This window comes from Tachysurus fulvidraco, chromosome 17, assembly GCF_022655615.1.
Source record: "Tachysurus fulvidraco isolate hzauxx_2018 chromosome 17, HZAU_PFXX_2.0, whole genome shotgun sequence".
NCBI lineage: Eukaryota > Metazoa > Chordata > Actinopteri > Siluriformes > Bagridae > Tachysurus > Tachysurus fulvidraco.
Window position 1 is genome coordinate 17,014,588 of NC_062534.1, and position 115,540 is coordinate 17,130,127.

General features: G+C 36.2%; 4 protein-coding genes across 6 annotated transcripts in view; all 4 read right to left on the minus strand.

Annotated features, from left to right (window-relative positions):
• Positions 1–28,336: 28,336 nt before the first annotated feature.
• On the minus strand, positions 28,337–53,992 carry klhl4 (kelch-like family member 4). 3 transcript variants are annotated; one of them, XM_047802094.1, is made up of 12 exons: positions 53,764–53,919; positions 50,864–51,545; positions 39,659–39,826; positions 39,138–39,274; positions 38,652–38,848; positions 36,982–37,194; positions 35,631–35,817; positions 35,131–35,355; positions 33,241–33,403; positions 31,281–31,493; positions 30,001–30,172; positions 28,337–29,529 (listed from the first exon to the last, which is right to left on the minus strand). In XM_047802094.1, the coding sequence occupies exons 2-12, from the start codon at positions 51,286–51,288 to the stop codon at positions 29,470–29,472; spliced, it is 2,160 nt and encodes a 719-aa protein (XP_047658050.1). In that variant the 5' UTR covers positions 51,289–51,545; positions 53,764–53,919; the 3' UTR covers positions 28,337–29,469. The 3 variants fall into 3 exon arrangements, with proteins under 3 accessions (XP_047658050.1, XP_026991269.1, XP_026991268.2); XM_027135468.2 differs by lacking the exon at positions 50,864–51,545 and having other exon boundaries at positions 53,764–53,992; XM_027135467.2 differs by lacking the exon at positions 53,764–53,919 and having other exon boundaries at positions 50,864–51,752.
• Positions 53,993–54,096: 104 nt separating this feature from the next.
• Positions 54,097–88,221, minus strand: ahnak (AHNAK nucleoprotein). The gene is given in 5 exon segments (XM_047802093.1): positions 54,097–75,607; positions 76,288–76,493; positions 76,603–76,759; positions 78,457–78,524; positions 87,992–88,221. Coding segments are annotated over 3 exon segments (20,976 nt in total). The 5' UTR covers positions 78,457–78,524; positions 87,992–88,221; the 3' UTR covers positions 54,097–54,994.
• Positions 88,222–103,547: 15,326 nt separating this feature from the next.
• On the minus strand, positions 103,548–112,321 carry eef1g (eukaryotic translation elongation factor 1 gamma). The gene is made up of 10 exons (XM_027135472.2): positions 112,180–112,321; positions 111,353–111,511; positions 111,201–111,264; positions 108,887–109,029; positions 108,635–108,778; positions 107,216–107,345; positions 106,566–106,788; positions 106,252–106,424; positions 104,087–104,211; positions 103,548–103,837 (listed from the first exon to the last, which is right to left on the minus strand). The coding sequence occupies exons 1-10, from the start codon at positions 112,189–112,191 to the stop codon at positions 103,679–103,681; spliced, it is 1,332 nt and encodes a 443-aa protein (XP_026991273.2). The 5' UTR covers positions 112,192–112,321; the 3' UTR covers positions 103,548–103,678.
• Positions 112,322–114,726: 2,405 nt separating this feature from the next.
• The window catches only part of polr2g (RNA polymerase II subunit G), a 2,707-nt gene continuing 1,893 nt past the window's right edge, over positions 114,727–115,540 (minus strand). The window contains exon 8 of the mRNA XM_027135485.2: positions 114,727–115,299. Coding sequence (XP_026991286.1) covers positions 115,286–115,299 — 14 coding nt within the window. The 3' untranslated portion in view covers positions 114,727–115,285. The remainder of the gene's footprint in view (positions 115,300–115,540) is intronic.

Sequence of the window (115,540 nt, forward strand, 5' to 3'; positions counted from 1 at the left end):
TGGCTGCACTAAATTGTGTGTGTGTATGTGTGTGTGTGTGTGTGTGTGTGTGTGCGTGTGCGTGTGCGTGTGTGTGTGTGTGGCACTGTGATGGTCTGCCAACCTTCTGCGGTGTTGGGATTAGCTCTCGACCTACCATGACCCTGATCCGGTAAAAGTGGTCACTAAAAATGAACAAGCATACGAATGATTGATTGACTATGTGAATAAATGAATGAATGAACTACCAGACTGCTTATGGACATGTGTAGCTTTTACATATTGATATATTGTCCATGTTATTCCAATAAATAAAAATTTGTAAATGTAAGTATTTCTATTTAATGAATTTAACATAAATCTTCTGTTGCTTCATTTTTGGAGAATTTAGCGTGAACTTTACTGAAGTGGAAACTCTTATTTTATATACAGTACATTCATCTAACGATGGTATTGTCTGTGTACATTTTCTAAAATTTCCTTATAATTCTTTTTTAAAATTGAATCCCCCTTCTCCACAGGTTCTGCGATCCATGAAAAACTATGTATGAGAACGTGTAAATATTTTAAAATGTGTTGCCAGCATGGACTTATTTTTCTGTGTTTGTACCTTTAATGGACTTGCTGTATTCACAGAAAGATTTATTTAGAGTGGTCTAACAGATTTTGACAATTCTGTGACAGTCCAATGCAAGAAGAAAAGCAGCTACAAGACCAAAATGAAGAAACAACTACCCAATTCTCTTTAACAGTCTTTGCAATCTCATATTGAAATGGAAATTATAGCATCGCTGTTCCATGAATTACTATTGCATTGATTGTGTAGTTTGCATGCTAGAAACCTCTTTCACTCTTCACAATTGTTCTGAACATTTGGAGTATTGTAATTTAAATCCAATTCTGCTTCTGTGATGCTTGAAAGACACACAAATCATTCTTTTTTTACAATTTGTTTTATTACGGTAATCCAGCATGTCTCTTTCATACCAAAAGGTTTAAAATTACTGAACTGTGGCGATGTGTGTTCATTATGATAAAGAACAATTCTCAAGTTCAGGAAAACATCCTCACAACCCATTAAAAAACACTTAAAACAGTGTTTCCCAATCCTTGAGGCACACAAAACCATCTACATTTGTACATAGTTCCAACTGCATGTTGTAAAAATAAAATCTTACATTTTTCAGCTTCACCAGACAATGTGGGGAACAAAGACCTCTTAGTCATAAAACAGGTACGATTGTGCCAAAGAACTTCATTTTGTTGTTTATTAATAATAAATTCAAATTGTTCTACAGTATATGTTAGCTAGGTTTTCAACTTATTTGAACCCTCTATCTCTTTTCCTTAAACACAACTGTCAGCAAGTCACAACTTAACAGAAGCCACTTTCTATTTGACCTCATTGCTGTTTTCTTGTGTACTTTGTGTGGCATGGCTGTTTTTAGCAGATGCTGCATCTCACCCAGAGTGATTGTGATTTTTAGATGTGGTGTTTGGCTTAGCCGACTGATCAATATTCTATGAATTTTTGAAGCTCATTAAGTGTGAGAGAGAACATTACTAGCCGCACTAGGGCACCTTCAAACCACAAGGCAAAAAAATCTTGATTTGAAAAAGTTGACGTTTTCTGGTGTGCACTCCAGGTTCATCACATTTGTTGCAAAATCATAACTAGCTCTTAAACATTGATTGATGTCTTATGACTGATCAACACTAAAATCACACCATATTGTCTTGTTCTTTTAATTTTAAAGCATGAAGACGGTTGTTGCAAATGTTCTGAGCTTATACTGTAGTCAGTCAAACAGTAGTTGCTTTATCTATATTTAGAAAGTTGAATACCTACTTATTTTGGATGTGGAAAAATCCGCCATTTCTTTTTAATGAAATATTTTCAGTCACCTTTTAAAAAAAAAAACAGATGATTCTGTTATTAATTTAAAATAACATATATTTTTTTAAATAAACTGACTTAAGCAGTATGCATTTCTCTGCCTCTGCATCTCCCAGCCAGTTTTCACTGAGCCTGCTTGCTGCTAATTAATATTCTTAAAGCAAACACTCATTAAAATTCATTAGCTTGACAATAGCGTTCTCAATGAAGAAAGAAATATTTGTTTTTTTTGTAACCTCTTCTCTGTGCATATGCTCCCCCTGGTCATGTCATCAGCAAGCATGGATTATCATTTCAGTTCTATGTCCGATTGTACATAAAAGCTGATTGGCCTCCAACTGCAACAACAAAAATTCTAACCTTCTTCCTTGCAGAAAAAGGACTGGATAGAAAACAACTTTCTTGACCTTCTAGAAATAGCTACAAAACAAAGTTTGAACCCATCTGTAGGTCTACATAACCTTTTGTGGCCAAAATATTTATATCTCTCTGCATCAGTTTGCAATCTGGTTATAAGTTGTAAGGACTCTTAGAATTTTTGTTGTCAATATCAAATATCTTTGCAAAACCTCAAACCCATCTCCCATCTCAAATCAGCCAGATGCAAACTTATGCATCTGTTTCCTTAAGATGTACTCCTCACTGGAAGCCCTCCAAAAAATTCAGCACATCCACCCAGTCCATCATCTTTACTGGTTACCGATTTTCTATAGGATGCAATCTAATCTATTATTATTGAGCCATCAGTGCATCTATGGATATATTCATTAAATATAAATATTAATATGCAATGTTAACATAAATGCATTAGTCAATCTTGTTGTTAATCTACCTGTTGAGATCAAATTCGCTGATTAATTATTTTACCATCATAAGACATAATTTGTAAAAAAAAAAAAAAAAAAAAAAATGTCAAAATAATTTACTCAAAGTTGTATTGACCATGTGTGTTTTTCAATGTTGTTTTGAGAGAAATGAAGGCTATTGTATAAAAAGTTGGAAAAAGTTGGGTTGTGAAAAGTCTTGACTTTGGGGAACAAATTAAGGGATTTGTTTGCCACTTTGCAGCAGGAATGGTACATTTCTGCAGGCATCAATTTTCACTTGTCTTTTTGAGTTAGTTTCATTGTTTGCACTGTGTGTTGCACAGGGGATGTGACTAAAATCATATACTAGTATGTTTAATTAGCATGTGAAAACAGTGGGCAACTAACATTTATTTTTATGGTGGTTTCCTTTAACAATGTAAAGCCAGTGAAATGCATTAGCAATAATTTATAACCACTGACCAAGAATATCATCAAAAAGAGTATCATACATTATTGAAATTTTATAGTAGAATTTATATAGTTCAATTTGAACAAGCTTTATTGGCATGACCATATACATGTACAGTATTGCCATAGTTAATGGATTATCTACTCATCATCTGAAGTTCCTTTTAGCATCGCTAAGAGATTGCAGATATGAAGACCCGATTGTCTACTAAAGAACACATTGTTATCTTTCTACAGCACAAATTTTAGCACTACCCAAAGGGATGAGTATTTAGTATTTTTATCTTTTCATAAATAATAGACTCATTCAGATGTTTAATTAGGGAAAAAAATCAATCTAAACTCAAATGCAGAAGTTAAAGTCAAGTCAAGTCAAGTCTAAGGGCCTAACCATATATAGCTGATGAAGTACATAGTGATATGAGACCACATTTCTCCAGGAACATGGTGCTACCATAGAACAACACAGAGCTATGGACTTAAAGACAGTGACAAAAGACACAAAAAAACAATACAAAACACTGCAAAAACAATACACATAAAGGTGTTGAAATGTGATGTGCAAAACAGCAATTGGCTGAATGTGTGAGACAGCATGTGCAAAGAGCAAAAACAGTGTGCAGAACAGCATGTAAACAGTTTGATATGGGTGGTGCTGTAGACATGGATTTATATTGGAATAATGTGTATTTAGTGCAAATCAGTGCAGTCCACACAGTTGAGTGTGTGTGTGTGTGTGTGTGTGTGTGTGTGTGTGTGTGTGTGTGTGTGTGTGTGTGTGTGTGTGTGTGTGTGTGTGTGTGTGTGTGTGTGTGTGTGTGTTGTGCTCAGTAAAGTTCAGTTCAGTTGTTGAGAAGTCTGATGGCTTTTGGAAAGAAACTGTTACACAGTCTGGTCTCGAAGGCCCTAATGCTTTGGTACCTTTTTCCAGGCTGCAGGAGGTTGAACAGTGTGTGTGAGGGGTGTGTGGGGTCATCCACAATGCTGTTGGTTTCAAGGATGCAGCGTGTGGTGTAAATGTCTGTAATAGAGGGAAGAGAGACTCCAATAATTATTTCAGCTGTCCTCACTACCTGCTGCAGGGTCTTGAAATCCGAGACGGTGCAGTTCCCAAAGCAGACAGTGATGCAGCTGCTCAGGATGCTCTTAATGGTCCCTCTGTAAAGTTTGGTCAGTATACAGTACTGTAGGTGGAGGGAGATTGGCGTTCCTCAGCCTTCGTAGAAAGCAGAGATGTTGCTGGGGTTTGTTTGGAGATGGAGCTGGTGTTGAGTGACCAGGTTAACACCGACTGATGAACACCAAGGGATTTGGTGTTGTTGAAAGTAGGCTCTTAAATCAATTGCTGTGATTATTGTAGAGAACTTGACAGAAAAGCATAGATAAGATGTAGTCCTCATTTCAGCTGTATTGCATTTTTCCAGGTACAGTGTGTACGTAAGCTGAATTATTCTATTACTTTAATTTTTCATGTTTGCATCCTGCTGTGTAATATCCTCATTCATGCTTTCATAAGGGTTATTGTTGATTTAATGGGTTTGTCTCCAACTGTGTGCAAAACTGCCAGACTCAGTTAATCAATCAATATGAAATATAATACATGACTATAAGGTTGACTTGTACCTTATTTGAGATCACAACAGCTGTGTGCATTTTTGAAGGGGTGATTTGTTTTGCAATCCCAAGAGCTGTCCCTTGAGGTAATCCTGCAGCACCTGATCACACGTTTGGTCACCTGTCTGAGAGATTAATTTAATATGGTTGGAGATAAACTTAATGATTAGATGTGCACTGTGCTCCAAGAAAATAATCACACCATCTAGTATCATTAGCAGCCTATTCCCTAGAGGGGTAAAGCCTGTGGCAATGTGTGGAACTGAAATTAATTCCCAGACCTAATCACTACTGTGATCCACGATTTTGATTTGATTTTCTATCTCCCTGCAACAGAATCTATTAGATAACCCCTCTTCGATTTGGACTCTATAATTACGATTACAGCCAAGCAATTAGGTAGATTTTCTGCACTGTGATGAAGTTTATACGAACGCATTTCATGATTATAATGCTGTTGTCCTATTTCTTTTTTTTTTATCCATTTGATTTGTGATAATTCTGTTACACTAATCAGATCTTATAAATAAAGTTAAATACCTAATTAGTAAGGATATACTGATGCTACCTGAAATAATCTGGATCATGTTATAATATTTTACTCATATATGCATTATATTTGCAGTACTTACAATTGCTAGGGTTTTCATACTAAAGCCCATGAGACATTACAAGAGATTTGATGATATAATTATTCACCTGCTGAAAGTGCAGTGTCTTCCTACTGAGAAGCTGTAAACATCATTATGATCTCCTAATTGTGTGCCAAACCAACGGCTTTATCTTATGAATTTCTTGGAAAACCTCAAAACACAAAAGGTTTTTATTCAGGTTTTTATAACAGTACACAGCAGTTAATTTGTGCTGCATCTGCTGGATGCCAGAACCATGCCTGCATGGTGAAACACATTTTAATGAATCCGACACCTTTGCAGCTTTTTCTCTTTCTTTAAATAAAAATCTAATCAATTTAATGAATGATTATTCTTTGCTTTTCCTCCTTTTTGAAAATACAGTTGGCTCATTAACATGTTGACCAACTGGTATGTAATACGTTTAGCATATTTGCATTATCAGAGTTGCTTAAACAACAAGGATATGTGTGTTTATTTCCTAAAAAATCAAGCAAAATCGAGGGAGGTGCCTTTTCTGTTCTCAAAACAAACAAACAAACAAATAAATAAATAAATAAATAAATAAATAAATAAATAAATAAATAAATAAATAAATAAATAAATAAGAAATTCAACTGTGCAACTGTTCAAATTTTTGTAATTTTAACAGACACCACAGACAATCAAAACAAATCATGAATTCAGTTTCCGTGTAAACTGTTGTAGAAAGGACATTATTTGCATTTACAATTAAGTGTCACCCAAATGATAATGGGTTCTCTTTTGAGTCTGGTTCCGCTTGAGTTTCTCCCTCATATCATCTCAAGGAGTTTTTCCATGCCACCATCGCCGCTGACTTGCTTATTAGGGATAGATGTTACAGAATCTTTATTCTGTTCCTATGCATTTACAAAGATACTTTGAGACAATTGTTAAAAGTGCTATACAAATAAAATGATAAATGACAAATAAAAAACTGAATTTAATCTATAGAGGAGAATGTAAAGTACATAACTGGAATAAAAATGCTGTTGTTATATTTGTTGTCTTGTTTGTAAGGGCATTATGTTCTTTTCTAAGGCTCTCAGTAAATTGTTGAGAGTTGAACAGATGATGTAAAGTTGAACACACAGTACATTCTGCACTGTGCTTGACTCCTCCAGTCCACCCACAGCATCACTGAACCATTAGGGTTGGTAAGGTAATAATTTATTATACTACACTCATATACCTATACCATTACATTTACATTTACAGCATTTGGCAGATGCCCTTATCCAGAGCGACGTACATAAGTGCTTAAATCTCTATCATTGGATACATTAATGCTGGTTCACTAGGTTTCGTACTTACCATGAGTTTAAAACATTGTTCAAAGTTACAATGAAAAAGTTTCAATGTTTTTTTTGTTTTGTTTTTTGTTTTGTTTTTAAATAAATGCAAAAGATATCGAAAGAAGTGCCAGATGAAGTGTTTCCTGAATAAGTAGGTCTTCAACCACCCTTTGAAAATAGCCAGTTTTCACTATTAGCCCGCTCTCTCGCTCTCTTATAATATAAAACTACTGTACAAACAGTATTTAAACAACTGTTGTGTCCTTGCTGTAACATATCATATGATTAGTCTTAAGCTTTACCTTAACTTGTTTGGAATACTACTACTAATTTTCATTTCCAGCCATAAGCATAATACTTATTGTATGGTGACGCTTGTACTCATGCTTGTTTGTATATTTTCAACTCTGCATGAGTTGTACTCCACTTGTAGATTTTCAATGCATAATCATTCCCTCAACACTGCCTTTTCTCTTTCTTTTGGCATTAACGAGGCAAACAAAATACAGCTTGTCCTGTCTCCCAAAAACACAGACTCTTACAAAGCACTGACACATTTACATTTAGAAGACACCCTTATCCAGAGTGACTTAGATTTTTATTGCAAGTTACCTTGCACCTTGGTGGACATGGGATTCATACTCATGACCTTCTAATCAGTAGTCCAACACCTTAACCACTAGGCTACCATTAACATCTCATACCATGTTAATATAAATCTTGCAGCCATAACTACTATTAAAGACAAACTGTTACAGAAGATTAGACAAAACCTTCTGACCAAAGGTTTTTCGGAGCATTAAGTTTATTGGTTTATATATTCTAGAGAAAGCTCATACAGAAAAGTTCAGAATATCTTCTCCTATCCAGAACCTAAAGCGTTTCGTTTTACATAAGTGAAAAACTAGTGGCAATGCAAATCTAATTTTAGATATCCTTCTTCATTGACATCAGGGCTCTTTATGTTAGTTGATCATAAATCAGAAATGCTATGTATACAAATTTCTCTTTCTCTTTGGATGAAGTCAAAAAGATAGCAGCCCAAAAAGACTTTGACTTTAGTAAAATACTATGAGGTTCCACTAGTGTATGTGATCACAGCCTGATATCCTACCATGAATGTTTCATATCTTAATCAGCCATGAGGCCACAGATGTCACAAACATAGACCAACTTGCTTGAAATCCTGCTTGGGAGTGACAGGATACTGTGAAATATGCTTTTAGACATGACCCTATGTGAATGCCTGAGCTTTAGTTATGCCAGCACATGCCACAGTTTGTTTAAATCATTCTCACACTGTCTCATAAAAAATGACTATTTCTGGGATTTTTTTAGGGCACAGATTATTCATGATTTAACGTCAGGATAATTGATCAAACAATATTACAACACTTTAATATAAGGTCCCTAAACAAGAATATGTCATTACTTAGCTAATATCTTCATAAGTAAAGTGTTCGGGCCAAATGGTGTTTGTGTTTGTTGTGCATAAACAACCATCTTAACAATAGTGTGTTTACTTTGAATTGGTACAAAAAAATAACAGAAATTATTGGAAATAGTTGTCTGTAAATGTGTATATTATATCTGTAATTTATGTACTCACTTGTTTCTTTTAAATGTAACGGGGATTTTAGGTCAATGCAGCATTTTTAGTACACCACATACAGTCAATCATACATCGATATGACTCATTAAAAATTATAAGCTTCATTATTCCCTGAAGCTTTAATGATGCTAGCATGTTTAAATTCATCATTATGCATGTATGTATTTATGCATATATACTAATACTAAACTTATTCATTTTCTACCGCTTTATCCGAACTACCTCGGGTCACTGGGAGCCTGTGCCTATCTCAAGCATCATTGTGCATCAAGGCAGGATACACACTGGACGGAGTGCCAACCCTTCACAGGGCACACACACTCTCATTCACTCACACACTATGGACAATTTTCCAGAGATGCCAATCAACCTACCATGCATGTCTTTGGACCGGGTGAGGAAACCGAAGTACACAGAGGAAACCCCTGAGGCACGGGGAGAACATGCAAACTCCACACACGCAAGGCGGAGGCGGTAATCGAACCCTGACCCCGGAGGTGTGAGGTGAACCACTAAGCCACCATGACCCCCTACTAAACTAATGTTTAGTATTAATATATGCATATTTATGGACCTTATATTAAAGTATTTCCAACAATAATTATTGTGATTAATTACAAGAATATTTTTTTACAGATCATGACGAACAGCTGAGAGATCATTAGCCGTTATACTTTCAATCTAAGATCTACGCAGACAGCATCTCCCAGCTGCCATAAATTATTCATTTGGGCTTGTGCATTTTTGTAGTGTTTCAGAAAGGTAGTGAGTGTGGGGGTTGAGTGTAACTAAAAGGCTCATTGGAATTCCTGAAGCAACTTTATGTGGGTGCTGAACTGCAGCACATGATAATTAATTGAGCAGTAATGGGCACATCCTGACACACAAGTCTCAATTTCATGTCAACCAGAATGGGCTTTAACCTTATTGAAAGTGCAAGTGCATACTAAATTAAGAGTATTTTTGTTTGGATGTTGTGGCTGTAAATTAGCTGAGTTGAATTTTTTATTTTTTATTTTTTTTTTTTTTTGCTTTTTTATGCAGCTAATATTGTAACAAGGCAACATGAAAACATCTGTCAATATAAGCCTATTTATTTTATCAGAAGTGTTTTGTAATTACCAAAACTGCACATCTGGTGGTTGTGTTTTATCTAGCTGTCTTAATTAATTCATTTCATCACTGGAAGATATTTTTAATATGTTAAGTCATATTTTACTGCCTGGTCTACACACACACACACACACACACACACACACACACACACACACACACACACACACACACACACACACACACACACACACACACACACACACACACACACACACACACACACACACACAGAGAGAGAGAGAGAGAGAGAGAGAGAGAGAGAGAGAGAGAGAGAGAGAGAGAGAGAGAGAGAGAGAGAGAGAGAGAGAGAGAGAGAGAGAATGTGGCTTGCTTAGGTTGTCTTTTTTAACCATTCAGTGCAACTTTGATAACACAAACTGCTATCAAGGACTTTGATCCTAATCTACAGTAGCTTTAGAGTCTACTTCCTACGACCTGGTTGGCCTCGTGATCAACCACAAAAGGATAAAGAACATTTTGCTACTTTAAAGCAGGATTTAGGTAAACTCTAAACTAGTGATTATTGCTCAGTTATCCACTTTTGTGGTAATGAAAAGTATGGCCTGGATGTATTTCTTGAGATTAGATGAATAAGATTACTGTTGCTCATTTAGCAAAGGAGATTTGTATCCTGCAGGATTTCAGTCAAAGCGTTCAGATGTGTTTCACCTTTTTCTTTCCTTGAAATACAACATGAAATGGTCATTTTTGTGATAATGAGCAGATAATAAACAAAAGCTTCTGATTTGTATTGATGTAATCACATGGTTATTGACTTGCTTTTGTAGTAGAGTACTAATGTGAGCTGCAGGACTGTAGATACCTGTAAACAGGATCAGAGCTGACAAATATAGCATTATGCACTTGTCTCTGATTTTGTTCATTATTGTTAATTATTTAATTTTTTTGCCAGCATTGATCAGGTATCTGAGTCTGAGACATGTTTAGCACGGTAAGGCTGATAACAAAATAATGATAATGTGTAGCTGTACTGTGAGGTAGTCATTGGCATAGTCCTGCTGTGCAGTTGAATAAAAGAAAAGAACAAGAATACTCTTTATTGTGTTCTTATTACTGCTACATGTACAATATTTAGCTAGTTCATTTTGTTTGATTAATTGATTGTTTTCCTAAAAGCAGTAATATTAGCTTTCTTTCCAATATATACATATATATAAAAAAACAGTAAATTCAACCAATGTCCATTTAATTAATTTAATTTAATTTAGTTACATATTGGACATAAACGTGCATTTTGAATGGCCATCAAAATCAAACGCTTTCTTTTTTAATGAGGTCTTACACGTGCAGATTTTGGTCATTTCAGAAATTTTGTAACATGATTTAAATAAATGAAATGCCTTTAGTGTGTTAACAAATTAATTAATATTAAAATTAATGTCATAAACATGATCCTAATGTCATATTTAAGCTAGGCTTCAAACTAAGACATTATCGTGAATGTGAATACTTCTACTTGATGTTGTGGAACTAAGGTCTGAGAGTTTAGTGAAATATCTAAAATTAAAATGAATTTACAAGATGTATATTCCTCAGTAAATGATATAAAACACTCAACAAGCACTGGCGACAAGCTCGGCTACCTACTGATTAAATGACACATACATAAGAGATACATAATTCTCTTTAAATCAACAAGTGGCTTCTTTAAAATGGGAAATGCCAAAAACATTTGGAAAAATTATTTCTGCTCTTTCTTCACATCAATACTATGCAACTGTATTTCTTTTTCCACGTATTCTGTGAAGGTGCCCAGTTAGATGAATGACTCAGTTTAAGGACTGCAGCCAGCTCGATGTGTTTGATGAATAGCCTGATGAAATTTTAATGCAACATCCTCATTAAAGCCATATCTGGTGCATAAAGAGGCTGAGGTAATGTCAAAACATTCATTTCTTCCACCATCTCAAGGCACTGGCAGTTTAAAGCTCATTGTGGGTGTGGCTTCAGTGCCATCCATATTAGAAGATTGAAATGGGTAGAGAGAGTAAGCTTAATTAGCTTTATCTGAAATATTATTAAGCACTAATATAATGGCATGATTCATCTTTCCCACCATCTGGTCTGAGAGAAGTGCTCCTCAGGTACTGATTACTTTCCCTGGTGCAGTGTGGAGGTAATAGGCTGTTCAAACGCAGCTTTGCCATGGACAGCTGAGCGGAGGTGGGCACGAAGCAGCTGGGGCTCAGACTCGCAGCAGCTGCTGAGCATACTTGCACCCTTGCTAGGAAGTTCATTGTGGATTACAGGCTTGTGCTGAAGGGAAATCATTAAGTCTTTAGAGATTTGCCAAATAGAAAGAACAAAATGAAGACTTCTCTCATTGTTTATTCTGAATGTTTTTAATGATTTTCAGAAATGCAAATCTCAAAAAAATTGTCTTAAATTTTCTTTATTTAAATGAAACTATGTACTAAAAGTTATAACGGTCAATCATGCTTCTTTGACCTTATCTCATATTAGATGAATCATAAATATCTCTTTATTATTTGTATAATTATGGATAGCTTTCTTATTTGGGTAATCCTGCCATATTTTGACTCTTAAACAAACCCATTTTCACACAAAAATTTTAAAGATTTAAATTAAATTAAATCAAACTCCCTGATTTGCAATTTGCAGTGATCCTATGTGAGTTCTTCAATTATTCATTGAAGATAAATGCGCTGTGATAAACTACATTGAGATCCATTTAGTAGACCCTTCTTAGAGAAAATGAAGATGAGGTGATGTACATAGTAATCATTTGCATGTGTAATGAAAGTCCTCGCTACACGACGAACAACAGAATTAACACTTCAAAGCCAATCTAAATGTAACAAATGCAGAAATTAGTCATTCATTCAAATTCAACATCCACTTGATCCACAAATCAAATTTATCCTGGAACCACAGGGCATGAGGAGAATCACACATTATATTGGCACCAGTCATTTCAAAGGGCACCTCATATTCACACAAACATTCACATACAGGGACCTTTAGCATTGCCAATCTGCCAAGTGGCATTTATTTGGAAAGTGAAAGGAAACCAGAGGAAACCAATTCAGACACAAAGAGAACATCAGGCTCAAGCCTGGCACTCTGAAACTGAGAGCCGTTATTGTGGTGTTGTATATATCTTATCACATTGTATAATTATGAATATCTGTTATAGTGTGCAAAAGGTTCATACAGTATAAATAAGTATATAGATTTTACAATACACAGCATTAAATAAAAAATGATGGCCATTTTTCAGCTTTTTCATGTGAATCCTTAAATTAAAATAATGAGATCATGAATTATTCTATTTAAATCCATTCGGCAGACACTCCATAAAAAGACATTGGAAAGACAAAAACAATTAAGATGTGCACATATGCATATCTATGTATACATGTATAACCTGTAATCTACAAAAATTATTTTGTTTAGTGTGATAATTGGCAGAGTTACGGAAATGAATGCTAATATAAAATGTAGGCATTTTGTTGATTCTAAAAGATTAGTTTGAAAGAGTTGCTCTAGAAATGTAATAGTTTACTCTTTATCTCGTTCATAATCTAGTACTGTATTCCGTTACTGTCTGTCCAAGGAAAAACATGTACGCCTTGGGCTACACAGGGTAAAGCAGAAGCATACAGACACTGTGGAAAAATTGCTTGCATCAGTTTTACATTCCATCCACGTCTTACAGGACTGTCATAGATATACTCAACAGAGCAGCAACAGGCATTATTCATCAGCCTTCACTTCCTGTGCCCTCACCCTCAAAGCCCTCAGTCCATGACATGAGAATCTCGGGGTCTAATTTAGAGCAGTGAGTAATTATGGACACTGGATGTCATTGTGCAGATGATGCGTAGCTGAGGCCAGCTCGTCTCTTTGACATTAGCCAGCTCCCCCTCACAATTAAATGGCTCGTGGCGCACAAGGGAGGGCTCTTTTCACACAAACAAATTATCTCGAACTATTCTTGTTCCTTAAACTCATGATGCATGAAGCGCATTACCTGTGATTTCAATCCAAAGGCCCAATTAAAACTGCACAGAGCTTGCACTTCATTACCTGGGCCCTAGGCGGTTTTTGGGCCATTAAGCTCACCTACTTGTATCACTGGAAATGTTTGAGGTGAACATCTGGAGGTTATGAGACCGAGCATGAAATGAAATGTCTCTGCCTTTTCTCTCTGTCTTTTGTCCTGAGAGGCTAAGGATAATACCATAAACAGAATGCTACATGTTAAAGATCTTGGCAGCATCTTCTGAAATCACTGCTTTGTTCACTCTTTTTCTTTATCCCTGGACTTATGGCAGAGACCATTGCAATATGCCTGAATGTGAGGGAAATGCCCGAATAACCTCTTTGACTCATTCTTTCATTGTCACAAAAATTTGTGTGCCAATCAGTACAAGACATCAAAATGTCAGCTGATGATTGTGTCTTTTACTCCAACTCAATATTTTTTTTGCAGAGCCCTCACAGTGCAGAGCACTCACTCTTATACAAGAGGTTGATCGTTGCTCCAAGGATTATATAAATGCATTTCTTTAATTCATGTTTGCCTTAATAATTTAGCTGTTCATCTATGTTAATGTCCCCTTCCTCTAGTGGCTCCACACACTGTTTAAAGTTAGCCTTGGGGTGATTTGAAGAAGTCTTGGTTAATCAATATTTTTTTAAGCAGAGGTCCAGACTAAATTTTTCATTAACTGTTAACTCAACACTTCCACATTTCTAAAGCTTCCACAAGTAAAATTCAGGCATGGTGTAAAATTAATATCTACTAACTTCTAACCAGTTCAGTGGATCCCCCTTCAAGTTTCATTTAATATGGATTCTATCCATCAATAAAGGTAATACTGAGAAAAGCACTTTATGATTTAAAATAAGTTCGTGTTTCAATCATGTCATGTTCATGCAGTATTTAACCCTCTGGCCTTCAAAGATTATTACTTGTGCAAGAAATAATTGTGCATAAAAAAGTGCAAAATGCAATAGCTTGTAGTCATTTTTTTTTTTTTTTTGCAGAATTGCAAAAAGCGTATAGGAGAACTGAAGTCATTAAAATAGTGAGGAATTAATTTTTATATATATACAGTACTGTTACAGGGTATTTAATAAATTAATGTCAGCAGAAATCATTTGGTATTGTAGACAGGAATGTTCAACTGCATTAATATTAAAATTTAGGCTCATTTTCAAGTTCAATTCTGCTACGTTTACTACTAAAATAAATAACTATATAAATATAACTAAAAAATATAAATACATAAATAATAATAATAATAATAATAATAATAATAATAATAATAATAATAATAATAATAATAATAATAATAATGTGTAGTCCTGGTAGTAGGGGTACAAGAAGAAGAATGTATAACATAATTCAGAATATATTATTCTTATTGTTGAAACTGAAATATATCTGTATATGACACCTGAGTTTTAGTTGCTTTGTCCCAAAACCAATTCTGTAAGTATACAGGATGAGAGAGAGAATACGAAGCTTGTTCTGCTAACTTGTTTAGTAGAAAATACATCACCCTATTTTTGAGAGCTTCCTATTCATAATATCATAGCATCATAAATACACCATGAAACCTAAAAACCAATAAAAACCTTTTGTTTTATCACCACAGAAAGTGCTTCAGGAAGCATTTTGTTACATAAAAATGCACAATTTCTCCTAAACTAAACTTTCCATACAATGACTATTATGAGCAAAGCCAAAGACAAGAAACATGGACAAACTTCCTAACAAGCTAGTAATAGCAAGACTTGCAGGATCAGCCTACAGCTTGCAGTAACTTCCTGATAACATTGTCTAATATACAGTACTTCTACCTTGGTTTAAAGCAACATTGTCATTCACACACTTCACATTCACATCCACTAAATACCAGGGTTTGTTATAGTAACAGTTCACAAAGATGGTGACTGGCTGTAGCCTTTTTCCTACTTCACATTCACCCAGTATTACACAATGACATAGTTACTTGTGAATTCACAGAATACTTGATTTTAGTTCAGTTTACTAGTACATATTGTCTGGAAGAGACTTCAGATTTGTTGTTAGATTTAGTGTTGTGGAACATCAATGAGAAAAGTTACTTCCTGTTATCAGTTACATTATTGCAGTTATAACAGTAGTTATAACAGGTTTTTTCTTGCTAATACAAAAAAATGCAGCTTGTCATGTTACACAATATCCAGTATCCAGAAAGTGAGAAGTCTTCTGTCCCATGTCATAAATCTTAAAGTGGAGGTTTTATCACTGTTGGTTAGAAAGTGCTGACAGCTTCCATAAATGGTTAGGAGAAAAATCTCCTTTGGTTCTTTAGAATATAGAAATATAGATCTGTGATTTGAAATATACAGTATCTGCTACTTCTGGCAGAACTTCTGTTATAGAAAATTAATGAACACCTTCTGACCAATCAGATTCGAGAACTCCTTAGTCCTGTAGTACACCATGCAATAGACCAACAACAGATGTCATGCAAGGATAGTGGTGACTGACAGAACAGAAATCCTGTCATAACAATGAGGCATACTACTGTATATCAGTCTTGGTTACCACGATTGAAGCAGTATTTAGCTTTGAAGGCTTCCTACTGTAAATAGATGGGCTTTCTCTAATAATTGCCACATATGTTTAATTAATTACACCCACTGCATACATTAAAAATGATCTATTTTATCCTTGACGCTCAAATCTTCTTAATCAATGAACTGCATCCAGATTTAATTCTAAAATACCTAGTTTGTTCAATAAACTCTGGTGTTGTCAACATATAACAATGTCAAAAATTGGATGAAGAAAAACATTCATCCAACTTTTAATGCTTTTGAAATGCTTTTAAGTCATGGACTCTGGACTAGTTTTGTGTCAGGAGGCAACAGCATGTGACAAGCTGAGTGTGTGAATGTTAAAGGATTTTTAGTGAAAAAACTTGTGGAGCATTGTTTTAAACCATCAGAGAGGTATGACATTGAAAATGGAGCTCTCTCTCTCTCTCTCTCTCTCTCTCTCTCTCTCTCTCTCTCTCTCTCTCTCTCTCTCTCTCTCTCTCTCAAGTGGTAGAACTGGGTTACTGTAGGTTCAAGATATAGGTAAAGTCAGGGATGCCAGATGATTTATTAGGGTCCTTCTACCCTTTTGCACTTTGTCAGGATGTTGTTGTTTTGTATTTTTTATTTTTTCTGACATATACAGTACATTATACTATTTGCATTTTTTAGACATTGTTAGACATGCATTTATTTAAGTAATCTACTTTTTCTAATCTACTGTTGCTGCATTAGAGATAAATGAGATGAGATGAGATAAAATGAGATAAAATGTTAGTCACTCTGGATAAGGTCGTCTGCCAAATGGCGTAAATGTAAATGTGTCCATAAAGACTGTCCTGTGCTCATACCAGGATCCTAGTTCAGAGCAGGAATAGCAACAAACATCTCCACACTCTTAGTTCTATCTGACTTTGTGGGATATTATTGAGTAATTAATTTATAATTCCACTAACCATTTTAAGCCAGAATTACACATGTTCCTTTTTACGCTTGATTCCTCTCAGGGAGTTTTGCTAATAATGTATCTTGAATGTAAAAGTCTAAAGATGCTTTGTGACAATGATGTGTGTTAAAAGTATTACACAATTCAAATCGATTTGGTCTTTTCCAACATTTGTTGCAACATGTCCAAAAACATAGAAGTAAATTCAATGCTAAATACCTTTACATGTTGTAATAATTGCTGTATAAGTTTTGAACACAGTGCATATAGCTAATGTTTGTTTTCTACTAAGCAAAGTGCATTGTTTGCCTCATGATTTTGCATCTTTTTGTATAATAAGCAGTGCTTTTGGTTAAGCAGAAATAAAAGGATGCAAAGAAGAACAAAGCTATTTGTGTTTTCCTTCTTCTTTCACACCAAGCAAGATGGAAGAAAGATGAGTCTCCCAACAGTGACAGTATCATAATATGTATCAATGTTGCCATCTTGTGGAATTCTATTATCACAAGACATCATCTGTGTTTTAAAAAGGAATGGATATGTATATTACATAATAAGTGAGAAATAAAATATAAGATAAAAATTCACATTAGCTATAATGTTGAAAAATTAATTCTGGTGAAGAGAAATAAATATAAAAAAAAATATATATATATACATACATAATACATTTAAAATGAAAGAATTGTGAGCAACCTAAACGTTTATTCCTATTACTAAAGATAATAATAATAATAATAATAATAATAATAATAATAATAATAATAATAATAATAATAATAATAATAATAATAATAATAATGCTGGTTAACAATTGCTAATTATGTATTGTTTCTAAATTGGCAATTTTAGTTTTTAAGAATTTCAAATAGTTTAAATTTAACTCAAGAAGCAAACAATTGTACATTATGTATTTGGCCACCAAGTAATGGTTAAGAGAGATATAGTTCATTCAGTGAATTCCGTGAATAACAGGCTTGCTATCTTTCCATGTGAGCCAACACTGAGATGATATGATCACTTACAGAGCTATTGTGAGCTATTTCTGTAGAAAGAAAGTTAGCGAACCGTCTGTTTTCTGTTATAGTCAGTTAGCATTTCGTATCTTGCTGGAGATCTGGTTGATGTGTATTACATTTTGGCTGATAGTCTGTAATCATCTCCTTTGAGTCAGTCCTTCAATCCTCTTGTGCTATTTTGCTGTGTCTTTATGTTACATCATTCTCCACATGACACATGATTAAGCATCTGGGAACAGATTAAAAAAGGAACCCTTACCTTCAGAGGTATCTATGAAGATAGTGAAAGCTATTACAAGAGCTTTAACATCATTCACTGGCCAGCCTTTGACATATCCAGGGAGATAATTTGAGCCTGTGGTGGACCACAGTGCATGTTCTTAGCACTTGAACAACTTTAGATCACTGGGAGTTTTTTCTTTCAGAATGATGTTTTTGGATCAAGGGGATTCAAATAAAACTTTAGCTTGAAAAGCTACTAACATGTTCTGAATGTCATTTACAATGCTTAACCATTAACCTGTCTTTGGCCATAAATCAGGATTTGAAGTGGTTGTTTTGTTTTTCACTGGTGTTTCACATTACCATTTTTGAGTAGCACCATAGTATAAAGACATCTGTTTTGGAAAGTGAATGCATGCCTGCATAAATGTATTTAAACATTCTGTATTTGCCGTCAACTTTTTTGTACACACCAGTACAGGTAAATGAAATGAAATTCTGAAAAATTCTAAGAAAATGTGTACCTTTCTTGACCTGACTTAACATAAATAGGTAAATAATTTCTATAAATGAAAGCCATTGGTGTCAGCAAAGGATCTGTTACAGAAGCTGGTCTGTTTTTTTTCCTCCTACACTTCTGCTACTTGCTTAAATACCCCCCAAATACTTTCCTCATTCCACACCCAGCCATCATTCTGTACTTTTGCTGTTTTATAAATCCTTTCTAAGATTTGTATATTTATATGCTAAAAAGTAATTGTAAACTTTAATAATCACTTGCAGTGAAACAGTACTGAATATTTCTTCATTGGCACTATGTACTATTAGTACATTATGAACTTGCACATGGCTTTCATAGTGCAAAACATTGTCAAGATTGATCAAGATAACACTCCTATAATGGTGTATAATGTGTTTCTTAGAAGCTTCTGGCATAAGACACTGTGAAAACAGCTTTTTGTGTCAAGGAAGCTGCTAGATGCTATTGTTTGTGACATGATGGTAACTGTACATGGCAATTGCTTGTGATTAGCAGCAAGAGCATGCTCTTGGTCCTGTCACTTAAGCCATCATGTCTTCAACAGCAGCACTTCATGTTCACAGATTCTGCTGGGCAATGTTAATAACAACATAACTTCAAATAAAATTAAACTGATATCACACATGACTTATACTTTAGTGCTATACAGTGAAGTTTTAGAGTAATCCTTTAATGGACAGTCATGAGTCAACAACATAGGTACTGTCATTCAACATAAAGTCTAGCAGCTCAGTTTGAGTAGTTGCAAATGTACATTTGTTCAACAGTACAGCAGTTGTGTTTTTCATAGCAGTGCATGAGGTGCACACAAAGGAGCTCATTTTATTAACCATGGTTGTCTTTAAGAAAACCTCCAGCCTGACAACATTTCAAAACCCACACAAAAGACTCTAGCCCAAATTGTTCAGGCACTGGAAAATGGAGTAACAACATGGGAAGGAAAGAAAGCGGTCACCATGGTGCCAATACATTTCTGATATAAGAACATTAACCACTCCATATTCTTTGTTTCCCTCTTCTAGTCTTTGCTGGAAGAGATATACTATCTGCAATTACACCTTGCTTTTGTTTGTTGTAATATATTAATTCAAATTATATACTATAAAATATCTAGCCAGAAACCATAACTATAGTGACCCTGTCATTAATTGTCCTGTCTGCTGCTCCTTATCCACTAAAAATGTTTACAGAGGGAGCAGGGGCAGCATTATTCCTGGTATATTTCTTTCTATTAACTGCCATATTAACTCTATGGAGCTAAATGGGTGACATAGCATACTGCTCATTACTCGGTGGCTGATACCTGCCCCTATGGATCTATAGATAGTACTGATCCTACATGAGGTCATGGTAAGCCTCATCCCTGAGATTAATCACCTCTTGTAATATTATCTTGTCTATAATGTCCAAAGCTGAACCAATTTATGAGTCACTAGCATTAAAATTGTTCCTTAAATAAATTCCTTTAATACTTCCCCATTGAAGACATACTGTATTAGCACTTCTCAGAAAATGTATCCTATTTGTTATTTTAACGGTTCGGTGTTTGTTGCCCTTGAAGAAGTTAGCACATACTTTGCCATGTGATTCAATGTATAGGCCTTGTGAAAACTGAAAGTTGTGTTGAGCAAAAAAGATTAATGTGTACACGTTAGTTCTTTGCCAGAGGCAATGTGTGGGTTAAGGTCATGGCGTCTCAAGCAGTGAGAGGCCTTACGAAGTTGTATGTCAACCATGGTGGGGGTTTTCCATTCAAGGACATGTAGTTTGTGGAATTAGACAACATGCAGGTTGAATGTCAAAACGTGTAAAAAAAAAAATAAATAAAAAAAAAAGTGCACACAGAATGTTCCTCTCAACTTGAAGATTCCGAAGCTTCTATTTTATTTCATGCAGTTAATCTTAATTTAAAGTTATACTGTATACAGCCATTCTTGTATTTAACTTAAACTTAAATTGTAAACATTTCCTTATATTGTGCTTATTAAGTATTTGCACAGATGAGTGTTCTAAATGTGTTAATTAATAATTTCAAGCAACCATAGAAATGTGATTGTACTAAGCAGAAGCTGTAAAATGAGTAAAAATCCTCTGATCAATGATCAATATGTGCCATAATACAGAGTCATGTGTAATTACACAACACTAAAAACTCACAACAAAACAGCATTTTTTAAAGAACATTGTTGGAAGTCTGTACACCTTTCCTTGTAAAAAGGAAAAAGCAGAAAAACACAAAGACTTGGACAAATGCAGGGTGAGATCTTTTTTAAGGCTGTCGGGCAATCAGTGTAACAGATTGCCTGACAGAGTAATGACCAGGAACTTTAATTGTCATGTGCAGTTCATCTTCACTAACAAAAGCATCTAACAATAAAGTCTCAGAAGAAAGCACACCTTTCTTCAAAAGTGATTAAATTCCCTTAATTGTTTGCCTGGAAATGTTGTACAGATGGAACAATTGTTGAGAGAGCTGTTAATGTTATTCCATTCCAGCTACTGTTCTAACATACATTTAGTTTGTACAGATTGTCTGTATATTTGGCCTAGTTTATCCTTGAGTGACTTTCAAAACTAACTTGTAAATTATTTTATTCATCTCTTGGTCTTACTTGTTTCTATTTTACTTTATAACCAAACTTGAAAAATATATTTTGTGATGCATGTCAGTGTACTTTGGAGCTTACATCTAAACCAGTTGTGAAGGTTATTAAATTAACCAAAGCGATTTTTACTGCAATGTCTGAAACCTGCAGAGAAATTTGTTTACAAATGTATAATTAACTCATATCAAGCGCAAAGCTGTCAGACCTTAGTTGAAGATAAAATATGAAATCATGAATCATGAATCATGTGAGATGAGTTTGGGTCTTGGTTGATGCCTAAATGATCAAGTGAGTTTTTGAGGCTGGGAATAATTTTCTACAATTTTTGCATAAACTTTGTTCTTTTGCTGTGAGTTACAGCATGGTTTAGGTTTCACTTATTACTTTGCATTCAACATGACATGATGCTTAAAATATTGCTAGATTAAGCAGGTCTTATGTTCTTTTTCTGTCAGTTTCTTCGTTGAAATGGTGCTCAATTTAAGACTGACAGAATATTTAGTAAACATGTTAATGACATGTCATTCCACCAAAGAAATTGATCATAAGGTTGGCTTGGCAATCAGTACAGTGTCAAAGTATTTTTATTTTTTTTTCCATTTAAGACTGCAACTCAATACATGTAATCACTAGATTGTAAAATTTCTCCAATGGAAATAAGGCCCATTAAAATGATAGATTGCATTGAGACATTGCAGTGTTTATGCTGAGAGACAGTTTACTCCCACAATACACTTTAATTGCATTTTGTAAATGTTGAGTGTGGGCTCTCAAGTGATTTGGCAGCAGCCTGTGTGACAGGCACTGCCTCTCAGGAATAAGAACGCAAATGTAAATCTTGACAAAAAAACAGCAATTTTTAGATCAAATGTCACCAAGAGACAAGCCTAGCAAACTTTCAAAGACAGTAGAAACAATCACTGGTTAGACCAATTGTCATCTTGGGAAAGGATCTGTGTGATGAGTGATGTATGGCTTCCAACAGAGAAACAGTGCTGGCTATACTATTTCTCTAATGGCAGTGAAACAAAATGTATGGCTGTATGAAGAAAACCATTGCATTAATGGAACTTTCACATTATCAGTTTAGGGGAGAAGCACACAAAAGTTTACTCAATGTCAAGCGTACCAGGCTACCAGATAAGGCCCATTTGTTTTTAAATGAGGTGTACACACTGATGTCATCATTGCAACATTGCAAAAGCTGATTGTATAGACAAGTATGGAATACACCTGACATGAACTCACACCTACACGAAAAACTCTGGCAGAATGACACAAGAATTTCTCACTGCTTGCATTGGTACCTTGTAACGCTTTCAATCTATACACTTATTCTGTACAGAAGAAAAGAAAAGAAAAGAAAAGAAAAGAAAAGAAAAGAAAAAAGAAAATCATACCCACAGTGTATCTTTCTACTTTCATTTTTAATGTACTGATATAGTTAGATAATGGGAGCAAATAAAGCCATGTATTCATGAGAATAAATTGTGGTATGTAGGATAAAGCACTAGCATTTAAATAACTACAGGCTCAACTAAAGAAAGCTGCATAGCAAAAGCCATATTATATATTAAATGTCATCTGTTAGTTAATATACACAGAAAGATGACAATTCAGTTCCCTTCTGAGTCTGGTTCCTCTCAAGGTTTCTTTCTTATACCATCTCAAGGAGTTTTTCCTTGCCTCCAGCTTGCTCATTGGGGACAGTTGTTAAAGATATATAATAACTTAATTTTAAACTTAAAATGTTTTTTTTTTATTGTTTAAAGCTGCACATTATACATTAAATATACACTATACACACACTATACACATTAAAAACATTTTTAGGTTGGACATTTAATCAGTGGAATAAAATGATAAGCCCAAGTCTAACAGCCCGCACCAGTCACCCCTCCACCGCCTGCACCCTAATGGTGAAACCTTATCATAACTTTCAAAGATTCTTTGTATGCAGTTGATAGTGACAGTTTCATCTTACAGTAGAAGATACCACTCCTATTAGAAAAGAGATGTTTCAGCATGGGATAAAGGTGATCCATCAGAATAACTTTGTATTGATTTGACTGACTCATCTCTAGGGCTCAAGGACTTAAGTCATGCCAGCAAAATGCCCTCGATAGCATAATATAATGCTGTATATCAGTACCAATTATCCCTGACAACATATGCAAGCATTGGGATAATTCAATTAAGAAAGAATCTCGCTAGTATTGCTGCTATACATTCTAAACAGCCTGCCATACAATTCTGTCATACAAAGCTCTGTGTATTACACCCCAAGCATTTCGTCCAAACGGTAATCGTACAAGGCTCGTCTGCAATCAGTGTTGCAAAGTAGAGCCTTGCTCCAGAAATGTGGCAATCACTACTACATATATTGCCTACCATTTTAAGTTTGCCTTGGCTAATCCTGAACATAAGCTACATGTTGGGCAAAGGGTTAATTTCTGAAATTCAGCATTACAGGTCAATTGACTCAACACTGATTGCAAAACAAAATACATGGAATTTAAAAAATCAAACACATAAGTATCAATCTAATCACTCAGTAGAACAATTTTATAGCTACAATGTTCAGTAACACAAGTTAGACATGTTTTTAACTAAACCAGATAGTTAACATGGTTTCTTACCACCTGTGTTGACACAATCAAAGTATCAATTCAATAAGAATCGTTATTGCTGATTTAACAACTTTTGCATTCTTTCACACGGTCATGTTCCTAAAAAGATTTAATTGTTACATTTAATTGTAATTCTACCTATGGTGGAAATATCCTAAAGGTTTTTTTATATTGCTATGTTTGGCTGGTGATAGAGGAGAACTAGCTAATGGGTAGGAATTTGGAGAAAATTTGCTTAAAATCCCTCCCAAAAATAAGTAGCTTCGAAGGTGCGCATTAAAATTAGGTACAGTATGCATGATGATCACTACAACCCTACTCCTGCTCTGAAGTACTTTATAAACATCAGATACTGATATCTTATGGATTCATCATGTCCAACATTTTGTCCTAATGTCCTCATTTTGAACTCTTCTCTTTTGAGAGATGCCACTTTGTGGATACAATCGAAACATCTTAATCTTTGATGGCAAGTGTTTTGGGAGTAGCAGCCTAGTGAAGTATTGTTTTAGATCCTTCTGGTCTGCCTGATATTGTGAGATCAATTCCTTTGTTCATCGATTTCTCAGACATTCACCCACACAATTCCTACAGTAGACCAGAATGAGCCTAATCCAAGTGCTGTTTAGCTCTGAGATGATCAAACACATGAATAAGCTTGCCCCCTAGTGGCATGTAAGGGAAAATAATAGGTTATCTTTGCATATATCCTGCTGGGAATCATGATTTAATTCCACAAATTCGAGTATAAATGCTGATATTTCATTCTTTGTCTTTTGTAAGCATACAGCAGGAATCACTGTTGTTGTCTTTTTAGTGTAATGACGTTGCTTGAACAGATTCAAAGCAGACTGATTCATTTAGCCAAAAAGCTCTGTCAAATATCAAAGGCACCAATACCTCTTTTATAAAATGTAAGAGTGCCCTGCAGTTTCTAAACTGACAATTCACCATATTCACTCTGTTAATCTGTCTTTCACTGCACCCTCCTGGTTATGATAAGCATCTACTACATGCGTATGGGCACCAATGTTTGAATGTGTTATGTGTGCACTGCAGACTTTATTTTATTAATGCTAAAGCAATCCTATTCCAGTGCACTAGGAGCAGCCTTTTGTCTGCTTCACTGTGTTGAGCATTGCATGAGCATTACATCTGTCAAAATATTGTCTTTTCCTGAGCAGGATACGTTGTGGCTTGCTGAGAGGAATTTTGATCAAATGCTTTTCAGCTTGATACATAACTCCACTTAGATGTCAGCAGGGGAGGTTCTCTGCATGCTATTACTTCCTATTTAATCAGCCTGGCCCAACAATTATACAGAATTATTAACACAAATATTTGTCCTTGACCTGGTTGATGTTGGTTGACATTTTCTGTTCACAAGAAAAGCTTCCATTTGATTCTTTTTATTGTTAGGCAGAGCAGTGCAACTGTTCTCAAGCCTCTGAGGGGAAAATACTTTTAAAATAAAGATCTGACCTTTTTTTTTTTTTTTTTTTTTTTGAGGATTCCATTTGAAGCAGTAACCTACCTTCCTACACACTTCAGTATTATATCTACTGTATCACTTACAAAATCACTAAAATCACTACTGTATCACTAAATTATTTTCATGCATTTTTATTAAGGCTTAATTTAACCTGCTCTATATAATGTTCTAGACAGCGTGTAGTGTGGCATAGAGGCACAGCAGGTAGCAGTGAAGCAATGTTATAAACAAATAAGTTGATGTAATTGGACAGAACATTAGCAACTTCTAAATAAGCTAATAAAATGCTACACGGTAGCTAGAAGGTTTGTGCATTTGCTTCGCTCCACAGGGTTTGCAGGTTCAATTTTCTTTCTGTACATGCAGAGATTATATGTTCTCCCTAATTTTTCTCATGCTTTGGGGGGTTTCCTCCAAGTACTCCAGATTCCTCCACCAGTCCAAATACATGTAGGCTGCTTGGCATCTAAATTCTGCATGGTGAGATTATGCCTCAAGTTCTCTATGAAAGGCCCCATGCTCCATGCCACCCTTTGTAGGATAAGTGGTACAGAAAATGGTCTGATTTGTCATTATAAATGTTTCTCCCATCTCTCTAGTCAATCACGAAAACCTGGCACAACCTTTAAATTTCATAATATTGACACATAATATTCATAATACACTGACACATAATGTGTTAAGTGTAACAGAAAATTTTAGACTTGTAAATTGTCACCTTGAAGAAATATTTGACTTTCAGTGTCTTCCTTGAGGGTGGCATGGTGCCATTGCTGCCTCACACATAGGTTCTCAATCCTGACCTTGGGTTATTTTCTCTTCATGTTCTCCTCATCTCCACAATAATTCACCATAACACTAATTAGGATCAAGCAGTTAATGAATGTCATTGAGTATATATTTCTGAAAGACAAAAAGAAGTGAGCTAGATTTCTTAAAAGAAGTAAAACAAATTTTATTAGTTTAAAGTTTACTATAATACTATAGATACTAACTGTTACAGAAAAATAATTATATAGAATCTATATTAGAATCTTAACAAATTAACACCCACAAAGAGATTATTATTATAATTATTATTATTATTATTATTATTATTATTATTATTATTATTATTATTATTATGCCAGTGAATAAATATCCATTACATTAAATATGCACTGAAATGGTAAGAAGTCACAATTTTTTCATAATTCATAGATATTTATTTTACAGTTATTATATATACAGTTATTATTATAATAATATCATGGTATATCCATGGAGTAAAAATGTCCTGTTTTTAATATGTCCTGTTTTTAACAATTCAGTATTGGAGAGGACTGGTGAAGGAACCAGGAGTACACAAGGAGAACAATCTGCTCGCAGGATGGAGGTGGGAATAAATCCATCAAGCCTGGAGGTGCAAGGAAAACACTTTAAGGCAATGTACTCCCCAGTACAGTATAAATTCCCAAAATAATCAAACAATAAATAAATAAATAAATAAATAAATAAATAAATAAATAAATAAATAAATAAATAAATAAATAAAGGTTAAGTATATTTTATTCACTCTACTCAGTGGCTACTCAACTGTGCTTATTTTGAAAAATACAGGTGTTCATATATTTTATGGCTTAGTTCATGTAGGCTTGGCACGGATTTCAAACCGCAGATGGAGAACATCCGGAATAGATATACTGTAGCTTTCCATGAGGTCATGAATTGGAGGGCAGGTGTCTTCAGAGCAACAGACACTATTTGCACAATTTCCAACAGACACCAGATCCAAAACAACACCTGCACTCGCCTGGTTCCCTTTTGATGTGGTGCAGCCATCACTCTTTATTTATAGTCCATTTTAATCCCTTTGAAACATCCAGTCCATATCCTCTTGTCATATGTGAAGAACAAAGCCTGCAACTGCAATCTAGGCTGCAACAGCAATCCATTTTGCCACGAGCTGTCTTTGCATGTTGTGGCCATCTCACCGGCTCCTTCAGCAGGTCAGTCACATCAGTTTTATCTGCTGACATTTGAAAATATCAACAAATAAATCATTAATTTTTTAAAGGTTAAAGTACAATAGCTTTTTGTGCTTTGTTATGTTCCACAAGTTTCATTGAAGACCAATAAAACTTTTGCATTAAAGCCTAAGAGAGCTCCATTAAGAAGGTACCACAAATGGCCAATAACTTGAATGCATTGTTAATAGTCCTGCATTGCACCAGCCATTATACACATATGTGATATGGCCTGTGTGTATAAGTGAGCCAAATGAACCATAACTGCTCCAAAATACTGTGGTCAAAAATAGATTTAATCTTAATTACAACCCAGTGGCATTTGAGCACATGGTAAATTATATAACATTAGATCAATTAAGCACTTTGTTACATCATCATAACTGCTGTAACTGCTGATAGATTAGGTTTTTTATTCTTCTAGAAGTCTCAACATGTTTTTACATTATGTATCCACTCGATGGCAGAATTGTAGACTATTCCTATACACAAATCAGAATTTTCTGATTCAAAGATCACTGCTAAAAGGTGACATTAAAAATATTGTTTTAGCTTTATTTGATTGAAATTGTCATTATATTTAATGTTGTAGCTTTTTTTATTATTTAATAAAGTTTAGATGAAACCAATTCCATAGTTACTGAATAACTATACAGTAGGACCTTAATAGTAAATATAATAACTTAAAATATAAAAATTTCCATCACAGACCATCAAAAAATGATTGACAGATGCCATTTTGAGGAGCAATAGACATATAGTTAAATAATAATCTGATGTAGTATGTGTGAAAAGTGTTTAGTGAGGATGCACAGAAGGTCACTGAAATAATTTGAGAAGAATAAAAGTAGATAAAGAGGGAGAAAAGAGTTTATTAATGTTTACATGCTATATAAAATGATGAAAATACATGTAAAGTAAAATACATGTATCTGTAAATCTTGATTGTTACAAATAGCAAATCACTAAGTACAAAGATTTTTTTATGGATATGCTTCAATTTAAAAATTTAGTCAGTTTCACTCGTGAAATATTCACCTACATGGCAATGGAAAGAGGTCACAACATATAAACGCTGCCTAAATCCGAACACAATTAATGTTGACCTCTGGAAATGGATTTCATAACATACGAAAGCATTACAGTGTGGCATTCAAATATACCCAAGCAGCATGCCAGAAAAAAAGATGATCAAAAAATACATTTATAACACTGATTCAGGAAATATATACATGACTTACAAAAACTATACATTCATGTGAAATATCAATATGATATATTTGTTTATTCACTATTTTGTAAACATTAAAAGTCATGACTACTATCACATGATACTTTGGTGTTTTGCAGCTACTTCATTAAAAGCTTCTTAAAAAAGTCTGTTGAGTAGTTTCATGCTATGTCTAAGCTTACATAAAAAGTGTATAACATTTGTGTGTGAATGATCGCCAAAACTTTTTTGAGCGTAATAACTCACAACTGGATGCAGGCTCACAACTAGACGTATTCACAGTGTTTTTAAATGAATTGTCAGAGTCAAAAATATTAAATTCTTCTTAAAACACAAAAATTAAATAAAGTCGTCTGCGGTTTATCCTGTTTTGTTTTACTTTGGGTTGCTGAAAGTTATTAATACATAAAGACACAAAATGTATAAGTGAAAACAAATCCGGCAAACCACTCTTTTGTTAATTGACTGGTTTATATATTTATCTATCTATGTTTAAAAAAAAGAAAGATAAGAAAGAATTGTAATTTCTGAAAGTGTAAAGTGTTATATGCAGAGATTTGATACATTCACATTTATTTTCAGTGTCTACTATTGCAATACTCAGCTATTAGGCAATACTCAACAAGGAGCCCCTTCACATTATTGTCATCCAAGAAAAACAGGAATGAACACTAAAATAAAATAAATTCCAGTTGACTTCCAAAGTCTGTTTTCCACTGCTGGTGTGTCTCCTGTAAGAGCATGGCCTGAATGCTCAAGGCAATTTCACCACCACTACACAGGCTCCAGCTCTGCCAATGTTCAGCGGCACCTCCTAGAACAGCAAAAGGGACAGAGGTTAATGGCCAATATCCACAAGTGTGACCCTATTAAATGCACCCTTCCACCCTTCTTCCACTCACATTATCCCTTTATACTGCAGGTCTTTCTTATACAGTGCATGTGTCTATGTGGTAAGGCATAACTCATGCTCAGTCAGTGAATGAGAGGTTAACACATGCCATGTGAATGTCTGAAGGGTTAAGTCAGAGTGTGTTCATTGCTATTGTGACATGATGGAAAAAGTGCTCAATAGAAGGAAAGCCTTTTGCTTCCTCTCAATGTCTGTTGAGCATCTGTCTACTCCAAAAACATTGGAGTACCAACAACCTTATATTAAATAGGCTTTATTTCAAAACTATGGTGTGAAATCAACAATCCTAAAAAAAATAAATAAAACAAGGTCAAATGTTGAGTAATGTGACAAATGCAAAAGAATGCATAATGTAGCACTGTTCAAAATTACCTCAGTCCACTCGTTATTCTGTGCATCATAGGACTCTACGCTGTTTAGATAGGACTGGCCATCATAACCACCCACTGCATACAGCTTGTCACCAAGCAAACACACTCCCACCGCATCACGTGGAACACTGAGGGACGACACTACGGTCCATGTGTCGGTTTTTTGGTCATACCTGCCAGCATAGTACAGAAAGATTTTTATTCCTTGCTCACGGATTTTGAGATACTTTGCGATAATCAGTAATATTAAAATCGCCATCAAATTGTTTGTACTCATCTAGTGACTTATCTAGTTCTTCAAGATTACATCAGATGGAAGTGTAATATTTAAAACCATGACAATATTATTAATTAGTCGTTATGGATCAATAGATATTTATTTAACTTCCACATTTGTTATAATTTAATTATCATTGACTTATGTTTGTTAGTAGTTAATACCTATGAATTCAAGTATTATATAATGTGAATATTTATTCTTTTAATCTAGTCTAATAATGATCAGAGAATTAATAATAATGGAATCTTAAATATGTTTTTTTTATAATTTTATTTTAATTTTAAGTAAAAATGGTCAATATGTTCTCACTCTCTCTCTCTCTCTCTCTCTCTCTCTCTCTCTCTCTCTCATACACACATACACACACACACACACACACACACACACACACACACACACACACACACACACACACACACACACACACACACACACACACAGTCTAGTCTCAATATGTCATGTTTCTCTGTCCTTCCCTGAGAAGCACAATCCACACAACACACAAGAGTATGAACACACCCCAGACTCACAAAAGCTAAAACAATCACTTGACCCAAATAATATAAACAGTTAGCAGTAAGAATTTTTATGAACTAAATTAAAAATAATTTGTCATTTTTGTTACATTTTTTATGAATTTTATTTAGTAAGTATTTTTATTATATTTTATTAACCTGTCGTAATTTTTAAAATAATTATAATAATAATAAATACTAAAGCTGCCAATTAATTCTATACCTACAACCAAACCTAACCCTAACTTTAAGCGTGCAGTACCGCTGTATGACCAGCAGGGGGAGAACGGAGTCAGTTTAAGCCCCACATTCCATAGCGGTAAGGTAACTGCGGTTTATTTTCTTTTTTTTCCAAAAGGAAATGCGCGCCTGCCTGCGCAGACAGGAATCCTTTCAGGAATTTTACCCCTTCCGGTAACTGAGCCTTAAACATTTTAAAAGCTGTTCGGTTTGTGTGGAGAAGGATGTTTTGCTGCTACTTCTAACCTCTCCACGCAGTCAGAGAGGCGAGAACAGTGGTTTGAAGCTGGGGCGTCATGGCCGCCGATAGCGTACAGAAAGCCGTTGTTGGTGGCCACGCCCACTCCTCCTCTTCGCTTCGCCATTGGTGCGCACATGCTCCATTTGTTGGTGTGGGGATCAAAACATTCCATGGAGCGCAGGCACGAGCTCCCGTCACGTCCACCTACAGCAAACAGTCTGAAACAATAGAGTACAGATGTGATATATTCATAATCATTACAATGGCTAAGCCTTTTTTAATCGTCAAACGGCATGTTAATATTCTTCATGAATAAGCACACATTTGACAGTATAGTCTGGCCAGATTTAAAGGTGACTGTCACAATTGACAACCACATGCCTTCATTGCCACACCTAAAAAGTTGGGAAGATTAAGTTTATAGTTTATATGAAAACACTGTGGCATTTAAAATTAAATAAATATATGAAATTGCAGAAAATAAACAGAGATCTGGCAATACTTCACTCTGATTGTCTTAATTAACATGTGATCATTCCTTGACTTTTAGTGTAAGCCTCTTTCACAGACATATTCATCTGTTTTCTCTGGTTAATGGTATACATTAACCACAGTGTCATTTAGCTACATGCTGAGACTAGTATTAATTAGCTGCTGCTTCATTGCTACATAAGGAGAGTGATGAAGCAGAGCTTTAGTCTGTTAGTCTAAATGGACTAACGGACTAAGCTCTCTTAGACAGTCATCTCTGCTCAAACCCTTAACCAAATGCACCCTTAACCAAATTAGTACCAAAATATCTAAACACATCACAGACAGTTCACTATAATCTTTTTTTTTCAAGGTAGACTATTTATTTAGAAGCTTAAACTTAGGCCAAGACTATGTGGATTATGTGAGTGAACTATACTGCTGACTATAATAGATGGTTTGCATTGACCTTAGTCCTTATTGAATTCTTTCCTGGAGGTACACATGGTATAAATGTGTTTCATTTACCAAGTAAAATAAATAAATAAATCATGACCTAATGTTCGACAGTATTTAACATAATATCTATAATGAGAAGCATTATAGATGTAAGCATTGTGTGAATGTAAGCATTGTGTGAAATATGGGTCAGAAGTGAGCAAATAAAAATTGCAAATGAAAAGGATATGTGAAAACAACAGAACTCCTCTAATGGTAAATGGGTTACGTATGGGTCTAAATAAATCTGGGATAGATAGATAGATAGATAGATAGATAGATAGATAGATAGATAGATAGATAGATAGATAGATAGATGGATAGATGGATAAATGGATAGATAGATAGATAGATAGATAGATAGATAGATAGATAGATAGATAGATAGATAGATAGATAGATAGATAGATAGATAGATATGGCAAATGTGGCGGATTATTAAAATTATATTTATTCATCAATCCATTTTCTGTAGCATTAATCCTACACAGGCTTACTTGGAACCTGGAGCCTATCCCTTTTTGACTATGCACACATTCACACACAGATTCACAAACTACAGACAGTTATGAGATGTCAATCATCCTGCAACATGTGGTAAAGGCATTTTATAACAACTGCGTCATATATCCTGTTTTTAACAATTCAGTATTGGAAAGGGCACACAATGAATCACACAAGCCTCGAAGGGAAGTTTCAAGGTTGTGTTTTTCTCTGAATTCAAAAATGCCCTAGGGTTTGTCAGTCAGTGTTATCTTTGAGATGCATGGCTCAAGAAGAAATATCAGTCTGACCTCAATATTGGATATTGGTTATGGTAGCTATAATATATTTGAGGGTCCAAATGGCACTAAAAAAATAAGTAATGCTCTGTAAAAAAAATTTGTATTTCACATTCATATTTTCTACCAGTCAATAAATGTTAAATCTGTACAAGAAATACCAGCAAAAGTGATTTTGGATCTGTAAAAAAAAGGTAGAGACAAAATCGCTTACTTTCCATTGAGAGCAGTGACACCCACTGTGCTGCGAGGAGTGGACATACTGGCCACATAATTCCACTGTCTTGCCTGGGGGTCCCACCTCTCCACTGTGTTCAAATAGCTCCATCCATCATGCCCTCCCACTGCGTACATAGGCCCTTCCAAGACTGCAATCCCTTTTCAAATGAAAGAAAGAATGTACGTGTGTTTTTTTTCTATGTAATGGTATGTATCTCCTTAATATTATCTCTTGGCACATTCCATTTATTATAAGCTGAGCTACAAAAATGGCAAAATTTAAATGAGACTGCCATTGCATTAATTAAGATGAAAATCAAAAGGTCCTCTCTTAAACGAAGCACGAGGAGCTGAATACTGAAGATTGCCGATTGGCTGGCCCTGAGGAGCAACCATTAAGTATTCATACTTGCCGCCTCTGCTGCAGAAAGGTCCCTCATGTTTCTGTAATAAATCTCTGGCTGTTGCTTTTTGGCTCTCGACATATAAACTGTCCTTTGAACCCAATTTTGATTTGGCTCTAACATTGCGCTGTTGTGGAGACCTCATTTTATGAAGGTGCTGTAAATTCCACTGAAGAACACTGCAGTCAATTTTCTTACAAAATTGCCTGCCATGTAGTTGATGAAGATTTTCTTGTCAGCTATTCTCTGTGTTGGCATCAGATGATTTGTGTCAGGTACTTTAGATGTGTCCTCTTATTTGATTTGCTTACAAGAGTTTTAGTGTGTACTGGTAGTGGATTGTACAGTCACCAGATTTATGTGCACAGCCAAGCTAATGGAGTTGTCTTAATCTTGTCCAATTCGCTTCAAGTGCCATTAAGGAAACAGATGTGGTCTCTTAAAAAGGTTGCATCTCCTTTATTCAGTTGTTTATTCTGCACAAGTTAGCTTGTTTAGTTCTAAGAATCAGTCAGTCTTTTGATCCACTGCCACATCCATGTTATTTTGTTAGTTACTTTGTAAATTTCAATAGAGTTGTATAAATTATTTACATTATTAATATCGATTTATTTACTTATTGAATGATTTACATATTTTGCAAAAATTTATTTTCATTTGTGTGCAGTGTTTATAGCACTGAAATTTCTTTCTAGGACTATAACAATCATACTGTATTAAATATACATTAAACTTTAAACAGTAATGCCATTTACTGGATGCTGGTTTCTTAATTTTTTTGGGTTCTCTTAATTCTACAATATTCTGGTACTGAAATTAGCCCCACCTAAACTGGGATACAACTGCTAAGCTCTGCAAGTCCTGACCCATTCTAGTTTCAACAGAGTCAGAAAGCATGTCAGTGGTTTCATTGTAAGTCTAATTCACTCACAGCAGCGAGTGACTTAAAATAACAATCCCATTCAGGATTTCATACCTTTTGGAGATATTTCTCTGCTCATTACAAAATTTGGTTTATCATGGGCAGTTATATTTCATAGAATGTTAATTTTAATAAAAATTCAGAAAAACACTTATGAAACACAAATGAAAAATCAGGCTTTAACATAAATTGCTCTTGTTCACCATATACTTGGACATCTATATTTGAAAAAATACATTTATTTTACCAACATGACACTGAAATGTTTTTATTTTGTTTACTTTAAAACCATGTCATTGTAGTAGAATAGAAAATGTGAGAATTTGACCATGTGAAAGGATTTACCAGGATGTCAAACATTTTCATGGATAATATATAATATATAATAACAAAGAAACCACTATGTTGTCTGCCCTCAAAAGTGTTATACAAACTCTATAACTGGATTTTTCTAAAGAGTACAGCAAATCCATTTCCCATTGCACAACTGGTATTAAAATATGCATGAAAGTATTATATAATAGGCAGAAAACATTTATGAAAGACGTAAAGTGTGTACCTAGCCCATGTCTGTGGGTTGACATAGGAGGCATAGTGGACCACACTTTAGTGAGGGGGTCATAGCACTCCACCATATTGGATGTCTTGAGGCCATCCCTTCCCCCTACCACATAGAGCTTGTTATCGATGACTGCTACACCAAACTGAAGCCTCCGGCCATTCATTATGCCAACCTGGATCCATGTATTAGTGCGAAGATCATACTTCTCTATTGTTGTGGAACCTGAAAGCATAGATTCTTAGTTAATTGCTTGCAACTTAAAAAAAATATATGAATAATTATATTTTTTATCTGACTTCCAAATATTCAGGACCAAGTGTTTAAGTCCAAGTATTTTTTTTTTAATTGACATGTAGGTTATAACCTTTTTAGTCCTTCAGATGCAGAAATTCATTTATAATAATATATTAATTCATTTTGTTAATATGTGCTGTGTGGTGTTAAATAGTACATTACTGTATGAACAACAACTCAGAGTAGAAAAAATAATTGTTCACCTTTTGAAGCATCCATGCCACCTACTGCATAGAGAGACCCCACGGTGGACTTGCGTGGTTTAGTTCTTGGACTTTGTAGCATTGGCCGACGCTCTGGCAACAAATGGTACTTCATGGCTTCCATCAGTAGCTTCTGACATTCCAGATCTTCAGAAAACATCTTATTGTTTTCCAAGTCAGCAAGAAGCTACAACACACATAATGACAAATCTCTCAACGTTCAAACAATATGGTTATACAGGCCTTTAACATTTTTTTATTTATATTATAATTTCCAAATACAGTGATGGCTGCCTGTAATTTAAAATGGAATGACTAAAATCTATCAACAGTTCTTCAATTATATCACAAGGTCTGATAAATGACATAGTAGCAATGATTTTACTTAATTTATGATTTCTACATTTTTACACAACAACATTTTCTAACTATATGTCATAACCCTTTAATTCATACTAAAACCCTTTAGTGTCCTTTTGGGTACTTTGTACTTTAATTGTACAATATGTGGTAAGAGACCTAGTCCAAACATGTTCCAGCATTACATTGACCTTGAGCAAAAAGCAAGGTCCATGGATTGCCAAGGTTGCAATGGAAAAATTCCAGTGGCCTCCACAAAGCCCTGACCATTTTTTGCTGAATAAGCAAATCTCCACAGCCATGCTCCTAAATCTAGTGGAATGCCTCCCCAAAGAGGTCATTAAAAGAGCAAAGTAGGAATGGGATGTTCAAAAAACACATATAGGATGTGTAAGCTCAGTGGTTAATATGTTGGACTACAGATCGAAGGTTGTGAGTTCAAAGCAAATCAACTCATTGCATCTGTATTTCACATGCACCTTCTCACATATGCTGATGATGATTTATGTTTATGTTAAATAGAGTGTAATGGATAATATTAGCCTAAATGGAGATGCCATACATTAACTCTGTGTAATCACCTGACATGACTATCGCTGATAGGCTGCATAGTCCTACAATCTTGGCTAGAAACAAATCATCCCCAGCCTTACTTCTTCATAACATTTTGTTTTCTTTTCTTGTGACCATTGCTTGTGTCACAAAATAAGCCAAAATGACCTTAAGGTATATGATAACAGTTAATAATGTGTTATGCATGCCAAAAATAAAACTTTATTTGATGTCTTTTTATCCTAGACATTTTAGCACATTTATTTTAGTTATGACTGTCAAACAAATAACAGTAAGTGATTTTGTAACATTAGTCATTCTGAATAAAAATGATCCAAAAAATATTTAAAAAAAAAAATCTTTTTCTCTGCACTAAGCGATTGCATTAAATCAAGAGCTGCTCTACAGATCAGAGCCTGATGGTGTGTCATAAGCAAACCTGAGGCGGCAGAAGGGGTAGGCGTATGTAGGCAAGTAACAATCCTAGATCTTGTTGCCGATGCTGCACATCATTGCGCACCCACATCATCAGTGCCTGGAAAATGGTCTCTTCATCTGGAACATTTATGTCATCGCTGGACAGTAGCTTGACTATTTCCGTTGTAGGAAGTAAGAGAAACTCCTGGTTCTGAATGACTTCTAAAAAGTGTTCCTGAAAAATTAATGTGGTCTAATTAGAAACGTTCAGTGCAGCACAGCAGTGCTGTTCAGTTGAAAAGAAAATGCCTTGTAAGTATTACTGTATATTGCACTGAACCTCACAAGTCATTATTTATTCTTGAGCTAATTTAAATTCATATTGTTCTACTTTATAATGTAGAAGCCCTAATGTTAATCTAATGCATAATCTGAAAGGATCTCCTCACAGTCTGGTCTAATGGCCTGATATTTAATGCTTTGCCTGATTATTGCAAAGTTTGTTCTTTAAAAGTGTTCTATAATGTTACATTAAGCCCAAAAATGACATATAAGGTAATCCATAAGGAACTCCAAAGAATGCCTTATAAATCTGTTATGATATTTTTATTTGAATATGTAATGCACAATTGGTTTGATCTTTGAAATTCAATAGCACATCAAAATGTGTCCATTGGCTTTTAGAGCTTAGCTAATGGAAATTAGATGCATGCATGCATTGATTTTTTTAGCCGTCCTTTAGTATGGATTTTAGTCCTTCTTCCGTTGGTGCTTGTTTTTCATTACATACAGTTGAAAGTATTAATACTGTTTAAGAGTTAAAACAGATTAAAATGGAGCAAAAACTGTTTACACATGGTGGGAGGATAGGTAAACCTCTTATTTCCAGGCTTATTATTCAGTTGTTCATGTCATTATTGTGTAATTGCTGAGAATTAAGTGTTGAATAACTACAATTATACTTTTAGAAAATTCTGCCTGGTGAAAGACAGCTAAATACCAAAGACAGCTCTTACTTGAGACACAGAGTAGCATAGTGCTTAGGTTACCGACAGACTGACAGTGTTATACAAAGAAACAGGATGTCAGGATTGCACAGGAAATGGACAAAAACAAGATTATCAAAATAAAACTTTTTTAATCTGAACACAAAGGATGGTGAAGCAGGAAGACCTGTTCACCCCCTGTCCATTAGGGAAGTGATTGTAAAGGAAGTTTCCCTGCTTGTGCTCTCTGATTAGATTAATGTCACTGGTCTGGGAAGGACTGTGTAAACAGCCTGTGCAGATGTCTTTCAGGAGATAACAGTCATCCTCCTTAGTTGTTTCCGCACTTGGGCAGTGGCATGTCATCTGACAAATGTGTGTGGTGAGTCCTGAAGCCTCAGAGAATACTAAATGTGTTGGATGTGTTGGGTTTTTTGGACAATGGCTGACATTTCACAAAGTAGCTTGTGCTACATTTGAAAAACATCAGGAGGCCTGCATATACATACTAAGGCACCTTTGTGGAAAAATAAATAATGGAAATAATGATAGTTTATGCACAAATTACCTAGAATGAATTACCTAAGTGAAATTGTTAAATAGAACAACAAAATTCTGCCATTTCACTTTTATTTTAAAAATATATGTACATTTCAAGTCATTTTAATAGCCTTGTAGCTATTCCAAACATAGTCCTATGTCTTACCATGGTGTAGTTGTGTGCCACATTCAGCAGATCCATGCATCCTTGAGCATCAGCAAATGAGCGGATCCCCAGGCAGTTAGATGGGTGAAGTTGTTTCATTAGAAAGTTGCAGCAGACCTCAATAACTTGCGAGAGCTGGAGAAGACATGCTGCAGCTAAAAGGCTCTCAATTGTCTCTTCCTTTAACTCAAGTACACCTATAAATTAGAAAATAGTAGAAGAAATAAATCTCAGAACTCCTTGCAACTGAAGAGGATTTTTGTTGACTCACGTAATGCTAGTAGCTTTAACTGTCAGAGAGAATGCTTTCACAAGGTAAGAAATGAGGTTGAACCCAATTGTTAGGTTTACAAATTGATAGAGCCATAAATGCTAAAGTACCCAATAAAATAAGCTCTTTGTATTATGTTATTTTATATAATAATTTAAATTATATTAGAATGGCTTACAAAATATACATACATATATATTAAACTAGATACTAACCAGTGTATGCAAAATGAACTAATGATCTCAATGCTTCTGGATCAACACCTTCCATTTTGATTTCATCCTGTTTTGCCTCCCGTACATTGTTGGTGAACATGGCAGCAAAGTAATCTGAAACTGCACTTAAAACAAGCCTGAAATTTAAAAAAAAACAATACAAAACCAATTATTAACACCAAGGGTTAACTTAATCATAGTGATATTTACCGTGTCGGGAAATCATACTAATAAATCTTCCCATAATTTTGATGAAATGTATGTATAGTCTCTTAAAGCTGATGAGATGAAAACATAGGATTAAAAATTTATTGGCCATAAGCCATTTTACCAAAAAAAAATATATATATATATATATATATATATATATATATATATATATATATATATATATATATATATATATATATATATGTTCAGGTAATATGTCTATATCCTATAACATTCAAGACTGTATCTCTTTTACAGGTCTCTTTCAATCACAAGGATTGGAGTATAAATTTGACTGAGAAAATATTTACCTATGTGCAGGGATCTTATGATCACCAGCTATTAAAAGCACATCACACAGCTGCTTGTGCTGCAGGTAAGTTTCCATCTTCCGGAAGGTCTGTTCTGCATGGTTTGTGGCCTGGAAAAACTCATCTGAGCAGTTAGTGCTCATCTTAGGGTAACTACTCAAAGTCAACCTGTGGGGAACCAGAAGATCAGAGGTTCATTCGAAGCCCATAAGGGGTAAGGGTACACACAGTGTATCTAGTAATTTAGCTTTGCTACTTTATATGCCAATATATACAGTATATCTATCAGGGGATTTCTTATTACAGACCTAGATGAAACTATCAGTTGAATCAGTTGGATAATGTCTGTTTTAAGAGTGCTATTTATGTAGTGTGATGCATTTAGAAGCAGGTAAATGCAATAATATTTTTCCTCAGCACATCCCAATTAGAAATGCATAATAGAGCATATCTCTTTCCTTCACACTTGTCTTTCACACTTTTAAATTAAATCCATTAGAGCTGAACTCTGTAAATAAGTGGATTGAGAAGCATAATATACCAAGGGGGCAGCTTAACATTAAAAAAAGTTCTTCTTGTGGATAGACATGGGCTCAGCATGGCATCTGGCTTCTTCCCAGCACTGTGATCATGTTAATTCTGAGCTACTCTCCCTGCAGACTGGTAGATTACATGCTACTGTGGAGCATCTCAGTAATCCTTCAAAACCGTGGCAAACAATCCTAAACTGTTATTTTGGTGCCCTTCATGGAGCAAATCCATCACTGACATTAAACTAGTCCAAAGTATGTCCTTCTTTCAAAAGTCCTGTTGCCAGTGAATGTATTTTTAACGCAGAGCTCTTGAATGGTCGATTTGTTAGAAGGTGATGATTAATTTTCTGTAAAGCTCATAGTAGTGCAGACTGCAAGGATATTATGCTTAATTACTGTACGTATATAAGATATATATGCTTATATAATATAATTATATGCTAATATACAACATGCTTGTTGTATTATGTTATTGTTTATATAGTGATTATTTAAACAGTGACTTATAATGCAGATGTTTCACATAAATGGATAAAATATGTGCAATTATTGATAAGCTTTTGATAAGAATTTTGATTATGAAACAAACAGAGGCTCTGTAGTGTCTCTGAAACAAGCTCTGTAGTGTCTCTGTCATAGTGTCTCTGTCAAGTCGATTTTTTGTCTTATTTAATTCAGTATAGAGTCAAATGAGGATGGTGAGAGAATGACTGTTTCAATGTGCTATAAATTAATTAACAGGAAAAAATGCATCTTGTGGGCATTCCACAACATTACATCAACACCTCACCCAGTTGTTGACTGCATGGTGTATGCAAATTATATGTAAATTAATTACTTAAATGACCTTTGAATTTCAAAATTAATTTTAAAGAGAAAGTCTTGGATGACATGATTGTTGATTTGGTTCACTGACCAAAACAGCATTATTAAATATGTTATATAGAATCTAATCTCTATTATCAGGGTTAAGTATTTCATATCCTGTGTGGTACTGTTATCAACAGTACAGAGCTATATTATCCAAAAAGAAATATGAACCATCTCAGTAGTTTCATAAGAACATGGCCTCTCTATTAAACTGTGGTACTAAAGATGTAATTACATAGTAAATCTCACTGAAGGCTGTTTTGTGGAATCAACGACCTTATGAACTATGACTCTAACTACAGAGTTGGTACTTCAAGCAGCGTCCTAGACTTAAAGGGCACACGTGTACTGCCATCATAATTCATCTTTTTTTTCTACCTCAAGCACACTGCAGCTCAAATTAGCTTGATTACAGAGTTCACACCCTCTATATTTTTAGCTGGAATTAATTATTCCCTGTGATCTGTCTCCTTATGGCAAAAAGGATGTAACTGCTGTTTTAGTGCATCAAAGTGATCATCATGCAGATCGCATATCACATCTCTGTGGACAAAAAGACAAGGTGGAAGTATCTTACCCAGATAAAATAGATGAACAAAGTCCGATAAAAACTAAAGACCTAAAAACTAGGTACATAGTATCTGCTTGCCTAAACATATCTGCTTGCCTAAAGATTTAATTATTTCAAAGTGAGAAATTCTCTTTCACCTTGATCAAAGGTAACCTATAACATTTTCTTAGGTACAAAGGAACATATCAGAATTGCTTAGAGTGAGTGTAGTTTTTGCTACTCTGTTCACTTGAGACCTTGTACATGATTTGCATACATAGTTTACTACATGTCCAGGGTCCCCAAGTCATTAATATTTTAATGCTAATGTTTGCTGCTTATACAGAGGGCATTTGGAGGTTTACAGTACAATTACATGTCAGATAAAATGCATCATAATATGTTGTATTTACAGTAATATCACCTATAGCTGAGTAACATCAGTTTTTTAAAAAATCCCCCCAATGCTGAAACATCTTGTTTATGAAATAACTTGATATGCACTTAGCTAAGTTATTTCTTGTTAATTTATATATATGGATAATTTATTGTCCTACTGCTATCTGTTCCCTAGCATAAAGCTGTGTTTGATGAATAAAAAATAAGGTGGTATAAGGTAGTGCTTGTAAACATGCATTTTTTTATTGCCAGCTTCAAGGAACACACAAAGGACTTTTTTTATGTCTCCCACTATCTGGGAACACAATTGCTTTTGTATTACTCTCTCAGAGGCCATAAATTTCCAGGAAACATTTATGTTCTTCCTTGGCTTTACTTTATGAAGGACAATGCATACCATTCCAGTGAAAAATGCACCAAATTTGGATAAAAGTGTTAGAAAACAAAATTTCTCTTAAAACTCTTGGCTAATTTATCATAGAATATGAGACATGTATGAATATCTAGAATATTAATTTGGCTTGAATATTACTTTTTGTCTTTTATAAGTTCTGGTAAAAGATAAGTATAAAACTGTATACTTTAAAAAAATTTATTTGTTTTCTGCACAAAACAAAGAAATTGATAGACAGACTGGTTTAATTTGAAAATTAATGATATAGCTCAGTTTATCTCCATATCCTAATGAATGCTATGCAATGAGATTTATCCAGGCAATTATTCAATGCACAGTGATTTTTTTTTTTAATAAAACTAGGAAGAACTAGCAAGCAAATATTACATAATTACTTTATTTTACAGGTAATATTAGACTCATAACACATTTGTTCTCCAGTGTGACATTTCAACATACAACATAAAATGTTACTGCCCCATTGTTGTATGGTCAGCTGCATTTTTGGTAACACACAGCATAAATGGAGAAACTACAGTAGTATGCAAATTTAGGCCTGTTATGCTTATTGCATTAGTGTATGAGAAATAAAGGCACACTAAGGTAATACAGTAGAACAGAAAATTTCACGCTATGTTACTAATATAGAGCAGGAAAGGTAAACTGTGTTATTAATGTAGAGCAGAGGATTTACACTATATTGGTAATGTAGAGCAGAAAAGTCACACACTATGGCAATAATTTATAAAAAGAACACTTCCATTAATTTTGTGTGGAAAAGGCATACTGGTATAAATTTAGTGTGGAGAAAAGACACAGAATTTTATTCATTGGTGTAGAAAAGGCACGCTATGATATACTGTGACACACTGTTTTTGAATTTGTTTAAATAATGTATACTAGTTCAAATCTGAATAAATAAAAGCAATGTGGTTGGCTTTAATTTTATTTTCTACTTAAGAAAAAGCAAGATTTCTGACCTTGCTCAAACTCAAGCCTTAAACATTCTTTGTATTAAATTATATATTAGTCTTCTGCTTTAAGCATAGATTTGTTTGAATCTACAGAAATTAACTTTGAAATGTTTCAACTATTTACTGCATACAGCCACATTCTGATTTTTCTCTTCATGATATCATGAAATATGTTTCTAGCTCATGTTTTTAAGCAAGCCCTGCTTTTAAAGATACATACAGGTTTTGTCAGAACAGTCAGAATCCTTTAAAGTCTTGCAATTATTAAGGCATATTGTTAATTTTGTTAAAAGTTTGTTATTGCTTCTTAATAACATAAACAGATAAATGAAGCAGAAAAGGTGCATGATTAGGTTATGAATAAAGTTGAACTCAGTAAACTATCTTGTCTGCCTGAAAGAGTTCCAAAAAAAGAAAGTAAAAACACAGAACCTGGAAGATGATGAACACAGGCTACTTTTATAAGAGGATTATATCTGACGGCAGCGCCTCACGGCAATGTGTTACAGAAAGTCTTTATCACTCAGACTGCCTGGGTACATATTCATGATCATTGTCCTGCTATGCTTTAAAGCCAGATGTGTTGTGTACAGAACGGCTCAATTTCTCTTTTTCCGGAATCTGTGTTTATGGAATCCCTCAAATTTATGCTCAAAGAGTTATTTTTATTTAGATCATATAGTGTGCTGTAGAGATAATTCTGTTCAAACACATTCAAAGAAAGCTCTATGTTGCTTGTAGGCATTTATCATTTTCTTTTGCCTGTCAGTCTTGACTGAAATTAAGTATAGGCTGAATAAAGATTTCATATTGTTTGATGAAAGTGAATTGAATGCTAATATAAATGTCCATTTCAGGGGAGCTTCTCAGAAATACTAGATTTTCAGATACATATCAATGCACCCCAGAGTCTTTATTTGTTTTGCTTTGTGGATTTGTGGATTTGTTGTTGAATTCGCCTCTGTTTTAGTAATAAAGCAACTTATTGTCATCATAGCTATTTTATCTATTTTATTTTTGGACATTAATCAAAATTCATAAAACCATAATTTCTGCCTTGGATGAATAATTGTTCGAAAGTATTTGCGTTTTAAATTTGATTATTACTTCGGCAGTTAGATTTTCACAATCTTTGTGCTACATCTTAGAAAATAGGGCTTGTATATATTGTTTGGTAACAGGATTGTAAAGATCTGCTGGTTTTATACAATAAGGCTGTTTTGTGCTCTTTTGCTGTCTGTTCTTACATGCATATAAAGAATCTAAAGCCCTTGCGATTACACTCAGGGTGGTATATCAGTGTACTAAAGCTGCTGTTTTTGCAAATGATTTTTTATTTTTTATTTTGATGCGACTTATCTAAAATGTGTACCCCAGTTCCACCATCCTGTGACTAGCATTTGCAGGTGCAGAACTGATAACTAGACAAATATGTCTGAAGAACGCAAGTTGAGAAAGAAAATGCCATAAGTAACACAATTCTTTACTGACAATTCATTTTTGAAAATGTAAAAAAAAAAAATCCGCTTTAAAACAATGTTAATATAATGTCATCGTTTCATTCAAATTAGGTAAAATAATCAAAAATGGCTAGGGATATAAATAATTTGCACAAAAATTGAGAAGGAAGGAAAGATTCTATTGGTGTTGAATGGAATAAATCTGCACTGCAGAGTGCACATTTTAAAACCAACCTCAGGAAGGACCCCATGCCAGATGGGCAAAAAGATAAAAGGATTTTTCAAGGTATCCTTCGTCTGAGTCTTGCCTGTCACTAACACAGTTTCACTGCTGCTTTCAGCTGAAAACCTATAATGCTGTTATGCTTTACATATATTTTATTTAATTATTACTTGTTTAATTTATTTTTGATAAAGTACATGTTTATGTAACTGCTGTGACTGCTGATTATGTACAAATTAGAAAAAATATTCTAGTGGTCATAACAGATTGCCAATATACAATCAAATTAAACTTCTAATGTTCTCATATATTCTCTAAACCAAAATGAAATCAGGTGTCTAATACATGTCCGTTTTATGTCTTTCTAATATTGCAATCTCCGCAGCTGCCTATTATGGGTGGCTCCCAATTAGGTTGAGGCTAATGGATGTGTGGACAAATTTCTAATTTGATTTAACATTGAGTCATGACTGCAGCAGAATTTATTGCTTGGGATTAGCTTATTAAATTCAAATGACGAGAAGTCCTGACGCATCAATAATTTGTGTAGCAGCTGCATTGCAGGAGACAAGGGTTTACTGCAACAGCATAATAAAGATTTCATATTTAAAAGTGTATGTAAATATGTACTCACAGTATGCGTTTTTTAGATATCCTGCACATGGAACATTATAGGTACTCATATGAAAGTAAGTACTATGACAACAGTGTACAGTATACTACAGTATAGTAAAGCTACATTCACTTCATGTGAAAAATAAGAAAATTGCATTTAAATATACCTATTAAGTGCCATTCATAGAGTCTAATTTACACATATGTTGATGAGCTGAATGATATAGTGTCCATAGTTTGTAATATAATCTGAAAACACCGGCATATACAGTATACTGTAGATAAGCCTTATATACCACAATTACCATCCAATGACACACACTTTAGCCCAGCTCCACCAACTGACCATTCATATTACCATGAAAAGGACACAACACTTTTATCCACAACATATTTTTTCATCCCCTTGCTTTTTATGCTTCATGGCCCTTTTTTTTTTATTACTCCTTACTTTTAATTGCAGTCAAATCTTAAATCTATGTCATTATTTCTTATAACCCTACAGAACCAAAATCTATAGGCTGAAAACTATAATAAGTTCTTCTTTTATCTCATACTTTCTATAAAATAAAGGCCCAGCTTAGAGGGCTTTTTTTTTGTATTTGTAGGCAGATTGATATATTATAGTTGCTTGTCACAAAAACAGGTAAACCAAGCCAGGTTAAAGTCCTTGCTCAGGTATAACTGGCTTTGGTTTTCTTAATAGGTCGTTCCATGACAGAATAGTTATTATGCAGTGCAATCATTTTAATCTCTATTAGTGCTGTTATTGCACTTGCTACAGAGGCATACATTCACCTCTTAATATATTTTACTTCATTAAACCTGGTCAGTGACATTCAAGGTGTCAACACCTTATGGATATATGATTAATCTGTACTTGAGATGAAGCTCAGAGAACACACATGACTTACAGTACTGCTCCTGCATTTTTGAGAGGGAATTGAGGTATAATTAAAACTAACACCTGCTGACTCAAACCTTCACTACTTTTACCTTAAAAATTCTCATACTCAGTGCTAAGGGCAGTTCAGTAGAGGATATACGTGAATATAATGCCACTCACCTTACTGAAGTACAGAGATTGGTGATTATTAACAGAAATTGAGCTCAGAAATTCATACAGATATTATGAGGAAATTCAGCTTAAAAATCCATCCTGTTATGACTTGCAGCAACACTGTACATGCATCCCAGTAAACATTACTGATCTCTCCCAAATGTAACAGCCCAATAACAAAAATAAACTGACAAAATTACTTGTGTTTTATCAAGTGTAGCCTAAATAACAGTGTCTTGAATTAGAAAAGACTTTGCTATACAGAAATTAGAAAGATTTTCAGAAAGTTCCAAGAGATATCTGTCTCAGGAGTTGTTCTGAATATTCTGTAAATTGATATTTGTTGGTATAATTTGTTATTGAAAAATTACTTCTATAGACCTTGCCCATTTCTGGTTAAAATCAGAATCTGAAAAAATATATTTTAGCATTACACAAAAATAAATACATTCAGGTATCGTGGGAAAGTGGAAGGAAACTAATCATCCCAGAAGCAACTCATATGGACATTGGGAGAACAAGCAAAACTTCACAGAGGTGATTAGGAAACTGATATGTCTTTGTGAGCTAGAATGTATATCTTACTGGAGTAAATTTTATTGTTCTCATGTGGTTGCGTCAAGATGTCAGATAATGTGAAAAAAATCAATAAAAAAACCTGTCTATGGGGCAATTATGTCAGACATTAGAATCACTGTATTAATACTTTTCACTATTAACAACTAAACAGCAGCAAGATAGGAAGTGCTATACATGCATAATGTGAAGCAAGGCAAAGGATGAAACCACAGAGAAGATCCCACAAAGATGTATGGCTTGTCACATGACAGATGCTTTTGTTCTTTTCCTGTAAGACTCCAACGACAAACAGGATATGACACAGCTGGAAAATAATCCTCAGTTTATCTCTTTCCTGCCCTACCCTGCTTTTAGAAGTCCAGCCATTTTAATAGAGAGAGAGAGAGAGAGAGAGAGAGAGAGAGAGAGAGAGAGAGAGAGAGAGAGAGAGAGAGAGAGAGAGAGACTCTAATCAGCATGGCTTGAAATGAAAATGTATCAAGTCTCCTACCGAGACTACTATGCTGAATTATGTCAAATTATGCATCTCCAGTTTATGATCAGAAATTAGAACCCAGCTGGCAAAGCAAAATCAAGTGAATTTTTTTTCTAAGCAAGGATGAAATATTTATTTTTAAAGATTCATCCTCAACTACCATCCTGAAATCTTTGAACTGTTTATACAGAAAAGAGTCATTCAGTATGAGGAAAAAATTATTGTGCATCCCATATTGTGCATCAGCTATAGAGGAGATATACCATCTTGCTGCTGTTGTATTAGCATACTGTGCATTTACCCTTTTCCCTCTGTCTCCATCTGTGTGGGGATCTCATTTTGAAAAATTCATGAGGATCAGGTCTCAACCCTACCAGGATTATTATAGAAGATCAACAGAAACATTCTAAACTTAGCCCTGAGCATACTGTATGTTCTAAATTGCCAGTGCTTTAATGCAGACTGTTTCATTACAAAAAAAATTCTCATTAATCTTATTCACCAAATTTAAATGATAAAATCAAATTCTCAATGTTCTCTAAATGCATAATTGACAGTAGAACAAACACAAAGCAAGGAACCCAATACAATGAAACTGTCTCTCTGTCAAGATTTACTTTCACGTAGACTTGAATGGCAGCCTTACTTACCGCCAGTGCAAAGATTTATTTATCAACCCACTTAGGCCACCTTTAAAATTAGCTTTCACATCTGAGTAACTAATGGCATGAGAGAATAATAAAGTGCATTTTGCAGCTTGCTTACTTCATCACACTCACTAGCTTGATATTTTCAGCCTGAGCAGGACCTGATGGTCATACATAAATCATACACTCAGGTGCAGATCTATCTATGTATTCTGGAGACATGTTAAACTGCCTTTGTGGATTCACTGTAATCACTTTGTGCCTACAAGAAAATATATCTCTTTATTTACTACTAATATTGAAATTAATACTGAATACAATGTTTTGTAAATGTATATTCAGTACTCATATAATTTACAGAACAATATTAAAAATAATCTTACAGTTAATGAGATTTTCACATCCTTAAGTTTGAAACGTAATGCCAAAGGCTCACTCTTTTAATAAAAGTGATGTACAGTAATGGCATTTCCTGTGGTGAGGCTTACAAGCAATATCAATCAACTGTCAAGGCCATTAACACTATGTAGGCTTTCAGGCCAATGTAGTAATTGCCATGTGCTTTTAAAGGGTCAGGCCATAGAAGTTGCTTAGTCTATTTCTTGCACATAAATCTAAAAATGAGTGTCTCATTCAAAAAAATTTTCAATCTTTTTTCATATTTACCCACTGTAATTGAAATTATCTCTTGCCTATTAAGAGAAAGTAAAAAAAAGTTAAGCTTTAGTGACATACAGTACATATACACTATTTAGCAGATGACTTTATCTAGAGCAACTTAGATATTTAGCTAATTTTTATACAACTGAGCAACTGAGGGTTAAGGGGTGGAGTGGCAGCTTGGTGGACCTGAGATTTGAACTCACAACCTTCTGATTGATAATCCACCACTAACCACTAGGCTACCACATCCCGCTAGTAATGGAAGAAATTCTTAGGGATGACTTGTAAATGATCATCAATAAGAGTTTGGTTACTCACAAAAAATAACCTTCAGCCTGCACATTGATGCAGATAATCTCTTGTTAAATTGATTATCAAAATCAATGCTATGGTATCATGGAGATTTATATTATAATATGCATATTATTTAACAACTAAAAGATATTGTGAAAAGTAGCCACAAAGAATATATCTGAATGAATCTGTAACTTTGAGATTAATTGTTTTAGGGTAATTATTTACCAAATTAAAAATGTACAGTTTTCATTGATAATTTTGCTCATATTGCCAAATTTGTGTTTGTGCGGGTGCTAGCTGAAATAGACTCAGCCCAAATAATAGTTATTTTTAACCAGCTAAAACAGGCATGATAACCCTGCTTTTGTTTGTAATGATATACCAAGTCAAGCATTATATGCTTGTATTTGTAACATACATTTATACATACTCTATATTTGTTGAAAAGACTCCAGTAACATCCCTTTATATACTGTAGCAGGTGACAACACCTCTATATGAAAATGGATTTGAATCCTGCCATACTACATTCTGCTAGATGTAAAAAGATAAATGTAAAGCCATTTTGTTCTTGATGCCAATGTATACAAGGCATATATAAATTAATTTCGGTTTCTCTATTAAACAAATGTATTACTTTGTAATTTATTACACCTGAACTCCACTGAAACTCCACTGTCTTCTACAGCTAATTAATGTTTTTTTCCTTACTTGATTTAAAGTCCTGTGCTCTCTACTGCAGTTGCATTATTGCTGCAGTATTTAAAACTCTGAGCAGAAATGCATTTGTATGCACTGAAATAAAAAATTACAGATATATTACAAAATGGCAAAACTACTTGCATATACTGCTGTATCTTACAGTACGTGCTGTATGTGTGATAAAAGTACAAGCATGGATTGCTTCAGTTGTTGCCAGCAAGATGTCAGCCTAATGAATAATTTATCTTCAGATATTTCAAAGAGCTATGTTTCTATACCCCATGTGCAATGTGAATGAACTCTCCTTGGGTGAACAGTGGTGGCAGCTGCATGTTAGAGTCAATTGGAAAATGATTAACTCTGAGTAGCCAGCATATTTGCAATGCCAAGTAGTAAACACAACAAATGACAGTAAAAAAAACCCTGCCGTTATTGAGTTCATGTGACTGGTATAATCAGTTTTACTGAAGGTTGAATGAAGGTTTGTGGTTAAATATGTTAGCCTTTACATTGTTTTTATTTAATTTAAACCATTCATGCTTGACACTCTGTACAGCTTACTGTAAATCCACCCACTGCCAGAACATAAGCTCTGCCATTCAACAATACTAGCTGATTAATTCATTACAATATGCAATAAATACAAAAAAAAGTATCTCCAGGTGTAACAGCGGTTCCTCTGTGTTTCTAGTTAGCTGTAAGCATATCCTCACTGGTTTTAGTTTCTATTTCTTCTCAGATTTATTTTGTTCGGCTTGTTTTACCTGTCAGTGGCTTCCTCCTCAGGTCGCTCCTGTGGGTTGCTCTTCAAATTCTCCTGGTTGATTTTGCCATTCTCTTTACCAGCACTAGAGAGACAACCATTTTTTGGAGACTCCTCGCTAGCCTGGAGGTGCTGGATGATGTTCTGCTGGTGCCATGATTGACTGCCCGTCCTGACATATAAAGGTGTTGGGGCAGAGGTAGGAGAGAGAATGCTGTGCACCGGACTGTTGCTCTTACGAAGTCCTCCTCTATCCCGAGAGTGACTCTTTAGCCGGCTCTGGATTGGTGTTCCCCCATGCTCAAATCCCTCTTGCTGAATGTACCCCCCATTTCCTGCTGATGTCTGAGAGGAATGACCAAACCAGCGCCAGCGAAGTCTAAGGATCTGTTTTACATCAAACTCCTTCTTCCCTGACACAGACATCCTATATGCCCTAAATGTGGTGCCAGTGGCTCATGGAATCCTGACAATAAAGAGCCGGAGTCTTACATTCAGTAGATTCTCCTTCTTCTTTTGTCTTTTCGCGCTCGTTGTTGTCGGTGAGCGAACAGAGTCTGCAGCTTTTGTCTGAAACCCCCCCTTCCAACTCTGTCTGCTGCTCCCGCTGTTCAGTTATAGCACATGCATGATAGACTCTGTCTTTCGCCTTCTTTCCCTCTCCTCTGCTGCCCAGTGTCTTTCTGCATACACCCATGAACAGACAGAGGAAATAAACCAAAATGAGAGGCACTTCCTAAAGCCCAGCCCAGTTTCCAAGAGCTAATGATGCTAAACCAAAATGACAGAACAGAGGTCAGATCCTAGTGAAATAAATTATGTAGCCGGAAAGCATAGGCAGCAGCACTATTATCCTCCTCAAGCAAGATCCACTTTTCCTCTAGCTTGCACTCTGCAGGTCTATTTTATGCTCGCACACATGCACACGTACACCCCCCCTTCACACACTCTCTCTCTCTCACTCACTCACTCACTCACTCTCTCTCACACACACCAAATACAGTCGTTTCATCTGATGAGGTTCCATGGGACAATCTCTTATTGCAAGAAACCATCCAGAAAAAATATATAATCGTACTAGTGAACCTCAAACCGCATGCATCCTCACTGAGCTAGTAAATAAGATACAGTAAATTCTGGAGCAGAGCAGTATATATTTTGTGTTCTATTGCTAATACAAAGATTCAATAATTTAAAAATGCAAATATTTGCAGGTGATTACTATTTTAATTGTTTAGCTTAAAGTTATATTCTATTCTGTATTCTTTTTCTAAGGAGATATTGTTTATTACATGCAGCCTGTTAGGTAAAAAAATAATAATAAAGACATGTACACTATATATACAAGCATACAGTATACATACAAGATATACAAACATATACCACGGGTACAGAGAATGATTCATATACTGTATGTGGTGTACCTTATGTTGAACCATTTGTTGCAAAGTCTAAAAATATGAGAGCAGTTTCCTGTTTAACAGGCTTGGCTCATAGTGAATAATCTATTCTTGCTATGATATTGTGTTTGCTGCAAGATCAGAGATACACAATATATGTCCACTTTAATAGGAAAACCTGTACATTCATACAGTTATCTAATCAGCCAATTATGTGACAGTAATGCAATGCATAAAATTATGTAGATCCTACAGAAGTTATTTGGGGATAACTGAATAACTTCAGTGATGACAACTCTATGATAATTACTGTTAAACATTAGACTGAATTCATGACTGGTTCATTCCGAACACAGCCATGTCCCTAATTAAAGAGTGAGCATAAATATATATATATATATATATATATATATATATATATATATATATATATATATATATATATACACACACATCAGGTTATTGTAACTTTTTCAATTTCAATACATATATATTTTTTATACTTATTTTTGTATTTATTGTATATTTAAATTTTAAACACTATTTTCCCCACATTGTATTGTGCTTGCTATTCACTTGTTATTTAATTGTTGTGGACATAACTAACGTGTTACCATAGGGAATGCTAGTACTTTATAGTAGCTAGCATGTTATTGCAATAACAAACCCTGTGGAACATAAATGTTTTGGAAGATATTATAGCATTGTAGTCCTCAACATATTTAAGGACTCCTTTCCTCATAGCAGTCACACTTAATTTAAGCTTCAAGTATGTCTTACTACTCTTAACTAGAAGAAAAACAATGCTATTCCTGAGAATTCAGTCTCTGATGCAAAGTATACATTTTTTATGAAGTTCAAGGTATAGTATTTTTAGTAGTACTGTTTAATGCTACATGCTTTATAGTCAGAAGATGCAGTGAAAGAAAGAAGCAATTAAATGTAACTTAATTTGATATACCAATGATTCAGATAAATAAATACTGGACCGCAACCATCTAGACTATATACGTATACATGTTTTATATATATATATATATATATATATATATATATATATATATATATATATATATATATATGTTATAATAAGTACAATGATAATATTTCAAAATGTATAAATATTAAATTATTTATAAATATAGAGCAAAGGTATTTAATGTCATGGCTTTTTTTTTTTTTTTTTACTTAAAAAATCAGACAAAGAAGTGCTCGGTTACTATTAGAAGTACACTATTAGTCAGGATAGTTTATATTTTCTTCCAGAATACATTTTAAACCAGGTCCTTGATCTTTTGTTGTTGTTGTTCTTTTGGATAACACTAATTACACATTTTTTAAATATATTTTTTCACATTATTGTACATTGCCAGTAATTAGAACAAATAACTAAATCATAAAAATATAAATCGTTTACGTTTCATCCATTTACATGTAATAATCAGAATGTGGTGTCATACTTATTACAGTTTGAGGCTACTAAAAAGGAAAGACATCTTACCTTCCAAAGATAACAAGAAAATGTATCCAAGTAAGCTGCCTATACTTTTTTTTGTTAATAGTACCACAATGTGTCTTTCTAAATAAAATAAACTTTGCTTTTCTTTCTATGCCTCTGCAGTAACAGACTATGAAGCCTTTCCCTCCTTGTGGAAAGTGTGTTCTTTCATCCACGTTGGTCTCATTGGTCGATTCAAAGTAATCAGGAAATCTAGCATCATTTCCTATTTCCTTTGCTTACATAACTTTTCAAGCTAGGATGTTGGTTGGTTTTAAGTTTATAATTTGTTCTTCAAACTCATGTTTTTGTAAAAATTCAATAAATGTACACATGATAACTGAACACTTTATTTGGTTTTGCAGATGACAGAAAATTAAAAAAAAAAATAATAATTCAAGCACAGCAATTCACTTGGTAAAATTAAAGTGTTGGGGAGGAGAGGAGAACATAGCAATCTCAAAATGTTCATTCGAATAGTAATGTCTGATACAGTTATTGGTTTACTGATCTGTGCAAGTTCAAGATCTATCAAATATAACTTCTGTAACATGTTTGCATAATTATTTGGCTTATTGTTTATTTGGTACTAAAAGGATAATTCCCATATCAAAGTGTATCATCAGTTTATTTACATTTTTACAGATCTAAAATATAAAATGTCATTTTAATGAACAGTCACTTTTTTAAAAAAAATCACTTTTTAGTATTATACAGACTTAATTTCAAAATGATAAAATCATAATTATATTAAATGTTCTAGGTTTGTTTGTTTTGAATAAAGCTGTATATGAAAGGCACATAAAACCTGTTAACACATATTTGACAGATGCTTGCTAAACCAATTCCCCTAAAGATTAACAAATACAAAAATATAATTATCATATCACAAAAAGAGTTAAAACCACATGCAAATATGCCATTTCAATATTGCTGTGGCAGTGGATAGAAAATGTGATGGTAGTCAATTTTTTTTACTATTTACAAATGATAATGAAAATTACAATACAGATTTCTCTTATTTACAGTTATAAGGCATGATATGTACCCCAGCAAAATGAATGAACTATTATTTGGAATGGCAAAAGGAATCTGGACAAAATGTCTATGACAGTGCACTGTAGTTAGATGAGGCTTATAAAGTAGCTGTCTAGTATAAAGCATTAGACTGTATGTGAACTCATAGTATATAAAAAGGCTAAACATGAGTGCCTTTTAATCATATCAAAGCATATCATTTCTTTGGTGAAACAGCAATTTCAACTTTTGGGAAGCGAAAACCACCCTTTGAAACACTATCACTGCTAGATGTTGATGACACTCTAGACTTCTTTGAAGGGGAAACAACTCCAGCACCTTCAATCTTTGCTTCACTATCCTCTCCAAGTGTCACTTCATACAAACCCTTGGACTTTGAACTAAACCCACCAAATGTACCAAACTTCAGAACTCCTTTTTTGCCTTTCACTTTAGCGCCTCCAACATCCATTGAAATGTCACCACTTTCTGTCTGTAAATGCCCTTCAATAGAAGTAGGGGAAGCAAGTTCTCCTTCATCACTGAGTGATGAAGAACGATGCCTCGATTTCTTGTAAAGATCAAGTGAAGCAGATTTACTCTTGGGTGAAATTTTTAAACCAGAACTCCCCTCTAAGGTCTTTCCAGCTATAAGCTCCCCAGAACTTGCACTTAATCCTTTAGACACTTTGGCACCCCCCTTAGCTTCAACTTCAGGTCCCTGAAACGTAAGATCAGCTGCACTTCCACCCTTAGGTTTAGATTTGCCAAAGAATCGTGGCTTTTTGACTTTGACTTTGACGCCACTGCTTTTTAAATCTGGGCATGGTGTCTCCAGACTTGAACTAACATTACCACTAGCACTTAATTCTCCGGACCCTACATCCACACCCATCTCCCTTCCTTCTACCTGAGGCGAGGCTATAGCAAATTTTGGCACTTTAATCTTAGGAAAGGTTACATTACCCTCGGGATAATCAGTTGCACTTGATACTGCAAAATCTGTATGCATGACTATTTCTCCTGTTTTCACATCTGAAGAACCTACATGGGGTACTTGAAACTTTCCAGATGGCATATTCAGATCTATCCCCTGATGTCCTTCTGCTTTAAAGCCTTCTCCCTCTGTGCGCCCCTTCACTCTACCTTCAAAAGTCCCTTTTATCTCAGGGGCCTCAACTTTTATGCCATGCCCTTCTAAGCTAACATCAGGTGCACCCAGATTCATACTCATTTCAGGTGAATGCAGCTTTTGAACGTTAACATCAACATCAGCAGATTTGACCTTGGATCCTGAGATTAACTTTGGCATTTTGATTTTGGATTTTTTAGCTTTGATGTCTACACCCTCCAAACTAACATGTGGTGTCTGAATATCAACACCCGGTAAATCTGCTTTAAGACTTCCAGGAGATGAATCAATTTCAACTGATTTTGAATTTCCAGAAACTGAATTACCACCTTTAGACTTTGGGGATTTTATGTCAAATTCCACATCCGGAAAATGTAATTTTCCAAACAAAGGTTTCTTAACCTTAGGTCCTTTGAGATGCAAGTCAGGCGAGTCTGCAGCTAGCTCAACATTGCCAGATTTAGAATCAACAGTAATATCAGATTTCATCTTTCCTTTCACCTTGGGCATTTTCATTTTCCCCTTCTTTCCCTTGAAATTGATATCCGCATCAGGGCCTTCAAGACTGCTATCAATGATGTGACCCTTGCCAATCTCAGGGTGTTTGATATCCACAACAGGACCTTTAATGTCAGCGTCAAGTTTGGGAACATTTATTTCAGCATTACCACCCTCCACTATGGGCCCCTTAATCCCGAAGTATGGCATTTTGATTTTAGGCATCTTGAAGCCTCCTGATCCCTCAATATCCATATCTGGACCTTCAATGTCAATTTTTGGTGCTTTAATATCACCCTCAATCTTGGGAACTGAGACGTCCAAATCTCCTTTGAATTTAGGTCCTTTAAGATTAAAGTCCACATCCGGCTTTGATATATTTGGACCGGAAAGGGTTGGCATTTTGAATTTGGGACCTTTGATTTTCCCTTCTGGTCCATCAATGTCAATATTTGGGCTTTTAATATCAATCTTAGGGCCTTTGACATCAAGATCAGCCTTTGGTAGATTTACATCAATATCAGGGCCCTCAACTTTTGGAACTTTGCCACCAAAAGTTGGCATCTTGATTTTAGGCATCTTGAAGCCTCCTGATCCCTCAATATCCACATCTGGACCTTCAATGTCAACTTTCGGTGCTTTAATATCACCCTCAATCTTGGGAACTGAGACATCCACATCTCCTTTGAATTTAGGTCCTTTAAGATTAAAGTCCACATCAGGCATTGAGATCTTTGGACCGGACATGGTTGGCATTTTGAATTTGGGACCTTTGATGTTGCCTTCTGGTCCTTCAAAGTCAATATCTGGGCTTTTCGGATCAAACTTAGGGCCTTTGACATCAAGATCTGCCTTTGGTAGATTTACTTCAATATCAGGGCCCTCAATGTTTGGAAATTTGGCACCAAAGGTTGGCATTTTGATTTTAGGCATCTTGAAGCCTGCTGATCCCTCAACATCCACATCTGGACCTTCAATGTCAACTTTTGGAGCTTTAATGTCACCCTGAATCTTGGGTACTGAGACATCCACATCCCCTTTTAATTTAGGGCCTTTAAGATTGAAGTCCATATCAGGCATTGAGATATTTGGACCGGACATGGTTGGCATTTTGAATTTGGGACCTTTTATTTTCCCTTCTGGGCCTTCGATGTCAATATCTGGGCTTTTCAGATCAATCTTAGGACCTTTGACATCAATATCCGTCTTTGGTAGATTTACATCAATATCAGGGCCCTCAACTTTTGGACCTTTGCCGCCAAAAGTTGGCATTTTGAATTTAGGCATCTTGAAGCCTCCTGATCCCTCAATATCCACATCTGGACCTTCAATGTCAAATTTCTGGGCTTTAATGTCACCCTCAATCTTGGGAACTGAGACATCCACATCCCCTTTTAATTTAGGGCCTTTAATATTAAAGTCTACATCGGGCATTGAAATATTTGGACCGGATATGGTTGGCATTTTGAATTTGGGACCTTTGATTTTCCCTTCTGGTCCTTCAATGTCAATAGATGGACTTTTCAGATCAATTTTAGGACCTTTGACATCAATATCTGCCTTTGGTAGATTTACATCAATATCAGGGCCCTCACCTTTTGGACCTTTACCTCCAAAAGTTGGCATTTTGAATTTAGGCATCTTGAAGCCTCCTGATCCCTCAATATCCACATCTGGACCTTCAATGTCGACTTTCGGTGCTTTAATGTCTCCCTCAATCTTGGGAACTGAGACATCCACATCCCCTTTTAATTTGGGGCCTTTAAGATTAAAGTCTATATCTGGCATTGAGATATTTGGACCGGATATGGTTGGCATTTTGAATTTGGGACCTTTGATTTTCCCTTCTGGTCCTTCAATGTCAATATCTGGGCTTTTCAAATCAATCTTAGGACCTTTGACATCAATATCCGTCTTTGGTAGATTTACATCAATATCAGGGCCCTCAACTTTTGGACCTTTGCCTCCAAAAGTTGGCATTTTGAATTTAGGCATCTTGAAGCCTCCTGAACCCTCAATATCCACATCTGGACCTTCAATATCAACTTTCGGTGCTTTAATGTCACCCTTAATCTTGGGAACTGAGACATCCACGTCCCCTTTTAATTTGGGGCCTTTGAGATTAAAGTCTACATCAGGCATGGAGATATTTGGACCGGATATGGTTGGCATTTTGAATTTGGGACCTTTGATTTTCCCTTCTGGTCCTTCGATGTCAATATCTGGGGTTTTCAGATCAATCTTAGGACCTTTGACATCAATATCAGTCTTTGGTAGATTTACATCAATATCAGGGCCCTCAACTTTAGGAACTTTGCCGCCAAAAGTTGGCATCTTCATTTTAGGCATCTTGAAGCCTCCTGATCCCTCAATATCCACATCTGGACCTTCTATGTCAACTTTCGGTGCTTTAATGTCACACTCAATCTTGGGAACTGAGACATCCACATCCCCTTTTAATTTGGGGCCTTTAAGATTAAAGTCTATATCTGGCATTGAGATATTTGGACCGGATATGGTTGGCATTTTGAATTTGGGACCTTTGATTTTCCCTTCTGGTCCGTCAATGTCAATATCTGGACTTTTCAGATCAATCTTAGGGCCTTTGACATCAAGATCTGCCTTTGGTAGATTTACGTCAATATCAGGGCCCTCAACTTTTGGAACTTTGCCACCAAATGTTGGCATCTTGATTTTTGGCATCTTGAAGCCTCCTGATCCCTCAATATCCACATCTGGACCTTCAATGTCAACTTTCGGTGCTTTAATGTCACCCTCAATCTTGGGAACTGATACATCCACATCTCCTTTCAATTTAGGTCCTTTAAGATTGAAGTCCACATCAGGCATTGAGATCTTTGGACCGGACATGGTTGGCATTTTGAATTTGGGACCTTTGATTTTCCCTTCTGGTCCTTCAAAGTCAATATCTGGGCTTTTCAGTTCAATCTTAGGACCTTTTACATCAAGATCTGCCTTTGGTAGATTTACATCAATATCAGGGCCCTCAACTTTTGGAACTTTGACGCCAAATGATGGCATTTTGATTTTAGGCATCTTGAAGCCTCCTGATCCCTCAACATCCACATCTGGACCTTCAATGTCAACTTTCGGTGCTTTAATGTCACCCTCAATCTTGGGAACTGAGACATCCACATCCCCTTTCAATTTAGGTCCCTTTAGATTAAAGTCCACATCAGGCATTGAGATATTTGGACCAGATATGTTTGGCATTTTGAATTTGGGACCTTTGATTTTCCCTTCTGGTCCTTCAATGTCAATAGATGGACTTTTCAGATCAATCTTAGGACCTTTGACATCAATATCTGCCTTTGGTAGATTTACATCAATATCAGGGCCCTCAACTTTTGGACCTTTGCCTCCAAAAGTTGGCATTTTGAATTTAGGCATCTTGAAGCCTCCTGATCCCTCAATATCCACATCTGGACCTTCAATGTCAACTTTCGGTGCTTTAATTTCTCCCTCAATCTTGGGAACTGAGACATCCACATCCCCTTTTAATTTGGGTCCTTTAAGATTAAAGTCTATATCTGGCATTGAGATATTTGGACCGGATATGGTTGGCATTTTGAATTTGGGACCTTTGATTTTCCCTTCTGGTCCTTCAATGTCAATATCTGGGCTTTTCAGATCAATCTTAGGACCTTTGACATTAAGATCAGCCTCTGGTAGATTTACATCAATATCAGGGCCATCAAGTTTTGGACCCTTGACGCCAAACTTTGGCATTTTGATTTTAGGCATCTTCAAGCCTCCTGATCCGTCAATATCCACATCTGGACCTTCTATGTCAACTTTTGGTGCTTTAATGTCACCCTGCATCTTGGGAATGGACACATCCACATCCCCTTTCAATTTGGGTCCCTTTAGGTTAAAGTCCACATCAGGCATTGAGATATTTGGACCGGATATAGTTGGCATTTTGAATTTGGGACCTTTGATTTTCCCTTCTGGTCCTTCAACATCAATATCTGCCTTTGGAGGATTAAAATCAATATCAGGTCCCTCAACATTTGGAAGTTTGGTGCCAAAGGTTGGCATCTTGATTTTAGGCATCTTGAACCCTCCTGATCCCTCAACATCCACATCTGGAACTTCTATGTCAACTTTTGGTGCTTTAATGTCACCCTCAATCTTGGGAACTGAGACATCCACATCACCTTTTAATTTAGGGCCTTTAAGATTCAAGTCAACATCAGGCAAAGTAATACTTGGCCCTGAGAGAGTTGGCATCTTAATTTTTGGACTTTTGATTTTTCCCTCTGGAGCTTCAATATCAACAGATGGACTTCTGATGTTAACATTTACATCTGATTCGTCAACACTTGGGATGTCCCCTTTAGAATGTTTGAAACCGAATTTTGGCATCTTGAATTTTGGCATCTTAAAACCACCCTCTGGACTTTTGGCTTCTACAGTGACATCACCTTTTGGTACTTTAACATCAACATCTGGTCCTTCAATTTTGGGTGCTTTCGAACCAAATTTTGGCATTTTGAATTTAGACTTCTTGACTGAAGCTCCAGGAACATCAAGGTCAATTTTGGCACGTTCTATTTCAAAATTAGGCCCCTTCACTTTACCTACAGGTCCCTCAATATCAACATCTGGGCCTTTTAAATGAACATCACCTTTGGGCAGATCCATATCAGGGCCCTCAACATTTGGACCTTTAATACCAAAAGTTGGCATCTTGATTTTAGGCATCTTGAAGCCTCCTGATCCCTCAATATCCACATCTGGACCTTCAATGTCAACTTTCGGTGCTTTAAGGTCACCCTCAATCTTGGGAACTGAGACATCCACATCTCCTTTCAATTTAGGTCCTTTAAGATTGAAGTCAACATCAGGCATTGAGATGTTTGGACCGGATATGGTTGGCATTTTGAATTTGGGACCTTTGATTTTCCCTTCTGGTCCTTCGATGTGAATATCTGGGCTTTTCAGATCAATCTTAGGGCCTTTGACATCAATATCTGTTGATGGAAGATTTATGTCAATATCAGGGCCCTCAACTTTTGGACCTTTGCCGCCAAAAGTTGGAATTTTGAATTTAGGCATCTTGAAGCCTCCTGATCCCTCAATATCCACATCTGGACCTTCAATGTCAACTTTCGGTGCTTTAATGTCACCCTCAATCTTGGGAACTGAGACATCCACATCTCCTTTGAATTTCGGACCTTTAAGATTAAAGTCCATATCAGGCATTGAGATCTTGGGACCGGACATGGTTGGCATTTTGAATTTGGGACCTTTGATTTTCCCTTCTGGTCCTTCAATGTCAATATCTGGGCTTGTCAGATCAATCTTAGGGCCTTTGACATCAAGATCTGCCTTTGGTAGATTTACATCAATATCAGGGCCATCAAGTTTTGGACCTTTGATGCCAAACGTTGGCATTTTGATTTTAGGCATCTTGAAGCCTCCTGATCCCTCAATATCCACATCTGGACCTTCAATGTCAACTTTTGGTGCTTTAATGTCACCCTCAATCTTGGGAACTGAGACATCCACATCTCCTTTCAATTTAGGTCCCTTTAGATTAAAGTCCACATCAGGCATTGAGATATTTGGACCAGATATGGTTGGCATTTTGAATTTTGGACCTTTGATTTTCCCCTCTGGTCCTTCAATGTCAATATCTGCGCTTTTCAGATCAATCTTAGGGCCTTTGACATCAATATCTGTTGTTGGAAGATTTATGTCAACATCAGGGCCCTCAACTTTTGGACCTTTGCCGCCAAAAGTTGGCATCTTGATTTTAGGCATCTTGAAGCCTCCTGATCCCTCAATATCCACATCTGGACCTTCAATGTCAACTTTCGGTGCTTTAATATCACCCTCAATCTTGGGAACTGAGACATCCACATCTCCTTTCAATTTAGGTCCTTTAAGATGAAAGTCCACATCAGGCATTGAGATCTTTGGACCGGACATGGTTGGCATTTTGAATTTGGGACCTTTGATTTTCCCTTCTGGTCCTTCAATGTCTATATCTGGGCTTTTCAGATCAATCTTAGGGCCTTTGATATCAATATCTGTTGTTGGAAGATTTATGTCAATATCAGGGCCCTCAACTTTTGGAACTTTGCCACCAAAAGTTGGCATCTTGATTTTAGGCATCTTGAAGCCTCCTGATCCCTCAATATCCACATCTGGACCTTCAATGTCAACTTTTGGTGCTTTAATGTCACCCTCAATCTTGGGAACTGAGACATCCACATCTCCTTTAAATTTAGGTCCTTTAAGATTAAAGTCCACATCAGGCATTGAGATCTTTGGACCGGACATGGTCGGCATTTTGAATTTGGGACCTTTGATTTTCCCTTCTGGTCCTTCAATGTCAATATCTGGGCTTTTCAGATCAATCTTAGGGCCTTTGACATCAAGATCTGCCTTTGGTAGATTTACATCAATATCAGGGCCCTCAACTTTTGGACCTTTGATGCCAAACGTTGGCATTTTGATTTTAGGCATCTTGAAGCCTCCTGATCCCTCAATATCCACATCTGGACCTTCAATGTCAACTTTCGGTGCTTTAATGTCACCCTCAATCTTGGGAACTGAGACATCCACATCTCCTTTAAATTTAGGTCCCTTTAGATTAAAGTCCACATCAGGCATTGAGATATTTGGTCCAGATATGGTTGGCATTTTGAATTTGGGACCTTTGATTTTCCCATCTGGTCCTTCAATGTCAATATCTGCGCTTTTCAGATCAATCTTAGGGCCTTTGACATCAATATCTGTTGTTGGAAGATTTATGTCAATATCAGGGCCCTCAACTTTTGGACCTTTGCCGCCAAAAGTTGGCATTTTGAATTTGGGCATCTTGAAGCCTCCTGATCCCTCAATATCCACATCTGGACCTTCAATGTCAACTTTCGGTGCTTTAATGTCACCCTTAATCTTGGGAACTGAGACATCCACATCTCCTTTGAATTTTGGTCCTTTAAGATTAAAGTCCACATCAGGCATTGAGATATTTGGTCCAGATATGGTTGGCATTTTGAATTTGGGACCTTTGATTTTCCCATCTGGTCCTTCAATGTCAATATCTGCGCTTTTCAGATCAATCTTAGGGCCTTTGACATCAATATCTGTTGTTGGAAGATTTATGTCAATATCAGGGCCCTCAACTTTTGGACCTTTGCCGCCAAAAGTTGGCATTTTGAATTTGGGCATCTTGAAGCCTCCTGATCCCTCAATATCCACATCTGGACCTTCAATGTCAACTTTCGGTGCTTTAATGTCACCCTTAATCTTGGGAACTGAGACATCCACATCTCCTTTGAATTTTGGTCCTTTAAGATTAAAGTCGACATCAGGCATTGAGATCTTGGGACCAGACATGGTTGGCATTTTGAATTTGGGACCTTTGATTTTCCCTTCTGGTCCTTCAATGTCAATATCTGGGCTTTTCAGATCAATCTTAGGGCCTTTGACATCAATATCCGTCTTTGGTAGATTTACATCAATATCAGGGCCCTCAACTTTTGGTCCTTTGCCGCCAAAAGTTGGCATTTTGAATTTAGGCATCTTGAAGCCTCCTGATCCCTCAATATCCACATCTGGACCTTCAATGTCAACTTTTGGTGCTTTAATGTCACCCTCAATCTTGGGAACTGAGACATCCACATCTCCTTTCAATTTAGGTCCTTTAAGATTAAAGTCCACATCAGGCATTGAGATCTTGGGACCGGACATAGTTGGCATTTTGAATTTGGGACCTTTGATTTTCCCCTCTGGTCCTTCAATGTCAATATCTGCACTTTTCAGATCAATCTTTGGGCCTTTGACATCAATATCTGTTGTTGGAAGATTTATGTCAATATCAGGGCCCTCAACTTTTGGACCTTTGCCGCCAAAAGTTGGCATTTTGAATTTAGGCATCTTGAAGCCTCCTGATCCCTCAATATCCACATCTGGACCTTCTATGTCGACTTTTGGTGCTTTAATGTCACCCTCAATCTTGGGAACTGAGACATCCACATCTCCTTTCAATTTAGGTGCTTTAAGATTAAAATCTATATCTGGCATTGAGATATTTGGACCGGATATGGTTGGCATTTTGAATTTGGGACCTTTGATTTTCCCTTCTGGTCCTTCAATGTCAATATCTGGGCTTTTCAGATCAATCTTAGGACCTTTGACATCAATATCCGTCTTTGATAGATTTACATCAATATCAGGGCCCTCAACTTTTGGACCTTTGCCGCCAAAAGTTGGCATTTTGAATTTAGGCATCTTGAAGCCTCCTGATCCCTCAATATCCACATCTGGACCTTCAATGTCAACTTTTGGTGCTTTAATGTCACCCTCAATCTTGGGAACTGAGACATTCACATCCCCTTTTAATTTAGGTCCTTTTAGATTGAAGTCCACATCAGGCATTGAGATCTTTGGACCGGACATGGTTGGCATTTTAAATTTGGGACTTTTGATTTTCCCTTCTGGTCCTTCAAGGTCAATATCAGGGCTTTTCAGATCAATCTTAGGGCCTTTGACATCAAGATCTGCCTTTGGTAGATTTACATCAATATCAGGTCCCTCAACTTTTGGACCTTTGATGCCAAATGTTGGCATCTTGATTTTAGGCATCTTGAAGCCTCCTGATCCCTCAATATCCACATCTGGACCTTCAATGTCAACTTTCGGTGCTTTAATGTCACCCTCAATCTTGGGAACTGAGACATCCACATCCCCTTTCAATTTAGGTCCCTTAAGATTAAAGTCCACATCAGGCATTGAGATATTTGGACCGGATATGGTTGGCATTTTGAATTTGGGACCTTTGATTTTCCCTTGTGGTCCTTCAAAGTCAATATCAGGGCTTTTCAGATCAATCTTAGGACCTTTGACATCAATATCCGTCTTCGGTAGATTTACATCAATATCAGGGCCCTCAACTTTTGGACCTTTGCCGCCAAAAGTTGGCATTTTGAATTTAGGCATCTTGAAGCCTCCTGATCCCTCAATATCCACATCTGGACCTTCTATGTCAACTTTTGGTGCTTTAATGTCACCCTCAATCTTGGGAACTGAGACATCCACATCCCCTTTCAATTTAGGTCCCTTTAGATTAAAGTCTACATCAGGCATTGAGATATTTGGACCGGATATGGTTGGCATTTTGAATTTGGGACCTTTGATTTTCCCTTCTGGTCCTTCAATGTCTATATCTGGGCTTTTCAGATCAATCTTAGGACCTTTGACATCAATATCCGTCTTTGGTAGATTTACATCAATTTCAGGGCCCTCAACTTTTGGACCTTTGCCGCCAAAAGTTGGCATTTTGAATTTAGGCATCTTGAAGCCTCCTGATCCCTCAATATCCACATCTGGACCTTCTATGTCAACTTTGGGTGCTTTAATGTCACCCTCAATCTTGGGAACTGAGACATCCACATCTCCTTTCAATTTAGGTCCTTTAAGATTAAAGTCCACATCAGGCATTGAGATATTTGGACCGGATATGGTTGGCATTTTGAATTTGGGACCTTTGATTTTCCCTTCTGGTCCTTCAATGTCAATATCTGGGCGTTTCACATCAATCTTAGGACCTTTGACATCAATATCCGTCTTTGGTAGATTTACATCAATATCAGGGCCCTCAACTTTTGGACCTTTGCCGCCAAAAGTTGGCATTTTGAATTTAGGCATCTTGAAGCCTCCTGATCCCTCAATATCCACATCTGGACCTTCAATGTCAACTTTTGGTGCTTTAATGTCACCCTCAATCTTCGGAGCTGAGACATCCACATCCCCTTTTAATTTAGGTCCTTTTAGTTTGAAGTCCACATCAGGCATTGAGATCTTGGGACCGGACATGGTTGGCATTTTGAATTTGGGACCTTTGATTTTCCCTTCTGGTCCTTCAAGGTCAATATCAGGGCTTTTCAGATCAATCTTAGGGCCTTTGACATCAAGATCTGCCTTTGGTAGATTTACATCAATATCAGGTCCCTCAACTTTTGGACCTTTGCCGCCAAACGTTGGCATCTTGATTTTAGGCATCTTGAAGCCTCCTGATCCCTCAATATCCACATCTGGACCTTCAATGTCAACTTTCGGTGCTTTAATGTCACCCTCAATCTTGGGAACTGAGACATCCACATCCCCTTTCAATTTAGGTCCCTTTAGATTAAAGTCCACATCAGGCATTGAGATATTTGGACCGGATATGGTTGGCATTTTGAATTTGGGACCTTTGATTTTCCCTTCTGGTCCTTCAATGTCAATATCTGGGCTTTTCAGATTAATCTTAGGACCTTTGACATCAATATCCGTCTTTGGTAGATTTACATCAATATCAGGGCCCTCAACTTTTGGACCTTTGCCGCCAAAAGTTGGCATTTTGAATTTAGGCATCTTGAAGCCTCCTGATCCCTCAATATCCACATCTGGACCTTCTATGTCAACTTTTGGTGCTTTAATGTCACCCTCAATCTTGGGAACTGAGACATCCACATCTCCTTTCAATTTAGGTCCTTTAAGATTAAAGTCCACATCAGGCATTGAGATATTTGGACCGGATATGGTTGGCATTTTGAATTTGGGACCTTTGATTTTCCCTTCTGGTCCTTCAATGTCAATATCTGGGCGTTTCACATCAATCTTAGGACCTTTGACATCAATATCCGTCTTTGGTAGATTTACATCAATATCAGGGCCCTCAACTTTTGGACCTTTGCCGCCAAAAGTTGGCATTTTGAATTTAGGCATCTTGAAGCCTCCTGATCCCTCAATATCCACATCTGGACCTTCAATGTCAACTTTTGGTGCTTTAATGTCACCCTCAATCTTCGGAGCTGAGAAATCCACATCCCCTTTTAATTTAGGTCCTTTTAGTTTGAAGTCCACATCAGGCATTGAGATCTTGGGACCGGACATGGTTGGCATTTTGAATTTGGGACCTTTGATTTTCCCTTCTGGTCCTTCAAGGTCAATATCAGGGCTTTTCAGATCAATCTTAGGGCCTTTGACATCAAGATCTGCCTTTGGTAGATTTACATCAATATCAGGTCCCTCAACTTTTGGACCTTTGCCGCCAAACGTTGGCATCTTGATTTTAGGCATCTTGAAGCCTCCTGATCCCTCAATATCCACATCTGGACCTTCAATGTCAACTTTCGGTGCTTTAATGTCACCCTCAATCTTGGGAACTGAGACATCCACATCCCCTTTCAATTTAGGTCCCTTTAGATTAAAGTCCACATCAGGCATTGAGATATTTGGACCGGATATGGTTGGCATTTTGAATTTGGGACCTTTGATTTTCCCTTCTGGTCCTTCAATGTCAATATCTGGGCTTTTCAGATCAATCTTAGGACCTTTGACATCAATATCCGTCTTTGGTAGATTTACATCAATATCAGGGCCCTCAACTTTTGGACCTTTGCCGCCAAAAGTTGGCATTTTGAATTTAGGCATCTTGAAGCCTCCTGATCCCTCAATATCCACATCTGGACCTTCTATGTCAACTTTTGGTGCTTTAATGTCACCCTCAATCTTGGGAACTGAGACATCCACATCTCCTTTCAATTTAGGTCCTTTAAGATTAAAGTCCACATCAGGCATTGAGATATTTGGACCGGATATGGTTGGCATTTTGAATTTGGGACCTTTGATTTTCCCTTCTGGTCCTTCAATGTCAATATCTGGGCGTTTCACATCAATCTTAGGACCTTTGACATCAATATCCGTCTTTGGTAGATTTACATCAATATCAGGGCCCTCAACTTTTGGACCTTTGCCGCCAAAAGTTGGCATTTTGAATTTAGGCATCTTGAAGCCTCCTGATCCCTCAATATCCACATCTGGACCTTCAATGTCAACTTTTGGTGCTTTAATGTCACCCTCAATCTTCGGAGCTGAGAAATCCACATCCCCTTTTAATTTAGGTCCTTTTAGTTTGAAGTCCACATCAGGCATTGAGATCTTGGGACCGGACATGGTTGGCATTTTGAATTTGGGACCTTTGATTTTCCCTTCTGGTCCTTCAAGGTCAATATCAGGGCTTTTCAGATCAATCTTAGGGCCTTTGACATCAAGATCTGCCTTTGGTAGATTTACATCAATATCAGGTCCCTCAACTTTTGGACCTTTGCCGCCAAACGTTGGCATCTTGATTTTAGGCATCTTGAAGCCTCCTGATCCCTCAATATCCACATCTGGACCTTCAATGTCAACTTTCGGTGCTTTAATGTCACCCTCAATCTTGGGAACTGAGACATCCACATCCCCTTTCAATTTAGGTCCCTTTAGATTAAAGTCCACATCAGGCATTGAGATATTTGGACCGGATATGGTTGGCATTTTGAATTTGGGACCTTTGATTTTCCCTTCTGGTCCTTCAATGTCAATATCTGGGCTTTTCAGATCAATCTTAGGACCTTTGACATCAATATCCGTCTTTGGTAGATTTACATCAATATCAGGGCCCTCAACTTTTGGACCTTTGCCGCCAAAAGTTGGCATTTTGAATTTAGGCATCTTGAAGCCTCCTGATCCCTCAATATCCACATCTGGACCTTCAATGTCAACTTTTGGTGCTTTAATGTCACCCTCAATCTTCGGAGCTGAGAAATCCACATCCCCTTTCAATTTAGGTCCTTTAGATTTGAAGTCCACATCAGGCATTGAGATCTTGGGACCGGACATGGATGGCATTATGAATAAGCGACCTTAGATTTTTCCTTCAGGTCCATCAATCTCAATATCAGGGCTTTTCAGATCAATCTTAGGGCCTTTGACATCAAGATCTGCCTTTGGTAGATTTACATCAATATCAGGTCCCTCAACTTTTGGACCTTTGCCGCCAAACGTTGGCATCTTGATTTTAGGCATCTTGAAGCCTCCTGATCCCTCAATATCCACATCTGGACCTTCAATGTCAACTTTCGGTGCTTTAATGTCACCCTCAATCTTGGGAACTGAGACATCCACATCCCCTTTCAATTTAGGTCCCTTTAGATTAAAGTCCACATCAGGCATTGAGATATTTGGACCGGATATGGTTGGCATTTTGAATTTGGGACCTTTGATTTTCCCTTCTGGTCCTTCAATGTCAATATCTGGGCGTTTCACATCAATCTTAGGACCTTTGACATCAAGATCTGCCTTTGGTAGATTTACATCAATATCAGGGCCCTCAACTTTTGGACCTTTGATGCCAAACGTTGGCATTTTGATTTTAGGCATCTTGAAGCCTCCTGATCCCTCAATATCCACATCTGGACCTTCAATGTCAACTTTCGGTGCTTTAATGTCACCCTCAATCTTGGGAACTGAGACATCCACATCTCCTTTCAATATAGGTCCTTTAAGATTAAAGTCCACATCAGGCATTGAGACCTTGGGACCGGACATGGTTGGCATTTTGAATTTGGGACCTTTGATTTTCCCTTCTGGTCCTTCAATGTCAACATCAGGGCATTTCACATCAATCTTAGGGCCTTTGACATCAATATCTGCCTTTGGTAGATTTACATCAATATCAGGGCCCTCAACTTTTGGACCTTTGATGCCAAATGTTGGCATCTTGATTTTAGGCATCTTGAAGCCTCGTGATCCCTCAATATCCACATCTGGACCTTCAATGTCAACTTTCGGTGCTTTAATGTCACCCTCAATCTTGGGAACTGAGACATCCACATCTCCTTTCAATTTAGGTCCTTTAAGATTAAAGTCCACATCAGGCATTGAGACCTTGGGACCGGACATGGTTGGCATTTTGAATTTGGGACCTTTGATTTTCCCTTCTGGTCCTTCAATGTCAACATCAGGGCATTTCACATCAATCTTAGGGCCTTTGACATCAATATCTGCCTTTGGTAGATTTACATCAATATCAGGGCCCTCAACTTTTGGACCTTTGCCGCCAAAAGTTGGCATCTTGATTTTAGGCATCTTGAAGCCTCCTGATCCCTCAATATCCACATCTAGACCTTCAATGTCAACTTTCGGTGCTTTAATGTCTCCCTCAATTTTGGGAACTGAGACATCCACGTCCCCTTTCAATTTAGGTCCTTTAAGATTAAAGTCCACATCAGGCATTGAGATCTTGGGACCGGACATGGTTGGCATTTTGAATTTGGGACCTTTGATTTTTCCTTCTGGTACTTCAATGTCAACATCGGGGCATTTCACATCAATCTTAGGGCCTTTGATATCAATATCTGCCTTTGGTAGATTTACATCAATATCTGGGCCCTCAACTTTTGGAACTTTGGCGCCAAACGTTGGCATCTTGATTTTAGGCATCTTGAAGCCTCCTGATCCCTCAATATCCACATCTGGACCTTCTATGTCAACTTTTGGTGCTTTAATGTCACCCTCAATCTTGGGAACTGAGACATCCACATCTCCTTTCAATTTAGGTCCTTTAAGATTCAAGTCCACATCAGGCATTGAGATCTTTGGACCGGACATGGTTGGCATTTTGAATTTGGGACCTTTGATTTTCCCTTCTGGTCCTTCAATGTCAATATCTGGGCTTTTCACATCAATCTTAGGGCCTTTGACATCAAGATCTGCCTTTGGTAGATTTACATCAATATCAGGGCCCTCAACTTTTGGACCTTTGATGCCAAACGTTGGCATTTTGATTTTAGGCATCTTGAAGCCTCCTGATCCCTCAATATCCACATCTGGACCTTCAATGTCAACTTTTGGTGCTTTAATGTCTCCCTCAATCTTGGGAACTGAGACATCCACATCCCCTTTTAATTTAGGGCCTTTTAGATTGAAGTCCACATCAGGCATTGAGACCTTGGGACCGGACATGGTTGGCATTTTGAATTTGGGACCTTTGATTTTTGCTTCTGGTCCTTCAATGTCAACATCAGGGCATTTCACATCAATCTTAGGGCCTTTGACATCAATATCTGCCTTTGGTAGATTTACATCAATATCAGGGCCCTCAACTTTTGGACCTTTGCCGCCAAACGTTGGCATCTTGATTTTAGGCATCTTGAAGCCTCCTGATCCCTCAATATCTACATCTGGACCTTCAATGTCAACTTTGGGTGCTTTAATGTCTCCCTCAATTTTGGGAACTGAGACATCCACGTCCCCTTTCAATTTAGGTCCTTTAAGATTAAAGTCCACATCAGGCATTGAGATCTTGGGACCGGACATGGTTGGCATTTTGAATTTGGGACCTTTGATTTTCCCTTCTGGTCCTTCAATGTCAACATCAGGGCATTTCACATCAATCTTAGGGCCTTTGACATCAATATCTGCCTTTGGTAGATTTACATCAATATCAGGGCCCTCAACTTTTGGACCTTTGCCGCCAAACGTTGGCATCTTGATTTTAGGCATCTTGAAGCCTCCTGATCCCTCAATATCTACATCTGGACCTTCAATGTCAACTTTGGGTGCTTTAATGTCTCCCTCAATTTTGGGAACTGAGACATCCACGTCCCCTTTCAATTTAGGTCCTTTAAGATTAAAGTCCACATCAGGCATTGAGATCTTGGGACCGGACATGGTTGGCATTTTGAATTTGGGACCTTTGATTTTCCCTTCTGGTCCTTCAATGTCAACATCAGGGCATTTCACATCAATCTTAGGGCCTTTGACATCAATATCTGCCTTTGGTAGATTTACATCAATATCAGGGCCCTCAACTTTTGGACCTTTGCCGCCAAACGTTGGCATCTTGATTTTAGGCATCTTGAAGCCTCCTGATCCCTCAATATCTACATCTGGACCTTCAATGTCAACTTTGGGTGCTTTAATGTCTCCCTCAATTTTGGGAACTGAGACATCCACGTCCCCTTTCAATTTAGGTCCTTTAAGATTAAAGTCCACATCAGGCATTGAGATCTTGGGACCGGACATGGTTGGCATTTTGAATTTGGGACCTTTGATTTTCCCTTCTGGTCCTTCAATGTCAACATCAGGGCATTTCACATCAATCTTAGGGCCTTTGACATCAATATCTGCCTTTGGTAGATTTACATCAATATCAGGGCCCTCAACTTTTGGACCTTTGCCGCCAAACGTTGGCATCTTGATTTTAGGCATCTTGAAGCCTCCTGATCCCTCAATATCCACATCTGGACCTTCAATGTCAACTTTGGGTGCTTTAATGTCTCCCTCAATTTTGGGAACTGAGACATCCACGTCCCCTTTCAATTTAGGTCCTTTAAGATTAAAGTCCACATCAGGCATTGAGATCTTGGGACCGGACATGGTTGGCATTTTGAATTTGGGACCTTTGATTTTTCCTTCTGGTACTTCGATGTCAACATCGGGGCATTTCACATCAATCTTAGGGCCTTTGATATCAATATCTGCCTTTGGTAGATTTACATCAATATCTGGGCCCTCAACTTTTGGACCTTTGCCGCCAAACGTTGGCATCTTGATTTTAGGCATCTTGAAGCCTCCTGATCCCTCAATATCCACATCTGGACCTTCTATGTCAACTTTTGGTGCTTTAATGTCACCCTCAATCTTGGGAACTGAGACATCCACATCTCCTTTCAATTTAGGTCCTTTAAGATTCAAGTCCACATCAGGCATTGAGATCTTTGGACCGGACATGGTTGGCATTTTGAATTTGGGACCTTTGATTTTCCCTTCTGGTCCTTCAATGTCAATATCTGGGCTTTTCACATCAATCTTAGGGCCTTTGACATCAAGATCTGCCTTTGGTAGATTTACATCAATATCAGGGCCCTCAACTTTTGGACCTTTGATGCCAAACGTTGGCATTTTGATTTTAGGCATCTTGAAGCCTCCTGATCCCTCAATATCCACATCTGGACCTTCTATGTCAACTTTTGGTGCTTTAATGTCTCCCTCAATTTTGGGAACTGAGACATCCACATCCCCTTTTAATTTGGGGCCTTTAAGATTAAAGTCTATATCTGGCATTGAGATATTTGGACCAGATATGGTTGGCATTTTGAATTTAGGACCTTTGATTTTCCCTTCTGGTCCTTCAATGTCAATATCTGGGCATTTTACATCAATCTTAGGGCCTTTGACATCAATATCTGACTTTGGTAGATTTACATCAATATCAGGGCCCTCAACTTTTGGACTTTTGACGTTAAATGTTGGCATCTTGATTTTAGGCATCTTGAAGCCTCCTGATCCCTCAACATCCACATCTGGACCTTCTATGTCAACTTTTGGTGCTTTAATGTCACCCTCAATCTTGGGAACTGAGACATCCACATCCCCTTTTAATTTAGGGCCTTTAATGTCCACATCAGGCATTGAGATCTTTGGGCCAGATAAGGTTGGCACCTTAAATTTTGGACCCTTCACTTTTCCTTCAGGTCCGTCAATGTCAACATGTGGACTTCTGATGTCCACTTTTTGAGTTTTTATTTCCCCTTCAAGTTTTGGAAAAGAAGCATCAACTTCTCTTTTTACCTTAGGGCCCTTGAGGTTGAAATCCACATCTGGCATTGAGATCTTTGGACCCTTCAATTTTCCCTCCGGTCCTTCAATATCAACTTCTGGTGTCTTCACATCTATGGATGGCCTTTTAATGTCTACTTCACGTTCTGGAAGATTTACATCAGGCCCTTCACCCTTTAGACCTTTAACACTAAATGATGGCATTTTGATTTTTGGCATTTTGAATCCTCCTTCAGGGCCTTCGGTATCAATTTGTGGACCTCTGATGTCAACTTTAGGTGCTTTGATATCGCCTCCAACTTCTGGCACTGAAACATGAACTTCAGCTTTCGCAAGACGAGTATCAACATCAAGTTCCTCAACTTTTGGACCTATAACTCCATAAGAAGGCATCTTGATTTTTGGCATTTTAAATCCTCCTTCAGGTCCTTCAGTTTCAACATGTGGAACTTTAACATCTACTTTTGGTGCCTTAATGTCCCCTTCAACTTTTGCAAGTGAAATGTCAACATCCGATTTAATATTAGAGCCTTTGAGATTCACATCTACATCACTCATGGAGATATTTGGACCAGAAATGGATGGCATCTTCACTTTTGGACCCTTCACTTTTCCCTTATGTCCCTCAATGTCAACATTTGTTGACATGTCTATATTGAGTCCTTTTATGTCAACATCAGCTTTGTGAAGACTTGCATCTACATTAGGACCGTCAACCTTCGGCCCTTGAAGTTGAATTGAAGGCATAATTATTTCTGGCATTGTTATTCCTCCATCAGAGCCCTCTATACTAACCACTGGATGTCTAATGTCGATTTGTGGTGCTTTTTTGGACCCTTCAACATTTGGTACTGAAACATCAACTTCTCCTTTTGCCTTAAGACTCTTAATATTAATTTCTGAACCAGAAATGGATGTCAATTTTAGCTTAGGGTCTACAATGCCAGGAGCCTTGATGTCCATTTTTGCTGCTTTTATTTCACTCTGTAAAACTGTGTCTGCATCACTCTTAGCCTTTGGACCTTTAATTTCAATTGATGACACACTTATTTTTGACATCTTCATTCCTCCTTTTGATTCCTCTGCACCTGTAATGTTCACTTTGGGTGATTCAATATTCTTTTCAGCTTCTTTACCTGAAATAGTAACTTCACGTTTCATTTTCAACAATTGTTCACTATTGCTTACCAGATTCTTATCTGTCCCTATGCCAGGTTTAACTGAGAGATCAGTATAACCTGTTTGTGTGTCTGATGTGAGTGAGCCTTGGCCCCTTACACTATAATCATACTGAATCAATTCTGAAGACCCTTCTCCTCCAAGTGCTTTTGCTGTTGTCAGTCCAGTGTCATATCTATTTAATTTCAAATCCTTCCCACTTCCCTCTGTTCCTTCTGTTGTAAATGATGTTTTGACATGTGCTGTACTCCAGTGCTTCTCAGAGGAGCCTTTTGGATCTTTTACTCTACCTTCACCAAGATCTAAAGCCTCTTGCCCACTGACCCTGCTTATTATGCTTCCATGAGGCAATTTAGTTTGAGCAGAGCTCCCCTCTGAAACATTAAGTTTGAATTCTGGGCTTGAAATATCAATCTGTTGCTGGCCAGATCCCCCTGGTATGTCCACAGTGTATGTAGTGATACGGCGTGTAATGGTTGTAATGGTGCTGCCATCACTGCTCGTGCTGCTGTGACGTTCTGTACGTACATCAACTCCCTCTGCAAGGTCCTCAGACTTCAGTCTGGGCTTAATTTTCTTAGTGTAGATTCTCCTGTACTCCTCGTCATCCCCACTCTGCAGAGACACAAATTAATGATAAATAGTTTCATTCCTATTTTATCAAATGAAAGCAAAGTAACTATTTACTCATTTTTATCATACATTTTCTATTTTCTTTGTTATCTAATCTGTAAACTATGAAATCAAAGATTTTACTTAATAGATAAAAATAATATTGAGTTTGGTCATTAAGTCAACTTGTTAGCCTTGTTTTTAATGAACAATTACCCATTAAGCCTTATTAGCTTTATTTTCTCTTTCATCTTTATTAATCATTAATTATTTCAAATTATGTAATCACTTTATAGAGAGAGGAATGAATGTTCATTTTAAACAAATAAAGATATTTGGAAAATTCAATTGTCTGCTTTTATGAAAACACACATTTTCCAAAATTGTAATTACTGTTCAAGAGAGTCAGTTATAACAAGAGCCAGAAGCAGGTAAATATAATTATAATTACAGTATAATTTGACAGCTAGATAGTCTGTTAAAAAAGGTAATCAATTGTCAATAAGGAGGATGGCTGATCTAAATGTTTTGTTTTTGTGCCACTGATTTAAATAGGAGTATCTGACATCTGATCTGCCATTTCTGAGATTAAAGAATCTGGACTATAAGAAGTTATTACATTTAACCTACCATTTAAGGCAGTATGGCTTTTGAAAATCAAAAGTAACGAAATGCAAGTATACCAGGACTATATCAGGACTAGAACCTCCAAATCCAGTTTGTGCTTCCCATGACAATGTGCCCATGGGAGAGCGACAAGGTGATTTGTCTCCCGTCTTGTGCTGTAGTTTTAGTCCAACTTTGTGTCTGTTAAGCGTCTTCAACAACTCTGCTGTTTCTTCTGAGCTCATATTCTCAAAGTAGATTGTGGCACCAACAATTTGATCACCTGTGACATTACAGTACAATAATTACATAACATCAGATGCATATTCTATTTGGAAACAATGTGTGTTATGAATAAGCAACATTGTAATAGATTACATGCAATCATCTACCTTCAAATACTCTCCCAGTATGAGCAGCAGGGGATTCTTCTTTCACTTCTGTGACAAAAATTTCTCCATGAGCCTTTTGCTCTATTGTAAGCCCATGTTTATCAGGGCCCATCCACTGAGGGAAGAGCACTTCTCTTGTGTCCTCTTCGTCAGCCATCTTTAAAACATATACTTCATTAGAAAAATCTTTACACCCCTGACTGCACATTCAGTCTTTAGAGTTCACCATATATATATATATATATATATATATATATATATATATATATATATATATATATATATATATATATATATATATATATTCAAATAGAAGCTTATAAAACCACATTCAGAAAAGCATCTCTGGCTATGAACAACACTTCAAAACTTGGACGTGTAGGGGCAATAAGTCCTAAAGATAACATGAGGTTCCATACATTTTATTCCATTAAAAAACATAAGAATATCATATGCAAAGGCTGGACAGCCTTTATATTCTAATATTCAATTGGCCAGCTTCTGTGAGCCTGTGCCCATGGTAACATCAGATTCCTGTTCTTGTTTGACAGGAGTGGAAAACAATATTGTATTCTGCAGTTCTAGATCACATCAAGATTACATGTTTTGTACATGCTTTTCTGCTCACCAATGCACAGGTGTATACCCATGATTTACTAACAAACAGACAATGAAAACTGTAGTTGATGACAGAAATATCATGGGAGTTGTGAAGAACAACCCGTACACAACAGTCAGTAATATCACAAAACCTCCACAGGGCAGGGGTGAAAATATCATAAGCCAGCATTTGAAGAAGACTTTGCAAACACTAATTCAGAGGTCAAAGCACAAAATGCAAACCATTTAAACCAATGCAAACCCTTTTGTGGTCAGCAATAATAATCAGAAGGCCAGAAGAAATAAAGATTAACTGCTTCCAAAGTGATGGAAAGGCCATTGGGCATGCATAGTTGCTTCTGGTATGGCCTCACATTTATTAATAATAAGAAAACTACAGAAACCTTCTGGCAATAAGAAATGCATCCAATGTTTTCTGCAGTATCTTCAACAAGCAGCAAAGGGTGCACAATGTGACTGTGGTCTAAAATTGACACATTCTCAGTTAAAATATCTAGATTAAAATATATGTTAATGAAAGCTGAATTTCTGATTTCTAGTTCATCTAAATTGATCTCCAAATTTAAGGTATTCTCTGTATAGATAAAACCAAACAATTGGCCTTGCAGTTCTCATACTTTCAGAGGGGACTGTATAAAATATATAATATATCTAATATAATCAATTGAATATCAAATCCTTCTGATTTTTATTTTCATCCTTCCACAGAGTTTGCATACATTGTAGTGAATTGAAGTTTCTCTACAGTCTTGGGTATATAAATATAAAATTAGGACATACCCCCATGTTCTCATTTCCAATTTGAATCATTTTTTTTTTAATCAGAATTTTTAGGAAAGGCATTCCAAATTCTATTTTAAAAAAAACTTGTATGTACAAGTATGTTTAATGTGTAATATACTTCTAAAACACTTTTCTTCATAAGAAAATAATATATATCCATGTATATATTCATCCATGGCAATCAACATCTATTGTGGTTTTTAACAATAAATGACAAAAATATGTCATGAATAATAACAAAAGTATCCAAAATAGGCATGTATTAATTATGTGTATGTATCTGTGTGTATGCATCTGTAAACCTGCTCATGTATGCAGTTATCTTAACAGGCATTTATATGGCAGTAGCACAACGCATACAATCATGTGGATACAGGTCAAGAGCTTGACATAATGTTCACATCATTTTTTCCTGTGATTAAACATTTGAAATACAAAAAACATGCTTACTTCTAATCCTTGATCTCCTTTTCCCCTTGAGTTATCCTCTAGGATGGGCTCAGCCCAAGTATCTCTCCCTGAAATTATATAAAACAAAGAGTCATTACTTCTGTAATCCTCTAAAATCTTCATTTTCTAAAAATTGGAGTAAAATTAAAAATATCCATTTTAAAGTTTCAACCTCAATAAACTAGTTTTCAAGGATTAATACAAACGAGGTCACTTCAGTTCAGTATGTTTCGGCATGTAATCCTTCAAATATTCATACAAAATAAAAAAACAATTGTATTACTAGGCATCCAATGTGTAATGAGTATTTCTGTAGGACTGCCCAGTAATCATGTGGGCCTGTCATTCCAGCTTCAAACACAAACATTTCTTTGTTTCATTAGTACCACCCCCTCCACCATCCACTCAGCTGTTAGCTACGTGAGACCTTTTGACTATGAATACACCTACATGCATATTGTTTACAATGTGAAATGTTTTCCAGCGGTTCATCCACAATTATAACCTGAACAGTCTGGATCAAATTGTCTCTGAATTCCACTTTACAGTCTATCTGATTTGCTGAAGAAAAACTGTAAAATATACAGACCATGTTGTCAGAACAATAATTTACTAACTTATCTTTAAAGTTAAGAAAGAATATAAATCATTGTTGAACTGTAAATAGTTCCAATGCTCTGAGAGTTAAACCCTTCCTTTTTTTCTCATGCTTACACTCAACAAATTTAAGGAAAACACCTGAGGCTCCTTTATGCTGAGTAAAGCATTTTATGGGATGGTTATGAGCTTGTTACCAAATCAATAGACATCAATAAAAAATGATTCTGTCTATTCACCTTCATTCTATGGTCAAGCATTCCATTGTTTCATCACCTCTTTCCTCATGTTCATGAGCTCTTTCTTAGTTACAACACCCACATTCATCAAAACTGAGGGATTATATTTTGGGAAAATAGTGCTCATCCCTCAAGTACAGTTTTTGCACACCTTACCAAGGCACACTGAAGCTTTTCTTGAGGCTCATGGTGGCCCAAAATATAATACAGTAGGATTTTTTTAGTCACTGGTCTATCAAGGATTAATACAGTACATAAAAAATCTGTTAAAGATGCTATAATTTTATATATATATATATATATATATATATATATATATATATACATACACACACACACACACACACACACACACACACACACACACACACACACACACACACACACAAAAAATTCACCTAGCAGCTTGCGGAACTACAGCTGTCCTGTCACAGGGAGAGCCACCACTCTTTCATTTCTAAATTGACGTTTTTTTCTATATTTTGTTTATATAATGTTTTGTTTATAATGTTATAATTAACAAAGGTTCCCAAACCCAATTTTTTATAAGTTGAGCCTCAAAGATCTTACAGTGGCAATCTTAGAAAACAGACCTAAAAAACAAACATTTGCAAATATGAGGGAAAGAGAGAGAGAGTGAGATAGAGCATATGCAGTACCACCAAACCCCACAGGAGGGCTGCGACCTACAGGTTAATAAACCAGCATTACACCATTATGTTAATTGAGGTATTATTGATGTTTAAGTGTTTAAGCATTGAAACTCAGGATGACAAAACTTTCAGTTAAAAAACATGCATTGTACAATAACCACTTATTCTGGCCTGGGTCATGGTGAATTCAGAACCTATGCTAGGAAAACTGATGCAAGGCAGGAGTGCAAGACTAAGAAATGCAAAAGCTACCAAGCACAAGCATCTGGCCTGGTGGTTACCATAAAATCCCTGTTCAGAGACACACGCCATTGCTACCTCAACAGACCTCACTTTGCTGACTAAAAGCAACAATTTTAAATCACTTTCTAATTATCAGTAACACTAAAATCTTTTGTAGTGTTTCTTTTATAAACTTTATACTCCTTATAGATTTATAGACTATGGACTCCCTTTTTGCCAAAAATGTAATTTTTGAGTATTTTCAATGGCATACCTAAGAACAAGAATTATCTGATGTTAACTATAATTGTTAGATTGATGTGTCGAGTGGCTCATTTGCTGGTTTCACTTGGAGACTGTTCACTTACATACTATAAGTGGCAACATATAACATAATATACTAATCATAACATGTGTCTCCTATGTAAAATGTTTGGTGTTCGCAGGTCTGCACTGCAGACACAATATAGTGATGTCTGCCATCAAATCTTGCTACAATAAACATATGGCATTTTGTAACAAATACTAGATACCACTGTGAAATTTGTGCAAATTATCTGCAGTCTACAGAGAGGATAACAATATTTTTTATATCCATATTATTATAATGCCTTTAGAGTCTCTCAACCAAAAGGGACGAAACAGATTGTGTATTCAACATCTAAAGCAAGGCTCACTAAGGTCAAACATGGGTATTTACACAAGGAAAAGGAGACAAAACCAAGCACGGTTGCAATTCAACTCCCATCAAGTGTAGGGGTAGCTTATTCCTCTCCTGTCTCAAGCATGTTTTGTCAGACTGGCAGGATGTCTTGTTAATTCCCTTTTAACTAACATTTTCATAGCTTTGACAAATTCCTGGCAGTACGTCCAAGGACTACAACTGGGAGGAGGAATAAGTACATGTTTATCTTTTGTTATTTAAATATTTCATCTGATAGAGCATGAAGAATAACTGCCAGAAAAAAAAGTTTGAAATACAAGAATATACAAGAAATACAAGGTTTGAATAATTATGGTACTCTATCAAAGAGAATAGGTCAAAATGTTCCGAAGGTGTATGTACTGTGAGTGTTGGGCTTTTAAGCTAAGTTCAAGCAAACAGTTTCACATGGAGAAGCTTTGGAACAGGTGGTCAAGTCATAGTAAGAGGGGAGCACAGTGGGTAAAGAAGTGTCATATTTCCAAGTGCAAGCCTTGTTCTGCAGTAAAGCATGGTGTTCAAGTTTTGGTTTAATAATTTACCTGATTTACTGTGACATTTAAAATGCTTTAGTGGCATGTGTTGCTTCTTACAGTTTATATTAAATGCAGAACTAAGCTTTTAAGATAATAATGAAGATAGAATGGTGTCCTAATAACAAATGAAAATTGTTGACGTTACATAAGTTCTATATTATATAATATTCATAAGAATATAACAAAAATAACAAAATAATAAAAAAAAATCAAATAATAGCAACCACTGTGGGACAATAAATGGATAGTACAAAATGTCTGTTAGGCACTCCTCCATTAAAATGCGTTTAACCAAAATCTGAATTTTTTTTTGAACATTAAATAAAAAAAACGTACCAGGAGCTCAAGCAATATTAGGCAATGTCTTCTGCCACACTTCTGTTCTGTTTTCTGAAAAAAGGTAAAAGAAAAATGTGCATATTACTATAGGTATCTGAGATTACAAAGATTATGCATGAATTAAAAAAGGTAAGTAAAGTGTTGAAAAGTGGCATGAATATAATCAATTGGGGTCATTACTTTTCATATTAATAATGCACATGAAAATCTGGAAATACTATAGTGCTTTAGGCTATTGAAACAAGCTTTTTCTCTTTTCCTTCAAAACAGGGCCCCACCCTTTGCTCTCGACTTTCTCTGGTTTGCCCTCAGAGGGCGATAGTGACTGAGACAGATACTTCACAAACATAATACAGACAGCATTCCTTTACACAACCTTTATCTCGGATACCCACACCCAAACATCCCATTTCAAAGTTTTATGAAATAACTGTTGCACTTCAGTAATCAAATTCCCACATAACTTATTAGTTAATCATTAAGCAGGCTAACCCACATATTAGAATGATGAGATCGATTAAAATATGTCCTAAAAATATATACCAAACTGTATTGTAGCAGATCTAGCTGTTTTGCCAGGCCCATTAAAAACCTATAGATCAAGAATAGATCTACTGTATAGGTTCTTAAAATCCTTAGATGTATAAAGGATAGGTAAATGTTAATAGCAATTGTTTAAAGCCCATTTCACATTATATTTAAGTTAGTGTAACAAATAACTCCATATAACAATTAACAATACTATAATAACTTCAGCAGCTAGTCAAACGAAGACTATCAGTTAAGATTTGCAGCCATTATTTCACATTATAAGCAGTTGATGAAGTAAAAAATAAATAAATGACAATAAATGGAATTTTAATAAAAAAGGAACATATAGATGTCCGTTGTAATGTGATTTGTGGCACTTTTTTTACAAGTTGTTAGTTATTACAACTTGACACGTCAAGATATAAGCCGGATATAGAATATGATCAAGATATCTCACATGATTATATGATGACTAACAACAAATCTTATCTTACGGCCACTAGTGCATATCAGAAAAAAAACATATAGACGTTGGTTCCTTATGTTCTATAGAAAAAAATGATAAAAGTAATGTAATGTGGAAAATGTAAATTATGATAGTTATATCTACAAGTAGCTGTGGCAATAGGAGATCAACACAACACACAGTGACAATGAAAACAAATGCTGTAGTCAGCATAGGCATGTATTAGCCAGTGGAGACCTGCCCATGACTGTATTGAAGAACAACTGTGATTAAGTCTCTCCACCATGGTTTCAATTTACCTCCTAATGACCATTCCAAATGCAGGGAAAATAGCAAGCTGGATGACTAAATACATACTCTATGTCTTAAAGGCTTATGCTAGAATTTTAACATACAATCAACAGAAAAACTGGTTTAGTTTTCAATCATTTCAAACTTTTTTTTTAATTACATCACTTATTACTATTGTAATAAGCTAAATAATTGTGCTAATAAATATTAACCTAATAATCAAGCAAATTTGTAAAACAACAGAAATGTTGAACATTTTTTAAACATTTGGGAAAAATACTAATACTATTTCATTAGTTATATCAGGTTTTACAACATTTCAGCGAAAGGAATGGGTGGCTGTCGCAATGATGGCACAATCAACAATTGTTCATCGAAAGCAACTGAAAGAATGTCCCTGCTGCTCATGTCTCAACTGCGCAAACTTGAATATCATCTATGATTATGAAACCACAGTCAGGACCTCTCACTATACTGCTGTTTCATTATAATGCTAGTTATCCCAGAGCCGTGACTGAAATAGACATAGATGTTTGGTTATAAAGGCCAGGTTGGATGAACTTGTCATTGTGTTTGCATAGAACAACATGAGGCAGAGCAGCTGTGTACACTCAAAAGACTGACATGCAAGAGACTTCTACTTATTTATATTAATTCTGCTGCTACTGTGCTGAAGCTGAAGCAAACAAAATTACAATGGCCTGCAAAAGCTTACATAAAAATATATGGGGGAATATAAGATCAAATAAACATGTAGTATAAAAAGGTAAAAGGCCTCGCGGCATGTAAGCAATCTACGATTGGTCTAACACATCACCTCCTGCATCTAAAGTGTATAACGTACACAATATTTTAAAAATAAATGAATAAATATATAAATACATAAATAATAAAAAAGCACAGCCATGAGCACGCCATCTATTCAGTGTTCACTGCAAAGAGAGTTGAGGGCCCCACCCAGGCCTCCAGTCCCACACATTCCTCAATGTACCAGTCAGGCCAGCTGGAATAGAGCCCAGCCTCTCCTACAGTGACTAAATCAAAAGCAACGTGCTACACTCTGCCTGATACCTCTGTTCACACAGTGAAAATCTATCATCAAAATTGAATATTCTTATTATGTTGGTAGTTAGTAGTTGACTTGACATGAACCTGACCATAAAAGACATGCATCCTCGGGTTAATAGAAGGGGTCTATGATGTTATGCTATGACAAAGCATCTGTAACTCAGTGACATATTCCATATTATATACTTAGTCACTTATGGAAAATTAAGAATGATTACTAGTTCAGCTGCTCTGCCAGAACAACTAACTGAAAACCCACATCAACAACATCCTCTGCAAAGAGCCTCTGTAGACACGGAATAGAAAAAAACATGAGCACACGCACAAGCTAATAAAAATAGTTCAGAGGAAACAGAAAGCCATAAGGTAACATTTTACTGAGGCAGAAACATAGTCTAAAAAAGAACAATGTGTAACATGCTAAAGCCAAACCAAATGGATGTTTTTGAAAGGTAGAGCAGCAGACTGGCATAGTGTTCATTTATATTAACTAATTAGTGTCAAATGCTAATTATCTAAAGACTGATCCTATACAACAGCACAATATATTAAAATTAGTGTTTACATAAATTTCAGCATACTGCATTTATTTATATATTTTATATATATATAAATTATAATTGGAACATATAATTTAAAACCAAGGTGAAATGCATCAATCCAAAACCATTGAAAAGTATCAGAATATCAGAATATGCAAATATTTCAAATACCGACCACAAACTGCGCTGATAAGTGTACTGCTGATAAGTCTATTTGTCTGTATTTCTCTAAGAACTACACCAGACCTGATATACAGCAAGGTATTTTAGCACCATTTAGTTCAGTTACATTGGATGTGAAAAGCAGAAAAGAAGGAAATACTTGTTCTAACATGCCTACAGTCACGCAAGATTCTATTACAAACAACTTAATTTTGTACATACTGTTCTGAATGGAATGTTCAGAAATCCTAAAGATAACCACCCATGAAATACAGTTAACAAGTCCCTGTCATTTACCTCATTAATAAAAACTTTCATAGCTTTGATAACCTACAGCAAATACACCATAGACCTGCAAAACAAGTCTGCTGATTCTGGCTTAACCAACTGTATTCACTGTTTCAAATTCTTTATGACAATTCTTTTAATCCAGTATTCAAGACTGGATTAAGTGTGAGCACTAAAATGATTTGCAAGGAGAAGGTGTTGAACATGCTGCCACTGGAATCCATCGACACTGGAATCCATCTTGTTGCAACAATTCTGTTAATAAATCAAGCAGACATGATGATGCAAGTTGTGAAATAGATAATGTGGATCATTTTCAACATCCATATGTTTGCTAACCGAGAAGGGCTAAATGGTATTCTAATCTTGTGTTCAGTGTTATTCTTACTTGGATTAGGCCCACAATTCTATAATGCTCATAAATGCTACCACACCCATTAATACCAAACATCTAAAGGCAATGCTTTGTATCTAGCTATCATTTTCTATTCTGTAAGGCATACAGTGATTAATAAGCAGCCTATATTTTTTAATTAAACCTTATTTTCTTCTCCTGTGCGCTGAGCATTACACTTAGGTTAGCAATCCACAATTAGTTCATAATCTTGATTACCAAAAGGCTAATGATAAAAAAAAACAGTAAATGTAATTATAACTGATGCAAATATTGTATTCCATTGTATTTAAGACAACATGGAAAATTGTGTGATTCTGAGTCACTAAGATGATGCCATGGGCTTGCTCTTTGATCACCTGTTTCTAACATTCAGTGTCAGTATTTCTCAACCAAGGCTTAGTCTGGACATGCAAAAACACAGTGAAATAACGCAACAAAGGCAGAAGTCTTAAATGCTTGGAGGCATCAAAATTACGGCTGATCACCATATATTTATACATGCCAACTTAGATGGATATTCAAAATAAAGACAAGTTTCTAGATGGCTGCATGTCTGAATGCGCCCATTAATCATGAAACATCTGATCCTTTAAAAAATGGCAAAGAGCAATAAGACCACTCAGTTGTTCAGAGGGTTAAACCACATCTATTTTTCGCCAAATGGTGAAGACAGCAAACCTCGACTAGCCTGTAAGGAAATGTCAGAGGAAGTGTGCACAAGTCCAAACTGTTTCCGTTTCAGAGTGGTACAGCAAACTCTTCAAAAGCACCCATCCTTTTCTACACTATCAACAGGAGAATGTGGTTATTCTATCTGAGAGCAGTTCCACTGTGCAAAGATGTTCCAACTACAACTCAGAATTAAGACTGCAGCATTTTGGTCTAGTAAAAATCATTAAGAAATACAATCTAATGATCTTGTAGTACTAAGACACAAACAGTCAAAACCCTAATAATGTCAGGATAATAACAGACAACTGACAGATCCCATATGACATATGGTCAAATGTCATATGACCCCAAACAAAGATACAAAATCTTGCAAAAGCACAATTTGAAATAGAAATTATTAATTTATCGTGCAAAGAATATTAACAGGTCGGCGGGTGTTGTAATGTAGGGATAGTTTTGACTGCTAAAAAGAACAAGGGTGTGGCAGTGAAGGGGGTTGGAACTTAGTCTCCAACTGATCTAAGGTTTTACTAATACATATATATATATATATATATATATATATATATATATATATATATATATATATATATATATATACATATACACACACACACACACACACACACATACACACAGTATATATAAAGAGAAAAACCTAAGTTTAAAAAAAACCATTGCTTATGCTTGCTGACTAACATTTCTTACTTTAAAAAAAGAGAAAAGTTTAAGCAATATAAGAGCAAACTGAATAAAATGTCTAATTTTTGTTTCTTATAGTAAGCTGGGTTTTTTTCTCCTATGTGCTTCAGACCTGGTTTCAATTAGTAAGTCTTTCCAAACCACTACATTCCATCACCCACCCGCCCTCTTCCAGCCGCCCCTCCTCCTCTCTCTCTCACTCCCCACACCCTGGACACAATCTTGGGGCAAAAAGAACCATGGAATAAAAGGGGAAAATCTCAAAACTGCACCCAATTTTGGCAAAGTTAAACTTCACGTCTTAAATCTGGTTTTATAAAAACCTCTCCACGTGTACTATACTATACCAACACCGATTATAAACAACGGGTATTTTCCTCACATTAGCCGAACATAGAAAAATGCCAGGGAGGGGGTCTGTAACCACATTTGGTAAACTGTTCGAGTGAACACACTATTACAAAGAACAGAAATAAACACAACGCTCATGTTTAAGAAAGACTTTGAACCAATGTTAAACTATATCAGGAGTTTTCTGTCCCCACTGTAAGTGCGTGCGCAGTTCACATTCGCGCGAGCCACACCGACTTCAACCACGTTGCACCGCCACGCGCAACAAAACTACTGCACGTATTTTTTCACCTTCAATGGTGTGGGGACAATATTTACATGTCATGCAAAGTATAAAAAATTTTCCCTAACAATTAGTTGGCCAAGCACACGTTTGGCTAGGGGTTGCCTCCATAAAGAATTTCGTCATCCATTAGAAACTTTAAGGTTCTTCTTCTACAATAGGATTTTATCACTATTCATTTTACCAGTTACAATGTTTTCAGAAGCAAATGCATAATTCAGTCTCATAGGTATCGGGAAAAGGTGTGTAACAAACATGTCAATTGTGAAAACACACACACACACACCCACTGTTCCTCGTGTCCACATCTGCACCTCCTGAGCTCTACCTATATGAGCGCTTATGAATAGCGTTCTCTATTCACAACGCACTACACTTTAAGTACTTAAAATGCGTTACATTATACACATTGAATGTGCAAACTGAATTCCAAACTGCAATGGTTTGCTTGAAAAGTAGAAATCATTTTAGAGAAACAAGTTTTTTTCCCTACCTGGGAGCAGTTCACTGCTTCCAAAAAGGTTTAACACCTTGGCATGAGCATCCTCTGTTGCGCACGCCTTTCTGCCACAGCCGCAAAACGCCTTCTGTTCCAACTGTCCGAAGCGCTCAGAGTTTTTGGATAACTTTCTTTTTTTCTTTCTATCCCTTCCTCTCTCTCCAACACTTTTTTCTCTCTCTTTGCTATGTGGTCGTAACTTCGGGCTGTGGAGAATGGCTGAGTATAGGGCAAGGCAAAGATCTTCACTAGGAAGGAGGGAAGAAGGGAGGGATAAGTGGAGGGAGGGAACTGGAGCAGGGAGTGGTTCGCTTCAGCCCACCCACTGCTCCTCTCACACCCGTGTAGTCGCCACGCATTCACTATTGTAATAATCTAAATATCTAAGCGTAGTTTAGGGCCTAAACGTTGACAGAATGTAGTTAAACACAATGGGTTAATGCATACCTAAATAATGTCGAGAAAATAATATGGTAAGATGCACTGTGCTTGTAGTGCAGCTAGAAACCCTAATGAAATACTTCACCTGCACTACAAGCGTTTATTCCTTTGTACCACCTTAAGATTGTACAGACTCCTAACAATCAACGGCCTATATGGCCAACTGTCATTGTTACTAAATTGGTTATATCATTGAGCTTCTTGTCAGGGTGTAAACAAAACTCGCTTTTGGATACTAGATGACAGTGACTGCTGTTCATGTTACCACCATGGTAGGCTAAAATTTATTCATAGGCCAACAGTAAAACTTTTAAGGTTTAGCAATACATTATATCATGAGGTCTCTGTAGCCTGATGAGGCAAAGACAGTCAGCTGCATTTATGACTTATGTACCCCCCCACCACCACCACCAAGTCTGTATGGTCATACTTGGTTCCTGTTGCTTGTCCTCCAAATACCAAGCGAATGTAACCCTTTCAATCGAATCAAATAAAGTACACTTAAACACTTAAAGTACAGATCTTTCATTTGGTACAATTTGTAATCTGGATAATGTGTGCTTAGTTCTTCTACTTTTAGTTTCTCCCCTAATAAATCAGTCTAAATGGAGATCAAGTCTAGGGGCATGTTGTGCTGTGAAATACCAGGCTTAACTTTAAATATATTAGAAAGAAATAAGCCTAGCCTTGTTTTTCCATAACATTTATTGTATTCCATTTATTTCAATAGAAAATGTTGTCATCACTTGGAATGCTCACCACTGATCAATTAAGTGAATCTAGTTATGTTTAATATTTAATACTTAAGAAATGTATATGGAGCTATTTAATGTTGTGTGATAATCTGGTGTATGTATCCTGAGCGCAAAACCATTAAACCAATACAATTTAATTTGTTCATTGGTAAGTGGCTCTGTGGTGAAGTTACTGAGCAGAAACTATAAATCATTCTACAGAGTATACTGTAAGTTTTTTACATCACTTTCAAATAAGATATGAAAAGAAATTATATCTTAATACAATTGCATTTATAAATGTTCTTCAAAGTGATTGCTTACCATTCTCCCCTATAAACCTGGATTATGATGGTTATACAGCTGAGGCAACAAGTTGATAGCTAGGTGCAAACTTTGAACATCTTTATAGAATTAATTTAAATGGTAACATCTAAGTCTGCTATTTCGATATAGATCACAGCTACTAAAACTATGACATTGTTTTTGATTTGGTTTGGAGTATCCAGGGGTGGGTACTACTGGGCCAGTACAAAAACAATGTAATCGTTTTAGTAGCTGTCATCTATATCAGAAGAGTAGACTTGGATATTAACATTTAAATTAATCCTATAAAGATGTTCCAAGTTTGCACCTAGCTAACAATTTGCTTCCTCAGCTGTATAACAATCATCATACAACAATCAAAGAAGGAAATATATGAGCATATGGAATCACAGACAAATAAGTGAACCCTGAAGAGGCAGTTTGTATAATTTGTATTAAAAGTATTAAATGTAATTTGCATATTCTTTTTAGTAATGTTACTTCAGTTTGTGAAATAACATTTAACAGCTGGGTTACATTACAAATTACCCATTACATTATGTTAAACATAACTTAGTTTCTTTAATAGTGACTTGGTTTAAGTTGCATTTATAGCACAGAGATCATGTACAGTTGTTTTGTCTGAAGATAAGTAACAACAGGAATAACAAAGCTCAAGAAATGTTCTTATTCCTAATTATTTTAGTGTCAATTGTGCATTTAAAAAATAGCTTTGAAATTGCATATGAATACAATGAAAATAGAGGGGTATTATCAGCATCCTCTTTTTTGCTAACTAGTGAAAATGAGTGTACTAACTTTCTAATAAAACCGACAAAATACTTATACTCTTGTTTGAAGAGGAATACTGAAATACAGAAAACCCCACTCTGCCAGGTTCTTTTTAATAATCTATGTATTCCCCTGTCTAGAGATAACTTTCCCTAAGCACAAGTCTCAACTCATATTACCTGTTAAAGAAAGAATTAAAATTACATTGTTATTTTATTATTATTTTTTATTACTAGTATTCTTTTCTTCTCACGATTGCCATCAGATGTTAATTTGCAACATAACCAGCAGCTACATAAAATGTTTTTAACATATATAACTCGTAGCACACTAATTTAATATATGCAAAATAGGGAATATGTGAATATAAGCGTTTTATCTGGAATGGAACATGAATGCAAAGGCCTAAAGGATTATGAACAGTTCTTGAAGCTGTTTTGTTTTTTTGTTTTTGTTTTGTTTTTTTAAAAAAGCAATATTTTTGCTGATGCCCGAACAGAAATATACTGAAAACTCTTGCACTCAAAGCGAAACTAAAATATTTCATGCAGTCCAACACAGCATACATTAGTAGGTACAAAGCATTGTATCGGGTGTATATACCTAGAAAATACGTAATGTAAAGTTATGTAAAGTTAGTCAACAGCTGCCTCTACATTGTGCTTTCTGTTTCCACTAATAGAAATAGTCTCTCGCCAAGGCCTTATTGCTGCTTTCTAAAAACTCTTAACAGATTGTTCCATTGTTTGACCCTTTATTTAAAAAACAGTTATGGCTTTCTATCCAGCTAAATGAATAAATGCAATCAACATGCAGATAAATTAGTACAAAATCAATGCAAAAATGTGACTAACTCAAATTCTACAATGTGCATTTAATCCAAAAGCATATACTTATTCGGTATATTTGTTTCTTTACCATGCCCTCTTGTAAGAATGAAGGCAAATCATTTTAATGGTCTTGCGTAACATTTTGCTGCCTCATGCTGTAGTACTTGCACAGCAAAGAAACTTCAAACTAGTCATTAACTGGCCAGATACTGACATTTTACAGGACACATACACATTTAGACATGCAGTAATTTCCTTGGTTACGTCTATTTTTGTTTTCTCTCTCTCTCTCTCTCTCTCTCTCTCTCTCTCTCTCTCTCTCTCTCTCTCTCTGCATGCGTGTGTGTGTGAGTGCATGTGTGTGTGTGAGAGAGAGAGAGATGAAAAGAGAAGGGGGAATAAAGGCACTCCTTCAACAAACCCATGCCACACCCATACTCGGCACAAGAGAAGTAGCAAACAGCAGATGAATTTAGTAAACAGGAGTTATTATACAGCCTGTTCTTGCTGAGCAGGGCGTGGCAGGCCACTATAGGTGAAGAAAAACAAAATGGAGAAATGCTCCTGGCAGATTTTTTATCATACAAAAAACCTTGAAAAGGATTGCTTTCAAAGATCAGGGGAAAGGGTTTATCCTGCATTTAAGGCAGCAACAGTTGGCACTGTATGAATATTTCTTTGTTAGTTTCTTTTTTTCATGCTTGAAACTTTTGTCTCTTGAGAATACTATCATGTGATTACAAAATGTGGAAAAAATGCCAAAGAACCAAACAAACGTTTTTTTTAAAGCATGGGGTCGAATAGATTCATTTGGGCTATTACGAATGGAAAAATGAGCACTCTGGGTTAAAGGCAATTCAAAAAGATTCATAAATGACAATGCACATAAAGCTCAGTATTTAAAGCTAAATATTTCAAGTATTTTAATACTTATATGTGGGAAAGGGTGTGTTTCCTGGTGAGAAGAGCATAGGTGTGTCTGCTTGTGTGCACTACAGCAAAATGTTGGTGTGTCAGGATGAGTCATCCTGTATGACTACAATACGTGCTGTGCAGAGAGCAAAGTAAAGGAAAAGAAAAAGGAGGGGCAGAGAAGGCTGAATTTTTAGGGTGTGTCATAGGATTAACTTCACAGGATAAGAGGAACAACTTTTAGAGTTTTTTCATAGAGTAAGATAAACAATAGAGAATAAAAAAGAATAAGCGTAGTAAGTTTATACTCAAATCCTGTTTTGTAAGTTGAAAGAGCAGTACTAGGCATAACGATACATAAAAACAGTGCAAAACAAAATCCTGTCCACGGCAACAAAGCAAGCACTGTATTTGTACAGGAGGAGCATGTGCTGCTGTTTCATATCATTTGATGTATCATGGGATACCGTCTGCCCTAACATCACGAGAGTCATAATGTGTGCAGTTTTCATGAAGTTTTGACATTTTCCTGATTGATTGATCTCAACTATATGTTGAACCATTTCTTGCCATTTGACATTAAGTTTATTTTAAAAGATATTTTCTTGTAATATTAGTTTTTAGGCCATATTGTAGCCTATTAACATGGACACATGTGAATTTCATTAGCTGGTTGTTTTTCATGAGATCAACAAGAGAACTGTGGATTCAGGCCATCACATGCCTTTTGAATTGGACAAAGGATCCAGTACATCAAATGTCTGTTTTCAGAAGAGCACTTAGCAAAAACATACTGTAACTGAGAATTAAGTTCAGGTTTTGCACCTTTTGTAATACTCGAGTCAACTTCACTGAGGAAAGTAAATTTTTACTGCTTCAGAGAAGAATGCTTACTATACCCCTGGTATGTATCTTTCTATTCAGTCCATATATAGGCGGAGTAGAGGAATGTATACATAAGCATGTTTTTTCCTTTACCACATACCTTTTGTGAAAAAGAGAAACTATCCTTCTGTTACGCCTTTCAACACACACTGTAAACTTTATCTAAGTTCCAATTTTAATCGAATTGACATGCTAAACCTCTGGAAATGCTGCCCCTAACAGAAGCGCTTATTAACCTTGGCCGTTGCTATGACCACAGTGTTTCGCCCATTTATTAGCCCAGGGTTCCTCTGATCAAGATCTTGTGATTTGGTGTACCTTTTCCAAACGTCCACTAAGAAAAGAGGAAAGACAGAAGAGTGTAGAATGTCAGATGGATTGAATTGTGGTTTCCCCTGCAAATTATGACTCACTAACACGAGGGAGGGACGGGCCAAAAAAGGACTATTCTGGGATGGCAGCTATGGCAACATAATAAGCAAAGGGGACGTTTTTTTGACTCATGTTTCCATAGCAATGATCCGTGTGTGTGTGTGTGTGATGTCAAATCACTAGTTAAAACGTACAATTGTAAAAAAAAAGTACAATTTGGATTTTGTGTAGCCAAATATACATTGATGCTTAAGGGATGATTTTAGCAATGTAAGAGTGTATTTTCATATTAAAACTTTTCTTATAACTTTTAAAAAGCTACTTCAGTGTGTAATACTAGCTTCACTGTTGATAACTACTACAGTTACAAACCTCCATTTGATCTGATGCGTCATTTATCTCACTCAACTAAGAACTTTCACATCTCTAATTTTGCCTGACTGGCACAGAACAATGCAGCACTTCTCTTTAACATAAACAATTTATATCAGAACATTGCTTCACAGCTTTCATTTATTAAGGTTCCACCTTAATTTTCTACAGATTCTGACAGATTTCCATTTTAATATTTGCTCTGAAAGCCATGAAAATACAGTAGCAAGTATAGTTTACGCCACAAATAAATAAGATACTGTGGAAACGTCTTAGGGACCCTGTAGGAAATTAAAAGCAATACCATTTCATAGCAACTTACATTTATTAGAATAAAAAGATAAACATTAATACTGTAAACACCCAACGTTTTTGTATTTTGAAGTATTCATGCAGCCTCTCTTAAGACGTGAAAATAGAAAATGTTTTTTTTAAATAAGAGGCCCTCAAGGTTTCTTTGGATGATTAATGTTTTGAATATCTTGAAGATTCATTTTCTAAAAGGTGCTGCGGGTTCACAGAAATGTTAAGGATCCCTCCAGAGGGACAAACCAAAAAAAATCCTTGATTGACCTTTTCTCTATTGGTATAGATCTATAAATTCCTCCAAGCATAAAAGGACTTCTTTAGGGCTGTTTTTTCCCCCATCTGTGGTACCCCACAGGCTCATTTAACATTAAGTGTCCCACCACACTTCCACCCTAAGTAGATCCTATGTTGTGCTGGTTGCTTGTTTGTGGTCTGTGGTGAAAACAATGATCTAATAATCAATGCTTCTCTAAAGGAGAAGCACAAATAACCTAAATCGTATATTTCCATTCCTCAGTATTAAAACCATTGTTTTGACCAGATCAACTGGTCATATCAACCAATAATGTAGGACCTACATTATTAGCTGAAACTATATTATAGTAGGTTTGAATTGCACCACACACTTTCACAAAAATGTTCACAAAAGAGGACAGAATTCTTTTTTTCTTCTAACATACTGGTACTTTTCCCAACAAAGACAAGTTTGTTGCTAAGCAAGCAACTGATACACAACTAAGACAGCATTACATTTTGACATGGTCATTTGTGTGTCACATTGTGAAGGTTTAGATTGGTTGACTTCATCACAGATAAGAGCCTCTATGGTACAAAACAATGAATGTACTTTCACTGTTGTGTTAATGGATTTATCATTTTAAACCTCTCTGCGTGACACCTTGGTATTTGTAATTTCCATCCAGTTAACAAATGTTGCAGCGCAAGCACACCTGGTGTACTTCATCGATATATAGTGACACTGATGAGTTGGTGGAGGAATTTAACAAACGCAAGGAACAGCAGAGTTTCACAAAGCAAACATGTTCTACTAGCAATCTCACAAAACAACCTGCAAAATATACTATTTTATTACTGTTACTAATGTTGATTGTAATTAATCTAAAATGCTGTACAACAAAACACTGTGTACCAAGAGAATTTGTCTATTTTTAAATAAAATATACCTGAGCTTCTGAAACTTTTTTGAAAATAAACAGTCTATAAATTGCTGCCACTTTTATCTACAGCTCCCTTTTCATTTCTAGAAACAAGAGGCCTCCTATGAGCATTCCATTCCAACCATAGTTTTCATTTTGACCGTTTCAGTCAGCTGTGAATGGTGTTCACCTCAAGTCTTGCACAGGTTAACACAAGACTTACAATGTATCTTCTGAAAAGGTATGATCGTGTAAGGACAGAGAAAAATTCCTCAAAATTGTCAACATGGGTTTTATTATTTTCATATAACTCGTATACTAATCAAATAGCATGCCATTTTTGTAAGGATCACGGGGCTAGATGTAATAGAGCATTGTAAGACACAGGACTACATAACGGGTAAATACAAAACAGTGTGAGATTAGTGCAGGTAATTTGGAGAGTTTAATTTTGCTATTCATGAAAATGGTTTTGAATACTCTTTCAGGCTTTAAAGCATACAGCATGATAATCTTCATTTCAAACTCACATGATTTAGGTATGTAACACTTTTGACAAACTAGTACAACCTGCAAGGATAAACTGATCAACTGCAGCCTAAATTTGTCAATTAAGTTTCACTCTGTTAAGTGTTTCAGTATTTAAAACAAGAATGACCTATTTCAAAACATCATTGTGAGCAGATCCATTAATGTCCATTTTAGTATTAAGAAACCATGCCAATAAAATGTAAACAAAAATGTGACATTCTGAAAGTTGTGGTAAATGGTGTGGCATAGAATGATTCATCCATAATCCTAAAAAAGGAAGCTTCTTAGTATACAGTAGTTTCAGATTCCTTTTATTTTAACACAGGCATTTCCATGATTGAGGTGTTGTATGTCACAGTAATATTAAACATTCAAAGTTGTAAGGTAAAACACATTTTAAACATACTATAGGTAAAGTGTCAACAATCTCTGTACATGATTTAAATCAATAGGTTCAACAATTAATTTAAATTAATTCTGTGCCAGCCTATTTAACCTGCTCTATCTAGAACTACTCTATTTTTAATAGAGTCACTCATTATATGTTATGAAAAATGTACAGTTGCGTTCACTCAACCTAGTTAAGTCATGTTCAACAGGAAGTTGCATTAAGTAAATTTTCTGAATATCATGGCTAAAAGATACAGTGCTGTGAATTTGCCCCTTCCTGATTTTTCAAATTTTTTGCACATTTGTCACACTTCAATGATGATAAACATCAATCTAATTTACACAGTTTTTAAATTATAATTTCATTTATTAAGCTGTTCAAATCTGCCTTGCCCTATGTGAAAAAGTAATTGTCCCCTAAACCTAAAAACTGGTTGTGCCATCCATGGCAGCAACAAATGCAGTCAAGTATTTGCAATAACTGGCAATAAAAAAAAGTATAAACCAAGTGTGCTTGAGGTCATGAGCAGGATGACCTGGTAGAGCACTAAATCCATGGTTCAATCAATTATGGAGTGTCATCCAGGTCCTGAAGCTGCAAAGCAGCCCCAGATCATCACACTACCACCACCATGTTTGACTGTTGGTATGAAGTTCTTTTTATGAAATATCTTAGTTTTATTCCAGTTGTAACAGCACACACCTTCAAAAAAGTTAAACGTTTGGCTTATCAGTCCACAGGACATTTGCACAAACGTCTTTGGGATATTCAAGATGTTTTTTGGCAAGCATGAGCTCTTGGGGCAAGTTTGGTAGGCCGGACACTTTTGAGAAGGTTCACCACTGGTCCAAGTTTTCTCCATTTGAGGATAACGGCTATCACCATGGTTCACCGGAGTACAAATGACTTTGTAAGTGTTGCTTATTGCATTCTTCAGCATGCTTCACTTTGTCAGACAGGTTCTATTTAAGTGACTTCTTAATCCAACAGATCTGAAAGTAATCAAGCCTGGGTGTGGCAAGTGAAATTTAACTCCGCTTCCCAAAAATCATGGTTAATCACAGTTCATTCATGATTATCAAGGGAGCTAACACATAGGGTAGGTTTGGACACTAATGTGTATAATATAAAATTTGTTTGATTTCAAACATTTAAGTGTGACAAATATGCAAAAAAAAAAAATTATAAAAAAATTTATAAAAATACTTTTTCACAGCACTGTAAGAAGGTTGTCTTATTCTTATTACATTTTAATTATCTCATGATATTGATGGTCACCTCATAAGCATAATCATTGGAATTTGTTATGTACATATGCCAGTAGCATGCATGGTAGTTACAAATATTTAGTTTATTTGCTGAAAATCAAATATATTCAACAGTGTCAACACTTAACACTAGCTTAACTGAGGCCAAAAGGCAAAGAAACCTTGAACAGAAACTTTGCCTCAGGTGTGTGATGTCTTTTAATAAATGGTTAAAATTCTTGCTTTGTTAAAATCAATTATGCTCAATTATTTTTAAACAAATGAGTAAATAAATAAATAATTAATATTTTAGGACTAGGTTTAGGGGGACCCCAATTCTAGAATAATCAGTACCATATTACACTGATATGAATAATGTGTTTTGTGGCAAAGTTAGCAGTTCAATTAAATGATAAACCCAGTTGCTATGGAGTGACAACAAAGCTTCCAGAAACCAGTTTACACAAAACCCAAAAGAGGAAGTCAGACTTTCAGATCACGTTAATGTAACCCATTTAAATCAGCGCCACACCCATCCTCCAAAATACTTATTTGCATTGTCAACGACAAAGGTAAAGCTGAGGAAATAGTAAAAGGAAACACTTAATTGACAAGAAAAGAGACTAGTGTTAATTTAAACTGACTTAAGATTCATTTAATAAAATGTTTTACATGTTCACAAGGCACTTTGTTGGTACAGGCCTATGCTTTGAGTAACATGTCCCTGGGCAGTAACTTGCCCAACCACTTCTTGAAGCAATGTGGAAAGTAAACAGTATCGCAACTCAAAATATACAGTGTGCTCAGCTTTTGGACCACACCTCATGGTAGGCACAGCGTAATAAAAGGATCAAATTGCCTGATATTTTATGTTATACTGAACAGTGTCATTTGTGGATGGTGACCATTTTGATTTGGCAAATGCATGAGGTAATTACGGCATTATTACTCTGGTAACATATTAGACACACAAAATTAAAGTATTAAACTGTCTCCCTGAGTCAGATGATAATTGACCACCCTACAGTGAACCAAAGTCTAATTATACAAATCCTCTCATGGTGTATACTGATTAACCTATGTAATGATAATGTTGACATGCTCTGCATTCATGGCACAAAAACACTGGCTCATGCAGTGTTAACTCATGATGAATTTGTTGACACTATTGTTAAGCTTTTGTTAGAATGATAAGGTTGATAAGATGTGCCTATTTGCAAGGTTGCAATGATGTTGCCATTTCTAATAGGACCTAAGGAATCATATTCCAAACTTTCCATGTTAACCAGTCATAATACATTACTATAGTGTGATTCTCAAAGTGGGGACTGGGGACGCCCAGGGATCCATAATATATTTATCGTTAGGTTCTTTGACTGGTCACATGAATGAGTTCAACCAAAATCTCAGCTCAAACATAAATACATTTACAAGTAATGTAAATATTGTCTTGTTTGTTCTATTAGTAGAAAGTTCATGAATATAAAAGCTTTCTGGGTGATATCAAATTTAAGTAATAAACCTAGTATTTGAATAGGTTATGCTCATAAAATAATCTTGAATGGATTAATGGATCATTTTACAGTTAAGGGAACCTGGCTGCGTATATTTAAAAGAAAGATGACGTACTGTCAAGAAATATGCTGCTGCTTATTGAATCACAGATTAGACCAACATTAGACCAAAAACAGCTTTTTAGCCAATTTTGACTTTTCTTCTCTGACAATTTGAAGTATTATAGAAACGCTGTGGACGGGACCTCGTACTATTGTGGTACCACCTCCCCCTTTGGTAATCCGAGCCTAAACAGCTATGTATGGGGTCTCAAGTCCAAACATGCAGGGGCTGTCTGTTTTCTCTCTTCCTTCTACTGCCTTCTAATAACCCAACAAAATCCTTTTTTAGGAGTGAACACTACAAAGCACTTGCTATGCTTTGAGATACTATTAAAAATGTCAGTCATGTTTTAAAATTCAACAATTGCTAGGTGGAAGGGAACAATTCAAGTTGACTTGCCTTCCACATATTTCCCTGCAGCACCCTGACCTCCAACCCCTGGAATTTGAAAACATTTCAGAAAATCACCTTTCTGCCTTGTTTATATGCATATGCCTACATGACTTTTACACAGCACACGGCCTTAACATTAACTCCAGAGAAATGTATTTCATACCATAATTTAAAGCTTGTATATAAGATTAGGTGGCTTATATCTGATTCTAAACAGGAGTGTTGGAGAGATGTTTTTTCAACACAGTTTTTCTTGACCTGATTCCAAACAAGGCTTGTTATTTTTTCCTGGCAGAACAGCATGGTGACTGACTCTAGGGGAAAATCCCAATATCAGAACAGCACGCTGCAAACTACTTCGAGAGATAATATACTATGTAGACGACACCACCGCCACCCCCACACCAAGTCACAAAGAATCTAAAATTTGCTTTATATAATAATTGCTTATTTTATAGGGTGAACGGTAAAATCTAGTAGAATGTAATCTCTGCTTTAGCTTTGACACCATTTAAAAATGTAACTTGACTACATTGTAAACAGTCATTATCTACATAATTCAGAGTAGCAAGTTCTGAAGCCGACCATGACCTCTCTGTTTTTAGAGGTGTCAAACAGATGCACATCACACTTGTGCCCTCACGTGGGACATACTTAAATTGAATGTATATTTCAGACAGCTTTAGCCATGCTCACTCACGTGTCATACTTCATAGCACCAGCCTGTTGCAGACCAGCAGATCTCAGACAGGAGGTATGTGCTGGGGGAAAGAAATGGGTGGGGACAACCTCATGCAGCCAAGAAGGCAGAAGGGAGCTTGTTGGGCTTGTGTGTACGTGCACATTGTTTGACAGATATGGGAACAGAGGTGAGAAATTCAAAATGATATCTCAAACAAGCCATGAAGATTTTTTAGAAGCCATTCAAACTCTAAAGTGAGTGAAACAAACACAAAGGAAGCAGAGAGGAAGCCATGACTAGCTTTCCAAAGCAAGGGTGTTTTTGGCAAATGTTCCATCGCTCACTTCCCCATTTCTTTTTTCCTTGCTGGTTTCCACCCTCCCCTCAGGTTCTATCTAACCCCAGAGTCAAATAACAATTGAACGAGACTTGGCTTTAACTTTCAAAATAAAAAGCCACACTTTACTGACTTTTACTTGCCAGAACAAAAGATAAGAGGATAAGGTATATGATAATAGATACTTTAAAATCATAATTAGTTTTATTAGAGATTTTGTTAGAAGCCTGGCAAATTCAAGCAAGGAAGGACATTTGTATACTTTGTGATAAATGATGGTTATAATACAAACCTAGAGGTGTTCAGTGTTGCCTTTAGATTTTAAATCCAGCAAACCATGCACACACCAAATACATCTAATCAACTGGCCTAAGCACAGAGACCATAGGTATAAATGGGTGTGGCTCCTATTTGGTTTGAACAAAAACCTACATCCACCCCTGCACTAATCTGCTGGTTATATTTCTTAGTACATCTAACCACAGCTTGCTCTATCTAATACAGTGGCATCCAAAGATTTCCACAAAGCATTGCTGCAGGTTTTTGTTCCAACCATCAATGAGTCACACCTGACTCCACCTGGTTAATCAGTTAGTCTTGGCCTTCAATCAAACGATTAGATGTGTCTCAGACTTCTTTAGAACAATAACCAACAGCTACATAGATACTTTGCATTACTTAATGAGCAGAATAAGAAGCTGCTCAGGGCTGCATAGCCACAGGAACGTTTGGCTTCTGTTCTTTCTGTGTTTTTTGTTTTTTTTTACGTATGTGCAAATAAAACAACACAACATTTATAGTACTTAACAGTACTATATAAAGTATACGTACTGTTCAGCAGGTTAACCTAGATTCACGGTAGCTAGGTTTATCCAAACTGCAGTCACAAGGTAAAAAGTGTTGATATTGATTAGCAATATAGATGTTTGGAGCTGGAACTGCTGCAGAGATGTTTACCTTTAACATTGTGGTGAAACAGTCTGCATGCCATTAAACAAAATTAAAATGGAAAACCTTTTCTGGTGATTGTGTTGTATTCTGCATTGTCTATTGTTGCAGGATATTCTGACATCATCTCAGCTCTAAATTATATCTTGCTCAAAGGTCTCAGATTTGGCATCATGCATTACAACATAGAGAAGACCGAATTAATGAAAACTTTAACTTTTGTTTAGCAACAGAACTTGTAGAATGGTCTCACTTTTACTTTTTAAATAGAATCAGAATTTCCATTTGAATCCTTTAAAGAAAAAGCTTGCAGTCTTGATAACCATTAAAATTATTATAAAAAAAAGGCAGAGCTTTTCCTTTCCAAAGAGTTTGCTACAGCTGATGAAATCCAGCCCCTCCCTACACTCCAAAGTGTTGTGCATTACACCACCTTCTGAGAACTATATCAACACTGAACAGTGACCTTCTGTGATTACAGGTGCAGGATTAAGACTTCCTAACACCCGTCTGAATGAACTTTAATGTTTGTTCAGCACTGGTCATTCACACAGACTCGCGTTTAATGTTGCAATTAAAATGGGTTCAAATTCTGTGAATTTACAATGAATAAGAGTTATAGAAAGTCATACATCTCTTCATAAGATCAGCTTTGTCATGTAGAAGGCTTGCTGCATTTCTAAACAAACCTGAAAATACAGATAGGCTTATACACCCTTCACAGTCTTAGGTGTGAAAAGTATTCAGTGTATGAGAGAGCATATCAATGATCTGTATGCAAGTATTTATATGTACCTGCTAATCCAAAAACTGGGTGTGCAAAACAAAGCAGCACCAGTGGTTCCAAGTTCTTGCAACCCCTTGTGTACACGTAATGCACTTGCATTAACAGGATTTTAGCTCACTCAAAGTGCAGCAAAGTAAAAAAAAACTGTAAATGTAAATATTGTCATATATGCACACATATACAATAATCCTGAAGGGGTTACAATCTAAATTGTTTCTTTGGTTACTTGTGACTCCAGGCTCCAGGGTGTGTCAGCGGACATGCCTGTTTTATGCAAACGACTGTATGCTTGGGGTAAACGGCCAAGCCAACTCCACCATGAACATTTATTGCATTGGTACTGGTTTAATGTCTAGCACATGCAGCATACTAGATTGTTTATATCAGATTTTTTTGGTTAATTGTTGCTCCAAGAAAGGTTTTTTTTTCTTCAGCACTTTAAACAGATGCTTCAGGTGACTACATCGTAATGTAGGTGTGTCTCAAAAACCTTGAAGCAAGAACAATAAGCAAGGGGATTATTTTGTCTCTAGGGAGGTTAAATTCTAGCAGATAATACATATTTTAAATGCGAATCAAGTACCTTATCATAATTCAAGGTTGTCATAAAGAAATAAACTGTTGGGGACACTTGTAACAGCTTGTATCATTCTTGTGTAATATTTAACAAAACTATCACAAAACCTTGTTAACTTACTGTATAATGTGAATAAACGTTAAAACAATTTTGTCCAACATTCAAGTCTCTCTCATTTCATGCTTCTAGAAAATAAAGCTTATTTTTGAAAAAGATCAATTTTGACTCATTAGAATTCAACATTTTAATTCTAGCATTGAAAAGACTAGATACATTGTAACTTTGCAAAGTTAAAAAAAAACCTTCTTGGCTTTCAAAAGTTATGTATGAACTCCATTTTAAGAACACAAATTCAGTAACTTTAGTTCTTAGACTCTGGTCTCCATTTTAGGAGCCTCCTATTTAAGATCCTATCTGTAGCTTTGAGCGCCCTCTGCTGCTTTACAGCAGCATATCACTTATTACAAATACATATTAAAACCCTTGCAGCAGGTAGGGTGTGGTTAAGCATGGGTGAGCAATGGGAGGGGAATGACTGACATGACACTTGAGCTGTGGGAACTCTGGGAAATAAACAACCATGAGGAGCAAAACAGCAGGTAGAAAGATGCAACATTGATTCAGGTTTGAAGAAATTTTAGCAACACACAAATTTGAGCCACTATGTTGCCCTAAGTGTTTAGTTCTGTAGTGGTGTTTAATACTCTGTCATACAGAAACATTTTCTTTAGCAGTTACATGTCCTTTGCAATTATTTAAACAATGTATACTTGCAATACTCAAACAGTCAGAAACTACCTGCGAGATTATATACACTGTCACTTACATATATTAACAAGTCTTTACTAAGTTTTAATCCAGCCCTTTTAGTATAGCATACAAAGCTCCAGTTAAAACAAGTTAAAACAAAATAAAAAAAAAGAAACCAAGTGGGATTTTGAAAAGTATTTTTATTTTTCCTCAATTCAACACCTTAGAATGCAACATCCTCCAACTTGACATTTCAGTTCCTTTTTTCATGTCCTCCAATTCAGTTGATAGTTTATAAGTGCCGTGACTGCTCACTTGAAGATCTTGCCCTGACCGAAAGGTTTGCCTACATGCTTGAATTCACCCTCCCATGCAAAATATTCCTTCACCATGGTCTTGCATTCCTCGCTGTCCACATCCAGCTTACGCCAGTTATAGGACTCGTAGTCAATCTGCCAGTCTTCAGACAGCTGAAACAGGAAAATAATTGTGAACAGCCACATTTCAAGAGTGCTCATTTATAGGCATAACACGTACCAGGTACTGCACAAATTAAATTTAGCCAAAAAAATAAATTACTAAGTGGTAAACCTATAAAAACAGACCAAGCATAACCAAAGACTTTTCTATAAAGAACACTGGCACATAGCATTACAGCAGATAAAGCAACCCACTAAAATAATTCCAAAACTAAAAACAGAAAAAGTGAAGTTACTTACAGTGAAAGCTAGATCTTGGCCTCTAAAAACCCAAATGCCAGAGATGGAACTGTCGTTATTCGTGCCAAACAGAATGACGCTAGCAAAAGCGTTCTTTCTCAGTTTATCAAGGCGCTGGAACATTCCTAAAACAGAAACAAAATCACTTAATCACATGGTCATAGGCAAATTGTGCAAGCATAAGTGCCCAAAAATACATTCAATCAATACCAACATATTTACAGTGACAAATGCCTGAGGTAACATTTTGCAAAACTATGAAAAATTAATGGAAGGCCTTGTTTGTTTTAACCCCATAGCTGTTTCTGAACTGTGACGGCTCAGCGTTTGATATTTCGTACATATACACTCCCTGACAAAAGTTGTGTCACCTATCCAAGTTGTAGGAACAACAAATAACTTGACTTCTAGTTGATCAATTAGAATCAGAAGTGGTTTATATGAAAGGTAAAGGCCTCTAGAGTATGCTTATTTTACCAAAATGAAATCTTATCATGCCTTGATTTTTAATTATTTAATTAGGACAGACTTTGCTTAGACAAAAGTCTGGTCACATCTTTAAAGGATTCAACCAGTCACAGATTAGAGCGTCACCTGTGAGAAATACTGTAATTAACACATTCCCAGGTGTGTATTAGAAGAACCCCAGCACACCTAACCTTCATTTGAAATGCATCCTGACCTCTGACAGCATGCCAAAGATTCAACCACAGACCAAAGTGATGATCAAGAGCCTGAAGACCAAGTCTCCTGCTGAGGTAGCAGACATCTTTAATGTACCTAAACATCAAGTGGAGAAGATAAGGAAAATATTCGAAGAAACCGATGAAGGTCATGACAGGCCCAGGTCAGGCAGACCCTGTAAGACAACTGTTCGAGAGGATTGTTTGTTGGTTTGACAGTCCAGGGCCAGCAGAGCTACATAACTGGTCAACAGAAACCCCTGTATCTACAAGAACAGTGTCAAATTCTCTCACGCAGTGGTCTCAATGACTGAATTAGTGCTCAGAAACGAGCATCAAACAGAAGACAACTAAAACATTGCATTTGCCAAGGCCCACAACTTGCAGTAAGGATGGACTGTGGAAAAGTGGCAGAAGGTTGATTTTTCCGATTAATCATCTATTGAACCGCATCCCAATCGCTGCAAATACTGCAGAAGACCTATTGGAACCTGCATGGACCCCAGATTCACACAGAAAACAGTCAAGTTCCGTGGAGGAAAAAAAAAAAAAAAAACATGGTTTGGGGTTACATTCACAGTATGGGGGCATGCAAGAAGTCTGCAGAGTGGATGGCAACATCAACAGCCTGAGGTATCAAGACATTCTTGCTGCCCATTACATTCCAAACCACAGGAAAGGGCAAATTCTTCAGCAAGATGGCGCTCCTTCTCATACTTCAGCCACCACATCAAAGTTCCTGAAAGCAAAAGAAGGTCAAGGTACTACAGGATTGGCCAGCCCAGTCACCAGACATGAATATTGAGCATGTCAGGGGTAAGATGGAGGAGGCATTGAAGATGAAACCAAAGAATTGTGATGAACTCTGGGAGTCCTGCAAGAATGCTTTCTTTGCCATTCCAGATGACTTTATTAAGAAGCTATTTGAGTCATTGCCAAGACGAATGGATGCAGTCCTCCAAAATCATGGGAGTCATACACAATATAAATTCTTTTTCCACTACACCATAACTGTTCTGTACATTATTTCTGTTAACTGACAAGACTTTTGTCTAAGCAGTCTGACCTTTCTGTCCTAATTAAATCATTAAAAATCAAGGTAGCATAAGATTTTATTTTGGTAAAATAAGCATAATCTAGAGGCCTTTGCCTTTCATATAAGCCACTTCTGATTCCAAATGATCAACTAGAAGTTATTGTTGGTTGTACCTACAACTTGGATAAGTAACAAGACTTGTCAGGGAGTGTATAGCATGTAAAGTAAGGAAAGCACCAATGTGGTCATAAATACACAAACATCCATAAATTATGTGATCTTTCCCAAAGAATGTCTCCATCTCAAAGGAGAACCCTGATTGTAAGAGACCGCCTCAGTCTCATGATAATTAGTAGAATCTGGGGATCTGAAGTGACCTGATATAAACTAGAAAGATTCCAAGCTAGCAAAAACAAAAAGCTGCTGTCAGCATGCCCTGTGCATACCCGTGATAAGATTGCAGCTCATGAAGGTCATGGTCAGCTCCTCTGGAAAGCGGTATTCACTATACCAGATAGAGAAGCCCTCACGGTCCAAGTTTTCCCAGAAGTACGGGATAGCGACAGTCAGTGTGTCCTCGTTGGAGTACTTTCTCTTGAACTCATCCATCACAAATGAGCTGGGAGTAAATAATTCAAGAGTGGGTCAGGCATCAAAAAAACCTGAATTATTCATATTAGTGTAGCGCACAACAATGTAAGTCAGAATTTACAAAAACGAGTACTTCTAGTTAGCAGAAACAAAATTAGCAATCATTTACGTCTTTGGAAGGTGAGCAAATGGGTCCTTAGTTTTTGGTTCAGAGGCAAGTGCAGCTTCACACTCATCCATCTCCTCGGCTGGAGGGGCAGGTTTTTTCTCCTCCTTTTTCTTCTCCTTTTTCTCCTGCTGTTGCTGGGGCTGCTGCTTTCCGGTGTCCTTACCAGCTTTCTCCTTCTTGGATGGAGCCTCTTTCTTGGGCTGGTTCTCAGCAAACTTCTTAGCTACAGCATACAAAAAATAAATAAATAAATAAAAGCAACATAACCAGGAACTGAGCTGAGGTTTACAGCCTAAGGTGGAAAATAGGTACAACATGGAGACTAAATTTTAAGTCATTTTTAATAATGAATATACAAATGCATGGAAATATAATATTTTGTGCAACATAATCAGCCATCATACGTTCCTCCGGTCTGTACATGTTTTCAAAATGTCAAAAAATAATGAAAAAATAAACTTTAGCTGGCTGTTTAGCAGTCTGTTTTTACTTCCACAGACTGAACATGCTGCTTGAACATAGGAGCACAAGCAGCATTTTCAAATAATGCTCTAAAAGATCAAACAATCTAAAAAAACCCCTAAGAGTAAAAAGACTGATAATGAATTGATGGTCCTAGGACAGCTAAGACTGCAAGTCAGGAATATTACCATCAAACTGAGCCATCTTCTCACAGAGTTTGACCTCTCCAAGAACTGCTTTAAACTGGGGCTGATTGATGCAGGTCACAAACCAGCGATTGACGTTGGGGTAAGGCTGACGGAAGGCAGGCTCAAGAACCTATGAATATCGAGGAACATCAAAATAGATGAAAATATCTTCTCATAGTTCTGGATCATATCTGAGAAAAGTTCTGTCTAAGCAAGGCAGTCTGAGCTTGTTCTGAAGGTGTATTAACAGGTTCTACAGCATGCCACTTTTACATCTGTCCTAGCCTCTTAAGTATGGGAAGCAACAGAAACATGTGAATACTAATCCTAAAAATAAATTAATTTATATATATATATATATATATATATATACACACACACAAGATATTTATATCTCAGCTACTTGGCCTGCAGCTGGCATTTCATAACTATTTTTGCAAACATACCCAAAGTTAGCACATTGCCTTGGATTGGTGTTAAATGCCTCTGGACTGGTTACTGAAGACTCGTTCAAACAATGTTTGCAATCGGTAAAGCAAAACATAGCAGGTATGTTTGGTATAAATGTTTGAGGACCGTTTTCAGTTTGGTTCGCATTCAGTTCATGCACTGTCGATACATAGTTAAAATATGCTTCATGGAAGGAATGGTTTAGATTAAGAACAGTTGGTTAAACAGCCCAAACATCCTAGTTGATTGACATTAATTTCACTCAAAAGAGAACTATAATAGATGTGCAGGTTTTATAAAAATTCTGTTACTTTAATCCCCCCATTGCATATAAACCAAAATAAATACCCTGCCATTCACATAAAAGAAAACAAGCACAATGATCAATATTGGAGTGTTTCCTTAAATACAGCTGTAGATATAATTTCTCCCAATATTATGAGCCATCACTGTACTGCTTAACTCAGTTTTAGGAAAAAAGTTCTCCTTAAATCCTTATAGTTTTCCAGTACAAAAGTAGCAGATTCAAACTATTTGACTATTTGTAGCAGAATATTTGCACAAAAGGCTTCACGCTTGACTAGCTCAAAGCAACGGCATTTTGAGAATCAGTCACAAAATGCTACAACTTTTTAGTTGTTTTTATAGAGTCTGAACACTGGCAAAGACACTTCTTTTTTGATTGAAAAAATAGCTATATAGCCTGTTATGCTGCAATGAGGGGCATTTAACACCAAGAACACCAATCATCGTATGATCAACAGACTGGAGACATGTGCTGGAGACAACGCTACATGCATCATTACATCTCAGCTAGAGTATTCTTCACAACCGAGTTGTCTTATAGCGTCCAATGCAAATCTAGCTAACTAGAATTATTATTCCGCTACAGTTGCATACTGCTTTTCTAACAGCCCGGTAACACAAACTGGAGAAACTGAAAACGAAAAGGAACATGATAAACCTCACCTGCTTGTAGAGCCAGAGTAGAGAGCAGACCACAGTGATATCAGCCAGACTGACTCTCTCGCCAACCAGAAAAGTGCGAGTGTTTAAGTGCTGGTTCAGAACAGTAAGCACACGCTTCACCTCTTCTTTGGCCTGTTCTGTGGCCTAGACAGATAGAAATCCCAGCAAAGTGAACATATAATAAAATTATTAAACCGAGACATAGAACATTACTGATGTAATTTTAGAAGCAACACAGCAAAAACTACAGACCTGTTTGTTGAACTGCATGATGCCCAGTGTTGGGAAGACCCAGGTGCTAGCCGGAGGGATGATCTCCGAATCAGCAAAGCCGACCCACTGCAGGACCTGGGCACTCGCTTGAGGAGTGCTGCCACGGAGGGCATCATTGCTCACTACAAGAAAAGCAGAATTGACAAGACTGACATTAAAATACTGTTCATGGCCTGAATAAACAATAGTATACAACTCATTAACAGTGACATGATGTGGACAGTGGGCAAACAGAAGGACCAATGTTCCCACTTATTCCCAGCAAGTTTCATCTGTGTTTCTTTATACCCAAGTATCCCTGAGGCTCAAAAGATTGCGGTAGAGCATTGATTACTAGGTTGAATGATTAGTGTGAATGTATGCACAACCAACCACATGTCATGCAGGAGGCAGTGACAAAATTAGTCACAGTCTGCCACACCAATAAAATATACAAATGAAATAACTTGTTTGAGAATGTCAATAGGGAGGAGAACCTTAATCCTACCTGTCCACTGAGAAACTGAAAAACTCTTCTCAATAGCATGGACACCTTTTTGTTCACTTGTGTATTTAATAAGGGTGTAACGACATTAAAAACCGAACCGAAAAATTGCAGTACTCTTATGCCCCCTGCTGCCATTGAGGAGGTTGAACTCACTTTTCCTAATCTCACAAAACTAATTTTTCTTTCACATTTGATTAAATGGTAACTACAGCTATACTTTAGAATACAATATCTAGAACAAAGTTGCAATATTCTAAATCTGTTTTCTAAGTGCATGTCATGTGACTTGTCTTGTATAGTTTGTATAGTGTTATTTATGTCTGTACTTTTGAGAGGCACAAACAGCTGGAACCAAATTCCTTGTGTGCGTCAACACACTTGGCCAATAAACCTGATTCTGACTTGGAAGTGTGCAAACACACTGGGCTGTTTAAATAGGCAGGATAGCTGCTCCAAATAGTATTGAGATTGCAAAACCCCCAGACACATTGTAGTCTCCTGTGTGGGAAAGTTTTGGTTTTCCAGTTTAATATAGGAAAGGAAATCGTGTTGTAGACAAAACGCATACAATCGGTTGTAAATGCCTCACAAAACTTACTAATATGACAGGAAACAATTCTAACATGAGGGCGCCTCTCCGAAGACATTATCCCAATATTGATATCAGAAAAATCAAAAACAGGAAACTTCCCACTGCCTTAAGAATGAAACTACAAGCCAACTCTGATCATGTGCAAGCAATTGCTAAGGCAATAGGTGTTTTCACTGTACTAGATATGTGCACATTTTCAGTTGCTGAGAATGACAGATTAAAGCATTTGCTAAGCTTGTTGGAGCCCAGATACCAATTACCATCCAGGCGCATTTCAGACAGAATGTGCGGCCTCAAATTTACAGCTAAAGTAAAAGCCAAAGTGGAGGAGGACCTAAAAATGCTAAAGTCATTGCTTTAACTACAGATGGGTGGATCTCCTGTGCAACTCAGTCCTTTATTACGATCATGGCAAAATACATCACCGACAACTTGCTAATTGCAAATCACATTCTACAAACACGCACTGTCTATGATAGCCAAAAGATGGAGCAGAGTGGAAAATTGACAGAAAACGACACTATTCCCATGACAAAAGATGCTAAACAGTATCGGAAGTGCAGTTGAAGCAGGTGGATTTATACAAAACATCCAATTAATTGGTAAACTGTTAATCTGGTGTGTGTTTTGGTAATGGTGTTTTTGAAGAAGAACTTAAAACTTAATAGAACATTCCAAAACATATGATAAAATGAGTGGACAAATCACTGTTTATATCTGTCTAGTCTATACCGAGATATAATATATTTTTCATTTTAATTTCCTCAGGTACACTGACTGAACCACAGAGAATTGTGAGGCCAATTTATAAAGTTAAAGATAAAGTTCAATTATTGTCATTAAGTAAAATGTGAATCTAATGTTTTTTTTTTTTTTTAGGATTTCTGGTGCCACGACATGAGGCGCCAAAACTGTGAACCAAACCTATTAGTGGCATTAGTGTATCGTTACACCCCTAGTAATTAACCAAATGAACACACACACAGCCAAGCTGCATATTAAATAAGAAAAATATATATATAATTTTCCCTACCAAACGCTACTCCTTTTTATAAAGATCATCCATACGTGAAGCATTGAAGCCACACTAGCTTCACTATCAGGCAACAAGAGGCTGGCAGTGAGATTAATCAATACATTAACAAATGCTTTAGAAAAGCAGCAGCTATACATGTTCACAGCGACTCTATTCTTAAAAGCAAGGTGATGCTTACAGTAATGAGCAATGGCATTGCTCTCAAACAGACAGAAACCATCATCACCCTGGTAAGCTGGAACCTAAAGACAAAAGCAAGGGGTAAATACAATGACAATATAAATTTAGTAGATAGCATTTAAACAGGCTGGAATCAGAGCATGTACCAACCTTGCCCAAGGGAAAGTTGCTGAGGAAAGCAGGGGAGCGGTTTGTCTGCCCAAAGGTGAAGGCAGGGGGGGAACTTGCCACCTTCAGACGAGCCCCGCTGTACTGGGCTGCAATCTGGGCCTTAAAAGCCCTCCAGTTCTCAGGGTACGTGTAGAGTGTCTGTAAACAACCGTATCAGCATGTTAATAACAAAATAAACATGAGTTTTACAGAAGGAATGACTTTTCAATGAAATTCGATTGTGTCTATTACTTAAAATTCCTAAAGTAACATTTCTCTAGCTTTTTTTTAAAATGGCACATCAACAATCATTTGACTAATAAATTATTTATACGTATAAATAACTACACCGAGTGTCAAACGCCTTTGTGCACTTGCGTATGGAGTATTGCTCCAATTGGGACACAGCCATAGTCTGAAGCAGCTAACGTCTATAGCATCCAACCCTAAAAAAGGGGGAAAGTAATCTACCAGAAAACATCATTACGTTTAAGCCATACTTATGATGTCCGAAGCTCGTGTAAGTTCGAGTTAAGACCGTGTCAGCAGTAATAATAAAGCGCAACATACGCGTTATAGTGTAACGTGGCATAAACGTAGAGCTTCGGTGCTACACCAAACTAGCTCCCCATTCATAATGCATACTAGTGACGCCATGGGTAGCGTTTTGGTCTAAAATAAACAGCTCTACGGCTTTTATACACTTTATATAAACCAATCTCAAGACAACAAACTAAATACGAACAAGGATGGAGTTGATAGCTGTACGATTGTAAACAGGGGCTTAAGACTAACACGGAAAGCGGGGTTTCTTCCATCTTACTCACCCCTGCCGCCATCTTTAGCAAGAGAGAAAGAAAGAGCGAAGGCGCGTGTTGTTGTCGTATAGCAGAGGTAAGTCGCAGAAATAATACGTCATGGACGCCGAGAACGAGAGGTCTTTTTATCCCCGAAATCGCGTTTACGCTTTTTTCCTTCTATGTAATCATAATAACAGCAAAATAACCGTTCATGACTAACCTCAATAATATTCGATAACGAAAAACCCGGCAGTGTTTTGAAACCGATTTTTGTACACATCATAAACGGATATTTTATTAGATACTACAGTGTGGATCAGTGGGATTGCCATAGCAACCGAGTAGGAAAACAAATAGCAACCTCTCAGGGATGCCACAATGTACATAAAGTGAGAAGTGCAGATAACAATATTGTGCAATATTATGCTTTTTGTACAATATATAGCAACAGTAGTGTGTGTAATATATACAGATGATGTGATGACTGACAGTGCTGTAATGCAGTACTTATAGATATGAAGCAGAGCATATAATTATGGTGAGTTGTTAATCAGGGTGATTGCCTGGGGAAAAAACTGTTCCTGTGTCTGGCAGTTTTAGTAAGCAAGTTTCTGTAGCACCTGCCAGAAGGGAGGAGCTGAAAGAGGTTGTATCCAGGGTGCGAAGGGTGATATCAGTGGTGATATCAAGTCAAGTCAAGAAGCTTTAATTGTCATTTCAGCCATATATAGCTGTTGCAGTACACAGGACAGTGCAAGTAGTCCTAGATCTGTGCACCTGGTGCAAACAGTGCAAGACAAAGCATTGTCTGTTGTCTGCCCTTATCCAGAGCAACTTACATTTTAATTCACTTTTATATAACTGAGCAATTGAAGGTTAAGGGCCTTGCTCAGGGGCCCAGCAGTGGCAGCTTGGTGGACCTGGGATTTGAACTCACAAGCTTCTGATTGATAGCCCAACAACTTAACCACTAGGCTACCACATCCCCAAAAAAGACAGTGCAGGACAAAAGACACACAAAGACATTATGCAAAAGACAATACACAAAAACAAAGCAGACCAGTGTAAATACTGTAAGTTCAAACAATATTGTGTGTGCAGAAAGACTGGAATAAACACAGTATTATAGCAGCAGTTACATGAGGTATTGTAATGTATCGTGCAAAACAGCAATCGAATAGAAATGTGAGACAGCATGTGCAAAGAGCAAAAACAGTGTAAAAACAGCATGTAAACAGTTTGATATTGATGGTGCTGTAGACATGGATGTAAATTGGATTTGGTGTGGGCGATGGCAGTCCATACAGTTGACTGTCTGTTTGTATGGTGCTCATATCTTTATATACATAAATAAAATTACAAATATAATTATAACAATAAAATATAGGATAAATTTTTTTATTGGTTAAAAAGGCCAAGTGAGAGCCCAGCTTTAAATCATGTCGAAAACCTATGGAATGAGGGCTGTGCACAGAAGATCCTCCTGACAATTTGATAAAAACCTGGAGCATTTTTGCCAGGAATGGTTGATTAAAATTGCACAAAATGTGCTGATTTGGTAAACTCATATCTAAAGAAACTGATAGCTGTATCACAAGCAAAAGGTGCTAAATTAATGAAAGGGCATATACACCAACACTAACAAATTTCCTAAAATGATTTGACGTTAAAGATCTTATATGATCTTTTTTTTTTTAAACATCACTACTTTTAACTGCACAGCTGTCCGGAATAATCCACTTGCAAAAGAGTTTCATTTTCTGGATCATGGTAGAACGTTTTCATTATACTGTATTCTCTAAAACTGAGATTCAATATCTTTAGAATATGTAAGTAAATCTTTGGTCTCAGCTGTAGAAACCTCATGGAATGCCAAATAAAGCCATATCTAGCATTCTAATGACATAACAGCTTCAATATCAAACCTATTCCAGCTTCTCTTTTTAAAAAAAAAAAAAAAAAAAAAATTGCTAAATTGGGAGTTGAGTCAAATAATCTGACTTACTGAACAGAACCAATTGATAAAATATACAATAAAATGTTGAATAACACATTGAACACTACAGTATGTTCGATATAAAGAGTATAGAAAGTATAATCAGTTTAATAGTTCTTTAATAGTCCTTTTAATTAGTTTTTTAAAACTAAAAATTCTAAATTCAATTTTATATAAAATGCAATATGCTGTATATCAATGACTGACACTCAGGGAACTGTTAGTGAAAATAAGTAATTTCATGCTTTCACAAAACAATATTACCCATTTCATTTTCAGCTGAAATTAATTTTATGCATTAAACTGAATATCACCATGTATGTCATCAAACTGAATCTTTTTTCCACTTCTAAACCTCATGTCCAGGATATTGCTAATTTAAATGGAACATTTCTTCTGATGTACTAGGCCCTATACCAAACTGGGACTAACATTACTATCCCAGTCTTTCACTTTATTGATTAATGTGTGTTCGTCACGGGTTTTTCTTCACCCCCTTTAACACATTTTCAGAAAAGTGACACTGACACATATCTTTCATTTCATTAAACAAACATGCAAAAAAATGACACAAATAGTTATGGTCACAAGACTTGTAATAAAAGTATATACAATCAATTATGTATTTCAACAAAGCTACCAGTTATACAGTTACCAAATAAAGCAATTTATACCAGTGTAGTTGGTAAAGCACAGGCATGAGATAAACATGGACGTAAACTTAGATGGGCATTTAAACCAAAGATATATGACTGAATATACCAAATAAGCCGGCTCAGCTTTCTTCAAGATGACAACAGACAACGATTAAACACCTTGACTATAGCTCATCAAAATTCATAGACAGCAAAATTCTCTCTTACTTATCAGTTATGAAGGTGGTCGTCTTTTTTAACATAGCTATGACAAGGCCAACATTATAGTCTGCATGTGCTGATCTTATATCCAGTTAGACTTTACCTTTACTTAGATTTTGTGCCAATTTTGTTTGAGGGTCCAGCTTAAAAATAATGTTCTGTAGGAAATAAACAATAAAAAAGGTATCTATTCTAGCACTACACTACATAAAAGGTAGTGCAGTGAAACAAATATATATGTACAAAAATATTGGTAGATGACTGCTCTTTGACATGCGCATCAACTAACAAGACCTGAAAAAGAAAAAAACAAACAAACAAAAAGGCAAATTAATGTCATTTTAAGTATACATGACAAACTACTAAAGGTTTTTTTAACCACTGTTTTACTTATCCTTGACAATAGGGGAAAGCCTGTCAAATTTGCTAAACACATTGTGTAAAGCTAATTAATCCATTATGCGACTAATTACAATACTGAATTGAAAACTATAATGAATAAAGACTATACGGAAACAATATCCAAAGTACTTAC

What these genes read in the sequence shown, in the direction of transcription:
- klhl4 (XM_047802094.1), bottom strand. Translation starts at nt 51,288, where the DNA reads ATGTCTGTGTCAGGGAAGAAGGAGTTTGATGTAAAACAGATCCTTAGA. An exon ending in AGTTCATTTTGCATACACTG is followed by an intron (nt 38,849 to 39,137) that starts GTTAGTATCTAG and finishes TCTAATTTATAG; the next exon opens with GTGTACTTGAGTTAAAGGAA. An exon ending in TACCCCTTCTGCCGCCTCAG is followed by an intron (nt 35,818 to 36,981) that starts GTTTGCTTATGA and finishes TGTGTGTTGTAG; the next exon opens with CTTCTTGCTGACTTGGAAAA.
- eef1g (XM_027135472.2), bottom strand. An exon ending in TACTCTGGCTCTACAAGCAG is followed by an intron (nt 107,346 to 108,634) that starts GTGAGGTTTATC and finishes CGATATTCATAG; the next exon opens with GTTCTTGAGCCTGCCTTCCG. An exon ending in TTTGCTCACCTTCCAAAGAC is followed by an intron (nt 106,425 to 106,565) that starts GTAAATGATTGC and finishes ATTTACTCCCAG; the next exon opens with CTCATTTGTGATGGATGAGT.